The 144179-nt window shown below is 35.8% G+C and overlaps 4 protein-coding genes and 1 long non-coding RNA gene across 24 annotated transcripts; 4 read left to right on the top strand and 1 right to left on the bottom strand.

Annotated features, from left to right (window-relative positions):
* Positions 1-31325: 31325 nt before the first annotated feature.
* On the top strand, positions 31326-51390 carry LOC127841289 (betaine--homocysteine S-methyltransferase 1-like). Of its 19 annotated transcripts, none has more exons than XM_052369989.1 (7): positions 31326-31483; positions 32846-33036; positions 33293-33487; positions 48699-48810; positions 49353-49531; positions 49634-49715; positions 50391-51390. In XM_052369989.1, exons 1-7 carry the CDS (start codon positions 31468-31470, stop codon positions 50672-50674), a joined length of 1059 nt encoding a protein of 352 aa, XP_052225949.1. In that variant the 5' UTR covers positions 31326-31467; the 3' UTR covers positions 50675-51390. The 19 variants fall into 19 exon arrangements, with proteins under 19 accessions (XP_052225949.1, XP_052225953.1, XP_052225958.1 ...); XM_052369993.1 differs by lacking the exon at positions 48699-48810 and adding an exon at positions 43798-43909; XM_052369998.1 differs by lacking the exons at positions 48699-48810; positions 49353-49531 and adding exons at positions 43798-43909; positions 44452-44630.
* Positions 51391-55407: 4017 nt separating this feature from the next.
* Positions 55408-75218, bottom strand: LOC127842442 (vezatin-like). Its single transcript, XM_052371949.1, has 13 exons — positions 75086-75218; positions 74813-74950; positions 73220-73279; positions 72639-72799; positions 71659-71952; positions 68015-68173; positions 67283-67424; positions 64246-64330; positions 63500-63704; positions 62542-62723; positions 61564-61667; positions 60172-60249; positions 55408-58902 (listed from the first exon to the last, which is right to left on the bottom strand). The coding sequence occupies exons 1-13, from the start codon at positions 75119-75121 to the stop codon at positions 57619-57621; spliced, it is 2928 nt and encodes a 975-aa protein (XP_052227909.1). The 5' UTR covers positions 75122-75218; the 3' UTR covers positions 55408-57618.
* A 213-nt stretch (positions 75219-75431) lies between these two features.
* Positions 75432-102145, top strand: LOC127841541 (ER degradation-enhancing alpha-mannosidase-like protein 1). Its single transcript, XM_052370431.1, has 12 exons — positions 75432-75770; positions 76477-76549; positions 77099-77199; positions 77916-78087; positions 79952-80135; positions 86422-86513; positions 87936-88018; positions 89681-89801; positions 95129-95373; positions 96941-97037; positions 97383-97577; positions 99542-102145. The coding sequence occupies exons 1-12, from the start codon at positions 75670-75672 to the stop codon at positions 99638-99640; spliced, it is 1563 nt and encodes a 520-aa protein (XP_052226391.1). The 5' UTR covers positions 75432-75669; the 3' UTR covers positions 99641-102145.
* Positions 102146-102323: 178 nt separating this feature from the next.
* On the top strand, positions 102324-104892 carry LOC127841542 (uncharacterized). The gene is made up of 2 exons (XR_008031058.1): positions 102324-103287; positions 103432-104892. It is a non-coding gene; the product is annotated as an uncharacterized LOC127841542 (long non-coding RNA).
* Positions 104893-113938: 9046 nt separating this feature from the next.
* Positions 113939-119505, top strand: LOC127841842 (uncharacterized). Of its 2 annotated transcripts, none has more exons than XM_052370969.1 (3): positions 113939-114462; positions 115400-116352; positions 117314-119505. In XM_052370969.1, the coding sequence occupies exons 2-3, from the start codon at positions 115863-115865 to the stop codon at positions 117652-117654; spliced, it is 831 nt and encodes a 276-aa protein (XP_052226929.1). In that variant the 5' UTR covers positions 113939-114462; positions 115400-115862; the 3' UTR covers positions 117655-119505. The 2 variants fall into 2 exon arrangements, with proteins under 2 accessions (XP_052226929.1, XP_052226928.1); XM_052370968.1 differs by having other exon boundaries at positions 115347-116352.
* Positions 119506-144179: the final 24674 nt, after the last annotated feature.

Here is a 144179-nt window from a genome sequence, read left to right as displayed (position 1 = left end):
CCAGGTAGGTAAGATGCTTGCACAAAATAAATGTATTATTTAGTAATTTGTAGTCACGTTCCTCTATATCGCAGTTCTAATAGGCTAAGCAGACACGATACTTTTCGCTGTAATGGATTTTTCTTTTAAGGAAGTCCCTTCTAAACCAAAATCCAGTAAGTAACGTGTCTGCTTAGCCTATTAGAACTGCGATAAAGAGGAACGTGACTATACAATACTAAATACTAAATGTATTATTTGCCAGCATCTCATCTACCTGGTTCAGCGGTTTGGATAAAAAATGCATTAAGTATCGTCCTACACGGGCTAATCTGTAAGGATTTTTTGCGCATATGCATAGCCCGTTTTTGCTATAACTATCAGAATGTTTGTTAACAATAGAATGATATTATGACTCGTTATTGCTCACACCCCGAAAAAGAAACATTTCCGCAAAACACACACAATTTTTGTGATATCCGACGGAAAAGCTTGTCCGTTTGGCCTGCCCGTATGTACGTCTAGCAGGAAAAAAAAACGGAGACGTTTGCGCGTGCGTTCTAGAAGTATGGCTTTGTTCTTTGAACATATGGCGTCTCATTTTCGAAATGTGGCCGATGAATAAGGCTTATAATTTAAGGGCTGTGTAATGTTGTGGTCTAAATTCCCGCAACATAAATAGCTGAGAATTTCATCAAATGGATATAGATTTCGTTCTAATTTCTGTAAACGTTTTGAAAACCATTGGTTTTGGAAAACAAACTTTTTTAATTTGAATAATAAATCGGCAAAACATGAGTTAAAAATGAAATTAAAGGAGAGAAAAAAAAATTGAAACGTAAAGGTCTGTTGCACTTGCAAGTTTGAACGATAGAACTTGCCAGTTCTGATATTATAGAATTATAGAATTTACAGATAGACAATGTTTGATCGGGAAAAAACATAAACATAATATGGCATTAAACAATGCAGATAACACAGTTAAGGTTCATGGGGGGGGGGGGATAAAATTCATTTAAACTTCGCTTTGGATTTTCTTCATTGAATGTGGTACAATACAATACAAACTATATATCATTTTAAAGCTAAAGACGGATAGAATAACATAAACACATTTTTGACAGTCCATATTTGTGTGCTTTATTCATATTTTGGTTTAAAACCAATACATTTTTACACTAATTTACAAAATCTCAATCTAACGTTAGGAAGGAAATGCACTACTTTAAGTGGAATAAATACAAAGCTATATACATATACAAGGTCAAGTTAGCAACATTTCACAGAAAATTATTGTCATAAAACAACAAATGAGTTTTTATTCAACTGCCTTTTTTGGATAAATATCCTAAACAAAGTTCTAAAAATAACTTAAACGTAACTACTTTCTAAAAATCCAGTTATGGTGGATAATAAGAGTCACAATTCTATTTCAAAGGCTTAACAATTGTGTTATTTACCTCTCAACCAAATTGCAAATTTTAAACCATCTCAAATTGAAATAGATTGCAGACGACATATAAAATTGTAAAGGAATATAAAGAAATTGGCAAAACGATTGATTTTAAATTTCGATTCCTTCTTCCCATTTTGAAAGCGTGGCCATCGCTGTGATCCGTAGAAAAACGTGCAAAACAAATCGGTCGAAACCACGTGCAGTGGTGAGAAAACCGGGTATGTGTATACACGTACCTGAGAAAACACATACTTAGTTTGACAGTTGGGTGGCAACTAGTAAAACAACTATTAACATTAATCAGCAAGAGATCGCACTAAATAATAGAAATGACCACGTAGAGATATCATCACTTACCTTATTACAAATATTTTCCAGCTGAAAATTGTCCCCCACACGTCTTTTTTAGTTTATTTGTATTGTTTTTCTTGAGCCGAAGTGCATCTCACAGAATATCCATCCAACTTCCGTTGTTTTCACTTTCGTTATTAAAAACTCCGTTTAAAAGAATTATTTCTACTTTTAGATTGTTAAAGCGATGCATTATTATATATTATCGATAGAATAGTATACCGTGATGAATTGAATAGAGTTACGTAACGATCTTTCTATCAGTCTGTAAGCGTTCTATTTTATGCGCAATAATATATGTCGTGTGATTCGACAACGATTGTAAACATTGGTGAAATGCTTCTTACATAGTTATTCTTTTGAGTGTTTATGAGGTCTGATCGTGCAGTTTGCAAACATCAACGGAAAGATTACAATCCAATGCATTTGTCATCGTCAACCGTTTGGAATGTCAATTAGGCGATGAGTAAGTTTTAAGCATGTTTCTTTCTATTTTATTAATTTAAAAATGGCTGTCCCCATGGTGATGAAATAACATGTGTTCGAGTTTTGATATTTCTAGATATGTAAACTTTTTTTACTATTTAAGCGTAACTTGCCCTCGTCAATGTCGATATTATTCACTAGTTATATAATTTTCCGCCGAAATACGTGGAATAAACATGATTCAGATTTTTGAAAATAATGTATATTTTGGTGTTAAAATCGCTTTGTATTTTGATTGATTTTGTGGATGTTATGATACGTTGATGTACAAAATTGGTAGCACTTTGAAGGAAAAACATCCTTTAAAGCATATATGTATACATTTTCAATGTGGCAATCTTCCTTTAGTCAAATTTGAGTTCAATGCTAGGGGTCCCACATTTTTCAAAATGAAGCCTCTACATGAACCTTAAATGAAACGGAAAAAGATAATATTAAGAAGTGAAACTCCGACTTCTCCAGCAGTATTGCATTCTTAGTACACACAATTTCGTTGTCCTTTATTTATGACAAGTGACCAATTGCCAAAACAGTGCGGCATAATTAGAAACAACAGTACAGCACAATACGACAAAACTAGGGACGGGACCGAATATCAGAATATTCGAATATTCGAATCCAAAATTCATATTCAAATATTCTATTTTATGCAAAGACACTTAAAAAGAAGTACATGTACAAAGTCGCAGTTTTGGTTTCCATTATAAGTCATTGCTTTGATGACAGCCGCCATCAATGAAAAGGTGATTATAAGCAGAGAGACCAATCGTCACTCTTCTCTGAATTCAAATGTACAAATTATTTTCTGAAAATCAGTCAAATATGAAAGTCAATTTATGTGAAACATTAACGTTTATTGATAAACATTTAAAAATCTGTGTTTTTACAGGTTTTTTAACCTCAGCGGTCAATTGTATAAACAGTGGTTAATATTAGCTGTAGTTACTTGATTTTTAACCTACCACCTTTCTTTACTTACGTTCATTTTCCTTTGGGTATATTGTTCCTTATAGTTAATATATTAAAAGCGTCCATTGATTTTCGGTAAGCATTGTTGACGTTTAATTCATTGTTGAAAATTTGCCTAGAAATGTATCGTTGTGTTTTTTTTTATCCATTTGTTTAATAAATGTTTATTGCGTTGATAAAGACCAGAACCTCATTATTATGCTTTATAATTAAGTCAAACCACTATTACATAGATCTCAACTGTATCACTATGGAAATGTCCGAGTAACGCCGCATGAAAAGACAGTATAAAAGCGCGCGTTTTCTCTCTGAACAGTCAGTCTCGGTCAGCAGCTGGAGCGTGCGCGTCGCGACCGAGGCTAGAGTCGCCCGCAGAAGATTTTCCCACCTGTAAATATTTCCTTATAGGGGGGAACTTCTGCGGATGGCTCTGCTAATCCAGCTGAGTCCGTCACCCTCGAGCCAGACGTCTTCCACCCTGCTGGGATTGCTGTCTTCTCCAAGATGCAGCGGACTTGTCACCCGCTGTTTATCGTCGAGAGTTTGCTGGCCCGGACCTGCCAGTGGTCCCGTCTGTAGGGGGACGGGACAGTGGGACAGCGAGACCACCAGTGTGGGGGACACACGGGACGGACCTGGGACTGCTTACCTGGGGGGGGGGTCAAGCGGTTCCATGAACATCGAGGGGCTGGTCTTATAGAGGGACCCCGGGACGGCGGTACTAAGTACGCCGAACGTGCTGGGGAAATCGTCTCGGGGATGAAGACGACGGCCGGTGACTTCGAGCGTGGCCATAAAGGCAGAGCGGCGAGCTGCGGACCCTTGGGAGTTGCGTCCAGACAGAATTTTGTCTTTGAGATTGTCTTTCTACCAGTGCACATTAAGGTCTCATTGGCCACCGTGCACTGGTCTATTTGGATCTAAATTATATGTTTGGCGAATACCCGCGAAGCCGGGGTAAATTTGATCTACTTTGGCTCTAAATTAATCTTTTTCCCCTGAAAGGTCACATGGGCAGGTCCATCCTTAATGACTTCGTGAAGGGGCGCGTATGGACCTGTAAATAAACTCTGAACAACAACAACATTTAAACAGTCAGTTCTGCTCCCGATTTCGTCGAGTTAACATCGCGAAAATAGGTAATTAAATTATATTATTAACATACATTCGGGACTTAGGGGCACATAGAGACTGGCTATCCTCTTCAAACGTTCTGAGAGCCTTGAAGTTGGATTCCTACCCCTCAGCAGCCCGGGTCGCTAATAGTTGATATATAAGTCACATAACTTCACACAACACTACAAGGCTCCATACCTAGGGTATCGAGTCTGTGTCATTACGAAGTGTTCCGAGACATAGGTCTCCATACATAGTCCCGAGACATAGGTCTCCATACATAGTCCCGAGGACATAGGTCTACATACATAGCTCCGAGACATAGGTCTCCATACATAGCTTCGAGACATAGGCCTCCATGCATAGCTCCGAGACATAGGTCTCCATACATTGCCCCGAGGACATAGGTCTCCATACATAGTCTCGAGGCATAGGTCTCCATACATAGTCCCGATGACATAGGTCTCCATACATAATCTCGAGGCATAGGTCTCCATACATAGCTCCGAGACATAGGTCTCCATACATAGCTCCGAGACATAGGTCTCCATACATAGTCTCGAGGCATAGGTCTCCAAACAAAGTTCCGAGGCATAGGGTTCCATACATAGTCCTGAGACATAGGTCTCCATACATAGACCCGAGGTCATAAGCGTAAATAGTGAGGTTGGAGGTCATTAAATTATAGCATTTGATTACATTTGATTTACTGTTCCAAACCAGTTATTGTATTAATAACCAATCATAAAGCAAGGTTGCTTGAGAAAAATTATATACTATTGTATTGTGCTTTGAGTTATTGTCTGAGCCATACTAGAAAGACCAACGCTCGGTCGAAGGCACGTTACACTTGATTAGCCCAGTTATTTACAGGGATACGTTACCGCCATATATTTGTATAAACGATGGTTACTCCGTTATAACCTAACCATTTAACTTTGTTAACTTACCACTGTAAAATTACCAACAACGCAATCCTGACAATGACATCGTTTTCGCACAATTTGTCAGACGAACATAGTCAAATATAGCCGTTGACTCTGTCACAAAAGAAATAAGCGAACAACGGGCTTAACCCTTTAGTGACCGAGAGGTGGACGTGTTTAAGAACTTAATAAAAAAAATCTTCAAAATATCAAAGCAAATTAAAGCGGTCACTCGTTACCTAATAAGTAATGGACACCATGCTCGTTGTAGTCAGAAACTTGGTACAAGACATTATTTAAAGCCCCATTAACACTCAAAATCAACGAATATTTCGTAAACTATTTCATAACATAAAGTTAACCCATAAAAAATCAGTGTTCCTTAAAACAATAGCCAAAATGCAAACACTAGATGTGGTCTGGTAACATAGATTTAACAAAATACAATGTTACTAGACCACATCTATCGTTGAAGTTTTGGCTATTATAAGTTACACTGATTTTCGTATGGGTACACTTTATTTTACGAAATAATTTACGAAATATTCGTAGATTTTGAGTGTTAATGGGGCTTTAAAAGGATCTTTCTGGTTATGATGTTTACGCATTAAAACGCAAAACTCATTAATTTATCGTGATGATATAACTATTTTGGTAAATTTACATTAGCGAAACTGATTCAAATTACATGGACCGAAGTATGGTGCAACGTAGCAATAAGACGAAACGAACACATAATGTTTAATATGTTAATATGTTGTCACAAGATTTGTTATCGAACCCCGGGTAAATACAGTTTCATGCAATTGCAGTGCACACTTTGCAGCAATAAAACGAAACTTAAACATGCTTTTTACACAATTTCACGTAATTTATTATCGAATCCCGTCTGTTTAAAGTTTTAAGCAATCAAAGTGTGCGTTTTGCAAAACTGCGTTTTGCAAGACAGATTCTATGTTTTAAATATGAAATTGGTAAAATACACATAAAATAATTATTTAGAACGAAAGCACTTGCATTGAACATCAAATTAACTGCAGTTTGTATTTTAGAAGCTAATATGTATTTAATTTTCATGCCATTGAGCATTAAATATTGGGGACTTAAAATGATAACTTACATTCGTTTCAAGTTACCGAATTAATATACGTACCATCACTAAAATTATGTTTCAGTTAAGTTTTATTTAATTTAATTCTCGCATAGTTGATCAGCCTACTTATTGTTTTATTCATTTAGCTTACCGTACCTTATTTAGCTTGAATAGCGATTTTTTGTGAACTTATTGGCGTCGCACTGGAGTGCGGCGACTAGTATGTAATACGTTTTTTTTCGCTTATGGGAGAAGTTATTTTACGGATCAATTTATATCTTTTTGTTGTCAGAATATCTTGCATAGTGGTGTTTTTATGTGTGTAAATTAGTGTAAATAAGTACTGCATTTTTGCCTAATACATTTACTACAACATGTATTGCCAATAATGCAAAGCTAATTGTTTTAATTAATAACTGATCACAGGGGAAAGATCACAGGGACTGGGCAAATACGCGAACCGGAACTTTCTGGTTTTGTATAAAAATGAAATTATTCTCGGTTTGATAAATACGGTATAGTATGGTGTTATACATGTTATTTAGAAGAGAGATTATGGTAATGGTTTAGCGCGAAAATTGCATGGGTTTTGTGTTTCAGATTTAGCGCGAAAGCGCACGAGTTTTTCGTGTTTGGGTATATATGATTTGCAATTCTATTGAGTCGCCATTCGAGGGTGTATTTGACAGGCAAAAGTAATGGAAAATGAAAACGAAAGGGTGATAACCCCGCCCGCCCTTAATGGACATGTGTATATCTAAATAATTGGTTACATTATTTTTACTCTTATAATTTTGCAATAATAAAGTCGATATTAAGTTTATTTTCAGTTCGTTTTTTAGTCCATGTGAGATGGGATCTAAACACGAACTGATTTTTTCAGCAAGAAAGTCGATGAGTGTATTTAATTATTAAGTTTGAAGCAGCTAAGATTTCTTGATTATTTTGTTTCATATTTTGCTTCATATTGTGTTTTTAATGTGAATTTTCAAGTTATGTGTTTCATATGTGAGAATCTCGTTTCCTGGAGATAGTACTTCCTGCATATTTATTGAAATCTTGGTATGTTTAAATGTAAGTGTTATCATTTTTTGTTTTCTAACGTAATGAACGTTTAATTTATTTATTTATTTATTTTTTACACTTTTATTTACAAGGTTTACAATAAACAAGAACAAATTCATACACATTACATACACAAACATAACTTTCTTTGCAAGATCAATTTCAGTTAGTTTACATTATGCTTATTAAAATTAGTACATTAACAGAGAAGAGTGATTATGTATTTAAGGTTAAAGATCACGTTGACATAGCAAAGCAATATAAATAATCGTATTAAAGTGGCTTCACATTATAACGCATATTGTCTTGGAATAATGCAACAAAAAACACAAACAAGCAACAGAAAGTATGTGAAAAGTACAAGTAAAAAAGAACACTATGGTAAAGCAATAATGATGCATATAGAAGTAAGAAATATGTCAAAATGTAAAGTTACATCAAACCATTACATCATTGCGTAATCCCTATGTGATAGCATAGGGAACAGCGATGTATACAATGTTACAATTTAAAAGATTTAGACAAAACATCCTATAACCGCAAAAGCGAAAAAGAATAGTGTCTTTCGGTTAGGGCGGAGTTCCTGTTTTGGGATTTAAAAAAAAAAAAAATATATATATATATATAAGCACTATAGGTTAATGAGGCATTATGCGTTAATTATTCATCAGTTCTTTTAGAAGGGCTATGAACTTAGATAATAACTGGTGCTTGGTATCACTTTTTCCAATATTAGTAGACCGTCCAGGAGGATACTGGACATATTAACTTGACGTGTTCGTCTTTCACTTTTCATATACGCTTTGTAGATTGTGAAACGTATTTCACTTAAAATTATATTTATATCATTATATGCTGCGTATTGTGTTTTGTAACCTATAGTTATGTTGTGCATAGTATTCATAGGTTTGTTTAGTCCTATACCCTTAAATATGTGATTAATATACGTCCAGAATTGGGTGGTAAACGGGCCTTCAATGAAAGTGTTCGAATGTTTCTACTTCCTGGCAAAATAAGCAGCATGGAGAGTTATATATGTGCCATTTAAACAGATTTTCATTCGTGGGGATTATTCGGTTTAAAATTTTGTATTTCAGTTGTCGAACTTTCGTATTCACAATTAATTCGTGTATAGTAAAATATAGTGAGTGCCAGTTTATTTTTTGGTTTAACCTTGTTTCCCAAAACTTGTGCAGGTAAGGTGAGGTGAAGTGTTTTGTTATAAGTACAGACCTTATGTCTTTGTTGCCAAGAGTCTTCAAGTCAAGGTTTTTGCCGTAAGGGTATGCAGTTTTAATGTTTACGTTTGAGTTAATCGATTCATCTGATTTGAGTATTTCCTTCCATGGTGTAGGTATAGCTAATTTAATGATGTTCGTTTCTGCTAACCAGTTTCGTTTTGGTTTTAGTTTTTGTAAGATAACAGTTTCTGAAATATTTCCATTGATTGTTATAATGTCGTTTATGTATAATATCCCGGATTCGATCCAGTTAACGAATAGTAAACATTTTCCTTTGTATTTAATGAATCTGTTACCCCACAGCATTTCAGATCTTATATCATGAAAGGTTTTGGGTTTCGATTTGGGTTTAATATTGTTTTGTTCAATGTAGTTCTTAATAAGATCTATGTAAAAAGGTGGAATTGTTTTATGGACACTCGGTAATGATTTAAACGAATCTAAATTCATTTTAAAGATTAAAAGGTCATTTCCGAATTGGTTTAAAAATAATTTTGGAATAACTTTCCAATTGGCCTCATCGTTATGACATAAAAGTTTAATCCACTTAATTTTTAAACATCGGAGTAAGTTTCAAAATCAGGCATTTCTATACCGCCTTCTTGCTTGTTGCCAATCAATATTGATCGCTTTATTTTTTTCAGGTTTGTTATTCCATAAAAACCTAAACAGCATTGAGTTGATTTCGTTTAGCCTTTTTTTTTAGAGATGCATATGTTTTGTACTAAATATGCTAACTTTGGTAACAATAAAGATTTGATAACAGTTACTTTTCCGAAGATAGTTAAGTTTCGTTTGTTAAATTCATTTATTAAGGTTTGACAACCAGATATTTTATTTTCCCAGTTGAGGAATTCGCATTCGTCACGGTTTGTTCCAAAAACAGTTCCGAGAGCCTTAACAGTCGGTTTGAATGTTACATCATGTATGTTAGTGATTGAGTTGCATTTAGATTTACCGATTAATATGCCCTCTGTTTTATTTTTATTAAGTTTTAAGCCTGACATATTTCCAAATGTGTCGACTATATTAAGTACTTTTGGAATTTCATGAACATTTTTAAGGAATATAGTTGTGTCGTCGGCTAGTTGTGTTAATTTTATTTGTTTATGTTCCTGTGTAATGTGTATGCCTTGGACATCGTCACTTGATCTTATGTTATGTGCAAGAACCTCAGCTACAATGATGAATAATAGGGATGAAAGTGGACAACCTTGTCTGATTCCCCTAGATACTTTAAAGAAATCTGAAATACAGCCGTTGTTTGTAATTAACATGACGCCTTATCTATGATCGCTCCGCCCACTAGAATTGATCCACCAATCAGCGATCGATAAATCGGGCGCACTCGTTAGCAACGACCTGTCCGCCATTTTCTAGACAAGCTACATGTTTAGGTTCACTTTTATTCCAACCAGTTTCTTTTGTTTTCCTCTTAAAAAAAACGATTAAAAATGGTTAAACGTCGTCAATGGGGATAATGTAACTCGGACAATCGATATCCTGAAAGATTAGTTGGTGACATTGAATTTATATCGTTTCCAAAGCCGAAAAGATATCTTGAGAAGTGTAAGAGATGTATAAATGCATGCGGTTGTCACCACGAACAACTGAACGTCAACACTGTCAAAGACAATTATAATATATTTTTATCGGATATACTAGCAGGTTTAAATAGTTTATGTTATCGATCTGATTATTACATAATATTTCACGTTTAAAAAAAATAGTTTTATCAGTTACTAGGTCATTTATATACATAAGTTCATCTGCATTACTTAAAGAAAAATAATAACCCAGCATGAAGCCTAATTCGTGCTGTGTTTTATTACTCTGATAGTAATGCACTTAATTGACATCATACATGTTATTTGAAGGTGACATGTGATATATTTTCTTATTAACGGTATCTACACATTTGCAGTCATGTGGTGTCACCAATAAACGCTTTTAATCCACACTAGGAGCTCGAATGCCTAGATCTCATTTTTAAACGAGTTTCGTTTATTTTGTTCGGATTAAAAAACGGAAATGAAATATGGCAAAAACGGTGTAAAAAGGATTAATGCAACTCTGACTTTAGGTATCCAGAAAGATAAGTTAGATGGATTAAATTTATACCATTTCCAACGCGGCAATGCGGTCTTGACAAGAGCGAGTGGAAGCTTCAAGAATTACCGAGATCCCCTTTATTGAACATTAATTTATTTCACAAACTTGAAATGTCATATTAGCAATAACTAAGCATTATTAAGTATGTATTATGTCACGTGTGCATGTAAAATAATTGAGAATTTTGGTACCCAATTCGTGTAACTTTACGAAATCCCCGTTAAAAATCGCTTTTCTGTGTGTGTCAGAAACAAGTGAAAACCATTATATTATTATTTTAATAAAGACGTATCGATAAATCCTATTGTAAGAGTTATTATAACTGATATTAGTTAACCAATAAATGCGGTAACTTCGGGGAAGTCGGTACCTGCGCGAGCGTCTGATATTGGTAGCCTTATTAATTTATAATAGCCTGACCGTATTCCATTTCGTACAACGCTAATTTATATCAGACAATGTCCAAACTTACTGTGTTGTTGTTGAGCTTTAAATTATAGTGATTAATAAATGTCCCATAAGCAATGTTTAATATGATTAATATCACTTTTATACGCAATAACATGTGCGATTGAGGTACCCATCCGGCGTCAGAAAGCGCGAAAAACTTCACCGAATTCCCATTTATATAAAGCGCTATTTCGTGTCAAATACACGGGTAGGGGGGAATGTTTCGGTAATAATTTTGAAAATAACACGGGTAAATACCGGTGAAGTGTTAATTAATTGCAAATACCACCATTACACGTAATAACGGGTTCGATTTCGGTAAGCGCTCAAGCGTTTATGAGCGTGTTTAATGTACCGATTTACCCGTTGTAAATAGCTGATGTTCTCTTTAATCGTATATTTTTTGCATTTGCAGAATAACTAAATGGCATCAACCTCTTTACAAGTGTAATATGGTGTTAAACAAGTCCATAAAATCGTCCGGAATATCGCGTAAATCTATATGCAGTCTAAAGGCAAAGAAGCCATTTTGGTGTTAGCTTGTCTAGGTTTTCTTCCCGCTGAGCCACGTGATTAAGTGGGCGGAGCGATCACTGATAAGGCGTCATGTCAATTGAGGAGGAAATATTAGTGTATAAGATTTTGACCCAATGAATGAAATCGTGTTTGAAACCAAATTTTCTTAATGTCTCTACCATAAGATTCCATTCTACGGTGTCAAAGGCTTTTTTGAAGTCTAAAAATAGGATTGCGCCATCTATGTCAAAAGTATAAGCATAGTCGATTATATCTTGGATCTGACGTATGTTGCATCCGATAAATCTATTTTTAATAAAACCTTGTTGATCCAAACTGATAATTTTGGTAATACTTTTTGTAGACGTTGTGCTAATACTTTTGCTATTAGTTTATAATCGGTGTTCAGTAACGATATAGGGCGCAAGTTTTCCAGGTTTTCTGGGTCACCTTTTTTGTAAAGTAGTGAGAAAATGCATTGTTTTTGTGATCTTGATAATTTGCCGCGCGCAGTGCTTTCAAATATGCAGTTAAAAGAAGTGGTGATATTTTTTCCCAAAATGTTTTGTTAAATTCAACAGATAGTCCGTCTAAGCCTGGACTTTTATTTAGCTTCATTGAGTTTAGTGCATCGGTCAGTTCATTTAAAGATATATTTCCTTCGCATAGGTTAGCGTCATTGTCCGATAATGCGTTTGCGAAGGACGAGTTGTTTAAATACGATTTTATTTCCTGACTATTGGCAGCGCATGATTTATAAAGTGTTTCATAGAATTCAACTTCGTATTTTAAAATGTCATTCAAGTTATATATTGTTTTGCTTTCAGTTCGCAGGGATGTAATAAGTTTTTTGTTTTGACGCGATTTTTCTATACCTAGAAAATATGTTGTATTACGCTCGCCTTCTTCTATAAATTGCAGTCTAGATCGTATACGTGCTCCAGTCGCATTAAGGTCGTATATTTGTTTAATTTCGTTTTCAAGTTCAACTATTGTCGAATTATCATGTTGGGCATTCGAGTTTTGAATTAGAAGGATTTTGAGTTGTTCCTCAAGGAACACTAATTTTTCATGGCGTTCGCGCGCTTTTGATTTAGAATAATGAATTGAAGCTAGTTTTACTTCATGTTTGCAAATTTCCCAACTAATGGAACTATTAAATATGTTTAAATTCGCGCAATCGTCAATTATTTTGTTTATCAAAACAATGTAGCCAGTATCTGATAGTAATGGATTGTTTAGTTTCCAATATCCAGGCCCTCTTCTTCCCGGCAATTTAAGTTTAATAGAAATAGCCATGTGATCCGTTGTCTGGATTATTGCTGGTCTAATATCGGTGGAGTATACTAAAGGGACAATATTCGAATCTATAAGCCAAAAATCAATGCGACTCATTTCGGTTTTGTTTTTTCTTCTCCATGTAAAATGCAGCTTTGAAGGATTTATTACTCGCCATATGTCTGTTAATTTATTATTTTTAATTAGATTTTTTAAATGCGTGTTAAATGTTATTTTACTTTTTGATATAGTTTTCCTGTCTATTTGGTCATTTATTTCGTTAAAGTCTCCACCTATCACCTTTACTCCTTGTACTTTTTGTATTAATAATTCAGATAATGTATCAAAAAAGACATTACGCGCTTTCTTTTCGTTAGGTGCGTATATGCTTAATAATGTATATATATTAGTTTTAATATCGATGCTCATTAAAACATATCTGCCATTCGTATCACTATTTATGTCAAGGATTTCGAATTGTAATTGTTTTTTAATTAAAATTGAGACCCCTTTACTGTTTCGTTCACCGTATGAGTGATACATGTCCCAGTCTGAAAAATCTTCAATTAAAGAACAGTGTAGATCAGATGAAAAATGTGTCTCTTGTAAAATTGCAATGTCCGTGTTTTGACATAGTAGGTATTGGTTAACTCTAGCACGTTTTGAGCGGTCTCTTAAGCCTTGGGCATTAAGAAAAACAATAAGTAATACCGGTGGTTCACTCATTATAAGAAAAAGAAGTGTTTTTCTAGCTGCCGTTTCACCCATAATGAAACAAAATTGCATTGAGGATTACTGAGTAAAAGTTGGTATAAATAGAGGTAAACATAGTAAAACAATATGCATTGTATTTCTAAAACAAACGTTATGGGCTGTGCATACCTGACAAAGCAGATCTGAAATTGTAAAGGTATGGATATTATCTGCATAGTGTTATACAAAATAGTGTTATTTGTAAGGATTAACAAGTTATATCTTTTGTGATACATAATAAACAATCGACAATCGGTTATTAATTGACAAAAAGTGTTCATAGCATTTTGAGATTCATGAAAAGCACGTGAAAGTCGATAAAATGTGAACTGCTTTAAGGAATATCCCGTTAATAAACCATGTGTGCCTTTGTAAATAATCCGTTTACTGGCGGATCAAGGTTTGAGTAAGCATTATTTACCCGCTTTAACAAAATGTGGAACTCTGGTATAAACCGGATGCACTGATCGTAAATTATTTTGATAAGTATATGTCGTACTTTCAAAAAGTGCTCAAATTGTTCTAAGATATGAATCGTTAACACTAAAATCGTCGAGCAACAGATAAAAAATGTGGTATTAACCTTTGGGACGTTTCTAACTGTTAATGAGTAGGCAATCATATTGAACATGTTAAAATATGTGTCTGCGTTAAACATTAACATTACAGTCGAATGCGATACTACGATTCGCATGCACACGATGTAAATTATAAACAAAGTAATCATGTCATCTAATATGACTTTAGATTTGGTCAAGGTATTTATAATCGTTTTATTAGCTCTAAGTCCATATAAATGTTCAGTTCGGTTATTGGTGAAAGAAAACATGGTAAATGGATTATTACGATTTGTTTTTCACCTTCTTGGTTGCAATTGACTTGTCGTGCAGTTCCTCGGCTGGGATCGGCGGTGAGCGCTCGGCCACTTTAGCAGATTTCAATTTGCTCGGGGGAACGTATTTGATTGGGGTCACAAAGTTCAGTATCGACTTCTGGTTTTCGTGTTTCTCGTTTTGCACGGGCTGTTTACCTCTTCTTGTACTTTGTTTTGGTTTTGTGCCAAGGTCGGGGCTTTTGTTGGCATTGGTTATTTCAGGGTCAATGGGTTGGTCATTCGGTGACTCGTCGTCGGATGAATCCGGTTCAGCCGTACTTTGTTCGGTGTCAAAGGGATCGCACCTCTTGCATGAGGATTTTTTATGACCCGTTTCACCACATTCAATGCACACCCATTCGTTTGGACATTTTGAAAAATAATGTCCATCTTGCAAACACTTTGTGCATTTCATTGGCCTATTGTCAGTGTATTGCTGTCCTGCATGAATAACTCGTCCTTCAAATATCCCGAAGGACATTGTTTTGGGGAGGGGTGTTTTGATGGAAATTGCCGATACGATTGCCACCCTATCACCGGTTTCACAGTTGGTCAGCTTATTGTTCACGCGTAACTTTTCACGGTAAAGCGAAATTACATCCGCGCCTTTTAAAGTCAGAGCTCTAGTGATGATACCATCATCGACGGACAAGGGAATATTTTTTATTCGTACTCTCGTGGTGCTCTCACTGTCTAGCCGGTCTGGGTTTGTGTAAAGCACTGGGATCGTCTTACCCCTTAAACATACCCCTTCAGCCATCAGTGTAACTTTGTCCTCGATGTTGTCCAGATAAATTCGCCACATTCCACGTACACGTTGTAAACCTGTTATATGGGTTGCAGTTATTCTTTGTCCGATTGCTTGGTAGAGCTCAACGTGTTGTAACCACTCATTTTGCTCTGGTTTTCGCCCATTGAACAGTTCGCTTTCTTTCATGAAGACGAGCGGTATACTGTATTGCTGACTAATAGCGTTTGTGTTTGAATTTGAATTCGCCGCCATCTTGGTTTTTCTCGATAGACGTTTAAATTCGTTTAGATTATGACAAAGTCTTGATTAATAGGTTTAAATAATACCTTGTTGTGAAAATATCCGTAAATATCCGTTCACATTTCACACGCTCAAGTAACAATTTAAACTTGTATGTGTAACAGGCTTACCTGTTAACCCAGGTTAAAGTACACTAGTAGTGTAATAAAACATAAAACAAATGCCATTATACGCAGTTTATTTGGAAGTACAATACTAAACACTAGAATACACACCAACAGACTAAATGTTTTAACTGACTGATTGGATAATAGAACCGAATAGATATTAAAATACACTAATATACCAGGATGGTTTCAACAGACTCTTTATAATAATAAACTAAATAAATATTAAGAATTTAAGCCACTAAAAATAAAATAGTTCCTACTGACTTTTCTCGTTAACGTAGGCAGGAGCTGCCTTCAGTGTTGGTGAGAAAAAGCAAAATAACATAGCAATCACAGGCTTATATACCATTGCCCATTAGAAGCCCTGTCTCAACTTGACACATAAAGTTACAATAAATAAATGTTTTACACACTAGATTAAACATAAACAGAAGTAATTGTATGGGCCTCCCATTTATATAACTAAAAACACCATGAAATCCATGAGAAATAAATGGTCACGAAATTAAGTAGACTAGCAAAGACTGGTTACAAGATGACATTTACAAAAGAATAAGTAAAATTAGACTGGAGACTTAATTACAAAAATAGACTTCGTTATGTAAAATAGTCATTCCTGCTACATTCCCCTCCCCTTAAAACCTAAATTATAAATGTTAATTTAATTTAGTTTAAAAAAGAAACAGCAGGAATGATACACATGACATTTTAAAGACCTGAAATAAAACGAGTGAAATCGAAATCGTTTCAATATAGAAACATGCATAACGCTGCAATTAAATATAGAAAACAACATGTTCAACAGTGGTATTAGAATGCCCATAGTAGCAAAAAAAAACAAAAAAAAACTGCAGCACAAAACAAAATCAGCTTTTAAATTTTTTAAAGACCACACGATTGTCTTTTGATAACTCAAAGGTCTCATCCCTACAGTCAGCACGTTCTGTAGTCAAGGACACGCTGGCCTCTTCTACGTCTCTGGCACGTTGCAGACGGAGTCGTTGTCTGTGGTCCACCATGTATGGAGGGGTCCCCTTTGGATCGATGTACGCCTTGTTTGGTACTTCCCTCTGGATTGGCGTGGCCAGCAAGTGGTGAATTTTTCGTTTGTGTGCCACCAAATCTGTTTTTCGCCCAAACTTCTTATTGCAAGAGGGGCAGAACAAAAGTGTAAAGGTGTTCTCATGTTTGGCACACCAATGCCGTTTGTAGCTTTGGAAGCTGCTGTACTGATGACCCCCACACACGTTGCACGCTGTTGGCTGGTTAGGCCAACAAGGCCTTTCGAGGGTCTCAAATGCAGCAAGCTCTTGGCTTATGCCATCAAGAATCTCCAGAGATGCCATTATAAACTGAAAATATATGCAGGATAAACATAAAATATTATCAATAATAAATACAAATGTTTTTATTTATTTTAGGCACAACAAAATGTGATCTTCTGGTAGATTAAATTAATTATCGTATTGAATGTTATCTAAACTAACAATAGTATTCTGGTCCGAGAAAATGTAGATATCCAGAATTATCTCCATAGTAGGTAATTAAATTATATAATTCCTAGGCAATCAAGTCAAATATATATACTAGATTGAACTTGTGATCAACCAAGGACAAACAATAAATATTTATGATGACATCTCCTCGCACTAATGTTTACCCAGAAAACATTCAATACTATAATAGTTTATTTAATCAATCAAATTCATTTAGTTAAAAATTAACGGTTTAGGAATATATGTATTCCTTTTTATTGCAGTTAACGTATCTTAAATCATGTTTTATTGAATTAATTGAAAATAAAATAAGTTTCCCGGTCTGGATGCGCATAAGTTTCCAGGATAACTCCCATCGTAGGTAATTACAACATATTTCAATTCCTAGGCATTTTATATATGGAATCCTATCTGTACGTAACAAATCATACTGAACTGATTTTCTACCGCAAAAACAGACTCCATAGAAATATGATGGCATCCGCACTTATCCATGAACACTAAAATTTAGCAAAACCTGATCTTATTTTTATAAAATTAAATTAGTATCTGATGTTATGTTTAAATCCAGCAATATATAACTAATGAGGCTTTATAGGGTCACTTTAAGACACAATCTTTTGACATTTCCTGCTTAATGATGTTCTATTATTATTTAACTTTAAACATACATATAATGGCGTTATGTAATTTGTTTAATAAACAAAAATTTGCATTTAAGAGGAGTTCTACCCCTATGCATGAAACATGCAGCTAAAGTATTTCTATATCCCCCGGGGGCCAATTAAACATACAATTTTTTTAATAAACAATAATTATTAGACAATTATCCCTTATAATGATAATATTAATTTAAATATCATCATAATTAAATGAACATCAAACATGAATAACAATAAAGTATTTCAATTATGTTTACAATAGCAGACCACTCAAATGAGGTGTTCATTATAAAAACATTAAATCATACACCTACTACTTGACACCATTTATACGTGGTGGAAATTTGAAACATCATCAATACATTATTTACACTAACCGAACTACCCTATGTGATCATAAATTTATAAATCACTAGGATCGAATAAAATTGAAACATCATCAATATAATATTTGCACTATTCGAACTATCCCATGTGATCATAAAATTACAAATCACTAGGATCGAATACAATTGAAACATCATCAATATAATATTTACACTAACCGAACTACCCTATGTGATCATAATTTTTACAAATCACTAGGATGGAATACAATTGAAACGTGATCAATATAATATTTACACTAACCGAACTACACTATGCGATCAAAAAATTACAAATCACTTGGATCGAAAATATGCTTTGGTTTGACCGTGCGTCCACTTCGTGTACGGTATTGTTGACCGTTTGATACGGGATCTGGCAATGTTTCACATGCAGCACAATCTAGAAAATTTGCAGTTTCTGTATCTGTTTCACCTACGAATTCAATATTTTGTGAAACTGACGTATCACCTACACATAACATTTGAGAATGACATTGTTTTAAATGGTCTACGTGTACAACTAAAATTTTGTTAGAGCTTTGATGCACAATTTTATAGGTTACAGTTGTAACCTTTTTCAGCACCTTATATGGTCCTATCCAGGCCAGACCCAACTTTTGATTTGCTGTAGGAGGATACCATCGCCAAACCAACTCACCCTCACTAAATGTTCTAGGTTTTAAGCCTTTAGAATACGCTTTCTTTTGCCTGGACGCAGCTTTTTTTAATTGAGCGCTAACCTGCTTAAAAGAAATTGCCATAGACATTTTTAACCATTCAACATACTCTGCAGGACATAAATACTCTATTTGTCCAGGGGTTTTTCCTAACATAACGTCTACAGGGAGTCTTATTTCCCTTCCAAACATAAGTAAATTAGGACTACATTTTGTACTTTCATGACACGATGCTCTGTAAGCCATCTTATAAATGGTAAATGGTCATCCCAATCATCTCTGTTATCGTTCACATACATGGCCAGCATTGCTTGTATTGTGCGATTATGCCTCTCCACTAAACCATCTGAACGGGGATTGTAAGGAACAGTTCTAGTTTTTTGTATTCCTAAAAGGAGGCACATGTGCTGAAAAAGACGGGATTCAAATTCGGGACCTTGATCTGAATGTATAATTGTGGGAACGCCATATCTGCAAATGAACTGAGTAACAAGTGTGTCTGCAACAGTAAGTGCTGTATGATCTTTGAGAGCGAACGCTTCTGTAAATTTTGTGTAATAATCTGAGATCACTAGCACATACTGATTATCATTACTTGTTATTGGTAATGGTCCTAAAATGTCCAATGCTATGCGATCAAGAGGTTGATACGAGATATCTTACTTTAGTTCTGATTTGCCACGACCTGGACCAGGTTTCCTGCGTGAACACATTTCACATGAACTAACCCATCGTCTTATATCACTACAGTAGTTTGGCCAATAGAATCGTTTCTTAATAGAAGCTATTGTTTTGTCTCTACCTAAGTGTCCAGCCAATCTGCTTTCATGCAACTGTTGAAAAATTTCAGACCTTAAGGTTGATGGAAGTACAAGTCTTAAGCCGTTTTCACCTGTTCTCCATAACAAATTGTCCTTTACAGTCAGGGTTTCCCATAAACTCCACAAGATTCTTACATTTTGACTATGTTCATTGACAACAGACTTTGATGGTTTATCACAAGAAACGGACTTGAACTGTAATAGAGTTTTAATGTCAGAATCACTACTTTGCATCTCCTCTAACTGTTCTTGTGACCACTTGTCAATCCAGTTGGAACACAACACAGTACTTATGTCTACTTCATTCTGCTTGGAATTGTGCATACTATTATCAGAAGACTGAATCGAAGAACATTGAACATCATCCGTACGTGCCTTTCCACTGAGTGCTTCAGGCATCAGTATGCCTTTTTGACTACTGGAATGACAAGGATTTAAAGCATGAAGTTCTAGACCCTCATCAATACACTCATCTGGGCAAAATGGAATACTAACGCTAGATTTTGGAGCTAATGTTCCAGGCAAAGTGTTGCCTTTTGAACTTAAATCATGACAATCAGTACAATTTTCACATTTACAGCGACGGTTTCTCAAAGGATGTCTAGACATTGTATCAGCATTGCCATACAAACAACCTTTCCTATATTCAACTGTAAAGTCGTAGGTGTCTAACACGGTTAACCATCGAGCGAGCATGCCCTCTGGTTCTTTAGAGTTTTGTAACCATGTAAGTGAAGCATGATCCGTGCGAACAAGAAACTTCCTTCCCCACAAGTAATGCCTAAATTGTTTAACAAAGGTTACAACAGCTAGAAGCTTAATCATGGTAGTGCAATACTTCTGTTGGGACTTATTAAGTGACCTACTGGCATATGCTATCACTCTTTCATCACCATCCTGGACTTGAGAAAAAACTGCACCAATTCCTGTTTGTGACCCATCTGTGTCAAGTATGAACATCCCAGTGTTTTGTGGAAAGCCTAAAATTGGAGGGGATATCAGCTTTTCCTTAAGCTGTTCAAAGCTGGATTGGCATTCTTGAGACCAAAAGAACCGTTTTCTTTTCTGAGTTGATTCGGTCAATGGAAAAGCCTTCTGTGCACAATCGGGAATAAATTTTCTGTAGTAATTCAAAAGACCTAGGAAGCTTTTAATTCCAGTCTTATTTTGGGGCACAGGCCATGATTGAACTGCCTCGATTTTTGATGGGTTACACGAAATTCCTTCTTCTGAAACAATGTGACCTAGATATTCAACTTGTTTTTTGAACAAATGACATTTCTTTGGTTTGAGAGATAACTTTGCAGCACGGAATCTAGAGAAAACCTCAGATAAATTGGCAAACGTTGTTTCAAATGTACTTCCAAACACAATGATATCATCCAGATAGCAAAGACACTGTTTCCATTGCATGCCACGCAGAACTAATTCTACCAACCGCTCAAATGTTGCGGGTCCGTTGCATAGGCCAAATGGCATGACCTTGAACTGATATAACCAACAATGTGAGGTTAATGCGGTCATATGCTTATGTTTATCGGCCATCTTAACCTGCCAATATCCCCTAGTCAGATCTAATGTACAGAAGTATTTCGCACCTGCAAGAGTATCAAGGGCATCATTTATTTTAGGTAAAGGATATGCATCTTTCCTCGTTAATGCGTTTAGTTTGCGATAGTCAATGCAAAATCGGACAGTATTATCTGTTTTCTTTACTAAAACAATTGGTGCTGCCCAAGCACTGGAACTCGGTTCAATGATTTCATTATCAAGCATCTTTTGAATTTCAGTTTCAACAATACCTTTCTGAGCCAGAGGAACGCGTCTTGGGGGAATTTTGACTGGTTTTGCGTTTCCAACCTCAATTGTATGCTCTACTAGGTCTGTCTGTGAGACCTTTCCAGAGTTGTCGTCAAATATGTCACTATACTCATTCAGGAGACTTTTAAGCTTATTTTGTTTTTCAGTATCAAGAGCTTGGCAAGCATCATCAAATAATGGCTGAATATGAGTAGGCAGGGTCATTGAGTCTTTAATTGTATGATCGTGTTCATTTATCTCATTCACTGACACAATTGGCTGTAAGCTGGCAACTGTCAAATTTCGGTCCATTTTTATACTTCTATTAGTCAAGTTTATAAAAGTAACTGGAATTTCGGCCCGGTTAGCATCAATAACCGTTTTTGCCATAATTAAGCCCCGTTTTTGTACTAGTTTGTATGGTTCAACTATACCTTGTTGCTCAAGAAATAACCCATCTATATTTGCATTGATTGTCATTTCTGAGTCAGCGGGGATTGAACATGTATTTACTAGCCGAATTCGTGCTATTTTTGAGCTTTCATGTCTAATTAGTTTGATTTTGTGCTTACCAATTTCCATTAAAGCTTTGCCAAACTTTAACTGAACGTCAAACTCTTCCAAGAAATCATTACCTAAGATAGCTGTTACCTCATCAATATCGGCTACTATGAAATCATATGTTATGGTCTCATTATCCAATTCAAAACTAATTGTTATCTCACCATGAACTACAATAGTACTACCATTGGCAGCGGATAAGGTTTGGCTATTTTTTTTCAAACTATTGAGATCAATGTCACATTTTCTAACACATTCAGTAGACAGAATGCTAACTGCAGAACCGGAATCTATTAACGCTTGGCATGTGTAACCCAATATAATCAATTTTGCAAGTAAGCATGACCTTTTGATTGAGTTAATCACAATGTTTTGTTGCCCTGGATGTGAACAGACTGATTGATCGGGCGCAACATCAGTCTTAGCTAGTTTTCCTTATCTCTATTTGGACAATTTGGGGCAATATGTCCCTTTTCATGACATTTGAAGCATTCCCTATCAGACATGTTAGTGCGTTTACGACTATCTCTATTTGGACAATTAGGGGCAATATGTCCCTTTTCATGACATTTGAAGCATTCCCTATCTGACATGTTAGTGCGTTCACGACTATTTGACCTACTTCTAACTTTCAAGGTGTGAGTGAGATTTTTCAATAAATCTGCGATGTCATTCAGTGTCACTTCTTGTTGGTTCTGCTTTATTTGATTACAAGTCTCATTTTCATAATCAAACCGTGGTTTTCGCATTATTCCTTGTGAACCCTCAAACGCTTCAAATTCTGTTGCTAGGGCAATAGCAGCATCTATTGTACTAGGATGTCTGTATTGTACATGACTTCGCAGTTCTGGTCTAGTGAGACCATGCACAAATTGACCGATTACATACATCTCCCTAGCATTGGATTGAACATTCGGATAAGCCTTCGTACTCAATTTTTGAAGAATTTAACCAAATTCTGCTGCTGATTCAGACCTATTTTGTCTCCTATTTCGAAATTCACACCTAAATGCCGTTTCCCTTTCAACTGGATTGAACCTTCTATTCAAAACTTGAACAATATAATCATAGTTGTCCAAATATATGGGATTTAACTCACTGAGTAACCGTTGTGCATTACCCCTTAAACTCATTACTAGTTGCTGGGCTTTTTCAATGTTTGACCAATTGTTCCAACGGGCTACATTCTCAAAATGAACAAAAAAGTCTTTCCAATCTGTGGATTGTCCATCAAATTTTTCGGGTTCTTTAGCTTTTCGCATGCTATGTGGTGTTTGCTTTGACATGCGGTCTTGATCTTGCGTGCTGTGGTTTTGGCGTAAAGACATATTTTGAGGATGTGCGATAGGTGTTGATTCATATGCATGATTGTTCAGCATAGCTGTATAAGTTGGACCACAGTCACTCATAGTAGGATTTATAATACTGTATTGAGTTTGTGGCCTATGGTCAATGGCTGTGTCCATGCGTAAGCTATGTGCATTCCTGGGCTGTAAAGTTTAAAATGTCATATTATCAGGCACTGTGTTGCTTTGCATGAGAGGTGTTTGCCCACTGTGGTGTGTGTGATACATTGGGTGAAGTTGTGTTTCCGCGTGTGGCATATGGTCAATGTCTGTGTCCATGCGTAAGCTATGTGCGTTCCTGGGCTGTAAAGTTCCAAATGTCATATTATCAGGGACTGTGTTGCTTTGCATGAGAGTTGTTTGCCCACTTTTATGTGTGTGATACATTGGGTGAAGTTGTGTTTCCGCATGTGGGCTGTATGTGTTGGTGTACATTGCATGCGATTGTCTACTGCGTTGTGTGTGAGACATTGGATGCATATGTGTACTAATCTGAGGGTTGTTTGTATTGTTATGCATCATGTTTATTATGTGTGCATCAGAGCTTTGCTCATATGTGTGTGTAATCGGTGTGCTTTGATATGTGGTGGACACAGGTGTTTGTTGGTAAGTGATTGACACAGGTGTTTGTTGGTAATTGTCCGACACAGATATTTGTTGGTATTTGTTTGACGCTAGTGTTTGCCTAGTCATTCTTGGCATTGTCGACGTAGCAGCCATTGTGTGTGTGAGTTTCTTGAATGAACACTGTGATATGTTATCATCATTCGTTGACGCTTTTGGCTGTGAATGCCCAGAGAATTTAACTTCCCTTGTTTCTCCCAAAGGGATCCACCATGACATAGAGTCACTCATTGTCATTCACTTTGTGTAATAGGAAGGTAAGACTTCCTTTTATTGCAATTAACCAAAAGTAAAATTCACTTAGAGTGAATGAATTTAATAATTATAGACTTGTATAGCTATGTCTATTTACTAGTTTGAAACGGTGCTCCCAATAATGTATACACTCACTGTTACTAATCAATTAACCAGTGTTGTTTTTGTATTAACAAAAGCTTCTACAACTTATGATACGCTTCAATAATCAATGAACCAGTGTTGTTTTTGTATTCACAAAAGATCTGCAACTGATGATACACTTCAATTGTGTGTCTATTACACAGAACACGACTGTCAGTGCATATATGAATGCACTAACCTGTCTGTGGCGTGTACATATATGTAAACCTACATGTACCTCCAATTAAACACAAAGTTTTATGACAATATAGTTTATTTGTTTTAGAACGGACGAGCCCCCAAAATGTAACAGGCTTACCTGTTAACCCAGGTTAAAGTACACTAGTAGTGTAATAAAACATAAAACAAATGCCATTATACGCAGTTTATTTGGAAGTACAATACTAAACACTAGAATACACACCAACAGACTAAATGTTTTAACTGACTGATTGGATAATAGAACCGAATAGATATTAAAATACACTAATATACCAGGATGGTTTCAACAGACTCTTTATAATAATAAACTAAATAAATATTTAGAATTTAAGCCACTAAAAATAAAATAGTTCATACTGACTTTTCTCGTTAACGTAGGCAGGAGCTGCCTTCAGTGTTGGCGAGAAAAAGCAAAATAACATAGCAATCACAGGCTTATATACCATTGCCCATTAGAGGCCCTGTCTCAACTTGACACATAAAGTTACAATAAATAAATGTTTTACACACTAGATTAAACATAAACAGAAGTAATTGTATGGGCCTCCCATTTATATAACTAAAAACACCATGAAATCCATGAGAAATAAATGGTCACGAAATTAAGTAGACTAGCAAAGACTGGTTACATGATGACATTTACAAAAGAATAAGTAAAATTAGACTGGAGACTTAAGTACAAAAATAGACTTCGTTATGTAAAATAGTCATTCCTGCTACATATGTACTCGTTATGTTTATTTTTTATTTTTTTGGTTGACCGAAGAAAAAGCACTGCCGTAGCTGGTGTCGCTTAGGTCATTCTTAATTTTACGATTACTTAATTTTTTAACGTGGCTTTATCGCCATATATATATTACAACGAAATACTTATGATTTATCAACATTATTTTTAAATGTTTATGGATTTTATGGCTTGAGTGATTTGTTTGTTTTCTGTTAATATCCGGGGTGTGTACGGGATGCTTTTGATGTTTGTTTGTTATGTTAATTTGCGCAATGAAACTAATAACGTTTATTTACATGTTTTACTAAAGAATACTTAATTTTTATAGTAAATAATAGCTGCTTATTTGTAGATTTCTCTTAAATTAGAGGTTTCGGGAGGTGATGAAGGCACCTAGACACCGGTCTTGAGCCATTGGTCCTCATACGCCCCCCTGCCATTAAAAGAAAAAAGAAAGAAAAGAAAAATGGCAGTAGGGTTGCGTATCCCGCTCGCGGTTTACCTGAATCGTTTATTACTACTGATTATTGTATGGGGTGTACGTGAAGTCATGTACACTTCTCTTGATTGGTGGTGGTGGATGAATCTTGCAGATATTAGCAGCTTCTTTAAACAAAGTAATGTTCCACATTTGTAATTTATAATATTTTAGCAACTTAATGTGATCGATGGGCATTGGGGGCGTCCTGTGTGCACTTTGGGCATCGACGGGGATCAGTTTAGTTAAACAGTAACTCTTGATTTTAGGTATATACTTGCCTTCGAATTGTTATCAATAAATTTGCACTTTTTTACATGCCACACATGTGCACGTTAAGTATTTATAATTACATGCCCTACGTCATTTAAATAGTATCGTTTCAGTTCTTTAGACATCTGAACAAAGATATTACACCGTTTACCGTCGTCTCGAGACTCCTCAACTGAGCGGTGGCACATGGAACACATACGAGCGTTAGAAGAATTGTTTTTTGGATATATATGTCGAAAGTCCTGTCAAATACAAGCACTCACTCCTATTTGTCTTTGGGTTATCATTTGTATGATAATGATGTTGAAAGGATGATGATGATATTGATGATAATGATGATGAGTATTTAATAGTATTTTGCGAATAGAGAATAATAAATTTACTCATAACTATGAGTAAACAAAACTTCTTTGTTCCTCTATCCTAGCAACCACCTAGTTACTAATAAAGGCGCTATAGAGCGCGAAGCGCGACACGTATTATTAATTGTAATAATGAGTCTTGATAAAGGAGGCAGCCGCTTATCAATGAGGAGCACCATCACAGCACCCCAGTGTCATTACTACCAAGTCCTCCTACAGGTTTTTTTAAGAACCACATATAGAAGGCCGCAGGCCTGACCCGTACCTTGCCAGTGGTATAGACCCTTTGGTATGGACCTTTAACCCCGCTCACTATCCAGCGTATAAACTTCCGGGTTTACATTTTAACCGACTATTAATAGCTTATTAATATCTTAGTTAGAATGTGATTTTTTAAGCGGTTCCGTAGTGTAGTGGTTACACGCTCGCTTCACATGTGAGAGGCCCAAGGATGGAGCCCCAGTAGAATCAAATCATTTAATTTGTGTTCTATGTTAACTTTTTGTTTTGATGTAGACATTTTAGTTTAAATAACTATGCTGTTTTATTGTAACCATTTTTTGTTTTTATTATGCCCATGAAATATATGTGTGAGAGGGTGGGGGGGGGGGGGGGTTCGTTAACACATTAAAACTTTTACAGTGTTTTCATATCAATGAGTACTCAACCCCTATCGTAAATGAACAACGTAAGAATAAGTTCAGAACCATCTCCCCTTGAAGTTGAGAAAAATATGAAATTACGCTTACAAGATGAAGCAGATTTTTTAAAACCTACACAGTTCTGTTCCATTAATGAAAACTGCACAAGGATGCCAGTAAAAAAGGAAACCAATGTAAATAAAATGAACTATGAAATATCTGGGGGTTCCAACACAAAATCATAGATAATGGTTATTTGGGGGATATAACACAACATCATAGATAATGGTAATTTGGGGGTTATAACACAAAATCATAGATAATGGTTATACCAGTATCTTTTTTCTATTTTGTTTAAAATAATCGGCCAATATATTAATATTTACATTGGAAAAAAATCGTTCCATGTAACTTCATTGAGTGCCTTTTACACTGAAATTCCTGTAGCCCTTTAATGCTTTGCATCAATACTTATCTTGTATAAGGTTTAAACGAATATCGGCACAAATTATATTATATCGGGACGCCGGGACAATCACCCAAATCGCGGTCCCGTCGAGATCTGGCATATATGTTTTAATTCCGCTATCCATATATCAAATCAATGATCATCTAATCAAAATGTATTTTCTCAAATTTATACCAATTAAATCGTCGTGGTTCTTAATTACAGAAAAAATAGCGAAACCAAAATCATACATATGATCGATGGAAAGTAATCCAAATCAATTAGAAGAATCGTAATAAATTAGAAATACGGTAATGTGTTTTCCTGAAATATCTTACATCCTATGAAACTAAACAGTATCTATTTAAAAAGAAGAGCATAATAATCAATGATCTTAAACAAAAATATATATTACTCTATCCAACTTTTCAAAGCTGCACATAAGATACGATTTATAGTGGCATTTGTGGCGATCAGGAATAGTAATTTGCTCCGGACGGTCAAAGGTTCGGACATTTTAATATAAGGTTTAAAAATCGAATATTCGAATATATTCGAATAATGACAAACGAATATTCGAATATCATTTCCAGTATTCGTTCCCGTCCCTAGAAAAAACATACACACATAGTAGAATAAAGATGGGGTCACCGCCTGGAACGGTCGATGCAAAGCACTGGGGGTTTAAACCGGTTTTAGAGCGTATCCATGAACGGAACACACAATACAATATACAATATAAACATATATGATCTCTAATTTCATTAGTGATCCTTAATTTTGGTGTCAGTTACCATGGAACACTACCACACGCAATAACAAAAATGAGGTTATATGTGAACCATTTCTTGTGAAAAGGCGACTTATTCCATTTGCGGTCACCGTAGCTCTTGACCATCCTTCGCCTTCGCACAAGCTTCCATTTCCTCTATTAAGACAACGAAACCTGGCTTGGCAGTCAGACGAACACGGTAGCTTCATGGCTATTCAGCACAGGCACGTTAGTATCTACGCCGGCAACATGCAAAATAAGACCCATTTTCGTATGACTAAATTGAACACGTGGTTATTAGAATACATTATCAATAGTTGAAATTTTTGTGACATTAAACATACAAAACATGTAGCTCGCAGTCTGTTCATGTTTCATGCTGTTTGCTGCTCATCAGTATCTAAGGGTTAGACATGAAGTCTTTAAAACTTGAATCTAGTAAGAAAGGTCTTTCAATAAATTAAATTTCTAAGGGACTACAAATGTGTCAAAATACGTATCTAAGGGGCAAGGGGTTAAATAAATCTGACAATTCCATATTGCGGTAACTGGATTTATTTTTTAGTTACTGGGTAAGTCTACGAATAACAAATGGAGTATTATTATCAAAGAGGGACATGTATATGGGAAATGACAAAACGTTGTGTGATGTACATAGTTTAAGAACTTAGTTATTTCTGAACAAGACCTTTAACATGGTTATTGTTTTACCAATAACTGAGTTTGCTATGGACATGTCTGACCATTTCTATGGACATGTCTGACCAAAATGATCCTCTTTCACAGCTCGATATTTTATAAAACGCGAAGGTGATGAGTTAATCGTCTTCTCTGTTATCTCCCACAGGTACTCTTATGATATATCAGTATATATTTGGAGACAGTATTAAGTTCAGCGGGACTTCGCGTGCGATTATGTGATACTTATTTCATAATGGACGCCTTAACTGAAAACATATACAAATAATAGATTTTAAACTAGATTTAAAGAAAATTTAACATATCCGTTGTGTCTAATGAAAATAACTACGGTGAATGTCTATCGGTTCTTGAAAATAAATCACTCTGGTAAAATAAAGTTAAATTAGCCACCTTTATAAGCTTTAAATGTCGCCTGTTGTAGTTTACGACCTATGTATAGCACTTTTTTCTGAATCTGATGACATACCATATCCTTCATTTTTTTAAAGTAGAACATGCGAAAATATTAGGTAATAAGTGATGATTTTCGCATTTCTAATTGGAGACATAGTCGTTTGTCAACAGCCTATAACGGATAAATGCGAGTCACTTCCGGATTAGTTGTTGTTGTTCCATATCATGCTTAAGACGAACTCTATTGCTTTTCGTAGATAATTCAAGATAAAAATATTGACCCACTGGCTCGACCTCTCTCGATAAAGGATGGCCTAATTTTTAAATCTACTTTATGTAACTATTTATGTGAGTCCAAAGATAACGCGGCCACTATCACAGCGCCTAAACAAAACGGATAATGCTTGGGGAAACTTGGTGCGTCACCGGCTTAATAAGCTTTAAATGTCGCCTAGTGTAGTTTACGACCTATTAATAGCACTTTTTTCTGAATCTGATGACATACAATATACCTCGGTCTTTTTTAAGTAGAACAGTCATGCGAAAATATTAGGTAATAAATGATGATTTTGATTTTTTTTCTAATTTACGACATCGACGTTTGTCAAAAGCCGAAAACTGATAAATGCGAGTCACTTCCGTATTAGTTGTTGTTGCCCCATATCATGCTTAAGACGAACTGCATTGCTCTTCGTAGATAATTCAAGATAAAAAATATTGACCCACAAACTCGACCGCTCGATAAAGGATGGCCTAATTTTGAAATGTTATTTATGTAACTATTTATGTGAGTCCAAGAGATAAAGCGGCCACTGTCACAGCGCCTGAACAAAACGGATAATGCTTAAAAGACATTGGTGCGTCACCGGCTAACGCGAAACAGAACCGGATCATATCAAAACATAAGCATTGCAAAATGCTTGAGGTGACAGCAACGCACAGCATATCATCACAAACGCACAGCATTGCATCACACGCATACAGCACACCAAAAACAAACCCACAGCATACTATGGCAACAACACAGCATACAATTATACGCAAATCTCATGATTATAACCCATTTCATGTCACTGAAACAGCTGACATATCAATTGCATACAGGAGACACAAGAGGCGTTCCATACAACATGCTGTCTTAAAATGCTACCATCGTAATAAAAGCTTATTGTACGAACTGCGCAACAGATAATCAATCATCCATAAATCTCATTTTACAACTAACAGTCCAATGGTTAAATTCAAATTCACCGCTAGATCTTGTTACATTTTACTTTGAATCTTATACGATGTCTCCATCGTTGTATTATGTTTGGATGCATTTTTTTTCCAGAAAATTGGAATGTGATTCACCTTCTAAGCATGGTAAGCTACAAAAAAAGTCAAAACGGTCTGGGGTCAGTAAACTTCATGAAGTCGCATGGGGCTGTTTGTAAATACGATACAACCACAAATGATATTAATCAAAGATTCGTCCAACCACTCGTCTTGGCATAATATTTCATTAAACCCTTATTGAAATTTTAATATTTAAAAAATCATAAGGTTGTTATAACTATTATAAATGAATAAGTCGTTCTACAATATAATTTTTGTAAAAGAACCAAAGAATCGCGTAAACTTGAACGCCTAGTTTTAATTAAAGTTTTCACGGATGCACATGTAATAACTGGACCATTAATTTAACAAATACTATGAATGCATTTGATGAACGTGGTTAAATGGACACGAAAACACAGATGTTTTTGGTAGTATCCGTTTTGGTTCGACGCCGTGAATGTCAACTGTTGAACCGTGTGCAAACAATCATATTGGACTAGTGTCATTTATGAGCATTTACTCATATAACGATTAACGATTCATGATAATTGTCTTAAATTATTAAAAATAATGGCGGAGGAGAACGGTGAGTTATTTTATCTAATAAAAGAGAAATGTCTCTATGCATTCAATAAAAATAGCTCGTATAAAACAGCAAATAATAATTACTTGTAATTGTTTTTGTTTGCTTATGGTACAACATCTTACTAATATATAACTGTTAGGTACATAAGAAGTATGTGTGCTTCATTACTAAATGTTTGACATCAAGTAAAATGAAGCCACTTTATATATTATTCAATTTTTTTCAACAATGTTATACTGTTACTTTATTACAGATGTCCTTCATACAGTTAAAAATAAAGGCGTATTTGCTTTGTCATCAGTATTCTATATTTGCTTTAAAGCAAAATGTCTTTCAAGATTAAGCAGCTTATTGTTGATTTAGAAGTATATACGAGTTAACAAATGGTTCAACTAAAGCTTCCATGAGCTGCATTACTGGAAATAAAATTTGACATATGATGGAAACAACTAGCAAATATTGGCCAATATACTTGTAGTTTCTGATAAGTCGGTGTACTGTTTTTGCAAAGGTAAAGCATGCATCTGATAGTCTGACCTAAACGAATATATGACAAATCACAGAATGAATCCCCAACTGTCAGGTATAGTGACCACCAACCAAGTTCATATGCACTGAGAATGGCAATTGTACCGTGTAGCCACGATGAGATACGCTAACCAGACAGCCAAACAAGTCACCCTTTTGGAGATTTCATATTATGATTAAATACCCACATTTATACTGAACAATTCCTCCTCAAACCGGTTTAAACATTTTATGAAACATATTTGCAGCAAAGACTGCTGAAGCTGTTTGAATATTGATATGAGTCGCGTTCTGATAAAACTGGGCATATTGCACGTGCGTAAAGTGTCGTCCCAGATAAGCCTGTGATTGCCCAGTTTTATCAGAACGCAATACGATATGATTACCTACGAGGTTACGTATACAATACAAAGTACACACGTAATTGATACACTCAACCACGACATGAACGGACAATATTCCCCTGAGCATTTGAGAAGTCATGTTTGATTTATCTGTGCTGATCTTCCAATTAACAACACAGATTTGTGATGCGTATGCAATACAAAACGAGACCGATTGAGTAACGACTAATCATAAATACGGCACAAGTTGAACTCATTAATCATGCGTGTCAGCTTCAATACGTCCATAACAGTAGCATAAACATGATCCACGTTAACAAACGAAGCTTTAACCCATTATTCACAAATCAGAAACATATACTAGTATTCCAATTGCTACCGTTTAGTAGAACTAACGTCAATACACGTGAAGTGTTGTCGCAGATTAGCCTGTTCAGTCTGATTAAAATTTCAGTCTGGTTAAAATAGGATTGCAATGCTTCGTCCACAGCGTTTTTGAAGAGGCTGAAAAATGGCGGGAATCTGGTGGTAGCAGAAGGCTACATCTTTGAGTTCGAACGCAAGGGCTATCTGCAAGCGGGAACATTTGTACCGGAAGTGATCATAGAACACCCAGAGCTTGTGCGCCACATGTATGAAGAGTTCGTTCACGCCGGGAGTGAAGTTGTACTTGCATTTACAGTAAGCAAATTAATTGCTCTCCCTTCCAAGAAGTAGTGTTCTATAACTGTGCACGGATGAATGGTCGGTCGAACGGTTCGGAAACCCTCCATTTCTAAAAATCGCTTGCACTAACATGTATCAAGCATAATACTTAATGTGCATATGATTAAAGATGAAATAAATGACTCAAGTTATAAATACGTCATTCAAGTTTCTACATATTGACACTGTCACTGTACACAATCCACTTCATTACATGCTGACGTTATTTCAGTACTACGCGCACAGGGAAAAACTTCGACTGATTGGACGAGAGAATGACCTAGATGCTATGAATAGGAGCGCCCTGCAGATGGCGCGCGAGGTGGCTGATAAACATGGCTGTCTTATGGCGGGAAATATCTCCAATACGACCGCATATGTGACTGATGACCCTGAATCGCACAAGAAGGTGGAGGAAATATTTAAGGTATAAGTAAGTGGTAGACGTTTTATTATCATCGAATCTCACGTTAGTGAAAGAACGGTTCGATACATTTGCACAAACAAACAATGACTAACACAATTCAACGCAATTCACAAGTGTTATGCATCTGTTTTATAAAACAGGAATACGAACCTGCGCCTAAAAGTTAAGATCAATCCTTGCCGTTAAATCGTATGGCACTAATAATTAAACTAGTTTTATTTTAGACGAACCAGTTATCAATGCTTATCAACTAAATACATGTATATTCACCAAGCTCAACGCTATGACCATCATTTTAACTTGAATAACAGACAAACGTACGAAACAAGTGCGAATTCTTGGAGGAAATCGAAGAAAACGCAAATTACATAGCTCTTATATGGCCTTAGAGCACCGACACACGCAGTGAAACAATGATAGCCGTCGCTTTCTTTAAACCGTTAAAACCCAGCGGTAAAATCGCACTGGCGATTGGTTGCAATGTCTGACATGCGCAATTGCAACTTCAGGAGCAGATCGAGATTGCAGTGGAATACAACGCAGATTACATCGTCGGAGAGACGTTCGGACATTTTGGCGAGGCAATGCTTGCGCTGGAATCTATCAAGAAATATGGGAAAGGTACATGTTCGTTAGTCCTATGTACAATTTCGTTGGTGTTCTTTTTAAAACATTTTTTAACGAAGCCACGCCTAACAACGAGGCAGGTAATGCAATAAAATAAGATTACCGGTAAGTTCAATCACCGAACAAAACAGGGTCACCCTTTGCAATAGTAGACTAATGGTTTTTAAAAATTCACAATAACAATAGTAGTTCTTGTTAGCATGTTTTTATCATAAAACACAACGCACTATACCACTTGATAAAAAGCCACCCACACACAAGTACGGTGTAAAGGTAAAAATTTCTTTCTAGTAAAAACTGTTGCATTCTCTTCCTCTTGATAATTATTGCGTTTTTTTTTATTTCGTTTTCTCGCAAACAGTCGTTATATGCTTAAAACGCTTTTTTGCAAATGAATTGAGAAGACATACTGGAGCATTTGCTGCTGCACTATGTTAATTATCTCGGTACGATTGGATATACGGTTATTTTATGCAAGGATAACGGCGGTGATGAGTGTGCTAGCAGCGCTTTGATTGCTCATAGATTTTCTGCAGGGTTGCCAGCGGTGGTGACCATCTCTGCTCCAGCGACAGAGACGCTTATTGACGGTGTGACTTTGGTGGACGCATGCAAGCGTCTGGAGGATGCCGGCGCCGCCGTCGTCGGTCTTAACTGCGGTAGAGGACCGGAAACCATGATTCCCGCGATACGAGAAATCAAGAAAGTGTGCAAGGTGAGATGTTAAAAATGACACTTGAATTAATATGATTTTATTACCATTTCTGAGCTATAATATTACTAATAACGTGTTTATTTTAATGTTATTTTTTTCCAGGGCCCAGTCGCTGCACTTCCGGTTACGTACAGAACGACACCGGAAGAGCCGACATTTTTCTCGCTTACCGTCCCGGGCACTAGTCAGTATAGAATGTGCAGTTTGCATGAATTAATGGTTTTGAAAAATAAATTATTTATAAATGTTGTAATTTATAACAATAATGCTTGAATTGCGATTAAAACTCTGGGCTCTTTTTCATTTAGCTTGCAGAGGTATACTTCAGTTGGATCGGGGTTTCAAATGATAGAATATCAATTACAAGACTCATATGCAACACGACTGAATATCCGTATACGTATATCAATAGCAAAAAAAGTGCCGTGAAAACACTATTTATTACGGTACACGTTACTTGATAGTGCCTTCGTAATGCATTATTGTATTCCGTTATTGATACCTTTTAAAGTACATTTTAATAGGTTTGTAGATCTACCATCATTTAATATATTGGCGTATTTAAAAAAATGAGCCTCGATATGCGAAAATGGGGTTTGATGCATGTGCTAAGTGTCGTCCCATATTAGGCTGTTCAGTACGCAAAGATTTATTATTGACGACGCTTTCCGCTTTTATGGTATTTTTTGTTTCAAGAAGTCTCCTGCTAGGAAATAATCCAGTTACAGTGAAAATGTCGTTCCTGATTAGCCTGTGCATACTTCACAGGCTAATCTGGGGCGACACTTTAAGCACATGCATTAGACCAGCTTTTCACAGAGCGGGGCTAAATTCATCGTTAATAACCTTCATACCACAGAGAATCGCGCGTTCCCGCTGGAGCTGTGCACGTGTCTGTGCAGCCGGAAGCAGATAGCAGACTTCGCCGCCCAGTGCCGAGACCTCGGCGTCGAGTATGTCGGTCTCTGCTGTGGGAACTCCGCCAATATGACGCGCATCGTTGCAGAGACGTACGGACGGTCGCCGCCCGCCAGCAGATACGCGCCCGCTATGGAGAAGCATTTCATCTTTGGCGAGAAGGCCAAGTTCAAGGACGCCTACACAAAGGATATGCGCGCGCACATCGGCGGGGATTTTGACTGAACGTGCTTTATGTTAACATAAATGAGAATTTAAATTGGTGATTAACCAGCGCAAAATACAGACACATAAATATATTAGAAAACAACGTAGATTATATAATTGTTGCTTTTTGAATTTGCTCAAACGCATTCCCGGAAAATGGATGTTATTTTTCGTTTTAAGTAATGCATTATAATTGAAAATAATATATTTTATTATATATATAATATATACAACCCTTGAACAATGATTCATCAATCAGTTGAGGGACTCGTTGCCATGAAACAGTCATCTGATATTGCAGAGAGAAGCGTGCCCGATAGAGGATAAAAACGACACCAAACAGTTAAATGCATCATTCACACTTTTGAAGGGTCAATTGTTAGAATTACCTACCATGACAAAGATTACGTTTGGAGGACTTTTTAAAAATATTACAATTATGAGTGATACTCAAAACAGCAAACCGATGGCTTATTCGTATTCGTATAATGTAGATTCTATAATTGTTGCTTTTTGTATTTGCTCAACCGCATTCCCGGAAAACGGATGTTATTTTTCGTTTTAAGTAATGCATTATAATTGAAAATAATATATTATACTTGTATCAGCCACTTGCATGTGTTTGAGTGGAGGGGACTATAGGTTTATTCTATATCCGTTCGTCTGTCAGGGTGTTCATTTATAAAACAGGATCTTGTGATACATTAAAAAGAACTAAAACATTTTAATGAAATTGTGTGTACTTATTAAATGAAACCTGTGGATTATACACGACTTTTTTAAGTCCACACAGGCTAATCAGGGACGACACTTTCCGCTTGTTTGGTATTTTTCGTCTCTTCTTACCAAAAATCCAGCAAAGCGGAAAGTGTCTTCCCTGGTTAGCCTGTGCGGACTACACAGGCTAATATGAGAAGACACTTTTTGCGAATGCATTAAACCCCCTTTTTACAGAGCACATCTCAAATATTTTTGTTTATGACGAGGCGTCAATGACAATTCATGCGTTATAAAACGTCAGAGAGGAATATTCAGGAACAAACAGTAATGTGTGATGTGCTGAAACTTACTGATTGGTTATAACTTGGGAAAGCTTAAAAGTAAGCTGGTCAAAAAGCTGTTGCCATTGTTACAATACTGCACATGGTTTCGGCTTAGCTCGTTATGTGAGTTTAATTGGAACGCAATTTGTAATGATTGGTAAACTAAACAGGCAAAACTGGGTGGGGCAATACTATCACCTTCATGACAAGAACCGTTGTAATACACAATATGTAAATAATGAAATTCCAGCCACATTAACAGCATAGGAATCGTTACCGTCAAGTACAAGTCATTCGCAGTCTGTTGTAAACATACATGCTTTTCCCTCTTTCTTAAGGTGACATTGACCTTAATCCAACTGCAATCCGTACACAGATCTGCATGTAATATACCAGCATACAACACTTCTAAATAATATTACCATAAAAATAAGCCTTTTGAGAGGAAACTTTTTTTATATTATTCCTAAAAAATCAGCACAATTTCTAAGAAACACACTAAAGTTATTAAAAAGAAAACTTTTTTTTCTTTTAATACACATAGTAAAGGTAACTTTGATCCGACCGGGTTTTAATGAACTCCCCAAGTTAGATAAGTTCTTCATATAAGCAACGTCCTCACAAAATATTAGTGCAACTACTGCACCCATACCAAGGTCATTTCCGGAAACCGTTTTCTTGTAAGTGAGACATGGCCTTTCAAACGACAAGCCACAAATCTAAGCTAGGTATGTGTATAATCTATCCACACACACGAGTGCAGTACAATATCTGCATCCCAGTTCGAGATATTGAGAGTAGGTCATTTTTCTTTTTATCTATTTTTAGTAACAGTGACCTTGACCTTTTTTGGACAGGCTTCAAAAACAGTAGAAAAATTGACACTCGGATATTGTAAAAAAACAAGCAAATTCGTTGAATTGATATCCCCAGCCACAATACTTCTGGCCATCTTGTAACTGGACGCCATCTTTAATTTTTGACTTAGTAAAGGATTTTATCAAAAGCGTGTATCAACTTATTGTTTATACCAAATGTCATGCTAAATTGAAGATTTTCACAATTTTTACGCACAGTTGCTTAAGATATACCCAACATGGCTGTATAGATTGAATCGGAAATGGCGGCCAGCTTGAAAATGGCCGCCATTTTGAATTTTTGAGTGGCTAACGATTTCTATCAATAGTGCATATCAAACTGAGAGTTCATGCAAAATTTCATGCTTGCTTACAGATTTGCAAGATTTTTATGCTAATTCTCCAAGCTACAAGTACTCTCGTGATTTATCAGTATATATTTGGAGACAGTATGAAGTTCATCGGGACTTTGCGTGCGATCATGTAATACTTGTTTCAGAATGGACGCCTTAACTGAAAAACACATACACATAATATATTTTAAGATAGATGTAAATAACATTTAACAAATGGATCGTGTTTAAAAAAAAATAATTGCGGGGAATGTCTCAAATATGCTACCGATTAATCGGTTCTTGAAAATTAATCACTATGGTAAAAGTTTTATAAAACAGGAATACGAACCTGCGCCTAAAAGTTAAGATCAATCCTTGCCGTTAAATCGTATGGCACTAATAATTAAACTAGTTTTATTTTAGACGAACCAGTTATCAATGCTTATCAACTAAATACATGTATATTCACCAAGCTCAACGCTATGACCATCATTTTAACTTGAATAACAGACAAACGTACGAAACAAGTGCGAATTCTTGGAGGAAATCGAAGAAAACGCAAATTACATAGCTCTTATATGGCCTTAGAGCACCGACACACGCAGTGAAACAATGATAGCCGTCGCTTTCTTTAAACCGTTAAAACCCAGCGGTAAAATCGCACTGGCGATTGGTTGCAATGTCTGACATGCGCAATTGCAACTTCAGGAGCAGATCGAGATTGCAGTGGAATACAACGCAGATTACATCGTCGGAGAGACGTTCGGACATTTTGGCGAGGCAATGCTTGCGCTGGAATCTATCAAGAAATATGGGAAAGGTACATGTTCGTTAGTCCTATGTACAATTTCGTTGGTGTTCTTTTTAAAACATTTTTTAACGAAGCCACGCCTAACAACGAGGCATGTAATGCAATAAAATAAGATTACCGGTAAGTTCAATCACCGAACAAAACAGGGTCACCCTTTGCAATAGTAGACTAATGGTTTTTAAAAATTCACAATAACAATAGTAGTTCTTGTTAGCATGTTTTTATCATAAAACACAACGCACTATACCACTTGATAAAAAGCCACCCACACACAAGTACGGTGTAAAGGTAAAAATTTCTTTCTAGTAAAAACTGTTGCATTCTCTTCCTCTTGATAATTATTGGTTTTTTTTTATTTCGTTTTCTCGCAAACAGTCGTTATATGCTTAAAACGCTTTTTTGTAAATGAATTGAGAAGACATACTGGAGCATTTGCTGCTGCACTATGTTAATTATCTCGGTACGATTTGATATACGGTTATTTTATGCAAGGATAACGGCGGTGATGAGTGTGCTAGCAGCGCTTTGATTGCTCATAGATTTTCTGCAGGGTTGCCAGCGGTGGTGACCATCTCTGCTCCAGCGACAGAGACGCTTATTGACGGTGTGACTTTGGTGGACGCATGCAAGCGTCTGGAGGATGCCGGCGCCGCCGTCGTCGGTCTTAACTGCGGTAGAGGACCGGAAACCATGATTCCCGCGATACGAGAAATCAAGAAAGTGTGCAAGGTGAGATGTTAAAAATGACACTTGAATTAATATGATTTTATTACCATTTCTGAGCTATAATATTACTAATAACGTGTTTATTTTAATGTTATTTTTGTCCAGGACCCAGTCGCTGCACTTCCGGTTACGTACAGAACGACACCGGAAGAGCCGACATTTTTCTCGCTTACCGTCCCGGGTACAAGTCAGTATAGAATGTGCAGTTTGCATGAATTAATGGTTTTGAAAAATAAATTATTTATAAATGTTGTAATTTATAACAATAATGCTTGAATTGCGAGTGTAACTCTGGGCTCTTTTTCATTTAGCTTGCAGAGGTATACTTCAGTTGGATCGGGGTTTCAAATGATAGAATATCAATTACAAGACTCATATGCAACACGACTGAATATCCGTATACGTATATCAATAGCAAAAAAAGTGCCGTGAAAACATTATTTATTACGGTACACGTTACTTGATAGTGCCTTCGTAATGCATTATTGTATTCCGTTATTGATACCTTTTAAAGTACATTTTAATAGGTTTGTAGATCTACCATCATTTAATATATTGGCGTATTTAAAAAAATTAGCCTCGATATGCGAAAATGGGGTTTGATGCATGTGCTAAGTGTCGTCCCATATTAGGCTGTTCAGTACGCAAAGATTTATTATTGACGACGCTTTCCGCTTTTGTGGTATTTTTTGTTTCAAGAAGTCTCCTGCTAGGAAATAATCCAGTTACAGTGAAAATGTCGTTTCTGATTAGCCTGTGCATACTTCACAGGCTAATCTGGGGCGACACTTTAAGCACATGCATTAGACCAGCTTTTCACAGAGCGGGGCTAAATTCATCGTTAATAACCTTCATACCACAGAGAATCGCGCGTTCCCGCTGGAGCTGTGCACGTGTCTGTGCAGTCGGAAGCAGATGGCAGACTTCGCCGCCCAGTGCCGAGACCTCGGCGTCGAGTATGTCGGTCTCTGCTGTGGGAACTCCGCCAATATGACGCGCATCGTTGCAGAGACGTACGGACGGTCGCCGCCCGCCAGCAGATACGCGCCCGCTATGGAGAAGCATTTCATCTTTGGCGAGAAGGCCAAGTTCAAGGACGCCTACACAAAGGATATGCGCGCGCACATCGGCGGGGATTTTGACTGAACGTGCTTTATGTTAACATAAATGAGAATTTAAATTGGTTATTAACCAGCGCAAAATACAGACACATAAATATATTAGAAAACAACGTAGATTATATAATTGTTGCTTTTTGAATTTGCTCAAACGCATTCCCGGAAAATGGATGTTATTTTTCGTTTTAAGTAATGCATTATAATTGAAAATAATATATTTTATTATATATATAATATATACAACCCTTGAACAATGATTCATCAATCAGTTGAGGGACTCGTTGCCATGAAACAGTCATCTGATATTGCAGAGAGAAGCGTGCCCGATAGAGGATAAAAACGACACCAAACAGTTAAATGCATCATTCACACTTTTGAAGGGTCAATTGTTAGAATTACCTACCATGAGAAAGATTACGTTTGGAGGACTTTTTAAAAATATTAAAATTATGAGTGATACTCAAAACAGCAAACCGATGGCTTATTCGTATTCGTATAATGTAGATTCTATAATTGTTGCTTTTTGTATTTGCTCAACCGCATTCCCGGAAAACGGATGTTATTTTTCGTTTTAAGTAATGCATTATAATTGAAAATAATATATTATACTTGTATCAGCCACTTGCATGTGTTTGAGTGGAGGGGACTATAGGTTTATTCTATATCCGTTCGTCTGTCAGGGTGTTCATTTATAAAACAGGATCTTGTGATACATTAAAAAGAACTAAAACATTTTAATGAAATTGTGTGTACTTATTAAATGAAACCTGTGGATTATACACGACTTTTTTAAGTCCACACAGGCTAATCAGGGACGACACTTTCCGCTTGTTTGGTATTTTTCGTCTCTTCTTACCAAAAATCCAGCAAAGCGGAAAGTGTCTTCCCTGGTTAGCCTGTGCGGACTACACAGGCTAATATGAGAAGACACTTTTTGCGAATGCATTAAACCCCCTTTTTACAGAGCACATCTCAAATATTTTTGTTTATGACGAGGCGTCAATGACAATTCATGCGTTATAAAACGTCAGAGAGGAATATTCAGGAACAAACAGTAATGTGTGATGTGCTGAAACTTACTGATTGGTTATAACTTGGGAAAGCTTAAAAGTAAGCTGGTCAAAAAGCTGTTGCCATTGTTACAATACTGCACATGGTTTCGGCTTAGCTCGTTATGTGAGTTTAATTGGAACGCAATTTGTAATGATTGGTAAACTAAACAGGCAAAACTGGGTGGGGCAATACTATCACCTTCATGACAAGAACCGTTGTAATACACAATATGTAAATAATGAAATTCCAGCCACATTAACAGCATAGGAATCGTTACCGTCAAGTACAAGTCATTCGCAGTCTGTTGTAAACATACATGCTTTTCCCTCTTTCTTAAGGTGACATTGACCTTAATCCAACTGCAATCCGTACACAGATCTGCATGTAATATACCAGCATACAACACTTCTAAATAATATTACCATAAAAATAAGCCTTTTGAGAGGAAACTTTTTTTATATTATTCCTAAAAAATCAGCACAATTTCTAAGAAACACACTAAAGTTATTAAAAAGAAAACTTTTTTTTCTTTTAATACACATAGTAAAGGTAACTTTGATCCGACCGGGTTTTAATGAACTCCCCAAGTTAGATAAGTTCTTCATATAAGCAACGTCCTCACAAAATATTAGTGCAACTACTGCACCCATACCAAGGTCATTTCCGGAAACCGTTTTCTTGTAAGTGAGACATGGCCTTTCAAACGACAAGCCACAAATCTAAGCTAGGTATGTGTATAATCTATCCACACACACGAGTGCAGTACAATATCTGCATCCCAGTTCGAGATATTGAGAGTAGGTCATTTTTCTTTTTATCTATTTTTAGTAACAGTGACCTTGACCTTTTTTGGACAGGCTTCAAAAACAGTAGAAAAATTGACACTCGGATATTGTAAAAAAACAAGCAAATTCGTTGAATTGATATCCCCAGCCACAATACTTCTGGCCATCTTGTAACTGGACGCCATCTTGAATTTTTGACTTAGTAAAGGATTTTATCAAAAGCGTGTATCAACTTATTGTTTATACCAAATGTCATGCTAAATTGAAGATTTTCACAATTTTTACGCACAGTTGCTTAAGATATACCCAACATGGCTGTATAGATTGAATCGGAAATGGCGGCCAGCTTGAAAATGGCCGCCATTTTGAATTTTTGAGTGGCTAACGATTTCTATCAATAGTGCATATCAAACTGAGAGTTCATGCAAAATTTCATGCTTGCTTACAGATTTGCAAGATTTTTATGCTAATTCTCCAAGCTACAAGTACTCTCGTGATTTATCAGTATATATTTGGAGACAGTATGAAGTTCATCGGGACTTTGCGTGCGATCATGTAATACTTGTTTCAGAATGGACGCCTTAACTGAAAAACACATACACATAATATATTTTAAGATAGATGTAAATAACATTTAACAAATGGATCGTGTTTAAAAAAAAATAATTGCGGGGAATGTCTCAAATATGCTACCGATTAATCGGTTCTTGAAAATTAATCACTATGGTAAAAGTTTTATAAAACAGGAATACGAACCTGCGCCTAAAAGTTAAGATCAATCCTTGCCGTTAAATCGTATGGCACTAATAATTAAACTAGTTTTATTTTAGACGAACCAGTTATCAATGCTTATCAACTAAATACATGTATATTCACCAAGCTCAACGCTATGACCATCATTTTAACTTGAATAACAGACAAACGTACGAAACAAGTGCGAATTCTTGGAGGAAATCGAAGAAAACGCAAATTACATAGCTCTTATATGGCCTTAGAGCACCGACACACGCAGTGAAACAATGATAGCCGTCGCTTTCTTTAAACCGTTAAAACCCAGCGGTAAAATCGCACTGGCGATTGGTTGCAATGTCTGACATGCGCAATTGCAACTTCAGGAGCAGATCGAGATTGCAGTGGAATACAACGCAGATTACATCGTCGGAGAGACGTTCGGACATTTTGGCGAGGCAATGCTTGCGCTGGAATCTATCAAGAAATATGGGAAAGGTACATGTTCGTTAGTCCTATGTACAATTTCGTTGGTGTTCTTTTTAAAACATTTTTTAACGAAGCCACGCCTAACAACGAGGCATGTAATGCAATAAAATAAGATTACCGGTAAGTTCAATCACCGAACAAAACAGGGTCACCCTTTGCAATAGTAGACTAATGGTTTTTAAAAATTCACAATAACAATAGTAGTTCTTGTTAGCATGTTTTTATCATAAAACACAACGCACTATACCACTTGATAAAAAGCCACCCACACACAAGTACGGTGTAAAGGTAAAAATTTCTTTCTAGTAAAAACTGTTGCATTCTCTTCCTCTTGATAATTATTGGGTTTTTTTTTATTTCGTTTTCTCGCAAACAGTCGTTATATGCTTAAAACGCTTTTTTGTAAATGAATTGAGAAGACATACTGGAGCATTTGCTGCTGCACTATGTTAATTATCTCGGTACGATTTGATATACGGTTATTTTATGCAAGGATAACGGCGGTGATGAGTGTGCTAGCAGCGCTTTGATTGCTCATAGATTTTCTGCAGGGTTGCCAGCGGTGGTGACCATCTCTGCTCCAGCGACAGAGACGCTTATTGACGGTGTGACTTTGGTGGACGCATGCAAGCGTCTGGAGGATGCCGGCGCCGCCGTCGTCGGTCTTAACTGCGGTAGAGGACCGGAAACCATGATTCCCGCGATACGAGAAATCAAGAAAGTGTGCAAGGTGAGATGTTAAAAATGACACTTGAATTAATATGATTTTATTACCATTTCTGAGCTATAATATTACTAATAACGTGTTTATTTTAATGTTATTTTTGTCCAGGACCCAGTCGCTGCACTTCCGGTTACGTACAGAACGACACCGGAAGAGCCGACATTTTTCTCGCTTACCGTCCCGGGCACAAGTCAGTATAGAATGTGCAGTTTGCATGAATTAATGGTTTTGAAAAATAAATTATTTATAAATGTTGTAATTTATAACAATAATGCTTGAATTGCGAGTGTAACTCTGGGCTCTTTTTCATTTAGCTTGCAGAGGTATACTTCAGTTGGATCGGGGTTTCAAATGATAGAATATCAATTACAAGACTCATATGCAACACGACTGAATATCCGTATACGTATATCAATAGCAAAAAAAGTGCCGTGAAAACATTATTTATTACGGTACACGTTACTTGATAGTGCCTTCGTAATGCATTATTGTATTCCGTTATTGATACCTTTTAAAGTACATTTTAATAGGTTTGTAGATCTACCATCATTTAATATATTGGCGTATTTAAAAAAATTAGCCTCGATATGCGAAAATGGGGTTTGATGCATGTGCTAAGTGTCGTCCCATATTAGGCTGTTCAGTACGCAAAGATTTATTATTGACGACGCTTTCCGCTTTTGTGGTATTTTTTGTTTCAAGAAGTCTCCTGCTAGGAAATAATCCAGTTACAGTGAAAATGTCGTTTCTGATTAGCCTGTGCATACTTCACAGGCTAATCTGGGGCGACACTTTAAGCACATGCATTAGACCAGCTTTTCACAGAGCGGGGCTAAATTCATCGTTAATAACCTTCATACCACAGAGAATCGCGCGTTCCCGCTGGAGCTGTGCACGTGTCTGTGCAGCCGGAAGCAGATGGCAGACTTCGCCGCCCAGTGCCGAGACCTCGGCGTCGAGTATGTCGGTCTCTGCTGTGGGAACTCCGCCAATATGACGCGCATCGTTGCAGAGACGTACGGACGGTCGCCGCCCGCCAGCAGATACGCGCCCGCTATGGAGAAGCATTTCATCTTTGGCGAGAAGGCCAAGTTCAAGGACGCCTACACAAAGGATATGCGCGCGCACATCGGCGGGGATTTTGACTGAACGTGCTTTATGTTAACATAAATGAGAATTTAAATTGGTTATTAACCAGCGCAAAATACAGACACATAAATATATTAGAAAACAACGTAGATTATATAATTGTTGCTTTTTGAATTTGCTCAAACGCATTCCCGGAAAATGGATGTTATTTTTCGTTTTAAGTAATGCATTATAATTGAAAATAATATATTTTATTATATATATAATATATACAACCCTTGAACAATGATTCATCAATCAGTTGAGGGACTCGTTGCCATGAAACAGTCATCTGATATTGCAGAGAGAAGCGTGCCCGATAGAGGATAAAAACGACACCAAACAGTTAAATGCATCATTCACACTTTTGAAGGGTCAATTGTTAGAATTACCTACCATGAGAAAGATTACGTTTGGAGGACTTTTTAAAAATATTAAAATTATGAGTGATACTCAAAACAGCAAACCGATGGCTTATTCGTATTCGTATAATGTAGATTCTATAATTGTTGCTTTTTGTATTTGCTCAACCGCATTCCCGGAAAATGGATGTTATTTTTCGTTTTAAGTAATGCATTATAATTGAAAATAATATATTATACTTGTATCAGCCACTTGCATGTGTTTGAGTGGAGGGGACTATAGGTTTATTCTATATCCGTTCGTCTGTCAGGGTGTTCATTTATAAAACAGGATCTTGTGATACATTAAAAAGAACTAAAACATTTTAATGAAATTGTGTGTACTTATTAAATGAAACCTGTGGATTATACACGACTTTTTTAAGTCCACACAGGCTAATCAGGGACGACACTTTCCGCTTGTTTGGTATTTTTCGTCTCTTCTTACCAAAAATCCAGCAAAGCGGAAAGTGTCTTCCCTGGTTAGCCTGTGCGGACTACACAGGCTAATATGAGAAGACACTTTTTGCGAATGCATTAAACCCCCTTTTTACAGAGCACATCTCAAATATTTTTGTTTATGACGAGGCGTCAATGACAATTCATGCGTTATAAAACGTCAGAGAGGAATATTCAGGAACAAACAGTAATGTGTGATGTGCTGAAACTTACTGATTGGTTATAACTTGGGAAAGCTTAAAAGTAAGCTGGTCAAAAAGCTGTTGCCATTGTTACAATACTGCACATGGTTTCGGCTTAGCTCGTTATGTGAGTTTAATTGGAACGCAATTTGTAATGATTGGTAAACTAAACAGGCAAAACTGGGTGGGGCAATACTATCACCTTCATGACAAGAACCGTTGTAATACACAATATGTAAATAATGAAATTCCAGCCACATTAACAGCATAGGAATCGTTACCGTCAAGTACAAGTCATTCGCAGTCTGTTGTAAACATACATGCTTTTCCCTCTTTCTTAAGGTGACATTGACCTTAATCCAACTGCAATCCGTACACAGATCTGCATGTAATATACCAGCATACAACACTTCTAAATAATATTACCATAAAAATAAGCCTTTTGAGAGGAAACTTTTTTTATATTATTCCTAAAAAATCAGCACAATTTCTAAGAAACACACTAAAGTTATTAAAAAGAAAACTTTTTTTTCTTTTAATACACATAGTAAAGGTAACTTTGATCCGACCGGGTTTTAATGAACTCCCCAAGTTAGATAAGTTCTTCATATAAGCAACGTCCTCACAAAATATTAGTGCAACTACTGCACCCATACCAAGGTCATTTCCGGAAACCGTTTTCTTGTAAGTGAGACATGGCCTTTCAAACGACAAGCCACAAATCTAAGCTAGGTATGTGTATAATCTATCCACACACACGAGTGCAGTACAATATCTGCATCCCAGTTCGAGATATTGAGAGTAGGTCATTTTTCTTTTTATCTATTTTTAGTAACAGTGACCTTGACCTTTTTTGGACAGGCTTCAAAAACAGTAGAAAAATTGACACTCGGATATTGTAAAAAAACAAGCAAATTCGTTGAATTGATATCCCCAGCCACAATACTTCTGGCCATCTTGTAACTGGACGCCATCTTGAATTTTTGACTTAGTAAAGGATTTTATCAAAAGCGTGTATCAACTTATTGTTTATACCAAATGTCATGCTAAATTGAAGATTTTCACAATTTTTACGCACAGTTGCTTAAGATATACCCAACATGGCTGTATAGATTGAATCGGAAATGGCGGCCAGCTTGAAAATGGCCGCCATTTTGAATTTTTGAGTGGCTAACGATTTCTATCAATAGTGCATATCAAACTGAGAGTTCATGCAAAATTTCATGCTTGCTTACAGATTTGCAAGATTTTTATGCTAATTCTCCAAGCTACAAGTACTCTCGTGATTTATCAGTATATATTTGGAGACAGTATGAAGTTCATCGGGACTTTGCGTGCGATCATGTAATACTTGTTTCAGAATGGACGCCTTAACTGAAAAACACATACACATAATATATTTTAAGATAGATGTAAATAACATTTAACAAATGGATCGTGTTTAAAAAAAAATAATTGCGGGGAATGTCTCAAATATGCTACCGATTAATCGGTTCTTGAAAATTAATCACTATGGTAAAAGTTTTATAAAACAGGAATACGAACCTGCGCCTAAAAGTTAAGATCAATCCTTGCCGTTAAATCGTATGGCACTAATAATTAAACTAGTTTTATTTTAGACGAACCAGTTATCAATGCTTATCAACTAAATACATGTATATTCACCAAGCTCAACGCTATGACCATCATTTTAACTTGAATAACAGACAAACGTACGAAACAAGTGCGAATTCTTGGAGGAAATCGAAGAAAACGCAAATTACATAGCTGTTATATGGCCTTAGAGCACCGACACACGCAGTGAAACAATGATAGCCGTCGCTTTCTTTAAACCGTTAAAACCCAGCGGTAAAATCGCACTGGCGATTGGTTGCAATGTCTGACATGCGCAATTGCAACTTCAGGAGCAGATCGAGATTGCAGTGGAATACAACGCAGATTACATCGTCGGAGAGACGTTCGGACATTTTGGCGAGGCAATGCTTGCGCTGGAATCTATCAAGAAATATGGGAAAGGTACATGTTCGTTAGTCCTATGTACAATTTCGTTGGTGTTCTTTTTAAAACATTTTTTAACGAAGCCACGCCTAACAACGAGGCAGGTAATGCAATAAAATAAGATTACCGGTAAGTTCAATCACCGAACAAAACAGGGTCACCCTTTGCAATAGTAGACTAATGGTTTTTAAAAATTCACAATAACAATAGTAGTTCTTGTTAGCATGTTTTTATCATAAAACACAACGCACTATACCACTTGATAAAAAGCCACCCACACACAAGTACGGTGTAAAGGTAAAAATTTCTTTCTAGTAAAAACTGTTGCATTCTCTTCCTCTTGATAATTATTGGGTTTTTTTTTATTTCGTTTTCTCGCAAACAGTCGTTATATGCTTAAAACGCTTTTTTGTAAATGAATTGAGAAGACATACTGGAGCATTTGCTGCTGCACTATGTTAATTATCTCGGTACGATTGGATATACGGTTATTTTATGCAAGGATAACGGCGGTGATGAGTGTGCTAGCAGCGCTTTGATTGCTCATAGATTTTCTGCAGGGTTGCCAGCGGTGGTGACCATCTCTGCTCCAGCGACAGAGACGCTTATTGACGGTGTGACTTTGGTGGACGCATGCAAGCGTCTGGAGGATGCCGGCGCCGCCGTCGTCGGTCTTAACTGCGGTAGAGGACCGGAAACCATGATTCCCGCGATACGAGAAATCAAGAAAGTGTGCAAGGTGAGATGTTAAAAATGACACTTGAATTAATATGATTTTATTACCATTTCTGAGCTATAATATTACTAATAACGTGTTTATTTTAATGTTATTTTTTTCCAGGGCCCAGTCGCTGCACTTCCGGTTACGTACAGAACGACACCGGAAGAGCCGACATTTTTCTCGCTTACCGTCCCGGGCACAAGTCAGTATAGAATGTGCAGTTTGCATGAATTAATGGTTTTGAAAAATAAATTATTTATAAATGTTGTAATTTATAACAATAATGCTTGAATTGCGATTAAAACTCTGGGCTCTTTTTCATTTAGCTTGCAGAGGTATACTTCAGTTGGATCGGGGTTTCAAATGATAGAATATCAATTACAAGACTCATATGCAACACGACTCAATATCCGTATACGTATATCAATAGCAAAAAAAGTGCCGTGAAAACATTATTTATTACGGTACACGTTACTTGATAGTGCCTTCGTAATGCATTATTGTATTCCGTTATTGATACCTTTTAAAGTACATTTTAATAGGTTTGTAGATCTACCATCATTTAATATATTGGCGTATTTAAAAAAATGAGCCTCGATATGCGAAAATGGGGTTTGATGCATGTGCTAAGTGTCGTCCCATATTAGGCTGTTCAGTACGCAAAGATTTATTATTGACGACGCTTTCCGCTTTTATGGTATTTTTTGTTTCAAGAAGTCTCCTGCTAGGAAATAATCCAGTTACAGTGAAAATGTCGTTCCTGATTAGCCTGTGCATACTTCACAGGCTAATCTGGGGCGACACTTTAAGCACATGCATTAGACCAGCTTTTCACAGAGCGGGGCTAAATTCATCGTTAATAACCTTCATACCACAGAGAATCGCGCGTTCCCGCTGGAGCTGTGCACGTGTCTGTGCAGCCGGAAGCAGATAGCAGACTTCGCCGCCCAGTGCCGAGACCTCGGCGTCGAGTATGTCGGTCTCTGCTGTGGGAACTCCGCCAATATGACGCGCATCGTTGCAGAGACGTACGGACGGTCGCCGCCCGCCAGCAGATACGCGCCCGCTATGGAGAAGCACTTCATCTTTGGCGAGAAGGCCAAGTTCAAGGACGCCTACACAAAGGATATGCGCGCGCACATCGGCGGGGATTTTGACTGAACGTGCTTTATGTTAACATAAATGAGAATTTAAATTGGTTATTAACCAGCGCAAAGTACAGACACATAAATATATTAGAAAACAACGTAGATTATATAATTGTTGCTTTTTGAATTTGCTCAAACGCATTCCCGGAAAATGGATGTTATTTTTCGTTTTAAGTAATGCATTATAATTGAAAATAATATATTTTATTATATATATAATATATACAACCCTTGAACAATGATTCATCAATCAGTTGAGGGACTCGTTGCCATGAAACAGTCATCTGATATTGCAGAGAGAAGCGTGCCCGATAGAGGATAAAAACGACACCAAACAGTTAAATGCATCATTCACACTTTTGAAGGGTCAATTGTTAGAATTACCTACCATGAGAAAGATTACGTTTGGAGGACTTTTTAAAAATATTAAAATTATGAGTGATACTCAAAACGAGCAAACCGATGGCTTATTCGTATTCGTATAATGTAGATTCTATAATTGTTGCTTTTTGTATTTGCTCAACCGCATTCCCGGAAAATGGATGTTATTTTTCGTTTTAAGTAATGCATTATAATTGAAAATAATATATTATACTTGTATCAGCCACTTGCATGTGTTTGAGTGGAGGGGACTATAGGTTTATTCTATATCCGTTCGTCTGTCAGGGTGTTCATTTATAAAACAGGATCTTGTGATACATTAAAAAGAACTAAAACATTTTAATGAAATTGTGTGTACTTATTAAATGAAACCTGTGGATTATACACGACTTTTTTAAGTCCACACAGGCTAATCAGGGACGACACTTTCCGCTTGTTTGGTATTTTTCGTCTCTTCTTACCAAAAATCCAGCAAAGCGGAAAGTGTCTTCCCTGGTTAGCCTGTGCGGACTACACAGGCTAATATGAGAAGACACTTTTTGCGAATGCATTAAACCCCCTTTTTACAGAGCACATCTCAAATATTTTTGTTTATGACGAGGCGTCAATGACAATTCATGCGTTATAAAACGTCAGAGAGGAATATTCAGGAACAAACAGTAATGTGTGATGTGCTGAAACTTACTGATTGGTTATAACTTGGGAAAGCTTAAAAGTAAGCAAAAAGCTGTTGCCATTGTTACAATACTGCACATGGTTTCGGCTTAGCTCGTTATGTGAGTTTAATTGGAACGCAATTTGTAATGATTGGTAAACTAAACAGGCAAAACTGGGTGGGGCAATACTATCACCTTCATGACAAGAACCGTTGTAATACACAATATGTAAATAATGAAATTCCAGCCACATTAACAGCATAGGAATCGTTACCGTCAAGTACAAGTCATTCGCAGTCTGTTGTAAACATACATGCTTTTCCCTCTTTCTTAAGGTGACATTGACCTTAATCCAACTGCAATCCGTACACAGATCTGCATGTAATATACCAGCATACAACACTTCTAAATAATATTACCATAAAAATAAGCCTTTTGAGAGGAAACTTTTTTTATATTATTCCTAAAAAATCAGCACAATTTCTAAGAAACACACTAAAGTTATTAAAAAGAAAACTTTTTTTTCTTTTAATACACATAGTAAAGGTAACTTTGATCCGACCGGGTTTTAATGAACTCCCCAAGTTAGATAAGTTCTTCATATAAGCAACGTCCTCACAAAATATTAGTGCAACTACTGCACCCATACCAAGGTCATTTCCGGAAACCGTTTTCTTGTAAGTGAGACATGGCCTTTCAAACGACAAGCCACAAATCTAAGCTAGGTATGTGTATAATCTATCCACACACACGAGTGCAGTACAATATCTGCATCCCAGTTCGAGATATTGAGAGTAGGTCATTTTTCTTTTTATCTATTTTTAGTAACAGTGACCTTGACCTTTTTTGGACAGGCTTCAAAAACAGTAGAAAAATTGACACTCGGATATTGTAAAAAAACAAGCAAATTCGTTGAATTGATATCCCCAGCCACAATACTTCTGGCCATCTTGTAACTGGACGCCATCTTGAATTTTTGACTTAGTAAAGGATTTTATCAAAAGCGTGTATCAACTTATTGTTTATACCAAATGTCATGCTAAATTGAAGATTTTCACAATTTTTACGCACAGTTGCTTAAGATATACCCAACATGGCTGTATAGATTGAATCGGAAATGGCGGCCAGCTTGAAAATGGCCGCCATTTTGAATTTTTGAGTGGCTAACGATTTCTATCAATAGTGCATATCAAACTGAGAGTTCATGCAAAATTTCATGCTTGCTTACAGATTTGCAAAGATTTTTATGCTAATTCTCCAAGCTACAAGTACTCTCGTGATTTATCAGTATATATTTGGAGACAGTATGAAGTTCATCGGGACTTTGCGTGCGATCATGTAATACTTGTTTCAGAATGGACGCCTTAACTGAAAAACACATACACATAATATATTTTAAGATAGATGTAAATAACATTTAACAAATGGATCGTGTTTAAAAAAAAATAATTGCGGGGAATGTCTCAAATATGCTACCGATTAATCGGTTCTTGAAAAGTAATCACTATGGTAAAATAAAGTTAAATAAGCCTCCATAATAAGCTTTAAATGTCGCCTGTTGTAGTTTACGACCTATGTTCAGCACTTTTTTTCTGAATCTGATGACATACCATATCCTTCATTTTTTTGAGTAGAACATGCGAAAGTATTAGGTAATAAGTGATGATTTTTGCATTTCTAATTGGAGACATAGTCGTTTGTCAATAGCCTATAACGGATAAATGCGAGTCACTTCCGGATTAGTTGTTGTTGTTCCATATCATGCTTAAGACGAACTCTATTGCTTTTCGTAGATAATTCAAGATAAAAATATTGACCCACTGGCTCGACCTCTCTCGATAAAGGATGGCCTAATTTTTAAATCTACTTTATGTAACTATTTATGTGAGTCCAAAGATAAAGCGGCCACTATTATTGCGCCTAAACAAAACGGATAATGCTTGGAGAAACTTGGTGCGTCACCGGCTTATACGCGAAATAGAACTGAATCATATTTGAATATAAACATTGAATATTCAGGATGCGCCGATAATTTTTAGGGAACATGTTAACAAAACTAATACTTTTGTTCATGGAACATTACGGTATTTCGGTAAATGTTATACGTCTAAATTCTATATGAAAATAACACTTTTTATCAGATCGAACAAAAAAATAAATGAACCACTGAGTCTAATTGTCTAAACGGTTTTTAAAAACATGCATTTAATGCGACTCGGGAGATTTAACCGTTGAAATTAACAGGAAACTTCAAACAGATGAGTATTTGCGATTTTCAAAGGGCGTATATTGATTCAATAGGCACTATATTTCATACGAAACCCTACAATATTGGATTAGGAAAAAGTCCGAAAACAGGGGCCTGGAAAATACACGCAAGCCTGATGATACATGTGAAGATTATAACTTTTTTCAGTATCTTTTATCAATTAAATGTTGCTAAATCTAATTAAATCTGAAATCTAATTTATCTAACTATTTATGTGTGTGAGTCCAACAGATAAAGCGGCCACTATCACAGCGCCTAAACAAAACGGATAATGCTTAAAAGACATTGGTGCGTCACCTGCTAATATGCGAAACAGAACCAGATCATATCAAAACATAAACATTGCAAAATGCTTGAGGTGACAGCATAGTGCGTAAAGTGCCATCCCAGATTAGCCTGTGCAGTTCGCACAGGCTAATCAGTGACGACACTTTCCACCCAAACTTGATTTTCGGTAAGGATGGACTTCCTTGAAACTAAAAATACCATAAAAGCGGAAAGTGTCGTCCCTGATTAGCCTGTGCGGACTGCACAGATTTATTTAGTACATTTACTAACTTCATATTTTTTTTGACATTCAATTTATTTGTTATAGTTAAATAGTTACTATGGTAGTGTTAAGGGTCTACAAATTAAACAAAACTGACACAACATTATAAGGTAGGCTGATTATTAGCATATATGCAACAAGCAATATTTTTATTCTTCCAATATCATTAACAAAGTTCTAAAGAATACCAGTCAGAATGCAAATATTTAGCTTTTAATGCGAGTTGCTTAATGGTGTTTTCACAAAACAATATGAAGCACTAGATCATTTACTGAACTAAAATGAATACACCAGCAATAAAAACATGAAACTGGTAAAAGTTTAAAAAAAATTCAAATGTTTACATACATGATAACTTAAAAGGGATTAGGGACTATACGGCCCATGGACCATACGGCCCAGACCATACGGCCCAGATTCTCGGACCATACGGCCCAGATTCTCGGACTATACGGCCCAGATTTGCGGACCATACGGCCCAGATTTACAAAGCATACGGACCATGTCTTAACTAATATTTCTTTTGTGTTCCTTCAATATTGTATGAATAAATTTAAGAAAATATTAAAATTGTAGTATTTCATGTTCATTCAACCATGTTTTATATTATTTCATCGTGTAAGGATTATCGGACTATACGGCCCCGATTAGCGGACTATACGGTCCAGATTTGCGGACCTTACGGCCCAGATTTGCGGACCTTATGGCCCAGATTTGCGGACCATACGGCCCAGATTTGCAAAGCGTACGGACCATATCTTAATGAATATTTCTTCAGTGTTCCTTTAAGTATTGTATGAATAAATTTAAGAACATATTAAAATTATAGTATTTCATTTTCATTCAAGCATATTTTATATTATTTCATCGTGTAAGGACGCAACTATGGATACCCTAGTAAATTCCTTTATTGTTTGTTAATATAATATCGACATCAAAATACACAACAAAAACTAATATATGTACAACAAATAAAAAAACAATTTCAGGCATATATATATATATATAACACTTATAAACAAATACATATATATGTACAACAAAAAACAACCTTTATAGCAATTTTGTGAAATGTGAGCAAACAAATGTACAAGAACAAAGTTGTATTACATACATACAATCAAACAAATATATTTTATATACAATCAAACAAACAGATCTATACATTTTCACTCAATCGTTTCAAACAAACAAACACACGTACACATTTACACAGGTCCATACAGTCTACAGCACTCTTTCAGAGAAGCTCACTCGTACAAATTTCTTTTTCCCCGTACCGGTCCCAAGCCGCGCACAAAGCCCTTGTGTGGCACGTGTTTGCCGACTCTGATGCCGCTGCAATTTCTTTTCCTTGATGAGTTTGCACTGCATAGGTACTTCATTCGCATTCACGTTCACTCTATTAGCATTAGTGTAATTATCAACATCAATCAATATTTATGTTATAAATAGCTCACCAGATGTGCAAACATAAGCCGTTGTTGTATACAATTATAACGATCATCACACTTTACCACTTACTACTTACAGACGTGTTAATCCATTAGGGTCTATTATCAATTACTGTAATAGATAAGATCAATCAGTAGATGTCATAAATAGGGCGTATCCAATATACAAACGTACGAGTCACTTATTCGAGTGTCATACCCCTATTGCAATTATAATATATTTCATCACGCGGCATGTATTAAATTTAATAATTATGTTATAAATTTTTATTACCGTTTTCACCACGCGGCATGTATTAAATTTAATAATTATGTTATAAATTTTTATTACCGTTTTCACTACGCGGCATGTATTAAATTCAATAATTATGTTATAAATTTTTATTGCCGTTTTCACCACGCGGCATGTATTACATTTAATAATTATGTTATAAATGTTTATTACCGTTTTCACCACGCGGCATGTATTGAATTTGATAATTATGTTACAATTTTTTATTTGCCGTTTTCACCACGCGGCATGTATTACATTTAATAATTATGTTATAAATTTTTATTACTGTTTTCACCACGCGGCATGTTTTAAATTTTATAAGTATTAATTTACAACTTTATTAAAATATATTCTGTCGATTTAAGTGAATGTTTGCGTGATGTGTACTGCTTACATAAATAGTTGATGACAACATTAAAATGAATTTAAAATCTGAGAGAAATAATAACTATTTCATTTCCCGTGTTATTTATTAACAAAAGCGAAACACATACTAGCATGTATTTATTTTTAACACATTCATGGTACAATGGTAGCACAGTATTGTAGTGTATTCGTGTTTTAGAATAATGTACATGACGTAAAGAAACATGTGGGCCGTATGGTCCGCAAATCTGGGCCGTAAGGTCCGCAAATCTGGGCCGTATGGTCCGCTAATCTGGGCCGTATAGTCTGGGCCGTATAGTCCATGGTCCGTATGGTCCGTATACCCTTAAAAGGACATAGAGAGCCTACTAAAACAATTTAAAATGATTCTCAGTTATTTGTCTGTGTTATTATTTCTTTCTTTAATAACATGATCTCAATAAAGTTGCAAGATGTGTGGCACAAAAGCCGGTCAGAATGAATTTTAGTCTGCGCAGTTTGATATCCCTACCCTCCTTTGTTAAGAAATTAAGCTAAAGAAACAAACAACTAAATCCAACTAAATAAAACTAAGAATGATTAGTTGAGAAACTGCAATAATGCATGTATTCCTGCCGAAATACTGAAAAATACAAAATACCTTAAATCAATTTTTGATGACAGCACATTTTACCAAATGGTGTTCTCAAACTTATGTCATGTGTACAATACTACATGCAATTGAGCCTTACTTTAGGAAAACCGGACTTTATGCTTGTGTTTTAAGTGTCTAACCAGATTAGCCTGTGCAGGTTGCACAGGCTAATCAGGGACAAAAGTTTCCAATTGTATTGAATTTTTCGTTTGAAGTTATTATCTCAAAAATCTAGTCTAAACAGACATTGATGTCCCTGATTAACCTGTGCAGAATGCACAGCCTAATCTACAACACTTTGCGCACATGCATTGAACCCGGTTTTCATACAGGAGGCTCATTAAATACAAAAGCACAAATCCAATGGCAGACTTCAGGGTTCAGTGTCTTCAGTCTCTTCCTCCTCTTCTGACATTTCCCCAAACACCTCTCCCCCGAATGTCTCCTCCACCATAGCACCAAGTGTCCTGGATCTCATGGCCATCTCCGATGCCACATCTGGATTGAAACCAAAGTTACCCCCAGCCAACGCATTCAACCGATCCTCGAATGATAGTACTGGTAGTCTTAGATTTGTATGAAAATCCTCTTCATCCTCTTTGTATTCAATATCATCATTATTATCTTTACCACATTCTACATTATGCGAACTACAATCCATATAATTGCCGGGACTATCTAAATTATCTGCAAAACACACTAAATTTTCTTTATCCAATACTGATTTATCTTCACCAAACTCTAAGTCATTTCCATCATTCTCTTTATGATTTTCACTTGAAACTAATTTGTCGTCATCGCTATCGGTTGGGTATTCAGTCCTCTCAGAGCCTTTATTCAACAAATCCTTGAGGGGCAGTCCAATTCTTCCCTGATACAAGACATCACTTTCTTCCGCCTCATCACTTTCATTAAAGTAGTAGTCTGTACTTCTGGCATACTCTGTATCAGATTCTGAGTCACACATTTCCAACATGTTACTTTTTCTAATTCTTCTTATGCCTACTGCAGTCACATAGGATTTGACATTTCTATGTTTATCATTAACACTTTCACTCCCATCACTAGTCTCCAACTCTTTTTCTCTATCACTTTTTGGCAAGTTTCCAGCAGTATCTGATTTAATTTCATTACTATCATCAGTCACCACTGAATTTTGTGCTGAATTCAGTAAAGGATAAAGCTCTAATTCATCTTTTACTTCTATGTCATTAACAGAAACATTTGCATTACTTTTTAAATTAAACTCACTAAAAACATCCTTTACATGCATTTCTGAATCAGCTTCAACTTTCAATACTACCTCAGCTTTTGGGACATAATGTGCACTTTTTCTTGAAGAATGTTCTAAATCCTCTACACAATCAAGATTTTCAACAATATTCTTAGGATTTTCTACAGAATCATCACTTTGTTTCACAAAAGCGCTATGATTTTCTAAACTGCTTCCACGATTTTGCATGTTTTTACCCTTAATTCGAGGAACTTCAATATCAAGAAATCCACTCTGACAAACTTGAGGTTTATGAACATCAGGGTACATTTTCTGCAGAGCGGCTTGTTCCCGCCTGTTAATCTCTACAGCTCGCACAGAGATGACAGACTTCAGCTCTGTAAGCACTCTCATGGTTTCATCCCTCTCCAACTTCTTCTTGGCCTGAATTTAAAAAAAATCTTATAAAAAGAACTCTTATTGGCATGCAAAAGGGCTGACCCAGCAAGCGTACACATTATTTACCTCAATTTTATTTTTGTATGCACAAACATGAATTGTGATTATCTGATATCTTTAAAGCTGTGCTCATGGAAAATGGGACTTACTGCAGGTGCGTTAATATCTTCCAAAATTAGTTACATAGGATAATCAGGGAAGTTACTTTCTGACCAGACTGGATTTCTATTTAAAAGAGACGTCCTTAAAAGCTAAATTCTATAAAAATGGAAAGTGTCGTCCCTGATTTGCCTGTGGGACAGCACTTTATGCACATGCATTAAAAACGTTTTCCCATAGACAGAATATTAAAGTAAATCTTACTTTAAAATCTAAGTGAGCAGACTTAAAAACAGCAAAGTAATAGCTTGTCATAACATCCTTTCAGACAGGATTTCAAAATCTAACCATTTCATTGGATCATAAGTTCACAAAAACATGTGAAAATTGCCTTTGTGCTATTGGTTTTTTTTTCTTACATATTGATTATGGTTATTTTAACCTCATAAACAATTATACAGAGTTTTGAACAACAGGAATCAAACCAAGATGTGTAAGTAGTTAGGTAGTTTAAAAGCCAATAATTTTGATTACAAGGATCTGGACCAATTTTTGTATTGTTTATACACATGTATTTTTTATCATTGATAATTCTGTGTGTTTTGTACGCAAGCTTAATGTTAAATGTTTGGATAAAATGAGCAACGCTAAGGGAAAACCAGGCTTCATGCATGAGTGTAAAGTAATGACCAATATTAGTCTGAAAACGATATTCAGGATCAACACTTTAAACGTTTATTGAATTTTTCTCCTTTAAAATCATTTTTGGGGGGAAAGTTTCCTCATAGATTTCTAAAAATACTTACAAGTTCAGCAGATTTTCACATTTTCTAAACAACATGCATTAAGACACAGACCTTTACTTCATTTAGAGACTTTAGTGCTAACCTAGTAGAGAAATAAACCCTTTCCCACTTATAAGCAAAGTGAAAATGGCTATGTGCAAACAGCATAAAACCAGAACAGCCTGCGAGTGACTCGCAGTCTGTTCAGATTGTATGCTGTTTGCTGCTCATCAGTATTTAAGGATAGGATATGAAGCCCTATAAACTTGAATCTAGTAAGAAAAGTTTTAATTTAATCTAAGCTTCTAAGGGACTACAGATGCGTCAACATAAGTATCTAAGTGGTAAAGGGTTAAGTAAATGCTTGTACCTTTTCCTCTGCAGAGAGAGGCCTGTCCCAGTGGGTGTCTGTGATGACTTCGTTGGGGTCGGTGTACGCCTCAAACATCTGTGGACAGACAAGAAAAGTGCCTCTTGTTACATTGAAGTTGATCATTTTAGTGGAATTGATTTTAGCAGCGCTCTTGGAGGCTTAATGCATATGTGTGAATTGCCATCACAGATTAGCCTGTGTAGTCTGCACAGGTTTATCAGGTAAAATACTTTCCACTTTAGTGGAATTTTTCATTTTAAGGTAGATTTTAAGGTAGTCTCTTTAAAGGGGCCTTGTCACGCTTTGGCAAATTGACAAAATTGAAAAATATTGTTTCAGATTCGCAAATTTTCCATGAAGTAATGATATTTGTGAAGAAACAGTAATACTGAACATTTACCATGCTCTAAAATATCCATTATGTGCATCTTTTGACGATTTAAAAACCTGAAAATTATAAAGCGTTGCAACGCGAAACGATTGAATAATTTGGAGAATTCTGTTGTTGTCGTTGTATTTTTTTATACTACAAGGATTGCATATATAAAGTAAAAACTACGTTTGACATGGTAAGAGAGCGGATGGTCTAGTGGATAGAGCGGTAGACTTTTGCTCCATGGCTCCAGGGGTCAGTGCTTCGAGCCCCGTTGAGGGTTACTTTTTTTTAAAATTCTTTAATTGTATTCGTGTTTTTTGTACTGGATATTTTTAGACCCAATGTTAACATTTATCAATATAAAGCATTTAATGACAAACTTCAATACATGCCAAAATCTGTGAAAAGGCCCTTTTAAAATGAAAATCCAGTTTAGGCATAAAGTGTCTCCCTGATTAGCTTGTTAGGACTCCAAGGCTTTGCTCAAGACATGCAGTCATTTTACTGGATCATTATGTAGGGGAAATTCTTATTTGATGTTATTTAAATACTGTGCTGTATAAAGTCTACAAACAGCATTTAAACATCTCTGTACAGATACTTAGTTGACTTATTATAGCCTGAAATGATCAGTTGATGATATTAATGCTCTGTAAAACCAGGCAGTTAAGTTTTGAGTTACATGGATAAACTCAAAATGAGATATACTGGTTAGGTAGTACATTTATTTGTCAGACAAAATATAGGTTTTTTGTTTAATAACTTTCTTAATAATACGCATGGATGTCACATTTGATTGTGACGAAATTTGTAAACAATCCCTTTAAACACTATAATACTGGCCTTTGAACAAATTGATGCTATCAGCTTCAAGAAAACAAACGTTTGTTAGTATGTGACAAAGAAAATTGTGTTTAAGCGCTACAATACACGAAATAATTCGAATGTTAGGTAAAGACTGCTTTCCGACAAATACTCGCTAACCAGTATATTTTGCAAGACATTCTACCAACCTGATCCTCTATAATGTAATCTTCAATCTCTTTTGCTGGACCTTCTGTCTGTGTAACTGGGTTATTGGATTCAACCTTGTCGGACTGTGCTTTCACTGTGGGTGCTAAATAAATGGATATGGGCCATGCTCTATGAAAATGGGTTTAAATGCATGTGCGTAAAGTGACGTCCCAGATTAGCCTGTGCATTCCGCACAGGCTAATCAAGGACCACACTTTCCGCCTAAACTTGATTTCTGCTAAGAAGAGACTTTCTTCAAACGAAAAATATCATGAAAGCAGTAAGTGTCATCTCTGATAAGCCTGTGCAGACTGCAAATGCTAATCTGGGTGACACTTTACGCACATGCATTAAACCTAATTCACAGAGCAGGGCTCACATACAGAATATTAATTAGCTGCTTAACTATTTTCATACTGAAATATGTGTCTACAATATAAGAAATGTAGCAAATAAAAAGGTAACCTATATCAAAGGCCTACTTGGTCTAGTCTCCATATGTTAGATTTCACTTCTAATTGTTTGTGGTTTTTATCTCCTGGCTTTTAACCCTATTTTTACACTATTTAAAAACTCCAATAATACTAAGAATACAACATGCATACAATAAATAACACAACAAAAAAATCTGTGTACAAGTTCCTGTAATCCTATTGGTTTGGAAGAAAAGAAAAAATAAAGCAAACAAAGTGCTTTATCATCCCTTTGCATGAACTAAAACATTTTCAAATGGTAATCAATAAACCATTGCAAAATGACTTCTAGAAAATATTGATTATTAACAAATGATCAGATCACAACCAAAATCATTTATTAATTGGCAATTTCCTAACTGCCAATAACATTTCATAAAATCACATTATTATTTGGATGTATATCAATGCACAGAGATGGCAGATAGTATCGTTAATCTTCCATAATATTAACATAATTTATTACAAAACCAATATTAAAACTACTTATTACTAAACCAATACCATCTGAAGATTTTCCAAGACATTTTGCAATCCTGAGCTGTGCTTCCTCCCAGCATCCTTTGCAAGAGTCAAGCTCTGATTTGATTGGCTGCAAAAGGCTGGGGAGATCACATGAGGCAGGGAATGAATCTGATTGGCTGTCAGAACTAGACCCTTCAAGCCGCTTGCTGAGTTCACGTACCCTGCAAAAACAAAATAGATGCTTGACTAGACAAAGCTTTAATAAAAGTTGTTTATTCAATTTCATTTTGAAGATGGTGAAAATAAAATCTAGTTGTAACTTATTTGCAAGTCTGAAGCTATGCTGGACGCATATGGATTAAGAACCGTTTCATGTCGATTTTTGTATAAAGTCCCATTACTGCCTTCTTGGAAACCGTAGCCTCAAATGTTGGAAGCATTTTTATTGGTCAAACAAGAGCACCGCGTAACGGGTGCCACGCTCGGCTGCGAAAGCTTGTCAGAAATATTTTTTTTTTTTAGAGGTCACAGTGACCTTGACCTTTGACCTAGTGACCAAAATGGGTGTGGCGTGTAGAACTCATCAAGGTGCATCTACATATAAGTTTCAAAGTTGTAGGTGGAAGCACTTTGATTTTAGAGGCAATGTTAAGGTTTTAGCACGACGCCGGCGGACGTCGCACGGCAGACGACGAGCAGGCTATGACAATACCTCGGGTTTTCTCCAAAAACAGCCTCGCTAAAAATGATCAGTTGAGACTTAAGCTTTGAAATTGAGCACTAGAAATACACGTCTGGACCTACACACTTTATACAATCCAAAGCTTAGTATCAATATAATTTATCAATAGAATTTAAATGGAATTATCATGGCTGAAATCTTTCTTGGGCAGCAACCTAACATTTTCACCATCAATCACCGCTAAACCAGCCGAAAACCTACTCCAAAACAATACCTCAATTTTTCACAGTAAAAACAAACTTAGTTGAAGCCAACCTTGCCAATGCTGCCTGCAGATGTAGATCCAGACTATGCACAGCAACAAAGGCATCCTCCTGACCACTGTAGGGTGTGTGCTTCCTGGAGACTGGTTCCAGGCTCTGCCAGGTGCTGTTGTAAAATGTGTAGCATTTCTCCAGGGAACCAGTCCAATCTTCTGCATCCTGTCTAATGCTTCCTAGCATTTCTGAACAGCAGCTGACTGGTTGCAAAACACAATATAAATGAGACAGTCTTTGGGAAAACGGAGCTTAACACATGCGCATAAAGTGTCATTCCGGATTAAACTGTGCAGTTCACAAAGGCTAATCAGGGACGCCACTATCCACTTTTATGTTTTTTTTCTTTAAAGGTAGTCTATTCATAGCTAAAATCCAGTTCAGCCTGAAAGTATCGTCTCAGATTAGCCTGTGCGAACTGCACAAGCTTATCTGGGACCACACTTAACGCAAATGCATTATGCCATTTTCCCAGAATGAGGCTCAAATTTAATTTTGCTTGCATATGCATCGAGTCATAATACAAAACTCAAATCTGATTTTTTTCTTCTGAATGTGTGTTGTAATTTTGTCAATTATATGTGGAGTTCAAAATCCATAGGCATTTTATGAAATACTTATTTTCAAGAGCACATTCAACAAGATCCAGGAAACCATTTGTTGTGAAATGATTATAGGTCATGATTATTCATTCAAAGTAACCATATCATATGGTATGGTGATAATAAATCAAGAAAAACTTACTGTCATGACATGTATACTTTGCACACACCAACAACAGCACCTTGATCAGCTCTGACTGGTGCAAGGAACACAATTGATAGATGCCCTACAAACAACAGTTACGTCCTCCATTAACACAGATTTGTATACCAGTGAACAGAAACACAACTGATTGATGGACTGCAAGCAAAGATTGTACTTTACCTGTATACCTATTTGTATGTTAACAAACAAGAAACCCAAATTATTGATGCTGTGCAAAACAGGGCTGTATTTTCCATAAATATCCACATATACACAAGTTATTGCAATAGGGGGTAAAGAAAGTATATAGCTTAATTTTTAAAATTGCTAAACTTTTAAAATCAATTGAACTCAGCTAAGTCTTACAACCAAGAATGGGCATGTATTGAACTCAGCTAAGTCTTACAACCAAGAATGGGCATGTATTGAACTCAGCTAAGTCTTACAACCAAGAATGGGCATGTATTGAACTCAGCTAAGTGTTACAACCAAGAATGGGCATGTATTGAACTCAGCTAAGTCTTACAACCAACAATGGGCATGTATTGAACTCAGCTAAGTCTTACAACCAAGAATGGGCATGTATTGAACTCAGCTAAGTGTTACAACCAAGAATGGGCATGTATTTGAACTCAGCTAAGTCTTACAACCAACAATGGGCATGTATTGAACTCAGCTAAGTCTTACAACCAACAATGGGCATGTATTGAACTCAGCTAAGTCTTACAACCAACAATGGGCATGTATTGAACTCAGCTAAGTCTTACAACCAACAATGGGCATGTATTGAACTCAGCTAAGTCTTACAACCAACAATGGGCATGTATTGAACTCAGCTAAGTCTTACAACCAACAATGGGCATGTATTGAACTCAGCTAAGTCTTACAACCAACAATGGGCATGTATTGAACTCAGCTAAGTCTTACAACCAACAATGGGCATGTATTGAACTCAGCTAAGTCTTACAACCAACAATGGGCATGTATTGAACTCAGCTAAGTCTTACAACCAACAATGGGCATGTATTGAACTCAGCTAAGTCTTACAACCAACAATGGGCATGTATTGAACTCAGCTAAGTCTTACAACCAACAATGGGCATGTATTGAACTCAGCTAAGTCTTTACAACCAAAATGGGCATGTATTGAACTCAGCTAAGTCTTACAACCAACAATGGGCATGTATTGAACTCAGCTAAGTCTTACAACCAAGAATGGGCATGTATTGAACTCAGCTAAGTCTTACAACCAAGAATGGGCATGTATTGAACTCAGCTAAGTCTTACAACCAAGAATGGGCATGTATTACAACCAAGAATGGCATGTATTGAACTCAGCTAAGTCTTACAACCAAGAATGGGCATGTATTGAACTCAGCTAAGTCTTACAACCAACAATGGGCGTGTATTGAACTCAGCTAAGTCTTACAACCAACAATGGGCATGTATTGAACTCAGCTAAGTCTTACAACCAACAATGGGCATGTATTGAACTCAGCTAAGTCTTACAACCAACAATGGGCATGTATTGAACTCAGCTAAGTCTTACAACCAACAATGGGCATGTATTGAACTCAGCTAAGTCTTACAACCAACAATGGGCATGTATTGAACTCAGCTAAGTCTTACAACCAACAATGGGCATGTATTGAACTCAGCTAAGTCTTACAACCAACAATGGGCATGTATTGAACTCAGCTAAGTCTTACAACCAACAATGGGCATGTATTGAACTCAGCTAAGTCTTACAACCAACAATGGGCATGTATTGAACTCAGCTAAGTCTTACAACCAACAATGGGCATGTATTGAACTCAGCTAAGTCTTACAACAACAATGGGCATGTATTGAACTCAGCTAAGTCTTACAACCAACAATGGGCATGTATTGAACTCAGCTAAGTCTTACAACCAACAATGGGCATGTATTGAACTCAGCTAAGTCTTACAACCAACAATGGGCATGTATTGAACTCAGCTAAGTCTTACAACCAACAATGGGCATGTATTGAACTCAGCTAAGTGTTACAACCAACAATGGGCATGTATTGAACTCAGCTAAGTCTTACAACCAACAATGGGCATGTATTGAACTCAGCTAAGTCTTACAACCAACAATGGGCATGTATTGAACTCAGCTAAGTCTTACAACCAACAATGGGCATGTATTGACATTGTTCAGCACTAATCCAACTCTTGAGCACCAATTGTTTAAGACTGGACGAACAAGAAAGTATATGACTCTCATTAACTGCAGATGCTGGAGACATAAAGCACTATATGACTCTCGGTAACTACAGATGCTGGGAACATCAAACACTATATGACTTTCAGTGACTGCAAATGCTAGGGACATACATTTTTGTTATAAAAAAGTGAAAAGATAAATTGGGATGTTTTAACATGTTATCAAACAGAAAATTACAAAAACATCTGAAAAGGCTTCAATTTATGACAGATAAATCAACAGGGCAATTTAATTTGCGCTGGATTGGTCATTGTCGGCTCGGTTCTTACATGTACCCCGGGTACTCTTAGGTATACTTACATGTACCCCGAGTAAGGTCAATATAGTGAATATACTTAAACGTACCCGGTCGATATTAGACTGTACCTGAGTTGAATTCCCGCCATAAATCCGATGTCGTAAAAGCACTATCCATTACCGTTAAACAATATTGTTTATGTTAAACAAACTTCTCTTTAAAAAAACTGCATCAACATGCTTTTTGAGTATAAATTTCGATATTATAGAGGCCATATAACAGAAAATTTGACATAAATGTGAACATAATATTTGTTTTTAAATAGTTGCCAACGACCGATTTAGCGTTAAAATTCCTGGGTATGTTTTAGTATATTTACCGCACCCGGGGTACATGTATGTATACTTAAGAGTACCCGGGGTACATGTAAGTAGTACCCGAGCCGTCTATGACCAATCGAGCTTAACTTGCCCTAACAAAACAGTTTTGTAGCAATTAAACCATATATGTATAGCATACTAAGAGTATTTGAATTTCTTAGACACAAACCTTTAATGCTGACACAGAGAAACCATCTGTTAAATTAAACAAGTCTTCATCCTCTACAGTTTGCAAGCAAGGCCCATAACTTTGTAAGGGCTCAAATGCTAGAAATGTCCCATGCACATCCAGTTCTTTGTCAAGTGGATATCTGTTGAAAGAAAATTAAAAAAGCAACAATAAAAAGACCTTAACATCTCAATGTTTTTTTCCTACTGTTTTCACTTGAATTATTCCTCTGTAAAATAATGAGTTGTATAGTATCAAGTGACTAACTGGGCACAACACTACACATGTTGAATCCAGCACTTGCTCCAAGTGGTTTATAGCCATATATTATGTCCAAGATTTGCTTCTACATTCAGAAAAGACTTCCAAACAATTAAGTCAAAACTGAAACAAGTAAACCGTTGCATCCTTTGTAAATTAAAATCTTCTTCTAACAAAATTCTTCAAAATAAAGGGGAGTGAACAGGCTTATATCGGATGACACTTGCACTTGCAAATGCATTTAACCCTGTTTTCCCACAGCAAGGCTCAAATATAATTATTAAGGAGGGGGTTATTATCATTTTAAACAAGCTATTTTCATATAACAATATCATTCAATATGGCAAGGGATCTAGCAGGATCTTGTGTTATATAACCAATCATTGCAAGAAAACTCAAACAATTTTTAACAATTTGAATGTATAACTTTTATCAGCAATCATGATTACAATAACTCCACTGATCAATTACCTTTCAAGCAAGTGTTTAATGTTCTGTCTGGTATTTAACACGGCGTCTCTTGAATATGTAAACAGCAGTTTCCGGAGCCGTGGACACTGTCTGGTTACTATAGCAACATCACTTCCAAAACCCTGCTCTATATGGGACAGTGGGTTCTTTTGAGATACCCTAAATGAAAACAAATACAAACATATTTCACTGTTAAAGTCTAAAAGTAAAGACACATCCCCAAGAGGCAGTTAGATTTTGTGATTTGTTTCTTTTTCAATTTCACTCTTACATAGTGCCCAGATGCCAATGATCAACATGTAAAACCCAAAGTCATATACTTGTAATTATTAAACACCATGCACATGTTTGACCTTTATTCTTTAGAGTGACTTTATGCATTATGCATTATTTGCATTATGAACGATGATATTGCAGTCTGTACATGCTGTTTTATGGCCAAATTTAAAATTTGATCTTTAACCTTTTTCCACTCAGAGGCAAAGTGAAAATGGCCATGTGCGAACAGCATAAAACCAGAGCAGCCGGCTACACCTCGCAGTCTGTTCAGGTTTAATGCTGTTTACTATCTAAGGGTTGGAAATGAAGCCTTTAAAACTTGAATCTTGTAATTAGGGTCTTAAATTAAATGTAACTTTCAAAATACGTATCTAAGTGGTTAAGGGTTAAGTATGCCCCTGACCTTTGAGGTAGGGAGTTGGGTGTACACACAACACATGGTTGTATGGGAACATTAATGGTACCGTAAGTTGTTTTAAATTTGCACAATACATGCCAAAGTAACAAGTAGCTAAGACATACATTATGGCCAAAATTGATTTAAGTGTGACCACGACCTTTGATATGGGTGTTACCCGCAAAATTTATCCTTATGATGGTTTACATTTGTGGTAAGTTACTACATATTTGCACGATGAACTAAAAACTTACAGTCCGAACAAGCTTGAACGCATTTATGCACATACATGAGACCATTTTGGCTGCTTTATAGTTTTCCACAAGCAACAAAAATGAACAGAAAACTAATTATATTTCTACAAATCTTAGAGCCAAACGATAAAAATGAGAGTCAAATGAAAGCCCAATAAAACAAGGGCTGTTTGTAAAACATGCATGCCCCCCATATGGGCTGTCAGTGGTAGTGGCAGCCATTGTGTGAAAACGTTTTTTGTCACTATGACCTTGACCTTTGACCTAGTGACCTGAAAATCAATAGGGGTCATTTGCCAGTCATGATCAATGTACCTATGACGTTTCATGATCCTAGGCCTTATTATTCTTGAGTTATCATCAGGAAACAATTTTACTTTTTTGAGTCACTGTGACCTTGACCTTTGACATAGAAGTCCTGAAAATCATACAGGTCATCTACCAGTCATGATCAATGTACCTATGAAGTTTCATGATCCTAGGCGTAAGCATTCTTGAGTTATCATCAGGAAACCATTTTAGATATTGCAAAACTTAAACCAAGGTTACAGTTTTGGACAAACACAATTCATGAATAACTGTGACCTTGACCTTTGACCTAGTGACCTGAAAATCAATAGGTGTCATCTGCCAGTCATGATCAATGTACCTTTGAAGTTTCATGATCCTAGGCATAACCGTTCTAGAGTTATCATCCGGAAACCATTTTACTGTTTCGAGTCACTGTGACCTTGACCTTTGACCTAGTGACCTGAAAATCAATGGGGTCATTTGCCAGTCATGATCAATGTACCTATGAAGTTTCATGATCCTAGGCGTAAGCGTTCTTAGTTATCATCCGGAAACCATTTTACTATTTCGAGTCACTGTGACCTTGACCTTTGACCTAGTGACCTGAAAATCTAAAGGGGTCATCTGCCAGTCATGATCAATGTACCTATGAAGTTTCATGATCCTAGGCCAAAGCAATCTTGATTTATCATCCGGAAACCATTTTAGATATTGCAAAACTTTAACCAAGGTTACAGTTTGGACAAACACAATTAATGAATTACTGTGGCCTTGACCTTTGATCTAGTGACCTGAAAATCAATAGGGGTCATCCGCCAGTCATGATCAATGTACCTATGAAGTTTCATGATACTAGGCATAAGCATTCTAGAGTTATCTTCCGGAAACCATTTTACTGTTTCGAGTCACTGTGATCTTGACCTTTGACCTAGTGACCTGAAAATCAATAGGGGTCATTTGCCAGTCATGATCAATGTACCTATGAAGTTTCATGATCGTAGGCGTAAGCATTCTTGAGTTATCATCCGGAAACCATTTAACTATTTCGAGTCACTGTGACCTTGACCTTTGACCTAGTGACCTAGAAAAATCAATAGGGGTCATCTGCCAGTCATGATCAATGTACCTATGAAGTTTCATTATCCTAGGCCTAAGCATTCTTGAGGTATCATCTGGAAACCATTTTACTATTTTGAGACACTGTGACCTTGACCTTTGACCTAGTGACCTAAAAATCAATAAGGGTCATCTGCCAGTCATGGTCAATGTACCTATGAAGTTTCATGATCCTTGACCTAAGTGTTCTTGAGTTATCATCCGGAAACCATCTAGTGGACGGACCGACCTACCGACGGACCGACATGAGCAAAACAATATACTCCCTCTTCTTTGAAGGGGGGCATAATAATTAACAAGAGTTGTTTTTGTGAAACACAATGCTCCTTACTGCACTTTGAAGTCAGACAACAGCTATAAGAGTAAAAAAATTGTTATGTCCGAGGCTCTTACAAAACTTGAACTTGATCTTCTAGCTATGTAGGTAGACTCACACACCAAAATTCAGGTCAATAGCTACAAGCCTTTAGAAAAAAAGCCAGAAAACTGTTATTTTAGAGAAAACTTCAAAGTTCAAGGCCCATAGCTTTGCTAAAAGTTTATATACCTGAATGAAACTGTGGAATTGATTTAAAAACATGCAGGTAGACTCACACACTTAAACTCATGTAACTATCAGGGCTCGGTAAGGAAAAAACCTCCAGAAAAGGAATGGCAGTCAGAAAGACTGACTGACAGACAGACAGTCTGACCACTATATGACACCCTACATAAAAACTCATAAAAACATTGAAACCTAATTATACAACAACATGACCAGTGTTTCAAACAAGTGTAGTACATTTAATGATAATATATAAAAAGTATTTTTATATCATTTCGGCATAAATTATGTTCATAAAATATGCTAGATAATAAAGACTTCCGGCACAAATTTTTACACTGATACAATAGGTAACATAATTTAGCTCCAACATTCACAGTAGACAGAAACAAATAATTATGTGGTAAATAGGAAATGAATTAACGATTTTAAACATAAAAATGAAAATGTATAATCTTATTCAGAAATTGATTTATATTTGAACCTTCTCAAGGTACTTAACCCTTTGCATGCTGGGAAATTTGTCGTCTGCTAAAATGTCGTCTGCTGAATTTCTTAAATTAGCATTTTCTTCGATTTTTTTTTTAAAGAATACTATCAGAATAGCAAACAGTTTGGATCCTGATGAGACGCCACGTTTTGTGGCGTCTCATCTGGATCCAAACTGTTTGCAAAGGCCTTTAAAATTCAGCTCCAGCGCTTTAAGGGTTAACAACTACATTCATCACAAACTAATGGGTTTTGTTTTTACTTAGGAACTTACAATGTGAAACCTCTCGCCACCAGCTCTGTTTCCTGTACTAGCCGTAAACACTTCTTGTACACATTCCTAAACTTCTGGCTTGCTTTCAAGAACTCATTGACAGAACGCGTTACGTCACTGAAAACTTGATTCTGTCGCACTCTGGCGTAAATACTAATACCTCGCAAACCAAGACAGGCAGAATATCCCAAAACCAATGGAGTGGACACAAGAGGCTTATGTTCAAGCCAAGCGGAACAATATTTGAGACCAACTGGCACTGCGCATAAGATCGGTAGCAATATCCAGTCACTTCTGTAAAAAAATAAAACAAAGTATTCCAATGAGCCTTGTTGTGGGGAAATGCAGCCTGCAAAGGCTTATCAGGGACGACACTTTCCCCTAGATTGGATTTTTATTTGGAAGAGCATTAATTTAAAGCAAAAGAATTTTAAAAAGTGGAAAGTTTTTTCCCTGATAAGCCTTCAGGCTTTATGGGCTAATCTGGTACAACACTTTTAACACATGCATGAAGCCCAGTTTTACAACAGCATATGGCCTTATTAGAATGTCGTTTTACAAACCTAGAAATAGAGCCAATCTCACGCCTTCCCAACAGCAAAACAAACACTACATTTAACATTTTCACAAACAATTTTTTATGTTGAGAGTTTTGGTCTACACATTTATTTACTTTACAATATCATTATTAAGCAACACAAACTTGTTTTAAGTAATTATCAAACACAAGATATTAGCTTAATAATAATCAGGGCACATTCTGAAAGCTTTAAATAAAGGCAAATTAACAATAACTTATTTATTTTTTTGTTCAATATACATGATAATATTTCAGTGTCTTCCTTGGAGTTATTAATCTTAATTAAAACATTACCAGTAATTACTGTACATTAATAACAACAAATAAAACAGTGCAGACGCTTAAAGACATTTTGTGAGTCATAAAATTATGGATCAGGCGATGCTTATACATTACTTACAATGCCAAAATTCTGTGTAGCCTTTGCCTTTTATCAAATGCTTGAACATTTTCTTCAGCTTGAGTTGACCCCAGAAAACTACTGAGAAAATTTGCATCATCTTGCAGGAGAAGAGGACTTGATTGAAGCATCTGACTGAGGGTCTTCATGGACACCTTGTCCTGGAAAAATATCCAGAGTAGCCATGTACAACTAATAAGTTTATAAGAAATAACATAACAGTTATTATTCCAAAAATACACAAACACAGTCTTCAAAATTTGCTTTATTAATCCAAAAATACACAAACAGTCTTCTAAATTTGCACTGGCCGATGGGTGTAAAAATAAAATTTGGCAAATTAAAAAATTCTGTGAGGATCGTACGCTTGTAGAGTAAAATTATATATATAATGTATACCGGTATTCAAAAACATCAACATGGCAGTGGTCTTTGTGAAGCCATTGTGTGTGTGTGCATTTTAAATAACTTTGCACCTTAAGTATGAAATCAAGGTTCTTTCTCATACTAAAATGTGCTAGTAAAAAGTGATTTTGGGCTACTAAAAATTTTAAGGTAACAAGCCTGACAGGCTAGTCTACCAAATTTGATGTATCAGGTACAAATCTTCCTGCCAGCCATTGAAATGCTCCAACTCGATTCTGGAAACAAAAAAGTACTATCCGCAGTTAATAGAGACATACGTTCATGTATGAATTATAAACAATGTGACACTTAAATTCCCCTCTTTTCTCAATCTGAATTCTAACACTTATGTAGTTCTTATATCTCACTTACAACTTAAAACAACAAATTGAATTTTCCTATGTTGTTGTTTAATTCTACACAGTTGCATTGAAGTCAATCATCGATTATGGCACTCTGACACTTTTGGCGTGGTTTCATATTTTCCTCTCAGGATATCCATACAATTGTTTTTAAGTTGATTACAAAAGTGGTCTATTGTTAAGAATGTCATACATTTGAACTTTTGAATTAGAACACTTATACTACACGTCCAACAACAATTATTACAAGAGTAACATCACAGGTAGAGAACATTTGCTTGGTCATAATAAAATCAGTTAATCCAAATATTATTTAATCTTGCGCATGCAAGCAAAGACACAACCTGCTACCCTGTGCAACCTCTTTTAAATTGAAAGGCCCCAATTCATAACGGATTCAATCGGCATTCGCAATATATAAAGGGTTCTACATGAGGTAAATGTGTAAACCTGTCATAAGAGCAATGAGTTTTGAGCAACCAGGAAAAGATGGGTATTCAGTGCAAGTTTCTTTGTGATTAACTCTTAAATTAAGTTTGTAGCAAGTTCATACTATTATATATTGTCATTTTGTTTCTTTTTGATTAACACATTTATGTTGCTGTTTTGATGATACATGTAATTCATGGAATGGTGAATCAATATGAACTTACACTCCAGTTGTTTTAAAAACTGATTTATTTGTTAATATTCCAAATTTTTACTTAATCTGTTGAAAACAGCATAGCAATACTGAAAATACTTGTTGCGCTAGAAGGGCAATCAAGTCCACAAAGATTCTAGCATAGTGCATGTTTTTTTCTTATTATCATCAAAGTATAACACAAGTATCATGTGTTTTATTATTTTATTTTATAAATATATTATTGATCAATTATCATGCATTAAAGTGTGTATGCACGATTTCTATATGTGTTAAATTGTAATATATTGATAAAGATATGTTACAATAACACAGAAAAGGCAAGATAAATTATACATTGAAGACGAATTTCATAAAATTAGCGCCCTGCCCCCATTGTGACGAAGATATTTCCTACATATTTTACTAAAATAACTGAAGCATTCGTCTTTTTATTAAGATCGAAGTGTGTTGTATGAATAGATATTGTTGCAGGAAATTAAATGATCCGTAAAAGATTTAGATTCACATCATACATACATGATATATATACATGCTGGCGAATTCGACTGTACAGACATTTTAGATATCAGAATTAAATATCTGGCTTTTTTGGCATTTTTCGACACAAGTTCTTCTTAACTTGTATTTTAATTGATATTGAAATATATGTATAATAAGTTTTTACACATTTTATATAAATTCATAAATATTTGACAAAATCGTGCATACCCACTTTAAATAAGCTGAAACAATAACATCTTAATGAAACAAACACAGCAGACCTCAGTTGTCTTATAAATAGACACAAGTTTTCTATCGCCATTTGCAGATGATGGTGTTGTCCGGCCGCGTTTTTCAATATCTGACATTTCATCTGCAAGTGTTTGACCATGTGTCAAACTTTCATAGAGGGGTGTTCCCTGAAAGTCATACAAAATGTATCGATATAAAAAATTAGTATAGTTGAGTAACATTAAAAAGGTTACTTATGCGAAACCTTAATACAGTTATTCTATTTCACCATTTGATTATTGTAGTCCAAGGAAAACCGTTACCTCAAAAATAACATCAAAATCCTCATTTTCTTCCATTGCATCTGTCAGAATCTCCCGCCAAATTCGGACTGCTTCTGCGGTTATTGCAGATTTTCGGGAAATCCTATCAACACGTTCAAATATTCCATTGGTCAATTTGGGGAACACCCTAAAGTAGTTTTCAAAATAGTGTAAGAATATAAGAATAAACTAAAAGATATATCACGATATATGTACGAATTCTATAGCATTAATATTTGCACAGAAATATTATCTTAATTATGCGTACAATAATGAAGCATATAATCTGAATACATGTTGTATGTACAGAACTATTTGTTAAATCTCCGAAATGATTTGGGTGTTGTTCGGCTCTTCCGGTTTGAGAGTTGACATGTAAACTTTCTTAAGTTGTACGTAGGAACTATGACGTAGGAACTATGGCAATACTATGTTTAAATTGCTTTTTGTGTTCTCGATAGTGTGCGTCTGGCACACAACCTAGCAATACAGATTTCTTAAAAAATTTATGGAGCCCATATGATGAAAAATTTGGCTATTTTTCCGAAAAGGAACGAATTGAAACTCTCAATGGAATCAGGGACATGTTTTATTTTGGTTATGACAATTACATGAAACATGCTTATCCTATGGATGAACTTGACCCAATTCACTGCACTGGTAGAGGACCTGACTATGATAATCCGTAAGTGTAGGGATTTTGTCTTGTTCTTCTTGAATGCTTCAGAGTTCTTTTCGATAAAACCATATTCTGACGAAGCCGTTTATGAATCATTTATTACTACTGGGGCAAATAAATTACACTAAGACACTCACTGACACTTAGACAATCTGGCAAAAAATATAATCTATGGCAATATATAATTCTAAACTCATAAATAATATCACACAAAATACATTTAATTAATAAAACACATTCATATTAAACCTAGTTCTGGCTACCATAACTTTAAATGTTACTATTTATGATATTACACTGGCGCGACTATAAATGTTACATTATATTTATAAGGATTACTTTTTTCTTGGAAACCTTCAATTGGTAAATTTTTTTTGTCGGCAATGAGGAAATGTTTAGTTTTTTCCCTATTGGTAAAGTGCCGTTTTCCAGTACTTTATAAAGAAAGAAAAAAATGCTGAATGAAAAATTAATGTTTACAATGATTTTAAAGAGGTTAATACATACTGGCATAATTAAAATTTCCTGAATTCATCTAAATTATAACTGTCTTTTTGTTACATTGGTTCAGCTGTTTTCAACATGCATATAGTAAATAACATATTCATGGTCTAATTGGCCTTAATTGACATACTTGTGTTAAATAAAACAATACCATGTTATTGTTAACATCTCTGTCAAATAATATGTTTATGTTTGTGTCTTATTTCAGATCAAATATCAACATCAATGATGTCCTAGGAGAATACAGTCTTACATTGATAGACACACTTGACACCCTTGCGGTAAGTTGGTATTATGTTTGAATCATTTTTGTTCAAGAAAAATTAATGGTGCAAGATTTTTTAAGTTTTATTACTTGAAGTCATGAAAACGTAACACGACTGCCTTTGTTAAGCAGAAAATGTGAGTGCAGGGCAGGCATTGATGTCAATTGGCTTACTGGATTTAACCACTGTTATGTAAAGTTAAATGTAAATGCTTAGGGCTTAGTCTTTACACTTAACTCTAACCTGATGGCCCAGCCCTAGTGCAATTTAAATAAGGCCTATATTTATATAAATTCATGTATATTTACTCAGGCTAGTCGAAAGAAATTCTTTTATATATGAATAATGAATCCGGCTACTGGATTATAACAATAATTGTGAAGACTGATGGTGGGGGAGATTTTCTTTAATGTCATCAGGTAAATGCATATTTTAAAATGATACTGAACGTATGAACCTTTTAATCACACATTATTCTGTGAGGTATATTAGTCTCATACTTGTAATCTGTATGGTATGAAAGGTTATTGAAACAGTTAAGTTCAATATTGTTGTTTGTTATAGGTTCTTGGGAATGAGACAGAGTTCATCAAGGGTGTCCAGCTTGTGATAGATAACCTGACATTCCATAACACCACCGTGCAAGTGTTCGAGGCAACTATCAGGTATAATTCCGTTTGTTAGATAGCTTGGGGCCATTGATCTTGAAAATTGTATAGGCTTGAAGTTTGAACTTTATTTTGGATACTTCTGGTGTTGGGCTTATTTCGCAGACAGTACCTAAGAAACGAAATCAAAAGCATTTAATATGACTGCGTTTTTAAAAATCTAATTTAGCAAAATTAAGTAGGTTGAACATATTTTTAATTAATGTTCTTTGCTTTTATTCCCACTGCATAAACTCCATCCGCATGTTTGTTTGTCGTTTTAAGGTTAACACAAAATCATACTTTTGTATTTCTTAAATAATACTTGCTGCAGAACTTTGGTACTTTTATGGTGTGTTTGAACAATATCAACACACCCTCATCGAGTATTTAACAAACTTTACTCGCCCGACCGTCAACTTCACTCGCATATGCGAGCGATCGAGTGGATTCTTCGAGGCCTGCTACATATTATAAAGCTCTGATACTTTTGTCAACCCATATTCTCATCACCTGACCTCAGTTTTGCCTTGGCATTGACCTAATTTAATTTTATGACTTATTCAAACTTGGCAATGAATCAATGACAGGGCTTCAAACTGGATCTTGTTAGGCAATGAATCAATGAAAGGGCTTCAAACTGGGTCTTGTTATTATCAGGCATATTAAACAATTTGACATTTGTTAGTAAGTGATATTAAAAAAATGTCTCACTGGTATCAACGTTATTACAGAGTGTTAGGTGGCTTGTTGTCTGCCCACCTGTTGATTGTGGACCCGTCCAAGCCGTTCGGGGACATAACTCTGCCTGATTATGATGGAGAACTGCTTAGCCTTGCCAATGATCTTGCTTCCAGACTTCTTCCAGCCTTTGAGAACACTGCTACTGGAATACCATTCCCAAGGGTACATGTTTTTTATGCCCCAGGTAGGGTGGCATATAGCAGATTGAACTGTCCGTCAGTATGTCAGTATGTGTGTATGTCAGTCTGTCCGTCCATCCGAAAAAAACACTTTAACGTTGGCCATAACTTTTGCATTATTGAAGATAGAAACTTGATATTTGGCATGCATGTGTATCTCATGAAGCTGCACATTTTGAGCGGTGGAAGTTCAAGGTCAAGGTCATCCTTCAAGGTCAAAGGTAAAAAAAATAAATTCAAAGCGGTGTTCTCATGAAGCTGCTCATTTTGAGTGGTGGAAGTTTAAGGTCAAGGTCATCCTTCAAGGTCAAAGGTCAAAAAAGAAATTTTTTATTTCAAAGCAGCGCAATAGGGGGCATTGTGTTTCTGACGAACACATCTCTTGTTATATAATTATTTTAAGCTCAAATGAGCACAAAGTTCTAAAGGTGAGTTATTGTGATGATCCCTTATTTGAAGTCTATTGTCCCGCACTGTGTGATGTGTGTCTTAATATTTTGCCTGTGATCCACCTTAAAGGCCACGTGTTGTCATCCAATCTTGATGAAACTTTGTCAGAATTTGTATTTGACTAAGGCAAGTTAAACCTGGTTCATGTGTGTTCACTAAGGCAAGTTAAACCTGGTTCATGTGTGTTCACTAAGGCAAGTTAAACCTGGTTCATGTGTGTTCACTAAGGCAAGTTAAACCTGGTTCATGTGTGTTCAAAAAATGATTCTAATCTTAGAAAAACCTTGATACCCATTATTAGGCCACATTTATGTCATAATGAAACCGCGTTAGATACGTCCAAAAACTTGTTCACCAGTTCAAATTTAAGACAACTGTTACCACTGTAAAGGCCACAATTATGACTCAATCTTTATGAAACTTCAGAATGTTTACCTTGTCAATATTTAGTCTAAGTTCTAATCATTGTCAGGAGCATTAAAAAACTAAGTCATCAGGCCAAATCTGACAAAATCACTCTTGTTATAAATAAAGCCTTTAAGGATATTTAACACGTGAGACAACTCTTATTAATATTGAGTATATGATTGAGCAGTTATGCCCCTTTGACTGTAATTCATGATAGTTCTGTTTACTTGTGTGTATACACAGTATTATTTGTGTGTAATTGTTAGTAAGGTTCGCTTTTTGAAATGATTCCTTTCAAAAAAGGTGGCTGAAAGCAATGGCACTTTCAATCTGTAAGTCTGGCCGTCTCAATGGCTTTCTTGGCCATATCAATCTATATAAATGGACTTCAAAATTTGTTGAATGTCCATCATCATAGAACTACATATCTGCAGCACCCTTCTTCCTGTCACAGATACCAAGGTCACACTGAGTGGTTGAAAGTTAAACTTTACCATAAAACAACTTGAAAATGCATGCCTCAGTCAAAACTTTGACATATATTAAGGGATTTTGAAATAATTTGGCACAAAAATAAACAATCATAAGACGATGTGTCAGGGTTATCATCAGTCGCGCAACGGTTACACATAGAGGTCATAGGTAAAGATTTTGTTTATCTTTGATAATCTAAATCATTATGATGTTGTTGTTTTTTAAAGTATGACACAATCATGGCTATCCATTTTATGTCAACATAGCCAACAGTTACGTCACAAGGGTTTGTACAATAACATGGGTAACATTAAAACTGTTTTTTCAGTAAGCAAGTATTTGTTTGCAGGATATCAAGAGAATGCCTTGACTTATGATAACCCAAGTTAGTATGCTGGTTTCTCGTTAGGAATGGAAGAAGGTTCATACTTGCTCCAATGTGTTGAGCGTTTGTACAAGTACAAACATTAAAAAGTGTATTATTCCTGTATCATTGAAGACAGTTTTGTTTGTAGGTGAACTTACAAAATGGTGTACCAGCTGATTGTATCAACGAGACCTGCACTGCTGGGGCCGGAACCCTTGTGCTGGAATTTGGAATCCTGTCTCGCCTATTGGGGGATCCCATTTATGAGTCTGTGGCACGAAAAGCGGTCCAAAGAATCTGGGACTTTCGTTCTAATGTGACTGGCCTTATAGGTAAATGAGACAGACCAGTAGATACAGTAGATGATTTTATATAATATTTCTCTTTTGCTTGTATCCCTGTATATTCATATGTGTACCAGGGACTACCCAAGGCCTTAAAAATAGGGAGAAGTGACTTCTCCTTTTTTCTAAATCTGGGAGAAATTTGGAAAATCAGGGAGAAGTTTGTGCGAACAATATCAAAAACAATACATGTTCATTTCACAACTTTTATTATTTCTATCATTATACAGTCAATCTTGTGGATGCGACCACTTGTATTAAGCGACCTTTGTATTACGCGACCATTTTGAAATCCCACGGAGCTTTTTCGCTATATAATGATATTGTATTAAGTGACTTTTGTCTTACGCGACCAGCGACCGCTGATTTTTTTGTATTTTGATGTCCGAATCTTGAATTAAGCGACCACTAGGAGGTAAAAGTGGTTAATCTAATGATCTTCCAGGGACAAATCCGTGTTAATTGTTTATCTAAGCCGATAAGATGTACTGTAACACCTCTGCTTTGTTTTCACACCAAACATTATGATGATGCTTTGTCTCGTTGACCGGTTCTGACCGGTATTTTTGTAGACTGCGTATCAATTTATTGAGTTGAATAATAAAGGAACGTATAACGCACAGTATACAGCTTAAATAGTTTACGATGTGGAACGTTAAGAGACAACGTCGATTTTTTCTTGAGTATAGATAACAGGTGCAGAAACAATGCACTGTACGCGACAAACATTTCCTGAGAAGTGCGGAAAATAAACTATTAATCGGCAACATCTGTCGAAATCCGTACATTACCAATTTGTAATTATGCTAATTAGTAGATATTTGTAAGCCAATCACATTGTTATTTATTTCCAATCAGGTCTGTTTGTTTGTTTTCAAATGACGTGTTTTCCCCAGCTCATTATGTATCATAATCGAGTCAGATTTCCTTAAGCGTACATGCAGAAATTAAAATGTCAAAACGAAAAGTGTTAACGTTGAACGAGAAAATTCAGGTTTTAGAATTGTCAAAGAGTAAAAGTGCATGTAAAATCGCAGATGAGTTTGGAGTCGATAAAACTCAAATTCAGAACATTCTTAAGCGTAAAGCCGATGTGCTTGAAGACGTGGAAAATAATGTGTCTGGTGAAAAAAAAGCGCGCGAGCTGCACGAGGAACGAGGACATTAATGATCTTGTGTTAACTAGGTTTAAGGATGCAACAACGAGGAGAATGCCTGTGTCAGGCCCTCTCATTTGTGCTCAGGCCCTTAGATTTGTGTCCGACTTAGGAATTGAGACGTTTCAAGGCTTCCACTCGGCACTGGCTGGTTAGCTTGGTTTCTCAGCACATTTAAAGCCAAATTGTTTGTTATCAGGAAAAATATTTCCTTGTCTATGTTGTTTTTGCAAATAAATATGTACACACAATTCATTTATACTAAATGATAATTTATAATAAGTGAAAAAATAAAACACATAAAGTAAAATATTGTTTATGTATTGTGTTTATATTCATTTTATTATAAAAGTTAAAATAATTGTGGACAAAAGAGATTATCCTTCATATAGATTAAAATTGAGGGTAAGCATTCTTCCAGAATGGCCTATTTTATTTAAAGACCATTTTATTAAGAGACCACTTTTGATTACTCCCTTGAGTGGTCTCTTAATACAAGATTGACTGTACTATGTTTATTTGAAAAAAAAATAAATTCTCATTAAAATCTACTTAGTCATAACACATTTAAGTCATTTAACACATTTAAGTTATTTAAGATATGAACTGGTAGCACATTTTCATCACATATTTATCGTCATTATATTATCATCATCCCTATGACTGCTTTTGTAACAAAACACAATCTTAATGCATGGAACATCTAGTGAATATATTACTGTTTATCCGAATACTATACATGTCCGAAATATGTACACTCAAGAATGCCTTACCTGTTTAACTTAAATAATCCAATTTTTGTTGTTGTTATCAAATGTTTGTTAAATCCAGTTAATGCTTTCTCAATTATTGATTCCCCATAACTTGTAATTTGAATCGCCAGCTTTGAATTGAACGCGGGTTGAATGTTACAATACTTCTGCATTTGCAATGTCGAAGGTCATGAGGTAGCATTTTAACTCTACTCGGATAATTTATATCTAATCAAGAAATGTGTTTCTTCATTGTTTATGTGTAGTATTATGACTTGTTAGTATAAAAAATGAACTGTTATTCCAGTTTATATAAGATGGGTGTTACTCGTAATTATCGCTGAATTAACAAACTGACAGAAATCGCCGGACTTAATATTGGATCTACGTAATTAATAGACCTTTGATCAGTTTTGTTTTTCTTTAATTATTTTTGCCGACTTTATTTAACTGTGCCGTCTGCCAAAAAACCTGCAATTGTCTGATGGTCAATCTATTATCATGTTATCATTAGACAACTTACGGCACGCACGAGGAGGCACGAGTGTGTTGTTATAATAACCAACATTAAGGGTCTGCTTTGTCACGGCCAATTAACGATCCGTGTAGGGGGTAAATTGTGTTACCGTTAGATAAACAACAAACAATAAACTTGCTAATCATCTGTGGGCGGTAGCACACAGTAGCAAAAAATGATTGGGCGGCTTGATTTCTGCTTTTCCGGTCTTGTTAACTAAAAAAAATCGGACAACTTGATCTTCGCTTTTCTATGCTTATAGGGCGAAATCATGGGCGTTAGAGCAAAATTATTGCTCTTGTCGCCCGTAGGGTAGTCCCTGGTGTACACAGTCAACCCATATTATGCTCAGATTTGCCATAATTACTCATTTTTTTTCTGACACTTAAAAATAAATTATTATATTTTGTGTGTCAGAAAATTTAGATAAAAAATTATTAAGAAAATCTAGGTGTAGAAAATTTAGAGACCAAAATACAGCGTAAAATTTTTCATAGATGATAGGATTCAGGTAATCAATATGTATAGCGGCAATTGTTTAAACTAATAATAGCTGGTGCTTGTGAAATACTTCGCTGTATAGCATAAATTACTTTTAAATATGTCTCACTAAAGCTGTTGGGTGAAACCATTGCCTATTACCAGCAGACATAGGTACATTGTATTTACCCAATAATGCAAATGTAATGGTCAATTGCCTTAAGGCATTCGTCTGCCAGGTTTTATTAACTTAATCCAGTTGTGAAATAACATGATAGAAGTGTCACAAGATAGAAGTGTCACATGATAGAAGTGTCACAAGATAGAAGTGTCACATGATAGAAGTGTCAGATGATAGAAGTGTCACATGATAGAAGTGTCACATGATAGAAGTGTCACAAGATAGAAGTGTCACAAGATAGAAGTGTCACATGATAGAAGTGTCAGATGATAGAAGTGTCAGATGATAGAAGTGTCACATGATAGAAGTGTCACAAGATAGAAGTGTCACAAGATAGAAGTGTCACATGATAGAAGTGTCAGATGATAGAAGTGTCAGATGATAGAAGTGTCACATGATAGAAGTGTCACAAGATAGAAGTGTCACATGATAGAAGTGTCAGATGATAGAAGTGTCAGATGATAGAAGTGTCAGATGATAGAAGTGTCACAAGATAGAAGTGTCACAAGATAGAAGTGTCACATGATAGAAGTGTCACATGATAGAAGTGTCACATGATAGAAGTGTCACAAGTTAGAAGTGTCACATGATAGAAGTGTCACATGATAGAAGTGTCACATGATAGAAGTGTCACAAGATAGAAGTGTCACATGATAGAAGTGTCACAAGATAGAAGTGTCACAAGATAGAAGTGTCACATGATAGAAGTGTCAGATGATAAAAGTGTCAGATGATAGAAGTGTCACATGATAGAAGTGTCACAAGATAGAAGTGTCACATGATAGAAGTGTCACATGATAGAAGTGTCACATGATAGAAGTGTCACATGATAGAAGTGTCACAAGATAGAAGTGTCACAAGATAGAAGTGTCACATGATAGAAGTGTCACATGATAGAAGTGTCACAAGATAGAAGTGTCACATGATAGAAGTGTCACATGATAGAAGTGTCACATGATAGAAGTGTCACATGATAGAAGTGTCACAAGATAAGTCCAAAAGAGCACACTTCTGCAAATAAAGCATTTTAAAATAAACTCTCATTAATAATATACAGAAACAAATATGTGCAAAAAATGAAGAGTCAAGAAAACTAAATATTTTGGCTAAACATTGGGTTGTCCGAACATTTGGAGTGTCAGAAAACTCACTGTATGATACACCTCTCATCCTGATGTAAAAAAAAATAAATATAACATTTGCTTTATGATTGTTTTTTCAAGTAATTATATAATGCAAACTGGACCAGTAATCACAACATTTGACTATTTTTTTTTTCAATAAATGGATTTTACTTTAGTTTTCCATAAGGGGCTTTGGTAAAGATTGTCTGTGTCATGCCCCTGTCTCTATACTTGATTCTTGATAAGTAGGGATGCAAGAGGTTACAAAAATCATTAAAGGGTTAACCGTTTTCCGTAACCAGTTATTAACCGGTTAACCGAAACGCCTTAAGTAGTTAAAATCATTAAGAGTACGTAAAAAATGTAAAATGCTTGAACCGCTCTGTAGAAGTAAAAGTAATTTGAAATCGCTTGCGTTGATAACATGCATTCATAATAAAATGTATTATAATATTTATTTTAATAATTTTGTAAATGTATGCTATATATTTTATTTATTTTTCCTGCGTTAATGCATAGGAGTAAAAAGTTAAAGAACTACACAATGTTCAATTTCACGTGTTATTAACTTATTTTTGGTTGGGCCGCTTATATTACATTTGCGTCGTATCACTCATAAAAATGGTGTGTTCCTTTGTTCATTCTGTTTAAATTTTTAAAACTCAAATTGGCTTAATATAGAAAAGTTTTTTTCCCTTTCGATTCAATGTAAAGTTGGTCATGTGTGTTCAATGAACGTGTGTTCTTCTTATTCGATAATTGCATATTTTGTTGTTTGCATTTTAGCGTCTGTAGCCGAAGTATTATCGTTTCATGGTCATTAAACAATTACAAAATGTGGGTAAAATCAGGGACCTATATTGTTTGTATAGGTCCCAGATAAAATAAAGGACATGGATGCAAATTAAATTAATTTTGAACGAAATGTAAGTTGAATATTTTTTATAATCAGTACATTTATTTAATAGCCAAGTAGCTAAGTATTACGATCTCAAATACTGATAGTTACGTATGTTTGTTAACGTACTATAGCGCGAAAATTTTAAGCAATTACACAAATACTAAATTCAACGGTTTTATTTTTTAAATATTTTTAATTAATGTTTTATTATTAAATTAGTTCATAATTTGCTTTCTTAAATAAAACTTGCATCGGACGTTAATGGTGGAATCGTTGGACGTAAATTGTAATAATGATTCAATTTCTGAGAAACAAAAACAACATAAACTCAGCAAGATTTTAACTATGAATGCAATTCTTGATAAAACTGTTACTTATTAACACGGCATTTTCGCGAGCAATAAGTGTTAACAAAACATCAAAAAAAGCCGTCCAATGTCTCAACTTTTTTAATCGCGAGTTCAGTAAACGTGCCAATTACGTCTTCGCTAATAGCTCCCACTCTCGCAGTTCACTAGTTAAATTTTCGCGAGTCAAACAAAACAATAGTGTCAATTATCAAAACGTACCCCCTATTTGTTATCAGAAAGGTATTGACTTATTGCTTTATTACTTAAATTGTTGACACTGTCGATGGTGCGGCATGTTGTTCTAACTAGTCACCAGCAAAAGTTGGCAGTATGTCAAACACAAAAAGTCAAATCGTACGAATTATTCAATGAAAAAGCATAATCAAATATTTTTTCCGGTTTAACCTTTTCTCGAAAATGTAACCGGTTAACTGGTTGTTTCGGTAGGTTAACCGGTTAACCTCTGGCATCCCTATTAATAAGTGAACCCAATTATGCAGTGTTTTTTTCATTTTTGGAATTGAGTAAGGATGTTTTGACTAAAATTGGTTAATTAAGTGTTTTTTTGCTTTTTTTTAAATACTTTTATTTGAGAATGAAAATGCCTAAGCTTACTTTTGCTGAAATTCAACTAATTAATCTGGATAGGAAAATTAACAAATTATGTCAACTTCAACTTGGAATTTTAGGGGGTCATTTGGGAAAATAGATACTTTTTAAGATTGGGTATCAATCCGAACTTGGGCCCCAAATATGACCCTAAAAAAAACACACAAATACTGTATTTCCACCTTGTGTTGGTGTTGTTGCAGGCAATGTCATCAATATACAGAGTGGAGACTGGGTGGGCAAGATGAGTGGCCTGGGGGCAGGATTGGACTCATTCTTTGAATACATGCTCAAGGTTGGTATATCAGCTGGTTAGTTGTGCATATCAAAAGCATACAGGAATATTATATGCCCCCATGGAACGGGAGGCATTTAGTATTGCATTTGTCCCTCTGTCTGTCATGACGTCTGTATGTCCTGATTATGAAGCTTTTGTTGAAAACTTTTTAACTCAAGAAATGTTTAGTTTGGACAATCAGTTGAATGGTTTTAATGTGTAGTAAATTGTAAGGAGAGGAATTTTCGCTGCAACAAGTTTTGCAAGAATTATGGTCTGTTTTTCTGCTACAGAATATATAGTCCTAAAATTTTGTGTTTTCAACTTCTCAATGTCTTATGGGAGGATCTAGCTGAAAATTTGACAGTTGAATGAACTTAATGTGTTGATAATCTTAAGAAAAGATTTGGGTTGCGACGAGTTTTGGCAACTAATGGCCCTGTGTACTTTTTTATGTTTTTGCCCTGTCTGTTGGTTTGTTTGTTTGCCCCAACTTAAACATTTGCCATAACTTTTGCAATATTGAAGATCGCAACTTGATATTTGGCATGCATGTGTATCTCATGGAGCTGCACATTTTGAGTGGTGAAAGGTCAAGGTCATCCTTCAAGGTCAAAGGTCAAATATATGGGTCAAAATTGCTCATTTAATGTCACTTTTGCAATATTGAAGCTAGCAACTTGATATTTGACATGCATGTGTATCTCATGGAGCTGCACATTTTGAGTGGTGAAAGGTCAAGGTCATCCTTCAAGGTCAAAGTTCAAATATATGGGTCAAAATCGCTCATTTAATGTCACTTTTGCAATATTGAAGCTAGCAACTTGATATTTGACATGCATGTGTATCTCATGGAGCTCCACATTTTGAGTGGTGAAAGGTCAAGGTCATCCTTCAAGGTCAAAGGTCATATATATGGCGACATAGTGTTTCACAAACACATCGCTTGTTTACTATAGTATATGTAGTGCTAATTTTTGAAAATGGCTACGTGCAAACAGCATAAAACCAGAACACTCTGCGAGTAACTCGCAGTCTGTTCAGGTTTTATGCTGTTTGCTGCTCATTAGTATGTAAGGGTTGGAAATGAAGCCTTTAGAACTTGAATCTAGTAAGAAAGTTAATTAAATTTAACTTCCTATTAGACTACAAATACATCAAAATACATATACAAAAGTGGAAATGGTTAAAGGTTGTAATTTCTTTTGAAGTAATGGTGATTTGCCAAATATAAGATTGGTTTCAGCTATCGTAGGTTTTCAAGCTATGTATTCTCTAGATAAAGAAGTTATACTGCACATAATGTCCATTTAACAATTGCAAGATCTCTGTTGCAGGTTGAAATGTTTAATTTGTTTAGTTAGAGGCAATTTACAAAAATGTGTTCCTGTTTTATTACCTGAATTGCTTAATGTGATATTTGCCTTTATTATTTTTCAGAGTTTTATTTTATTTGGGGAACCAGATGACCTCAAGTTATTCAATGATTCATATGAATCCATAAAATTCCATATGAGACGTGGGTATGTGGCATTAAATTGTTTGTTTATTTTCTTTTGAACGTACAGGGGTGGTGAAATCAAATGTCCGAGTTGCCGGAGTCGTACATTTGCTTGTCTGGGCAACTGATTTTTTTCAATTAAGTGGACAACCAGTTTTTTAAAAGTCGGGTAGCGGAATACAAAAAAATACATTGTATTAAAACCGAATGTTGACACGCGATTACATTGTCAGTGCTATTTGCCTATCAATCAAGCTAAAATACGGGCACTCTCCTGCGCAGTGATCTCCCTTATTCTGTAACAGACCGGGAGCATACCGCATTTTCTACATTCGGCCTGACTCTTAGACAGTGTACAGACTGGTTTCTTTATTTTTACAATCAGATGGAAATAAAAGTATCTAACTAAGATAACCAAAACACTGTCTACCTTCTTATTTCAGACGACTTTAACGGTAAAGATGAAACGTTGTTTTTTTTAATCTTCATCAACGGAGCAAACCCGAAAAGTTTAGCAGTCCACCCCCCAAAAAAACTAAGAAAGGTTATGATAAAAAATATCATCTAAATAAACGCACCAGAACTGTTCAAGAAACTTGGCTAAAAGATTTTCCATGGTTATGAGTTGATGATAATCAAATTGCTACATGAAAAATATGTAAGCAGTTCCCCTTGTTGGTCCATACTAAGTCTGGACTTTACACTGGAATGACTGTTAATCGTAAGGACACATTGTCTGCTCAAAAGTACCTAGCACACTTATTGTCAACTAAAATGTGATGGAGAAAAGTTTTAGAAAGTCTTTATATTGTTTATAATATACTGCTATAATGAATGTACCATGGAAAAACAACTATAACTAAAACACAAGCATATTAATGTTTACTGATTTTGGTATATTCCACATTATTTTACATTAATCAATAAATGCGTTTATAATTTATATAAAAATTAACAGACAACTGTACTTCAACAACGGACAAGTTAAATATCCTAAATGGTTGTTCATGGACAAGTTTAGTTTTTTTAGATTTCGCCACCCCTGACATAGCTGTGCACATACATGTATTAATGGTAAACTTCTCCTGCATTAAATTTTGTTTTTAAATGTTAGTAATCTTTTTATTATGTTATCTTTTTATGTTGCATTCAGAAATAAATGTTTTGACAAAATTTACCAAAGGCGTTCATTCTTTAAATATTTCACAGCGTAGATGCATATTGGTCGCCTTTCTGTCAAGATGCTGCCTATTTGTTCATTCTTTACTGCCTCTCTGTCATAAACAAGAAAAATGAATGCTCGGAATTCACAAAAATGTTAAAAAGTCACCAAAATGGCATGTATGCACGATTGTTCCATCACCCTCATCATCATTCTATCTTCGATAGAGTTTGTGATAAGTGTTTGGACCTGCGGAATTCTGTGAACCTGTAGCTGGATATATACTTCAACTCATTGACCACCTCTTTTTATGCACAAATGTGTTTACAGGTTTTAATTTTAGATTTTCCTACCTGTTTTGTGAATTCCGAGCATCCATTTTTCTTGTTTATGACAGAGGCAGCAAAGAATGAACAGATATGCAGGATTTTGACAGAAAGGCAACCAAAATGCTTCAACACAGTGTATTTGCAGATGCTAATCTTGACCTTTTTTTCAATAAAGAGAATTGATTTATTTCAGACGTTTAAAATGCAACAAAGGCATAGGTAATATGCCAATCTATGTGAACGTTCACATGTCCTCAGGGGAGATTGCCAACTACTGGATAGACGCCTTACAAGCTGCCTGGCCGGGGGTGCAGGTATTTTATTTGAGCCGCATTTTGCCAAAATGGGTCTTTTACCATTTGTAACCAGCATAGCCCCTGACCAGACTGTGCCCCTGACCAGACTGTGCCTCTCACCAGACTGTGCCTCTGACCAGACTGTGCCCCATACCAGACTGTGCCACTGACCAGACTGTTCCCCTAATCAGACTGTGCCCCTTACAAGACTGTGCCTCTGACCAGACTGTGCCCCATACCAGACTGTGCCTCTGACCAGACTGTGCCCCATACCAGACTGTGCCCCTGACCAGACTGTGCCCCTGACCAGACTGTGCCCCTGACCAGACTGTGCCCCTGACAAGACTCTGCCCCTGACCAGACAGTGCCTCTGACCAGACTGTGCCTCTGACCAGACTGTCCCCCTGACCAGACTGTGCCCCTGACCAGACTGTGCCCCTGATCAGACTGTGCCCCTGACCAGACTGTGCCTCACACCAGACTGTGCCTCTCACCAGACTGTGCCCCTTACTAGACTGTGCCTCTCACCAGACTGTGCCTCTCACCAGACTGTGCCTCTGACCAGACTGTGCCCCTCACCAGACTGTGCCTCTGACCAGACTGTGCCCCTGACCAGACTGTGCCCCTGACCAGACTGTGCCTCTGACCAGATTGTGCCCCTGACAAGACTGTGCCCCTGACCAGACTGTGCCCCTGACCAGACTGTGCCTCTGACCAGACTTTGCCCCTGACCCGACTGTGCCCCTGGCCAGACTGTGCCCCTGACCAGACTGTGCCTCTGACCAGACTGTGCCCCTGACCAGACTGTGCCCCTGACTAGACTGTGCCTCATACCAGACTAATCCCCTGACAAGACTGAGCCCCATACTCGACTGTGCCCCTGACTAGACTGTGCCCCATACCAGACTGTGCCCCTGACCAGACTGTGCACCTGACCAGATCGTCCCCCTGACCAGACTGTGCCCCTGACCAGACTGTGCCCCATACCAGACTGTGCCCCTGTCAAGACTGTGTCCCTGACCAGACAGTGCCCCTGACCAGACTGTGCCCCTGACTAGACTACCCCTGACCAGACTGTGCCCCTGACCAGACTGTGCCCCTGACCAGACTGTGCCCCTGACCAGACTGTGCCCCTGACCAGACTGTGCCCCTGACAAGACTGTGCCCCTGACCAGACTGTGCCCCTGATCAGAATGTGCCTCTGACCAGACTGTCCCCCTGACCAGACTGTGCCCCTGACCAGACTGTGCCCCTGACCAGACTGTCCCCCTGACCCGACTGTGCCCCTGACCAGACTGTGTCCCTGACCAGACTGTCCCCCTGACCAGACTGTGCTCCTGACCAGACTGTGCCCCTGACCAGACTGTCCCCCTGACCCGACTGTGCCCCTGACCAGACTGTGCCCCTGACCCAACTGCCCCCCCTGACCAGACTGTGCCCCTGACCAGACTGTGCCTTTGACCAGACTGTGCCTCTGACCAGACTGTCCCCCTGACCAGACTGTGCCCCTGATCAGACTGTCACCCTGACCAGACTATCCCCATGACAAGACTGTGCCTCTGACCAGACTGTGCCTCTGACCAGACTGTCCCCCTGACCAGACTGTGCTCCTGACCAGACTGTGCCACTGACCAGACTGTGCTCCTGACCAGACTGTCCCCCTCACCAGACTTTGCCACTGACCAGACTGTGCCCCTGACCAGACTGTGCCACTGGCCAGACTGTGCCCCTGACCAGACTGTCCCCCTGACCAGACTGTGCCCCTGACCAGACTGTGCCACTGACCAGACTGTGCCCCTGACCAGACTGTGCCCCTGACCAGACTCTGCCCCATACCAGACTGTGCCCCTGACAAGACTGTGTCCCTGACCAGACTGTGCCCCTGACCAGACTGTGCCCCTGACTAGACTACCCCTGACCAGACGGTGCCCCTGACCAGAATGTGTCCCTGACCAGACTGTGCCCCATACCAGACTGTGCCCCTGACAAGACTGTGCCCCTGACCAGACTGTGCCCCTGACCAGACTGTGACCCTGACCAGACTGTGCCCCTGACCAGACTGTGCCTCTGACCAGACTGTCCCCCTGAGCAGACTGTGCCCCTGACCAGACTGTGCCCCTGACCAGACTGTCCTCCTGACCAGACTGTGCCCCATACCAGACTGTGCCCCTGACCAGACTGTGCCCCATACCAGACTGTGCCCCTGACCAGACTGTGCCCCTGACCAGACTGTGCTCCTGACCAGACTGTTCCCCTGACCAAACTGTCCCCCTGACCCGACTGTGCCCCTGACCAGACACTGCCCCTGACCCAACTGTCCCCCTGACCAGACTGTGCCCCTGACCCAACTGTCCCCCTGACCAGACTGTCCCTCTGACCAGACTGAGCCCCTGACCAGACTGTGCCCCTGACCAGACTGTTTCCCTGACCAGACGGTGCCCCTGACCAGACTGTCCCCCTGACCGGACTGTGCCCCTGACCAGACTGTGCCCCTGACCAGACTGTCCCCCTGACCAGACTGTGCCCCTGACCAGACTGTGCCCCTGATCAGAATGTGCCCCTGACACGACTGTGCCCCTGACCAGACTGTGCCCCTGACCCAACTGTCCCCCTGACCAGACTGTCCCCCTGACCAGACTGAGCCCCTGACCAGACTGTGCCCCGGACCAGACTGTTTCCCTGACCAGACTGTGCCCCTGACCAGACTGTCTCCCTTACCACACTGTGCCCCTGACCAGACTGTGCCTCTGACCAGACTGTGCCCCTGACCCGACTGTTCCTCTGACCAGACTGTCCCCCTGACCAGACTGTGCCTCTGACCAGACTGTCCCCCTGACCAGACTGTGCCCCTTACCAGACTGTGCCCCTGACCCGACTGTTTCCCTGACCAGACTGTGCCCCTGACCAGACTGGTTCTCTGACCAAACTGTCCCCCTGACCAGACTGTGCCTCTGACTAGACTGTGTCCCAGACCAGACTGTGCCCCTGACCCGATGTGCCCCTGACCCGATGTCCCCCTGACCCGATGTCCCCCTGACCAGACTATCCCCCTGACAAGACTGTGCTCCTGACCAGACTGTGCCTCTGACCAGACTGTGCCCCTGACCAGACTTCCCCCTGACCAGACTGTTCCACTGACCAGACTGTGCCCCTGACAAGACTGTGGCCCTGACCAGACTGTGCCCCTGACCCAATTGTCCCCCTGACCAGACTGTCCCCCTGACCAGACTGAGCCCCTGACCAGACTGTGCCCCTGACCAGACTGTGTCCCTGACCAGACTGTGCCCCTGACCAGACTGTCCCTGTACCGACTGTGCCCCTGACCAGACTGTGCCCCTGACCAGACTGTGCCCCTGACCAGACTGTCCCCCTGACAGACTGTGCCCCTGACCAGACTGTGCCCCTGACCAGACTGTCCTCCTGACCAGACTGTGCCCCATGACCAGACTGTGCCCCTGACCAGACTGTGCCCCATACCAGACTGTGCCCCTGACCAGACTGTTCCCCTGACCAGACTGTGCTCCTGACCAGACTGTGCCCCTGACCAAACTGTCCCCCTGACCCGACTGTGCCCCTGACCAGACTGTGCCCCTGACCCAACTGTCCCCCTGACCAGACTGTGCCCCTGACCAGACTGTCCCCCTGACCAGACTGTCCCTCTGACCAGACTGAGCCCCTGACCAGACTGTGCCCCTGACCAGACTGTTTGACCTGACCAGACTGTGCCCCTGACCAGACTGTGCCCTGACCGGACTGTGCCCCTGACCAGACTGTGCCCCTGACCAGACTGTCCCCTGACCAGACTGTGCCCCTGACCAGACTGTGCCCCTGACCAGACTGTGCCCCTGACCAGAACTGTGCCCCTGACCCAACTGTCCCCCTGACCAGACTGTGGCCCTGACCAAACTGTCCCCCTGTGACCAGACGGTTCCTCTGAACCAGACTGAGCCCTGAACCAGAACTGTTGCCCCTGACGCAGAGACTGTTTCCCTGACCAGACTGTGCCCCTGACCAGACTGTCATCCTGGAACCGACTTGTGCCCCTGACCAGACTGTGCCCCTGACCAGACTGTCCCCCTGACCAGACTGTGCCCCTGACCAGACTGTGCCCCTGAATCAGAAATGTGCCACCTGACCCCGACTGTGCCCCTGACCAGAACTGTTTTCCCTGACCAGACTGTGCCCCTGACCAAGACTGTACTCCTTACAGACTGGTGCCCCTGAACCAGACTGTGCCTCTGACCAGACTGTGCCCCTGAACCCGACTGTTGCCTCTGACCAGACTGTCCCCCCTGACCAGACTGTGCCTCTGACCAGAACTGTCCCCCTGAAACCAGAACGGTGCCCCTTACCAGACTGTGCCCCTGACCCGACTGTCTCCCTGACCAGACTGTGCCCCCTGACCAGTACTGGTTCTCTGACCAACTGTCCCCCTGACCAGACTGTGCCTCTGACTAGACTGTGTCCCAGACCAGACTGTGCCCCTGACCCGATGTGCCCCTGACCCGATGTCCCCCTGACCCGATGTCCCCCTGACCAGACTATCCCCCTGACAAGACTGTGCTCCTGTCCAGACTGTGCCTCTGACCAGACTGTGCCCCTGACCAGACTTCCCCCTGACCAGACTGTTCCACTGACCAGACTGTGCCCCTGACAAGACTGTGGCCCTGACCAGACTGTGCCCCTGACCAGACTGTGCCCCTGACCAGACTGTCCCCCCTGAGAAGACTGTGCCTCTGACCAGACTGTGCCCCTGACCAGACTGTGTCCCTGACCAGACTGTGTCCCTGACTAGACTGTGCCCCTGACCAGACTGTGCCCCTGACCAGACTGTGCCCCTGACCAGACTGTGCACTTGCTCAGGCTGGTCTAAAGCTATGTTGGCCACATTTGAGGTAAGACCCATTTTTGCATGACAAGTCTTATCTAATAGAGATAAACATTCTTTTATTTCGTAGATGTAACAAATATTTTGTTCTTAGTAGTGCAATGAAAAAGATTTCAAGATTAATTTTCATAATCATTTTTGTTGTAAGCCACTTTTTGTGTCACCTGACTGACAACATATAGGGGTTACTTGTGTCTGTGACATCATTTTTGGTGTTTGGCATGTTCCTTTACGCTTGTCCAGGGAATAATTCTGAGACTTATTATCATCATAGGTAAATAAATAAATTGAGAAAGGCAGAGTGCGAAAACCGTTAATTCTTATCTCATTTTGTTTATTTTTATATTTAATTTATGTTTGGAAAATTTTATGTGAATGTAATGGCAATTACAATTAAATGTCACAGTGAATTTTGTGTAAACTAATAAATTTATTATATACCTATTCACGTTTTCAGGTTTTACATGGTGATATAGAGGAGGCAATATGCAGTCACGCCGTGTTCTACTCAATATGGCGGAAGTACGGCGCACTGCCAGAGCGTTTCAACTGGTACCTCAAAGCACCGGATGTTTTGTTCTATCCCCTAAGGCCAGAGTTGGTGGAATCAACATATTTCCTGTATCAGGCCACAAAGAATCCATTTTACCTACACGTCGGCAGGGACATTTATAACAGCATTAACTTACATGCAAAAGCAGAGTGAGTGATTAGCTTCACATGATTATGAGTCGTGCGAAAATGGGTCTTGTGCCAAAGGTGGTCATTGTAGCTCAAGCCCAGTGTATGTATCCATGCAGTCTGGTCAGGAACCACCCTGTCTAATATAAACTCATTGAAAGGTTTTGTGGTATAATAAGTGCAATGTGAAGATCCTGTCTAGACTGTACAAATGACATAAGATCCATTTTCGCATGATGTGGCTCCTACTGTGTTGTAAGACAAGGATAATGCACTTACATTTTTTGCAAGTGAAAACTTACATTTTAACAGGTCAACAGCACAGACCTTCAACTTATTTGAGAAAAAAGTTCAGTTAACAGATCACTTATAAAACTTCATAAGTAACCATATTGAACGCCCTTTTGAAATCTTTCTACATGGGCATTACAATTTATGAGTGAAGTAAATTGAAATAAAGTTCCATAGGAGATGTCAGCCAATCTTGTCCAGACTTTACAAATATGATGAAAATTATAACAATGTTTATTGCAGCCTTGTTCAATAACTAAAGGCACTAGCAACAGTTTAGATATGGCTGTCAAATGTTCCCTTTTTTAACTCTTTTCACTCTTTAGTTGAAATATTATTGTCTGATTTCAAAAACTTGTTTAATATGCTTGACTACAAGATATCCCTGTTAAGTAATAAAGTTGCATTAACCCATTTATGCCTAGCGTCCTGAAAAAAGGACATTGCAAACAGCGTAGACCCAGATGAGACGCCCCATAATGCGGCGTCTCATCTGGGTCTGCGCTGTTTGCTTAAAGGAATTTCTGTAAGAAAAATTCTAAAAATAGAAATAAAAATACTAGACATCCCTACTTTTGGAAATAAATTGATCCAATTTAGAAGGATGGGAGAGTCCACTAGGCATAAATGGGTTAACTGTAGAGGGTGCACATGAGTCTTCCTCTGTGAAATGGTGTTTAGTGCATGTGCGTAAAATCCTGTCCCCAATTAGCCTGTGCAGTCCGCGAGGCTAATCAGTGATGACACTTTCCGTTTTATTGTTTTTTTTATGTCCCCCACCACTATAGTGGGGGACATATTGTTTTTGCCCTGTCTGTTGGTTGGTTTGTTGGTTGGTTGTTTGGTTTGTGTGTTTGTTTGTGCAAACTTTAACATTTGCAATAACTTTTGCAATATCTCATAGAGCTGCACATTTTGAGTGGTGAAAGGTCAAGGTCATCTTTCAAGGTCAAAGGTCAAATATATGGGTCAAAATCGCTTATTTAATGTACACTTTTGCAATATTGAAGATAGCAACTTGATATTTGGTATGCATGTGTATCTCATGGAGCTGCACATTGTGAGTGGTAAAAGGTCAAGGTCATCCTTTAAGGTCAAAGGTCAAATATATGGGGACATAGTGTTTCACAAACACATCGCTTGTTTGTATTTAGAAGTCTCTTCTAAAAGAAAATGGAGTCTACATGGAAAGTTTGGGGCCTGATTAGCTTGTGCAGACTGCACTTAACGCTCATTCTTTAAGCCCTGTTTTCCAAGAGGGCGGTTCTATTTTACAAGAAGGTCTTGTTAATTGTAGATGCGGCTATGGCACAATACATGATGTGAATACCAAAGAGCTAGAGGATAGGATGGAGAGCTTCTTTCTCAGTGAAACATGCAAATATTTATACCTGGTGAGAACAGTGAACTTTTAGTTGCGAAATGTAGTAGTAACTTGATACTGAAGATATTGATTAATGCAGATTGCTAAATCACCAATTAGTACCTCAGACTCAGTTTTGTAAATTATATATTTGTTTTTATCAAGAGATATTTCACTGTTTACTGGTACTTCCATCTTTAAATATTCATTTTATCTGAATCCTTATTTTGTATTATCTCGTTATGCTGGTCATCTGGGTAAAGACTATATTTCAAAAGGGGAATCTGGACATTTCTTCTGAAACTGCAAAGCTGAAAGGTTGAATGTTAAATAAAGAACATACATTGTAATATTATTAAAATAATAATTTTTTCAGTTATTTGATAAAGACAATCACATCAACAAACATGCTGCAAAGTATCTCTTCAACACGGAAGGTCATTTGTTCCCGATTTCTCGTGACTTTCGGCAAAAAGTTTGGGAAGCAGATATGCCAACCGCTGATCCCAAGAAAGACAACATACTAGCACCCACTGTGGTAGATGCAAGGACCAATGTTTCCATCACTAACGTAAGATTTGTGGTAAACTATCTGATGACCATATACCTAATTAAACACCATGAGTTGCACAGTGCTCCACATTGATAGTAGTCATTTTGTCTGCAGCAACCAAAATATTAGTTCAGGCAAGAAAAAAAATTCTGCTTGCCCATCCATACAATTGGAAAAGTTAAGGTATGGCTTTTTTCAAATAGGCAAGCAAGAAAAAAAGGTTAAAATCCAGAAATATGGCTGGAATTTCTCTCTTTTGAGTTTAGATAGATACACCAAGAGGTATTCGAATACTTAGTTTAAACCTATTTATTTTAGCATTGCATCGAAAGCCTAAGGCTTATTTGAAATGCTCTCGAAACCGTTTTCTGGGACTAGAACCAGTACTTGTTGTGTATAGGGAAGACTGAAAGAACGCTCCCATGATGGGGATCCAACCCATGGCGGACACCATATCCACGACGCCATGGCAACTTTCGGATACTTAAACACTATACATCCTATATTAAAGCGTTCTGTGAACAAGGGAGATAAATCAAATACTTAAGTTTACAGTTAAGTTTCACCTTTATATGTATTGTTTACTACTTTTATTGTCATTTGCAGTTTATGAAGTTGGATTTTTTATTTATTCATTTGGAACAGTTAATAATATCGACAATGTATAGTTTGACTACTGGTTGACATGATGATTTGAATGTTTATGTGGAACCCTTGTTGTACAATAAAAGAAATGCTTCCGTCACTAATGCAACCTTTTGCATGTATTTAATAGATATTATAATATAATAATGTGCATGAGTCTAGAACAAATGACTCCTCGGTCTTTGCTGTTGCAAAGTGGGGCTTAATGCATTTGCATAGTGTTGTCAAGGACTAGCCAGTACAGTGTACTCTGGGAAAATGCTTCATGGCCAAACTGGATTTCCACTAAGAAGTGACTACCTTTAAACAAAAATACCTTAAAGTGGAATGAAACTCTGTCACAGTTGTCTGTCCCAATTATATCATTTACTGGTAAGAAACTGGGTCATGTAGGGTTAAAAGTGGGTCCCAAGGTCAAATGAAAAAGGCTTGTGAGCACTATAAAAGACATATATATTTTGTGCAATATTTATGACATTTGTTATAATAAGATTCTGGTGTCTTGAAAAAGAAGTCTTCCATGAGACAAGGCATCTTACTTGAGAGTACTATAGTTAAATCATTTAAACTCTTTAGAAGTCTTTATTTACCGACACCCTCGGAACAAAACAAATTGTATATCTTGGCTTAGTTTGAAAATGATTGTGTTTGTAAAAAAAACCATAGCTGTCAGGTTTTGAGGAAGTTTTTGTTACATAAGTCTATTTTGAAGCCCTGTGTAGACTACCTATCCAGAACAGTTTAACTCATTGGGGTTCCTTGTACACTCATTATGGCCTTCAGGCCTTTTGATACTAGTTAAGGACCATTTTGGAATATATATTTTTTTAGTTTGGTTTTCTCTGGAAGTTTGTTTGTTTTTTGACCCTCTATATTTACAATGTAACAAATACACCTTGCTATGGGATAATTTGGCTTATTGTATGTGTGTAAAAGTGCTAATCAGAGATGACACTTGGCGCTTTAATGGAGTTTAATGTTTAAAAGAAGTCTTTAAACAAAAATACAGTTGAGGCAGATGGTGTCGTCCCTTAACCCTTTCAGTGCTGGAACCTGATTTTGAAGGCCTTTGCAAACAGTTTGGATCCAGATGAGACGCCACAGAACGTGGCATCTCATCAGGATCCAAACTGTTTGCTATTCTGATAGTATTCTTTGAAAAAAATCGAAGAAAATGCTAATTTTAGAAATTCAGCAGGCAACATTTTAGCAGACGACAAATTTCCCAGCATGCAAAGGGTTAATGCACATGCATGAAGCCCAGTTTTCCCAGAGCAAAGCTCAATGTTCCCTCCATACTGATGATCTAATTCATGTGAGGATGCATGTATTTTCAGTGTGACAGCATACCTATCATCCGTCGCTACTCACTTCCACTTGACAGCCAGTATCTGGAGCAGCTCGACCAGGCCATTGGAGTGGACCTGAACCTGTGAACTGTAGGATACTCAGATGCCCCTGGCCATTTGGGTGGACCTGAACCTGTGAACTGTACAATACCCAGCTGGATCTGGCCATTGGGGTGGACCTGAACTTGTGAACTGTCGCATACCCAACATTTGTGGAGCCTTTTTCCGGGAAAACTGGTCATATTGCATGTGCGTAAAGTGTCATCCCGATTTGCTTGTGCAGTCTGCACAGGCTTATCAATGACAACACTTTCCGCCTCAAACTGGATTTTTGTTTAGAAGAGAATTTCTATAAATGTTAAATACAATAAAAGCAGAAAGTTTCATCACTGATTAGCCTCTGCAAACTGCAAATGTTAATATTGGACGACAATTAATACACATACATTTTACCCAGTTTTTCCTGAACAAAGCTCAACCCAGTATTCTTTTAATGAAATTAAAAATTTATCTTGCTGTTGACAAGTTAAGTGCATTGAAAGGGAAACAGAATTAAAGTTGAAACAGCTCCATATTTATGAAATTGTTTGAAAATCTGGTCCATATTAATAAACCAATTCTTAAGATTAATTTAAAAAATATATTCTTAAAGCTTCATTATTTTAGAATGACTTCAAAAGTAAAGTCTAGCATGGCACTTAACACCTATTATTTCAACATTCTTTATTTAGAACAGTATATTCATAAGCACCAATAGCAAATTCTTAAGTAATTTTCCTTAGATCTAAGTTTATTTTTCATTCCTAAATCTAAGAATATTGGTTTGATGAATACGACCCTGATTTGTTATGAGTCTTTACAAAGAAACATGGCGCACAAATAGGATAGTGTAAATAAAACGTCTAATGACACACAACATGTTGATATTTAAGCATTTTTATTTGATTGAGAGCCTAATGATGTTTCAAAATTTTACTGTGATACAAATGGATGTCATTAATTAAGTGACATTTGCCTTACATTAAAGATCACAATCTGATGTTGCTAGTTGTTCATTTTAATAGTTTCAACATAGTAAATTTATGATGTGACAATTGAACACTATTGCCATTAAAGAGTCTTTGCAAAACAACATTGTGCATTAAGAACATAGTGTAAATAAAGCGTCTTATGACACAAACCATTTTGATATTAAATCATGTATATGTCATTGTTTCAAGTATGCAATGATTTTCAAACGTTTACTGTGATACAAATGCATGTCATAAAGCAACATTGCCTTAAGTTCAAGATCAACATCTGATGTTGCTATTTGTTCATTTTAATATTTGTTACTAATTAAATGTATGATTTGTCACTATAGAAAATCATTTGCCATTTCTTACAACATTGATGGCTCTTGCCTGATAAATGCAATATTTCATGCAAAACGGAATTGTATTGTTGGTTGCGAACCTGTAAGTCAATTTCTATAAATGAGGTTATATTTATGTGCCTTACATTAACATATGAGGTTACATGGTTGTGTTGCAAGTTTTATGACTGTAGTAGCATCGGTCTTAGAAAACTGGGCTAAATGCATGAGCATTAAGTGGCGTCCAAACTGAGTCTGTGCAGTCCACACAGGCTAATCAGGAAGGACACTTTATGCTTTGACTGGATTTTTTGTTTAAAAGAGACTTCCTTTTAATGATAAATGCCATTGTGGACACTTTACACACATACATTAAACCTTTTTTTCCGCAAAACGTTTCTCATTAAAAACATGAATACTCTTGCCTTATCAGTGGAAGGCTGTTTTTTGTCCCCTACCGGTTTCAACTGAGGGGACTTATGGTTTGCGCTCTGTGAGTCTGTCTGTCTGTCTGTCTGTCTGTCTGTCTGTCTGTCTGTCTGTCTGTCTGTCTGTCTGTCTGTCTGTCTGTCTGTCTGTCTGTCATACTTTTCTGGATCCTGCGATAACTATAAAAGTTCTTAATATTTTTTCATGAAACATGCAACATGGATAGATGGCAATATGGACATTATGCACGTCATTTCATTTTGTTCCAACATCAAAAATTGTGGTTGCTATGGCAACCAAAAAAAATATATTCTGAAAATGGTGGAATTTCTGACAATGGTGGAGCCGGTAGGGGACCATATTGCTCGACAATAGCCGTTTTTTAAAGAGGTATTTGGGGTCATACTCAGTAATCTGTTATCTTTTTAATGCACTTGTTATTAAGTGTCCGCTCTCTAATTCAAGTTTTTTCCATCCGATCTCCACCAAACTTGGTCTGATGTCGTAACTAGATAATGTCTAGGTGAAGTTGGAATATGGGTCATGCCGGGTCAAAAACTAGGTTATGGGGTCACTTAGTGCGATTTAAACATTGAGCATGGTGTCTGCTCTCTAATTCAAGTATTTTTCATCAGAGCTTCACCAAACTTGGTCAGAAGTTGTACCTAGTTGATGTCTAGGCCAAGTTTGAATATCGGTCATGCCGGGTCAAAAACTAGTTCATGGGGTCACTTAGTGTTTTTTAAACATTGAGCATGGTGTCCACTGTTTTTTGTGAAGACAACATGCAAAATATTCTGTTTCAATGCGGCATGTGTTGTTTTTTTTGTCATTTCTGTGACAAAGCTCTTGTTAACCTTGAGTTTAACAATGTTTGAGAAAATATTTTAGCCTATCTCTGGGTTTAGCAGGCTAAATGAATATGCTTGAAATTTTGTCCCAGAGTACCTGTTGAGTCGGCATAGAGTAATCGGAGATGACGAGTTTCTTTAAGGAGAGGCCCCTTTTCAGCAACATATTCCATAATTGCGGAAATTTGTCTTCCTTATAAGCCTGTGCGGACTTACCTGGCTTACGTGGGAGGATTTGGTTAACTGGGGCGATACTTTACGCGCATGCATTATTCCAGGTCTCTCAGAGCTAGGCTGATTTATAATCTATCTGCTTTTATTGGATCAGTTTTCTGCAACACTTGTAATAAAAATGGAATCATTTTTCATATATCTGTAGTGTGTTATCTTCATCCAGCACAAAATGTGAATCACTGTTTTAAATGTTGTGATATGAAAACATTAATTGACAAACTAAGATAAAATTATACAGATTATTACCAGTATTTTACAATCTGTCATTGACTCTTAATGGACATGTTTTTATTTATAGATGGATAATTGATAACTAAGTTGTTAGTTATTGAAATGGTTAGTTTTTAGCTCACCTGTCACGAAGTGACATGGTGAGCTTATGTGCCTGTGTGATGTCGGTTGTGCGTGAATGTGTGTGTGTGCGTGCGTGTGTCCCTAAACAATTTGTTTGTGTAGACAGTAGAGGTCACAGTTTTCATCCAATCTTTATGAAATTTGGTCAGAATGTTTATCTTGATGAAATCTGGGTTGGCATTGTATTTGGGTCATCTGGGGTCATAAACTAGGTCACTCTAGGTCAAATAATAGAAAAACCTTGTGTAGACAATAGCGGTCACATTTTTCATCCAATCTTTATGAAATTTGGTCAGAATGTTTATCTTGATAAAATCTGGGTTGGGATTGTATTTGGGTTATCTGGGGCCAAAAACTAGGTCACCAGGTCATATAATAGAAAAACCTTGTGTAGACAATAGAGGTCACAGTTTTCATCCAATCTTTATGAAATTTGGTCAGAATGTTTATCTTGATGAAATCTGGGTTGGGATTGTATTTGGGTCATCTGGGGTCAAAAACTAGGTCCCTATGTCAAATAATAGAAAAACATTGTGTGACAATAAAGGTCACAGTTTTCATCCAATCTTTATGAAATTTGGTCAGAATGTTTATCTTGATAAAATCTGGGTTGGGATTGTATTTGGGTCATCTGGGGTCAAAAACTAGGTTACTAGGTCAAATAATAGAAGAACCTTGTGTAGACAATTGAGGTTATAGTTTGAATCTGATCTGCCTGTCATTCATTTCGTGTCTCAAACCTTTAACCTTGGTTAAAGTTTTGCAATAACTTTTGCATTATTGAAGATAGCAACTTGATATTTGGCATACATGTGTAACTGAACTCATTGAGCTGCACATTTTGAGTGGTGAAAGGTCAAGGTCAAATATATGGCTTCAAAGCGGCGCAATAGGGGGCATTGTGTGTTTGACAAACACATCTCTTGTTAATCTTGAAAAACAAACCTAGAGGTCACAGTTTTCATCACGTCTTAATGAAATTTGGCCAGAATGTATTAATTTATGAAATCTGGGCCAGTGGCTTGGGATTGTATACTGGTCTGATAGAATTTAAGTTGATGTGGCAAGGTTAGTCAGGTGAGCGAATCAGGGCCATCTTGGCCCTCTTGTTTATTTTCATGGGTGAAACATTTGTTATGCCTGACATGTGGAATATGGGTGCAGCTGTGATTCATAGATGTTTTTCTTTATAAATTGCTATATTTGATGTCATATGTATTGTTCTGCTCAATGATTGCTTGTTTTATGCCGTAACCAATAGGTGAAATCCATGTGGATCAGAACACCTTTGATGTTACCCACTATTGTCAAGTATATAACAGGGGCTTTCTATGCATGTCTTTTTATGCATTCTTGGCATTTACTTTATGCAACCTGATTAACCCTAAATTAAAATATTTATTTTCATTTTGCATCGATTTTTACTTCTAATGCTATGTTATTAAACGTCAATGCTTTTGGCTGGAGTTATATATTTGTCATGCACCTGATGACAACTTGTTGTATGTTAACCAATAAATACAATTTTATTTTAAATTAAGTTTGTTCTAACATGTTTTAATGAGTATTTGGGTAATTCAAATGATGATTCATTTACTACATGGTTCTTACGTTCTAGACTGTTTTCTGCACTGTTTACAAGTAGTTTTAAAGCATTTATCGTGTGTGTTTTTTATATGAACATCAGCCAATACCATGTTAAAAAGGATCGATTGCTATTGCATTTTTAACTACACTTCCTTAGATCAATCTCATACAAACACATTTTAAGTACACACATGTTCTAACATGCCATCTTAGAAACAAATTAGCCTTGTTCTATGAAAACTGTGCTTAATGCACGTGTGTAAGGTGTCATCCAATTTAAGCATAGGCAGACTGCACAGGCTGCTCTGGAACAACATTATGCACATGCATTAAGTCCAGTTTATTCAGAGCATGTCCCTAATGAAGTCCAGCCGTTCTGAATGGTTATTAACACAATGGCAAACCAAGCCTGTTGATGGGGCTATTCTTGTTCATCTATGCAATGTTTTGTATTTATATCGGTAAATGTTTGCACCATATTTACATGTCTTTCTTAATATATTGGAATATAAACACTGTTTCTATTCCGAGTATATTGTTGTTTTATTTTATTTTACCTTGTAAAGACAATAATAGCTTTTCAAATTATTATTGATGTAATCTTTGAATTATTATGTTTATTTCACTATGTGAAATAAATGAGCTCATTATAAATAAATGCTCCTCGTTTTCCTTTAAACTCAAAATTATATACTTGGAGAACACAATTAAATTATTAAAGGGGCCGTCAACCAGATTTACGAAAAAACAAAAAGTTCTAAAATACCGTGTTGTTTTGATAATTTCTGAAATATTATGATTATTAAATTTAACTTGTAAATTCCTATCACCTTATTTATATTATATGTAACTAAATTTCTATCATATTGTTATAATATATAACATTATATTTATGTTATATGGGTAAACAATATCTATAGATGTAACTTAATTTGTAACATTTTATTTAACATTATATAACATTATATTTATGTTATATGGTTAAATATATTTCTATTATTTTCTTACATCATTACGGGGCTGTTACGTTACACACTGCATTGTTGAACGTTTCTGTTTTATTATCCACTTCCGGTTTCAACGGAGGGGACTTATGGTTTGCGCTCTGTGCGTCTGTCTGTGAGTCTGTCTGTCTGTCACACTTTTCTGGATCCTGCGACAACTTTAAAAGTTCTTCATATTTTTTCATGAAACTTTAAACATGGATAGATGGCAATATGAAGATTATGCACGTCATTTAATTTTGTTTCTACGTCAAGAATTCTGGTTGCTATGGCAACATATAGACTAGAAATACTGCTGAAAATGGTGGTTTTCTGGAGCCTGCGATAACTTTAAAAGTTCTTAATTTTTTATCATGAAACTTGAAACATGGATAGATGGCAATATGTACATGCACGCCATTTCATTTTGTTCCTGCGTCAAATATTCTGGTTGCTATGGCAACAGATAAAAAAAAATCTGACTGGTGGAATTTGAGACAATGGTGGAGCCGGTAGGGGACATATATTGCTTGGCAATAGTCTTGTTTCTCCGTTTGCTTCACATACTTGAATGCTTTAAAAGAATGTCTGTCCCCACGGCAATTTTTTAAACACAGACACATACGTTAATAAGAACCAAATATTTACTTCATATTTTAATAAATCAATATTTTTTACACAGTTACACATACAACCAAACAAATATCATAGGAGGTTTTGGGGATTCCGATAATGACGTCACGTTTGCGCATGCTTAAATTTTGGCCGTCAACACTGCGGCCATTTTGCTATTTTTTTGCATTTGATGAACCGCATCGTGATGAAGTTACCATAATAATCTCTACTTGACATATTCGCGACCCTTTTTAAGATCAACAAAATACTCAGAAATTGAAGTTCTATCATAATAAATTGATTTCAATGAACGAACACAAAATTGATAAGGGCTAAGGACGAAAACAAACAACAGACAGATTGATTTTATTTAATCAACACGAACTGATTTGAACCTATATGTCAGTAAACACTTACCTTGTTACAGAATAATTAAATCCTCTTAAGGTAATGTAAATGTAATTGTTTTTATGTAATTGTCCACAGCAATTTTGACACTCTTTGTTTTGAGCATTTTTATCCCAGTGTTTAATTGCTCCTTTGTACATCACCAACCGATTATCTCGATATGATCGAATACTGTCAAAGCAATTACTAAGAAAACAGGGTGTCATAAACCTGGGGACCTATACCCTGCATTAACCACATGCGTCTGGTCATTTACCGCAATTTATGATACCTCCATGTCATCTCTTGGCCTATTGAGCAGTCATTTAAGCCAAATACTTAATAGTTGCTTTAATAAAATATTTGAACATATTTAACAAATAGACATTTCCGACATGGATCAACAGGAACTTAAAAATGTATAATGTATATTAGCCAGTTTTAACAAAACAATGAAGTGTTTAATAACTATACATTAAAAATATTTGACAAACTTACTGCTACACAATTAACGTATTAAACGGGTACATGCAAATGTAAACTCCGCTATAACGCGTATAGATCGTGCGTTACTGCAGTGTTCGAAACATCATCATAAAAACATGCAAACACGTTTGATCACAGTAGGGATATAAAATTACACTTTCGCATTCACACCACTTATAATTATAATCAAATTAATATATGTTAATTATTTTTGAAATATCATTTATTAAAGTCTTACTTTAAGAAAGAATATGTGTATATTTATAGTTTGTTTGTGTGAAATTGTCAGTATTTAGTCTTCCGACGACCTTTACTCTTATACCAAAGACCTATCAATATATGTATATTGATAGGTCTTTGCTTATACGATGTAAATGATCGAGTGTTGACGGCCAATCTATTTTTAGTAACGGAAAACCCCTATTGTGACGTAACACAAAAACCTATATAATAAATGAAATCAGCACGTTTTACGTATTACATTTACGGAAACATTTAAAAACATCACTAACAAACAAAACATGCATAAGCATTACATACATAAACAAGTGTCATTGGCGTCGCCCTGGGAGCTCTGGAGGGTGGCGACTAGTATGTAATGCATTTTTTTTTCGCTTATAGGAGGAGTAGTTATTTTACGGATCAATGCATATATTTTTGTTTTAAGAATATCTTGCATAGTGGTTATTTTTTGTGTAAATAAGTGTAAATAAGTACTGCATTTGTGCCTATTACGTTTATTACAATATTTATTGCCAATAATGCAAAGCTAATTGTTTTAATTAGTAACTGATCCACAACTGATCACAGGGGAAAGATCACAGGGACTGAACAAATACGCGAAACTTTCTGGTTTTGTATAAAAAGAAATGATGTTTTGTATAAAAACAAAACATAATCAAAATATATTTATTTTGTGGTTTTTCTAATTTGCTTATTTAGTGGAGAATCAATGTAGTACGATATTTGACGACCTATCGCGCAAGCAAGTTTATTGGAAGGCGTAGTGGTACGAAAACGTACAATGTAATAGTTTATTAATAGACATATAATAACGATCGCTTTACACAACTTCACAAAATAGCAGTACATAAGTGAATGTCAGTCGGAATAGCTCAGTTGGGAGAGCGTTCGACTGAAGTTGTTTACGCAACAGTCATCTAAAGGCCCCCAGTTCAATCCCGGGTTCCGGCACGAACGGAACAGTTCGGCGGCTGACAATTTTTTTTCAGTCAGGTTAATTAATATTATAAAGCTTTATTTTATGTAGACATTTTAAAATCCATTTTACTACAATTGGACATTTTTATTAAAATTAATGGATGAAACGTGGTGACAACGTTAATTAAAATTTCTTACATCACTTAAATATCTTATAAAAAATACACGTGTTTTTATATTAACAAATAAATGCAACCAACACATCTATTATCCATGTATTTTTATGGTTTTCTATCATAGGCCTATCCCTACCACATAGAGCGCGAAGCGCGACACGTATTATTGATTGTAACAATGAGTTGCGATAAAGGAAGCATCCGCTTAACAAGGAGGAGCTGTGTCCCAGCAACCCGTTTTCCTAGAGTCAAACACTCCTCGGAGTGTTTTTTTTAAGAACCACATATAGAGCGCGAAGCGCGACACGTATTACTATCCAGTTGGTATATGTCCTTTAGCATTATCCGACCATTACGTCCATAGTTATCTTCCTAAGTATTTGAGAAATTTTGAAATCCTTGTTCGAAGCTCAAAAATTTTGTCCGATTGTTCCCAAACTTTCACAGTTTTTTTATCAATGAGGACCCAACCCAAACTCTATGTGAGCAATATCGGACCATAAGTCCAGAAGTATGTCTCATTGAATTTAAAAATAAAAGTGAAAAACTGCTTGGTTAGTTGATTATGTCAACATTTTTCATCAGACCCTTTCCAAACTTACAGTGTCTTCATATCAATGAGCATTTTTATCTCATTTAAAATGAGAAACATCGGGACAATAAGTCCAGAATTTTTTTCTATTAAATATGACAAAATAAACAATTTCCACTTGTTTAAAAGATTTCACAACTTTCGTCTGAATCTTTCCAAACTTGTTAAGTGTTTTTATATCAGTATTACTCGAACCCTATTGAAAATGAATATCGGAGCAATAAATCTATTATGATCTTTTACCGAATTTCAAAGTATTGTGAAATGCAGCCTCTTTGTACGATTGACAGTTTTCATTCAATTTTTTTCAAACTTTAACATTGTTTTCATATCAATGAGTACTCAACCTCTATCGTAAATGAGCAACGTTAGAATAAATTCAGAATCATCTCCCCTTGAAGTTGAGAAAAATATGAAATTACGCTTACAAGATGAATCAGATTTTTTAAAACATACACAGTTCTGTTCCATCAATGAAAACTTCACACGGATACCAGTAAAAAAGGAAACCAATGTAAATAAAATGAACTATGAAATATTTGGGAGTTACTACACAATATCATAGATAATGGTTATTTTGGGGTTATAGCACAACATCATAAATAATGGTTATTTGGGGGTTATAACACAAAATCATAGATAATGGTTATACCAGTATATTTTTCTATTTTGTTTAAAATAATCGGCCAATATATAAATATTTACGGTAGAAAAATAATCGTTCCATGTAAGTTCATTGAGTGCCTTTTACACTGAAATTCCCGACGCCCCTTGATGCTTTGCATCAATACTTATCTTGTCTTTTACTCAAATCAATTAAGGATTTAGTCGATGATACATTGCTACCAGTGTGCCATCAGTTAGGGCGTGCCTTTAATCGGGCAAAACGAACAAAAATCGTGTGAAAATTGTGACGGGACTGTGAAAACAGTTTGAGACATCCGAAAATTCGAGCCTCGCGATTTCATCTATTAAACAGAAATTTATATGAATATATAGCAATAAAAAATCGGTGCTTCAAGAAGAGTTCGATCCAACCGGAAATTGAAGCCAATTGAGTTGGAGCCATCGGGTTTCAACTGTATATAATTATTTTGGTTATATCGATGTTTGGACAGAAAACAGCATTCGTGATCTATGCATTATCTTCTTATAAAATACATATAAAAAGCTTCTCGGACTTTATTAGGGCATACAATAGTCTGTTTATAGTTGTCCAAAGCATGTTTAAGTACAATATAACTTTCTTCTATAGAGCTTTTTTGCATTGTTTGACATGATGAAATCATACATGTGAATGAGCAACTGATTTAGCATTTCAGCTTGGCATTGCTCTGATTGAAATATACATGTTTGCAAATGTAGAATTATTATTATTTTTATCTTCTTCACAGTAATTGTTTAGAAACCTAGCAATCTTCTATAAATATTTTCCTAATAAGGTCAGATTATAACACGTACATTTGTATCTCCTACTTCGCTGCGTCATATAATTGTATGTGATATTATTCATAAGTTTACAATCATCTATATATTAAGGTCATTCTTGGTAATTCAAAGAAAGTTTGAGCATGATATACCCAGTGTTTAAAGAGGCCAACACGCAAGCTTCTGGATGTATGTACATTCATATGGACAGACACGGGCAATGCTTATAGCCTCCCCCACCTGTGTCGTAGACGTAAACAGGGGATTCTGTTGTACTTCAAACGTGTATGCATACCTGTAAAACTGTATGTGTGTTATATCATTCAACACCACTTAAAGAAAAGAATTTGGGCTTCACAATATTATTTTTGCTGGCAGAATTATGGCCCTTTGTTTGGTCTCCACTTTATATACAAGGTCACCTGAAGATGGTGTTTTCAACTCTTTAAATGATTCTCGGATCTCCCACAAAGTTTTACAAAAAAATAACCTGTATGTTAAGTTAATCATAAAGACGCTGCCATTTATTATTGGCTTACTTATGGGCTGTTTTGTCTGTTTATTCAATGTAGCATATACAGTTCCGAAATGTTTTGTTTTCAACTCCTCTTTAAATGCTGGATGGATCCATCTTAAACCTCTACAGTAAAAATACCTTGATGTGTAGATGATCGTAAAAAAGGAATGTTGGTTACAACAAGTTTTAGCAGAAGTGACTAGTTGAATCTTTTATAGTTGTATGACTTTACAGTGCTGATGATTGTTAAAAAAGAAATAGTTACGGCCATCAGTTTAAACTAAATTATGGCTATTTGTTGCTTGTCTTCTTTTAAATATGTAATAGATTTGAGTCCAAACATGTTGTGTGGGTGCATTAGTGACTGTGACACATTTCTCGCGATTCAGTTATCTATTATAGCAAGTAATAACTTTCATTTTTAGCTCACCTGAGCGATAGCTCGAGTAGAGCTATTGTGATCACTTAGCGTCCGGCGTCCGTCCGTCCGTCCGTCCGTCTGTCTGTCTGTAAACAATTTGTAAACATCTTCTTCTACTAAACCATTGAGCCAATTTCAACTAAATTTCATGTGGAGCATCCCTAGGTCATGGGACAAAAGAATTGTTAAAAAAATTTGATCACATAACCAAGATGGCCGCCATGACCATATATGGTAAAAACCTTAAAAAATCTTCTTGTCAGAAACCGCTCATCAGATTTTCAAAAAATTTCACAGGGATGACCTTTGAAGGCTCCCCTGAAAAAGTTGTTCAAAGAAATTTGATTCGTCAAAAAACATGGCCGCAGGAGCTCGTTGAACTTTGCATGTTTATTCGTTTTTGCCTATTTTGTGAAAACTTTCAAAAATCTTCCACATTTTTTGTCCGATCCTTTCCAAATTTGCACAGTGTCTTTATATCAATGAGGACACGAACCCTACAAAAAATGAGCATTATTGGTCCATGAAGTACAGAATTACCTCCCCTTGAATTGAGAAAATGGTGTTTATGCAATGAAGTCCAAATTTTTCATCCAATTCTTTCCAAACTTGTAAGGATTAAGCATGGTTCAAACAAGGGAAACAACTATGGTTTATGCATGTTCTTTTTATTACAGATTTGCCTCCCTTTAATTCATTCAAATCTCATTTTACAGCAGAGATTCCAAATCTGACCTGTAAATGAGCCCCATATTTACTGCCAGTGCTAGGTTACCTTTTCCCATTTGATCATTCTTAAGTATAATATTGGTCTTGTAATGCTGCTACTGCTTCTGCTACTGCTACTGCTACTACTACTACTACTACTACTACTACTACTACTACTACTACTACTACTACTACTCCTACTACTACTACTACTACTACTACTACTACTACTACTACTACTACTACTACTACTTCTACTACTACTACTACTACTTCTACTACTACTACCACTAGTACTACTACTACTACTACTACTACTACTACTACTACTACTACTACTACTACTACTACTACTACTACTACTACTACTACTACTACTACTACTACTACTACTACTTCTACTACTACTACTAGTACTACCACCACCACCACCACCACCACCAACACCACCACCACCACCACCACCACCACGTCTACTATTACTACTTCTACTACTACTGCCACTACTACTACTACTTTTACCACAACTACTACTACTACTACTACTACTACTACTACCACTACTACTACTACTACTACTACTACTACTACTACTACTACTTCTACTACTACCACTACTACTACTACTACTACTTCTACTACTACTACTACTTCTTCTACTACTACTACTACTACTACTACTACTACTACTACAACTACTATTACTACTACTACTACTACTACTACTACTACTACCACTACTACTATTACTACTACTACTGCTACTACACCACCACCACCACCACCACCACCACCACCACCATTCACAGTGACAAAAAACGTATTCACACAATGGCTGCTACTACAACTTATAGCCCATATAGGGGGGCATGCATGTTTTACAAACAGCCCTTGTTTCTATGGGATTTTAACCACAACTGTTCATGTTTATCTCCGACACATATTTTTAGGTCACCTGTCATGAAGTGACACGGTGAGCTTATGTGATCGTGTGATGTCCGGCGTCTGTTGTGCGTGCCTGCGTTTGTCCGTCCGTCCGTCAACAATTTGTTTGTGTAGACAGTAGAGGTCACAGTTTGCATCCAATCTTGATGAAATTCGGTCAAAATGTTTATCTTGATGAAATCCGGTTTGGAATTGTATTTGGGTCATCTGGGGTCAAAAACAAGGTCACTAGGTCAAATAATAGAACAACCTTCTGTAGACAATAGAGGTCACAGTTTTCATTCAATCTTTATGAAATTTCGTCAGAATGTTTATCTTGATGAAATCTGGGTTGGGATTTTATTTGGGTCATCTGGGGTCAAAAACTAGGTCACTAGGTCAAATAATAGAAAAACCTTGTGTAGACATTAGAGATAACAGTTTTCATCCAGCCTTTATGAAATTTGGTCAGAATTCTTGATGAAATCTGGGTGGGATTGTATTTGGGTCATCTGGGGTAAAAATCTAGGTCAAATAAATAGAAAAACCTTGTGTTGACAATAAGGGTCACAGTTTTCATCCAATATTTATGAACTGTGGTCAGAATGTTTATCTTGATGAAATCTGGATTGGGATTGTATTTGGGTCATCTAGAGTCAGGAACTAGGTCACTAGGTCAAATCATAGAAAAACATTGTGTAGACAATAGAGGTCATAGTTTTCATCTGATCTTAATGAGTCAGGTGAGCGATTCAGGGCCATCATGGCCCTCTTGTTCATTCTTTACAGCTGTGCATTGAACTTTATATATTTAAACATATCAACATATTAAACCGTTTACAGTAACCTAGATTTTACTGTTATAATCTTCCCGATTAAAGAAAGGGTTGACTGTGGAGTGGGCAAGTGTATATTTGAATCAATGCAGTCCTGGTTCTATTAATTGTTTGTAAGTAAGTCCTCTATACAGAAAAGTAACATTACAGATGTAAATATAACAATGAGAGCTTTGCATAAGATGGGTAAAAATATTGGTAAATTAGATGCATTTGTTAATGACAGACAACAGCAGTATATGGTTGTGAACTGATAAAAACATGAACCCCCACTTTTCAGATAATGGTTTACCTCTTATCAGCCAAATTTAATCAACTAAGTCCTCTGTCATATGACTTCATAACATATATATGAAAACTGTTGTGTGCAAACAAAAGTAGCATATTCAGTGGCATTACAGATGTTGACTGAATATTAAGTAAAAACTTTAGATAAATGTTGTATTGAAGCATATTATTGACTTCACACCACTATTGCTATCATATTCTGGAGTTTAAGCGATTACCTGATTGTTTCATTTAGTCAGTTCATAGTACATATCACAAAATGGCAACAGGATCAGTTCATAAAAGTTCAGACTTGGTGAAGAACTATGATTGTGGTGCATGCGAAGAGAAACATTTTGAAGAAAGTTCTTTTGTAACACATGCTTAAAGCTGTTTTGTAGCAAATGAATTAACTTGCATAACCAGTTGTATGAAAAACATTCCCCATTTGGAAGAGGAGATATGAAGAATTGGCCTCTCAGTAAGAAAACAGAGGATTTTCTACAGATTTGTCAGGTCCACAAAGATGAGAAACAAAACATGTTTTGTCAGAACCACAGTCAGCTGTGCTGCACTAATAGTGTACTACTTAGTCACAGGTATTTTATCGATCTGATCATGTTCCTAGAAATACAATTTCATGAATCATGCACTTAACAAATTAATGTAACATATATTGAGCTTACTTTTTTCAATTGGCTTCATTATCTATATATTTACTACTGAATACATTTACTAGTATGTCAGAGTTTGAATCTGTTGTATTTGTCCCTGGAATGTTTACTGATGGCATCATGTCTGTCAAACCACACAACTTAATCATAGAAGTCTTCAAAGATAGTGAAGCTTATTCTAGGAAACTTAGTAAACTTAAAATGGGCAGTCATGAATATGTACGATCTTTTGTTCTTTTTACTATGGATAAGAATGTAAGATCACTTTAACTTAAAATTTAACAAAACTATGTATTTTGCTTGACTAATAAAGAAAGTTTTATCATGAAATTTAGTATTGATTTTGGACAATAGGTTTGCATTTGGTCTGTCTGTCTCTACCTGCCCCTGATCATCCGCCCATTTGTCTGTTCATAAGCAAGCTGAAAAAAATACTTTTCATGAGATTAAATGTAAGCTGACCGTTATTTCAAATAGTATACCACTAAATACTGCAATATATTACAAAGTGCACAATATATGCTCATGAAACTTGATATGTACATGAAGGGAAATGTGAGACTTATGTTCATCACTTTTCTGGGCGATCAATGTTAAACATATCTTAACACTGCTGTGACAAATGAACATTTGTATTGATGAAGAAACAATAGGCATGTACAGATTAATGGAAATATGGACAATCTCTATTTGATATGTGTTTTCAACTGTAGGGGACACCTGTATTGCTTGTTTAATTTTAACGTTAGTTTAGTCTGGTTGTTTTAAAGTGTTTCAAATGATGATAATTATTGATGTTGTGGTTTCAGACAGTGTAAGGCGGTGACACTTTTATAAGAGACAAGTAAACGTTTCTCAACAGATTTGCAGCAGTTTGCAGATGAGATTGAAACTGCTTTTGAAGAACTGAAACAACTTCAAAGTACTAGAGAGAGCAATATTATCTTTGTGGATTATGCATTAATTGAACAACTTCAAAACATCAGAAATTCAACGCTTCTTTAGATGAATTAGAAACTATTACTACAAAAGAACTTGAAGACGCAAGGATTGCACTGAAAGCCACCATCAAGAAAGACGTAGACAACTGCAACAAACTAAAAAATGAACTGAAACAATTAAGTGAAGCTGTTCAGGATCTTGATGATAAGACGAATACAGAGGGGCTCTCGTTTATAGCTGGCAGGAAATGTCTGGACAAAATTCAGGAGTCAGAAAAATATCTTAAGGGGAACTGTGTTAACATTGAACGTTCAATAATTGTTCTGGCAAACACTGACATTGAAAAGTTCTTAGGGAAACAGTGGGGTCTGTGGAAGATTGTAATGGGAAGGCAGTCAATGGCATTTCAATTGAATCCAGACAAGGTGATCACTTTGAAAGAGAATTCAGAGCATGATACGCGCATATCAAGTGACTTTAGTCAGACTTGCAAGATCACAGGCATCTGTAGTCTCCCTAGTGGCCAGATTGTTATTGCAGATCAATTGACTAAGAGAGTGAAGCTGTTAGACCAACAGTACAATGTAGTCAGCCACTGCACTGTGTCTGGTTCTCTATGGGACATATGTCATATTACATGCAATGAAGTGGCAGTCACTGTGAGAGACGATCAGACAAGCAGTGTCCAGTTTATTTCTGTAAGCAATTGGAAGCTTGTGAACAAAAGGAAGTTTCCATTACAGCATGATGTTCTTGGTATTTCACATCACCAAGGAGTATTGTATGTCAGCTCACGGACTGCTCTGTACCACTACAGACTGAATGGGACACTTGTGAAAAAGATCTACGAGGACGTATCAGGTGCTGACACAGGTAAAAGCATTATTTAAACACTGAAGACAAGTACTAAAATTGATGTTGATACCTCATACTTAGCGAAGTTGCAAAGGGGATTAGACTGGCATCATCTTTTCTGCCTGACCATCCAGCTGTCAGTTTTGTTTGTCTGGGGCATGTCTCAACAACTATAAACATGAAACTTCTTAGGTTTAAAGAGGTCATTTAGAGTAAAAGCATTTCATCAAAGCCATATCACTTAAAATCAATTGCTAGAACTATTGCCTTGGTTAATTGTCATCTGTATATGCTCTAATTGAAAAGCAGCCCTTTTGGGGGAATGTCCTAAAAGGGTATGCGATTGACAGGCAGGCATTGAATAGTGAAACATCCTATACTACATAGATGCGGTGATGTTGCTAATGTTCCGGGGGATTATGCTCAAATCAGCCAATGGAATGAATGAAATTTATAAATTCGGGTCTGCTGGTGTTATAAAAAAAGTCAAACAGGTATGCCGAAAAATCAAATAAAACATTTACAACATGTTTGAAAATGTGTTTATTTAAAGACACGAACGAATGTACTACGGTAATAAAGGAAACAATTCATGACAAACTCACACTGTTTATTAAGTTAAACCTACATAAAAAGGACAAGTACGGATCATACTAGGATTGTAGAAAATCCTTGTATTGTTGATTGTTGTTGATTGTTGAAAGTTTAGAATGTAATGTTTGTACCCTGAAGTCGGTCATTACGATGCAAGCATACCCCAAAAGCTATGTACTATTTCACAAATCTTTATCTATAAATTGTGGTTTAAAAAAACACAATTTGGAGTTATATTGCATAATAATTTAGCCACAAAGTTCGTGTACTGAGTGAATTAAGTCATGTATAAGACCACTGGGAAGTTGTTGGTTTTTTCATTAATAACACATTGAGAAAATTATTCTGTTTAATATTGCATTACTGTATTTGTTCTTGTTTTCAGTGTGGAAGTGTGTTCTGAGTTCAATTGCTGACAGGATCTATATCATAAACAGCGACCATCACAGGCTGCTCACACTGTCCCCAAATAGGACCCTGTTATTCACCTTCATTGATCCTCAACTACAATATCCATGGTGTGACCATGTTACAACTGCAGGAGGAGTGTTGGTCTGTGGGCTCACTTCCCAAACCATCATACAAGTGGACAGAGAAGGAAGAAGAAAACTAGATACACTTGCCACTGAGACTGATGTTGAGAGCTATCCAATATCAGTCTGCTACAATATTAACAAGAATATAACCATCGTTGGAATGTTTAATATAAGCGAAATACTTGTGTGAAAAGTGAAATATTAAATTTTTAGAACATTTATAGTAATGGCATTTTAGATGCAATGTACATTGTAATGGTCTGTTGATAATGCAGTCAAACTTGATGATATCATGAAGATAACCTTAACTAATGTGCAACATATACGTAATGTGTAAAACTTGTCCTATGTTAAGTATATTCTACAAAATAATTCCTGATATGTTGATTATTTAATACTAAATGATAGTTTTAAAATTCTTCCTACAGCATTGATAAAATAACTAAAATGATAATCACAATATGTTTTAAAAGTTTTTTAATAAATTTATCACGTTTTTTTTATTCAAAAATAAGCTAATTAAATAGATTTTGTTTTCATTTATAACTTGTGAATACATAAATACTGGGTGTTCCCCCTCTTAAATGTACCTGTCAATTAAGTTTGAATGGTTTATGTTCTAAATATACATAATTGTTAACATCAAAAATATATGGAATCATGACCTTTCATTCAAATTAATGCATTACCTGGTCATATGCGATTGCTCTTAACAATTATTATAAAGTCTTACTCAAATAAGAATCATACAAATAATTTTACAAATAAATTGCCCTAAACGTCACAATACTCATAACACGATTGTTAAAGTTATAGTAGACCAAGTTTATCATCATTCTAGTAGACTTTGTAAAATGTGAAAAGTACGTCACTTGAAGTTTCATTATTTTATATTCAATTATTGTCTATTTTAAAATAAGAACGCTACCGAACTTTTTAAACGTTCAAATTACCAGAGATATCCCTCATTTGACATTTACTAATTCTTACAATGTTTACATTAATTGAATGTTGATCAAATTATTTTAAAATAGCATGAAGGGTGAAGAGAAACAAGAAAACTTCGAGCCATCTGAGCTTTGAGAAAAACAAGTTCAAATATAATGTGTTTACATGTACTTACATTAGTAAGCAACAGATTTGCATCTCCAGTGGAAGAGTCTTAATACTGCCTTAACTCGTAACTACTTTCTACATATGAATATTTAGAACCAAATATTTAATAAATACGTTGGGTCAAAAAAGGAGAGGCGTGTGAACAATTTACAGGTGGCATTCATTGCAATCTACGTGTAACTGTGTCGCATGGTATTAAGAACGTTGTCAATTAAAATGAAATACAAATGCAAACAAATTAAAAGTAAGAAACAGGGCAGCTTACTTTAAATGGTTGTGAACTCTCTGTAGTAAAGTTGTGTGCATAATCATCATAAAACTTGTGCAGAACCTTTCTTTTTTGATGATAACTGGACAAAGTTTGAAAATGGTGTCGGTCCATTGAAAATAATAACCGCCAAGGACGGTGTAGTTATCCTTCTATGGCTATAGAAGTGAAACTTTGTGAACACTTGTAGTCACAATTTTAGCCATATCTGAATTGAATTTGTTCACAATAGTCAAGTTTAAAAATCTTTACAGTGGATTCAAAAATGGCCTACAAGGGGAGGGTTGGGCATTTTTTACTTATACAACTTCGATAAAACACAGTGAACACTTTAAAAATCACGTTTTTGTCAGATCTTTATAGAGCTTGTTCAGAACATGTGTTCAAAATGTTCCTATTCTAGTATTTCTAGTATTTCGAAAACAATATGGCTGCAACGGGATTCGTTTTAAACTTAGCAAATGTGCAAGCTTTGTACACATGTTGATGCAGCTTTGTTATCACGCGAGTACAACTTATTAAGTAATAACTAAATTGTGTGTTGTTGAAGCTGTTGTGTTTTATGATAATTATGATTATAATAATGATGAGGATGATGATGAGGAGGATAATGATGATGATTATGGAGTCAGAAAAATAAATAACAACCCAAGTTTCGATTCATATTACTCCAATTTAATTTTCCCATTACTTCATCTTGTCCCCAGAAAATCACATAATACAAGCCCAGTTATAACAGAAATCCTTTCATGTAAAATTTATATGACCTTTCAATCAAAATAATTGTTATGTAAGGAGCTGTTTGCAATCTTTCCAATCCTTTTTACCGTATAACTAAAAAAGTGACGTTTTGAAAATTTGGCTGTATTTCTTAAGAGAGAATCGCATTGGTAAACCAATTGGTTGTGCCTAAGAGTAGCTCTCCGTTATGTGACCAAGGTTTAATAATATACATAAACATTGTTCTTTGATGGAAAGATTCTTCTGAAATATTTCCCATTATCCAGTAAGTCTGAATTATGTGACTTGATTCCGTTAAAGCCCTGTCTGCTGGCAGGTGATGCAGTTTTCATTAAGTATAAACAACCCATCAGAAGCAATATTATTTGCCTAATTTTCAAACTTGGTCTGAACATATCTTCCAATAATGTTTCTGCCAAAATGAAAACGTTGTCATGAGGGTTAGAAATGGACAGCAGATCAGGTCAGTTAAGTTCACATGGTTCTTATGTGAGCGCCCCTTAGCATTTGGCCCTCTTTTCCACTGTTCTAGCAAATACGACTTTTTTAATTCATACCATTAATTTCTTTTAGAGAGTTCTTTAAAGACTCTTACCAATAAATTATTCGTTCGTTATTTATTAAAACATGTTTCACTTTATAGCTTAATTCGCCTACCTGAGAATTTTAATGTAATAGGAATCGTATTGTTTATCATTTTTGAAAAAAAAACAACACAAGACCATATGCATATTATTTATTTTATTCGTAAAAACACAACGGACTCTAGCCATCACGTATACTTATAAAGATACTCATCGATTCAAATGCCATGAATGTAAACACATTGAAAAACACATTTCCATTTTTTTACATTAAACTCGTTCGCTCGAATGTAAATGTTAACTATTTCTAGAACGATACATATCAATCAAAAGCATAAATTTTAATTCATTGAAAAATGAATTTCCATATCCGAATAATTTATCAAATAAAACTCCATTTCAGTTTCGATGTTGGTGTTTATGAGTGTCAACTTTACTATTTCAAGAATCGATGCAAAAACATTGCAAAGGTCTGTGCTATAATAAAAAACCTGCTCCAAGGGAATTAACGCTCGTGACATGTAATTATACATGGTTAATTCTATATACAATACGCATATTACAGTCCGTGAGTATTCGTGAAACACATTGAGACAAACATAATTACATATAAATAAGTAAATGCATATATATGATGGATGTATGGACTGTGCACTTAACTCGACTACCCTGACAAATGTAATCAGAATGCCTTCACAAATGTAATGGCCCATTTCAATATAGATTCACGTATTCACCAACGACATGTCCGAACACGTTGTTACTGGAAGCGGTGCGACTAACATGTTTTCTTATTATGGGCTTCTTTTTGCTAAAGAATGCTCTTAACCCTTTCCCACTCAGAGGCTAAGTGAAAATGGCCATGTGCAAACAGCATAAAACCAGAACAGGCTGCGAGTAACTCGCAGTCTGTTCAGGTTTTATGCTGTTTGCTGCTCATCAGTATCAAAGGGTTGGGAATAAAGCCTTAAATACTTGAATCTAGTAAGAAAGGTTTTTAATTAAATTTAACTTTCTAATGGACTACAAACACGTTAAAATACGTATCTAAGTGGTAAAGGTTTAATAGACTCTAACTTACCGGTATACAAAGATTTTCGAATATTTTTAATGAGCTCAGTGGGTATTGGAGATATGTACACATGTTATAAATTAACAAAATTACTGTGAACACATAAGGTACACATGCAAATGTGCACATGCAAACAACAATATTACCATAATTAACAAATTTGTAAAGTGTGTATATGAAACACCATTATGAACCAAGTGACAATTAAAATCATACACGTTTTTAGTCACTCGCAGTTAGATGTTTGATGGGATTAAAATATGAATAAATTGTTGTTTCTTGACCATGAGGTCAATGTCAACTTTGGACAGATGTGTAGATAAATTTGCTCTCCAAAAAGCATTAAAATACATGCAAATAAGGAAGTAAAAATAGTAATTTATAGTGCATCATGTGCATGAAGGTCTAATAGATGCTATTAAAAAGTGAAAACATGGAATATATATGTGATAAAATAGTAATTTGAAGAAGTGGATATCAAAAGATTTAAAATATTATTGTGACACCTAACTGTTTACCTGCAGGTCCATATACCGCCCCATTAAAATACCACGCACTGTCAATATTTGGATGCAGAAGAAGCCTGTTGATTAAGCCCTGGTTTGGTTTTATGACATCGTCAACCAGCTTGTAACCGTTGCTCTTCTTTGGAGTCCGTTTCCGTATGATGGCAAATTACGCAGAGTTGTTGCGTAGATTAATAAGTACGGAAAATCTGCCCCCTCTTGGTAGGGATACGGTGCAATGCCACTATATATATTGGCTGAAGGTCAATGTCCGTGTGGGTCTTCAGAATTTGTTCTACAGTGATATTTCGTTGTCTTCTTTAGCTTCTGGTATATTAAGGATTTTTATGTTGTTGTTTTTTCTCGAATATTGCTCGTTGTAGTTCGCCTTTTTATGTGCAGTTTTACTTATGTCGTAGGTTTTTTCACTTTGCTCGTGTATGGATTTGTTATTGATCTCATTGGTCTTTTCAAGATGTTCAATTTTTCCTCTTAGGCGTTTATTTTCGAAGTAGAAGCTGTCAATTAACGAGTACATGTCATTTACTTTTTCGTTGATCATTTGTTCATTATTTTGTGGTGTGTTCAAGATTTTTTATAAGATTTGTGACTGTGTTCATTATCAGCTGTTCTACTTCATCTTTAAATAGCATTCCTTTGACATCATCCCTTAAGTTTGTAAATCCTCCATTCATGACTTGAAGCTTGAATTGTATTAAATTCAGTTCCTCCATGTTTGAGTTACTGTTATCACTATTGCATGGCCTGTATTTATTGACAGCAGGCTTTGTTTGTGGCTTTGTCCCTTGACATATTGCTTTAGTATTTTGCATTCTTCTTTACCAACATGACCCCAACCTATAAACAAGAGAAGACAACTGTATCAAGCATTTTGTAAGAATTATGGCCCCTTTTTCACTTAGAATATGCATATTATTAATGTTAAAGTTTGCGTACCACCCCAAATATTTTCTATGTCCCTTGACATATTGCTTTAATATTTTGCATACTTCTTAACCATCATGACCCCAACCTATAAACAAGAGCAGACAACTGTATCAAGCATTTTGTAAGAATTATGGCCCTTTTTCACTTAGAATATGCGTATTTTTGATAAATCTATGTTAAAGTTTGCGTTCCACCTCAAATATTGTCAATGTCCCTTGACATATTGCTTTCATATTTTGCAAACTTCTTTACCACCATGACCCCAATCTATAAACAAGAGCAGACAATTGTATCATGCATTTTGTAAGACTTATGGCCCTTTTTCCATTAAGAATATGCATATTATTGATAAATCTATGTTAAAGTTTGCGTACCACCTCAAATATTGTCAATGTCCCTTGATATATTGCTTTAATATTTTGCATACTTCTTTACCAACATGACCCCAACCTATTAACAAGAAAAGACAACTGTATCAAGCATTTTGTAAGAATTATGGCCCTTTTTCACTTAGAATATGCATATTATTGATAAATCTATGTTAAAGTTTGTGTACCACCCCAAATATTTTCAATGTCCCTTGAAATATTGCTTTCATATTTTGCATACTTCTTTACTACCATGACGCCAATCTATAAACAAGAGCAGACAACTGTATCAAGCATTTTGTAAGACTTATGGCCCTTTTTCCATTTAGAATATGCATATTATTGATAAATCTATGTTTAAGTTTGCGTACCACCTCAAATATTGTCAATGTCCCTTGACATATTGCTTTCATATTTTGCAAACTTCTTTACCAACTATACCCCAATCTATAAACAAGAGCAGACAACTGTATCAAGTATTTTATAAGAATTATAGTCCTTTTTGTCGTAGTAACTGAATATTTTGTTAAACTTTGTGTTTAGATCCACTTGACTTCTAAAGTATCAAAGCTATTGCTTTCAAACTTCAAATATTTTCTTACTATCATTAGGGTACTGTTCCTGCCAAGTTCAATTTGACCTTGACCTTTGAATGACCTTGACTCTCAAGGTCAAGAATTAAATTTTAGTTTCATTGCCATAACTTCTTTATTTATGATCAGATTTTATTAATACTTTGACAAAACAAACACTTACCTGAATACCACAACGGATTCCACCCAAACAATACCCCACGCCCCAACCCAGAATCCCTGCCCCCCCCCCTCCCCCCCATTTTTTTTTCCTTTTTTTAACTTTTCGAAGATCATCTAATAAGTGACCACACCCCACATTATACCCCCTCTCACCCCCCCACCCCCTCCCCCCCAATTTTTTTTTCCCCTTTTTTTGTTTTTGAGAGATCGTCTAATAAATGAGCACACCCCACATTAAACCCCCCTCTCATCCCCCCACCCAACCCAAAAAGAATTTTTTTTTCTTTGAAACATGGTTAAAAAAAACAACAACAAATTTGTATTTACTTTATTTTTGAAGGACCGTCCAAACTTTCCACCCAAGCTATTGCTATCAAACTTGAAATAAAATCTTATTAGTTTGTTTTATGTCTTTATAAATGCTCAATAGATTGTGGAAAACATACCTGAACTATTACCTTGACCTTATTGAATAATTTGAACAATTACCCCATGATGGCTTACGTTATACTGTCAAGCACTCGAATAGTCGAGCGCGCTGTCCTCTGACAGCTCTTGTTTTGTGTATTATATCACATATGTTTAGATAGATAGGAATGTAATTGTTCTTTATAACATATGAAGTTTATCATAATGGTTATTTTTTTAACCGGAATTGTTGTTTTCTTTATTAATGTTTGAAATAAAAGTCTGTAAAGGACAAAGATTTAAGAAAATAAATAAGTTCTGATAAATTTTTGAAATATTGTCACGTCTATAAATGAATGTAATTGATATCTGCAATACGTTAACGTTGATGAAAAATCTTATTATCTGGGATATTTTTCCTTTCTTAAATTATATCTTTAACACACATGTATGTGTAATAAGTATGTGTTAATGTAGATTTTGTGAAATAAGTATGTCTAGATAAAGTAAGCTTTCCATATCCAAAATTATTGCGAAATGTATTAAAAATATGAACGTTGATGAAAATTATTATTTTCTCAGGGATGTGTTTTTCCTTTCTCAAATATATGTTATCAATGAATATAATTGATATCGGCAAAACATAATTGTTCATGAAAATCCTTATTATATCTGGTGATGTTATTTCCTTTCCTTAATATATGTTTAGCTCACATGTATTTGTAATTAGTATGTGTAAATGTAGATTTTGTAAAAAAAATGCCTATGAAGACTATGTTTGTTTGTCACATGTTATGTTTCCCCATACGTAATACATCGCCAATATCATTATGTGTAACGAATTTCCATATGTTGTAAAATCATGTATTTTGATTTAAATAAGTCTCAATGTTTGATTGTAACCACAATCATTCATTATACCTTTAGCCTCCTTTTGTACATTTTGTTATTTTGTTCATATATTGTGTGTTTGTGTTTAAGTAGCTGAATTGTTTGTGTCCAAACATGCAGAAGCTAAAAGTTATGAATATTGTATTTTATATATTGTATCAAGATACCTGTTTTGAGATTCATTTTTTACAGCTCATTTTTCATCCTTATATAAATTGATAATCTTAAATTAATTTCGTACAACTGTAGGGGCCCAAATAACACTTAAAACCCGATGTCTTTGATCTTTTAAAAACAAAACAAGCACATATTTATTGTCTCCAAGACTGTCATTTTACTCCTGAAATTAAAAATAAAATATATTCAGAATGGAATGGGGAATGTCATTTTAGTTTTGGACAATCAAATTCAAAAGGTGTTTGCATTTTGTTAAAAAAAAACATACCAATCACAGTAAATAAAATTGAAAAAGATTCTATTGGTAACTGCTTAATATTGGATTTCAAATCATTATATGAATAGCAATTTTTTCTTACGTACATTATACGGGCAAAATAAAGATACGCCCACCTTTTTTACAGACCTCTTTAAAAAATAATAAATTTTCACACTGATACATATAAAATATGTGGAGACTTTAATTGTGTAATAAATGTCAACTTAGATTATACAAATAATACATCCATTAACAATAATAAAGATGAAAGAAAAACACTGCAATCTATTATCAAAGATAACAATATAATTGATACTTTCAGATATCTTAATGGCACTATCCAACAATATACATGGAGACGGTTAACACCATTAAAATAGGTTGATTTTTTTCTTACTTCAAATAATCTGTCATCAAAAATTAGAAAATCCACTATTGTTTCATGTTATAAGTCAGATAGTACCATAATTGACTTAGAAATATGAAAAACGACTATGGAAATTCAATAATTCAATCTTAAAGGATATTGACTATTTAAATTGCATTAATACTTTGATAGAAAATGTTAAACAACAATACTGTATCCCTATCTACAACTTAGAAAACATAGAAAATATTAACAATAGCGACATGCAATTTGTTATCAACGACCAATTATTCCTAGAAACATTACTTATGGAAATTAGAGGAACAACTCATATTCTACGGAAAAAATAAACTTTTGCACACAAAACAAAAACACAAAAAAATGTTGTTTCTTGATTATGGAAACGTGTTGCAAAAAATATCTTCAACCAACAGTTCAATTCCTTTCTGCAGTTTACTAAACCTCTTATGTTCTATCATTGTGTGTCTATGCTGTAAATCTGTAGATATTCCAATTTATCTCTAGATGTCGTTGTTTTAGGTTCTTGACTCGTAATTTGCTGCGATAATTATGCATTTTCTTATCAATATTTTCCATAAGATTATATTTCAACCGTGTTTCCTTTGATATTCTCCTTCTTGTATCCAGTTTGCGTCTTTAATGTCTGAAGAAAAGAAAAAATATCTTATTATTTAATTGCATGTCTAGTTATCAGATTTTAAACCCCATTTAAACGTTTTTATACCCACCTCATATGAGGAAATCATATGCAATTTCATTGAAATAAACAGTGTCAATGCACCGATAATACCACACAGCTAATTAAATATAAAATCTTCATTAATATTGGGACATTGTAAACATAATGCTATAATTAACATTTATGATTTACATTCAAACACCGGCTAAGCTAAGGAACCATGTATTATTCAAACATTTAAAAACATTCTTATTGGATTGTCAAGTTAAATATACTAAAACATCAATTCCGAAAGCTGGGACTCTTAAATGGCAAAGAACTAAATCGTTTAATTTGACGGAATAGCAGGTCTGCATTGTACATTTATAAAATATTATAAACACTCATAAAATATAATAATAATCAACAGAAACATTTGTTTATTAAGCAAAAATGCGAGAAAACATAAGCACATGATTACTGATTGAGATTTTTAAAGAAAGATTATGTAGGAAATCGGTATAAAAATTATGATTTATAAATAAAGTTACCCATTGTGGATTATAAAAAGGAAAGTATTACAAACGATGATGTTAATTTTATAATGAGCAATGCTTTGTACTCAATATATACATATTACATAATTAGCGATGGAAGATCCAAAATAACTGATATGAACAATGTGCACATTGACAAACCCCAGACTGTAAATCACTTTTACAGGAAAATAAATATTCGCCACTTTCAACGTTTGGTTTACATGTTACTTTATAACTTTGACATTTCGCTATTGCGCACATAAAAAATAAGACATTCCAGTACTTTTGCTTGTGTAGGCTTGATTGTCGATTTTACCTGGTAAATAATGCATTGGTAGTTTGTATTTATAAAATGTTGTCATGATACTCTGCACACTTCGGTACCTTGTGCACACTTTTGTACTGGTAAGTGTAATTGCCTCAGAAATGACATGTAGACCTTTATGTAGCAATTGTGCTACGTTTCGAAATACTGCAACCAGTATAGAATTTATTGTTACGATGAAAAATACGTTACAGCATGTACATTTTAATATAATTTTAAATGCTATATGTTAAGAATTAAAATTACGTATCGCTTCGAGAGTGAGTAATTATAAAACAAAACATATGTTTAGAATTGTATTGCAAACTCCTTAAATTATGTTTTATATGAACTTAAATGCCAAAGACATTAAATATGACCATTTTTAAATTAATACATATTGTAATGAACGTTATTTGTAGAATTTGCATCTAATACAGGGGAAAATCTTCCAAATTGTATAATATACTTATAAACCTTACTTAATATGTAAAAATATTCTTTATGTATATTATGAAGTAGAAAATAACTTTAAAAGTAGGTACAATAAATAACTTTAGCAGAAACAGTACAAGAAAATACTAGCGATACTTTTTAATGTATTAGAATGTTCATCAAACTGTTGATGTCAATATAACATCATGAATATACATGTTTGTTTTCTTTTTAATATAGCACGATAGCGCAGTTGACAGCTGCTTTAACTTCTAATCATTGACAGCAACATATGTGTCTGCTTGAGCTTCAATTAACAAGGTAACGATATGCCCTCATTTAAAATATTTTTTTTCTTAAAATGATCATATACATTACATATATATAAACTTCATCATTTCAAGTAAAGTGAATTTGTTTGTTACTTTTTCTTTTGGACCTATGAAAATAATCTTACGCATTTAGTTTAAATTGAATACCAAATTAACAAATATATAAGTTATATTTGTTCATTGTTTCAAACAATGAAGATTTCACAAATTATCGTATGACTATGTTATAATTTTAACTGGAATAACTTCTGTAAACATAAGTAGTTAAATTAGTTTTCTTCTTGTATGTTTATGTTATATAAAACAAAATAGATATTTCTTACCATTAGCAAATATAAACAGAGTGAAAATAAGCTGTTCCTTATTTTAGCATATGGACCTCTATGTATAACAAGGAACAAATTGTCAAATTCCGCCTGAACTTGATTTTCGCTAAGAAGAGACTATCTTAAAACGAAAAATATCAAAAAATAGGAAAGTGTCGTCCCTAATTTTCATGTGCGGACTGCACAGGCTAATCTGGGAGGACACTTTACGCACATGCATTCAACCTCTTTTTCACAGAGCACTGCCCTAGTATAAGTATTTGAAATTGTTAAAAATATTTACGTTTTGAAATCATGGAGAATTCATTTAGTGATCTGTCAAAAAATACGAAAATCCTAAAACAAGTCCCTTCAAGGTAGCCCATTAGATACATCGCCTGTGTATTTTTTTCTCCTGAGGTTATCATCTGTTAACCCTTAAAGTGCTGGAGCTGAATTTTAAAGGCCTTTGCAAACAGTTTGGATCCAGATGAGACGCCACAAAACGTGGCGTCTCATCAGGATCCAAACTGTTTGCTTTTCTGATAGTATTCTTTGAAAAAAATCGAAGAAAATGCTAATTTTAGAAATTCTGCAGACGACATTTTAGCAGACGACAAATTTCCCAGCATGCAAAGGGTTAACTGTGGATTAATAACGCTCATATTATTTAAAGCTATAGATGAAAACCGAATTATTGTCATTTGTGTTTTTACTTCTTTTGTATTAATTTGAACTAATTGATTTTCTTATAAAACATCTTAAAACAAACTCGTGTTTGTATAAGTATTTGTTTATCCTCATATTATAATGTTTCCTATAAACTTGATTATATTATACAGTGGTGTAGTGATATTGTCCGAAATATTTATTTTTCATCCCTGAGAAAATATAAAGTCCCTAGTATTTTAAATGAGAAGATGTTTGAGATACAAATTTTAGATACCTATTTCTGCAGAGGATTGTTTTAAAACCTCGTTTGAGTTCCTGCCGAAAGAGCTGGTCACAGAATCCGTAAACGATCGGATTGGCCATGTTGTTCACATAGACGCACCAAAGGAGAGTGTTGTATGTAACCTTCCCTTCAAACGACATGTTGGGTTACCAGTCTGGGTTCATATAGTAAACCACCCGCAGTCCAGCGTGCAAAACGTAACTTAATAAAAAGTTGAATGTAATGATAAACAGCATGAGAGTTGTACGTTTGACCTTGTCAAATTTTCTGGTAGTTGATTTGTCACACTTGTTCTGCCACACTTGATATGCTTTTTCCACACTTTTCGAAACTGTTTTTATTTCTGAATTATTGCTTTCTCCTACGTTGCTGTCTTCGTCTGAAGTTTTCTGTCTGGTTTCAATGTGTGATTTCTTTTGCAGAAAAAACTGACTGCGGTTCCAGATAACTTTTGCAATCATTCCATACAGACATGATAAAACGACGAATAAAGCAAGTGATCCTAAAAGCTGTCCACCGTTCCATAACACCGGATACCACGTGCCTGTAAGGTCTACATTTACATTGCATTCGTATCCGATAATACTTGAGACCCTGGTTGCAACTGGGTTGCTTCCATACATGACGTATCCGGGTACAGCAAACAGTAGCGCTGTTGCCGTAGCAAACACACACATTACCTTAGCAACAGTTGCAGACATCTGTTTTTTATGTGGTAGGCAAATTTTAAAGTAGCGATCTACTTCAATAACGAGTAAAATATCACCTGATGAAATGCTTATAAAATAGTTGAACCATGTTGAAATTTTGCACATTACTGAATTGTAGTAGGTAAAAAGATGCATGAATGAGTATACAACCAGAGGCATAACGATACTGCTTGCTATAAAGTCCAGAACAGCAAGGCTGATGATGAAAAGCCGATGGTTGGATGGCTTGAATTTGAAGAAGTAGATGAAAATAACCAGTCCGTTGCCTGCAAATCCCATGCATGATATGGCGCACACAAGAACGATGCCGCCCATGTATAAACGCCTTTCAACAATATTCAGCTCATCTAAAGTGAGCGTTATATTCGTGTCATTCATTTTATTGCTTCAGCATAAAGAAACCCTTTCCGATTTATATGAAAATAAATGTTTAAAATCTCCGGCTATGTTCTTCTAACCAATGCTGATAAATGATAATATTTTTTCCAAGAAATTTTGATATAACTATAAAATGTCTTTTAATGAGATTGTCCTTATCCGCTTATAAGTGTACTCGTATCACGTTGTTATGAAGTTGTTAATGGATTAATAATTGGATATAAGTGTTAATATAAAGATACTTTCTAATACTCATGTGAAGAGATCACGCTATTATTTGTCTGCGTCAGGTATAAGCGAGAGGGGCATTTATTTTTCAATCCTCAGAAATCAACATTAATAACTATAGCTGTTGACTTCGATTACAGTATGTATAAATATTGAGACTATATAATAATATATTGAATTGAATCATTTTATGAATAATTTGTTTAAGTGTGAATTGACATTTAAAAAATCGGTTTTAAACTGAGAATTTAACACACAATTAGAACCAAATACCTGCAATAGAAGTTAATTAACCCGTGTATGCCTAGCGTCTAGAAAAAATGCCTTGGCAAACAGCGTAGACCCAGATGAGACGCCGCATCATGCGGCGTCTCATCAGGGTCTGCGCTGTTTGCTTAAAAGGAATTTCTGTAAGAAATATTCTAAATATAGAAATAAATATACTAGACATCCCTAATTTTGGAAATAAATTTATCCAATTAAGAAGGATGGGAGAGTCCACTAGGCTTAAATGGGTTAATATCGGTAACATTACAATGATGTGATTGTGCTGTCTGAATTATTTAATACAATAAAAGCTTTCTTCTTAAATCTGTATTAAAAGCTATATAAATCAGTATTTTCAAAGTACGTAAGTATGTTAAACAAAAATGTTTATATATAAAGAACATAATCATCTTTGACAGTAGATCTATTGGGATATTCAAAGCGACATAGAGGGTGTATCGATATTTTATCCGATATATTTTAAAATTGTAAATGGTTTCTTGTTGGTTTAAACATTCTTTAGCTTTGGAACACGACGAGGTGTAAGTCGCATTGCTTTGATTACCGTTAAAATAAAACCCTCCCACCCTCCAAAAAATTAATGTGCTTGCATACTGGCCAGTGTTTGCATATAGTTTCAGTAAAATGCGCACATATCCAGAAAACAGGGTCCCGTCAAGTCTGCTTCCTTATGACCAATGGCTAGAGTACACGGAATCAACCAGTTGTCAGAGAATGTCAACCTCAAAGCTGTAAATACAATGCATTCGCCATGAACTTTCAATCTTCAATTCGGGATCATATTAATAATTTTTGTTTTATGTGACTATTTTTAATCAAAACTTCTGCAGGATGAGACCTAACTTCCGGTGGTTCAAAGGCAATAGCCGCTGAGGCTGCCAAAATGGTACATGTTTCCACACTTTTTTCATGTTTCAGGCACATATAACATGGTTAGTGGTTGTTCCTGGGCGACTTTCCACATTTGCAGAATGTTTTTACCTTCTTATATTACACCTTATTAATATTGCTGCACCGTTTTGAAATAAATCGGCAATATTCCATTAGCACACGTCCTTCCGGTAAAAATTATTTGATCAACTCACAAAGGAAAAGCCAATTCATCAAAAAAAAATCCGTATAATTCAACGTCAATCTCCTTCGAAAAAAAAACAGATCCATGCAACAGCATGATAAGATTTTATCATCTTTAGTCAACTGACACTGTTTGCAGTCCGTCAATTGTCCAACAAAAACGAAATTGTGCATGCTTTCGGTTTAAAACGGCGAACATTTAATAAGAAGAACCCTAGGTGGAGTACATAGGTACTTTGCGATAATTGTTAAATTCATACGTGAGGAGTTTATATGATTTTACGAAATGTTACCTTTGGCGGCCGAGATTTGCCGCCATTCTGTATGCCCAGTGTACTTACAGGGTTTCGTGGTTGTATCACCCCCCCCCCCCCCTCGTCAATTGAAAATTTCGCTATCAAATAAACTCTGCAAAAAATAAATATCTGATGTGAATTTGTTTGGAAAAGTTGATTTTTCGTTTTAATTTGATTATTTTCCATTCAAAATGATGTTTTTGCTAATGAATATCATAATCACCTACATGGCAATTAAATGTATACGTAACTAACGACGTTTAAACCAATTGGTGTATAGTTACAGTTATTGATCAAAATAATGTGTTCTTCATACAAAAATCGAATATTCGAATCGGAATTTCGGATTCGAATAATCGGCTGGTTTGCAAATATTGGCTAATATATTTTACCATCCTTAATACGTTGCTTTTTTCACAAGTCCCGCTGCGTCTTCGCGAATGAATCTGTTGGCTGATCTGTCACCTGTGACTTTTCAGGACAGCTGTGTTTCGCGATTTAACGTAACACGCAGTGGACTATTTTCATGAGGCAAAAATGTACAATTTCCACGCAGAGTTGTCGTTCATTGCTATCACATACAACTCTGCGAAAGGCTCAGCACGCCATGTTGTCTACCAAATAGGTAAAACCGAACAAACGGATTTAAGGGGTCAAGGTCATCTTGGAGAGATGTGTGGATAAATTTGCTCTTCAAAAAAGCATTAAAATACATGCATATAGTGGAGTAAAAGTAGTAATTTATAGTGCAACATGTGCATGAAGTACTAATAGATGCTGTAAAAAAGTGAAAACCTGGAAAAGTTATGTGATAAAATAGTAGTTTGAAGAAGTAGATATCAAAAGATTTAAATATTTTTGTGACACCTAAGTGTTTACCTGTAGGACAAACATCAAATTTCACCTGGACAAAACCCCTAAACATCAGCAGAGTGTAAAAGGATTACAAAAGGATTATAACCATTGACTATAGTGATTATCAATTATCTACTTTAAAAAAAACTGTACTTGTACCAATTAAACCATGAGCAACGAGACAACAAAAAACCAGCCAAAACTTAGTTTCACGGGGACTAAGCCACAGACAAAGCCTGCTGTCAAAAAATACAGGCCAGACAATAGTGATAACAGTAACTCAAGTATGGAGGAACTGAATTCAATACAGGTACAACTTCAAGTCATGAATGAGGGAATTACAAATTTAAGGGATGATGTCAAAGGCATGCTAAAAAAAGATGAAGTTGAACAGCTGATAATGAACACAGTCACAAATCTTATGAAAAACCTTGAACACAGCACACACAAAAAAATTGAACAAATGATCAACGAAAAAGTAAATGATATGCAATCCAAAATGGACAGCCTAGACTTCGAAAATAAAAGCCTAAGAGAAAAAATTGAACATCTCGAAAAGACCAATGAGATCAAAAACAAAACCATAAATGAGCAAATTGAAAAAACCTATGGCATAAGTAAAACTGCACATAAAAAGGCAAACTACAACGAACAATATTCAAGGAAAAACAACATAAAAATCCTCAATATACCAGAAGCTAAAGAAGAAAATGAAATAACACTTGCAAAAACTGTAGGACAAATTCTGAAGACCCACACGGAAGTTGACCTTCAACCAATAGATATAGTGGCATTGCACCGTATCCCTACCAAGAGGGGGCAGATTCGCCCCGTACTTATAAAGCTACGCAACAACTCTGCGAAATCTGCCATCATGCGGAAACGGGCTCCAATGAAGAGCAACGGTTACAAGCTGGTTGACGATGTCACGAAACCGAACCAGGGCTTAATCAACAGGCTTCTTCTGCATCCAAATATTGACAGTGCGTGGTATTTTAATGGTGCGGTATATGGACAAACTGTTGCCGGTGAGCGAATCAAATTCGACATATATGATAATGTGAATGATGTTATCGAAAGCTTCAGGCAATATAGAAGAAATGGCGTGAGCGGACACCCGGAGAAATGAACATTACTTGCATAAGTGGTATGTTTCTAATTTTATGACTGTACATCTATATTACATGTAAAACCAAAACAGCGCATTTTTAGCTTTAATCTGTTCTATGTTGAACCCGTTTGTGTTGTTATCTTCTAAAATTTATGTACGTAGATGTTTAACAAACACCTTAACCTAATCTTTGGAATAATCATATAACTTTAAAAAAAGACATTAATACAATTTTTTTTTCTAAAACAAAAAAACAAAACAGTTTATGTCTAAATTTGTAGAAATTAGCAATTGATTAATCGAAAGCAGAAATCACACAAGTAAATAAAGATACTAACTATATAATCACCGGCTGGATAAAAAAATAGACTATAGATTTATAGTTTCTATTTTTAGCATGACCATATAGCCTTTACCAAAAACTACGATTAACTGCAAGCAGCAATCACATAAGTAAATAAAGATACTAACTATAAAATCACCTGTTGGATTGAAAAATTGACTATAGAATCATACTTTCTATTTTTAGCATGACCATATAGCACGTATGCAATAATACAGTGCAGAACATAGTCCTTATCTAGTTTAAAATACTAATCCCATTAATTTTAAAATCTGTGAAGATGTATGAACTAAGGTTATGTAAATTACACATCAAATGTTATAATTAACAGTAAATATTCCCATGTTATTGACTGGTTGCTGCATTAAGATTTGTGGATAATGTATGCATTAATAAACCTACCCTACATAGTGATGTACAAACATTACAGGGGAACTATTGAACTAAATTACATCCTTTTTGAAAGTCAGAAACTGTTGTATTTAATGTAAATACAGACATTGTACTTGTTTTTATTATGTTCCATACTCTGGCACAGATGATCGTGTTGCACATTTTATGATTGTACTTGTTTTTATTATGTTCCATACTCTGGCACAGATGATTGTGTTGCACATTTTATGATTGTACTTGTTTTTATTATGTTCCATACTCTGGCACAGATGATTGTGTTGCACATTTGATGATTGTACTTGTTTTTATTATGTTCCATACTCTGGCACAGAGGATTGTGTTGCACATTTTATGATTGTTATCCCTATACCTATCCGTATGGGTCTATTACGAACAATGTATTGCTCTTTAAAGAAAAATATATTGTAAATTGCAATTTCTACTGATGCTCTTAAATTATTGAAAATTAAACATCCTTATAATTATATTCCAACGGTTTATCTGATCACAATGATTATTTTCCTTTATACATGTAAGCTTGACAAGATAAAACTACATGTTCTTATATTGGCTCCTTTAAAACTACTATATGCTTATAATTCTACTGTGAGTGGTAAGAACTACAACTACTGTAAACTAGCCTTTTCTTGTATACTATATCTCAGATGTGAAGATAGATATGAATGTAATTGTTCTTTACAACATACGCAGTTTATCACAATGGTTAATTATTCAACCGGACTTGTTCATTTTCTTTATTAATGTTTGAAATAAGAGTCTGTAAAGGACACATATTTTAGAACATAAATAAGTTTTGATACATGTTTTAAATATTGTCAGGTCTATAAATGAATGTAATTGATATCTGCAACAAGTGAACGTTGATGAAAACTCTTATTATCTGAGATATGTATCCTTTCATTAATTATATGATTAACACGTGTACATGTGTAAAAAGTATGTGTAAATGCAGTTTTTGTGAAATAAGTAAATCTGAATGAAGTGAGCTTTCCATATTAAAAATTATTGCGAAATGTTCTTATTATTAGAAATATGAATGTCAAAGAAAATTCTTTCATTTTAGGGATGTGTTTTTTCTTTCTTACTAAATGTTTTCAATGAATATAATTGATATCTGCAATACACGAAGGTTGATGAAAATCCTTAATTTAATATATCTGGTGATGTTTTTTCTTTCCATAAATAAATGTTTAGCTCAAATGTATTTGTAATAAGTATATTTAAGTGTAGATTTTTCCAAATTATCCAACTTTATTGCTTAATTAATAATTATTTAAATTATAAACATATGAAAAGTAGAAATAAAATGAACCATCATACATTGTTGCATTCGGGTTTTATTTGTGTGATTTATGAAGACAGTAGTTTGTTTGTCACATGTTTATGTTTCACCATACATAATACATTACCCATAAAATTACATATAATATATTTTCATATGTTGTAAATCATGTATTTTAATGTAAATAAGCCCCTATGTTTGATTGCAACCACAATCATTCATTATACCTTAAGCCTCCTTTTGTACTTTTTGTTATTTTGTTCTTATACTGTATGTTTGTGTTTAAGTTGCTGAATTGTTTGTGTCTAAACATGCAGAAGCTGAAAGTTATGAATATTGTATTATATATATTGCTCCAAGATACCTGTTTTGGGACTCATATTTTACAGCTCATTTTTCTTCCTTCTGTCATTATTTCTTTTCACTTCTTCACGTCTATAGAATCTTCATATTTTTGGATCTTTAATTTTTGTTTTCTAATTTTGTATGAATGCACGGACATCTTTAAAATAGAAACTTACTGGACAAACCCACATAATAATATTTACACACCCTCCCTCTCTTTAAATGATTAAATTATGCACTCTGAACGTAAAAGGGCTAAACAATAAAGACAAACGCATTAAAATCTTCAAATGGTTAGACGAAAAAAAATATAGTATATGCCTACTACAAGAAAGTCACTTGACACATACTTTAGCACAAACCTTAAAAGATGAATGGGACGGAGACATCTATCTTAGTAGACAACATACTAATAAACAAGGCATTGCCTTTCTGATAAAAAATAATATAGGTATCACAGTCAATAACTTTAACGAAATAATAATTGGCAGACAAGCAAGTATAGATATCAAAATACACGAAACAGAATTAACATTAATTAATGTTTACGGCCCTAACATAGATGATTACACATTCTATGAAACATTACAATCCTTTATAATTAATAACCAAGATAAAAACATTATAATCGGTGGTGATTTTAATACTGTTCTTAACCCATTATTAGACAAAAAGAATGGAAACCTTTATACTCATCCTAAAAATAGAAACATTTTAAATAACATAATTGAAAACTACAATATGATAGACATCTGGCGTACAATATATCCAAACGAAAGCAAATTCACCTGGCACTCAAACACAAAACCAACAATATTTTGTAGATTAGACTATTTTTTAATATCTGAATCTCTTTGCAACATTATTGACACATGCAACATAAAACCAGGATTCATGACTGACCACTCTCTAGTTGAACTTAAACTGCACAATATACAACCTGAAAGAGGCCCAGGATACTTTAAAATTAACAACAGCATCTTATTAGATACACAATATCAAACACAAATAAAACAGGAAATATTAAATACAGTTCAAAATAATAAAGATGCAAACCCAAACACCTTATGGGAAGTAATTAAAGGAAATATACGCAACACAACAATTAGATACACATCATTTAAACAAAAAGAAACACACAAACTTGAAACTGAAACCATCAAAACCATTGAAACACTTGAAAAACAATTGCACCAAACAAACACAAATGATACCACCGACATTGAAAATGAAATAACATTAAAAAAACAAATATTAGATGGAATCTATCATACACATCTCAATGGAATAATACTAAGAGCGCGTGCTCAGCATGTTGAACACAATGAAAAAAACACAAAATATTTCGCAAACATTGAAAAACGTAGAAGTGAACAAAAAACTGTACACAAATTAGTAGTCAATGGCAAAGATATAACAAACAGAACTCAAATACTAGAAGAACAACGTTTATTTTTCGAAACCCTCTATAAACGAAAAAATGTTGAAAATAACACCCTTTTTAAAAATACACATCACGCTTTAAACCAGGAGGAAAAACAACTGTGCGACGGATTGCTTAATGAATATGAATGTGGATTAGCCCTAAAAGAAATGCAAAATAACAAAAGCCCAGGATCTGATGGCATCACAATCGAATTTTATAAAATATTCTGGAATGATATAAAAACACATCTAATTAATTCACTTAACTTAACAAGGTATTATATCACTTATTCCAAAACCTGGAAAAAACTTAGAATCCTTATCAAACTGGCGCCCAATTAGTTTACTAAACAATGATTATAAAATTGCAACTAAAAGTATAGCAAACAGAATAAAAAAAATATTACCATCAATTATTTCAAAATCTCAATCTGGTTTCATAAAAGGACGTTACATTGGTGAAAACGTTCGTCTTATCCAAGAATGCATAAACTATTTCAACAATTCAAATAGTCCTGGTCTAATATTCTTTGCAGACTTTGAAAAGGCATTCGATTCGCTTGATCATTCATTTATGTTCTCCTGCTTAGAAAATATGAACTTTGGTGAAAGTCTCATTCAATGGGTCAAACTTTTCTATACCGATATTAATAGTATAATCATTAACAATGGCTTCTTTTCAAACAGTTTTAACATCGAACGGGGGGTTCGACAAGGATGTCCACTCTCATCATCGCTATTTATTATTTGCATCGAGTATCTATCACATCACATACAATCAAATAAACACATAAAAGGCATATCACTAGAACCTGACGAAGAAATCAAACAATCCCTATTTGCTGACGATGCAACTTACTTTTTAAACGACAATTACGATTCTTTCCATAACCTAATAGAGTCGCTAACCCTTTACGGAATGACATCGGGTCTAAAACTAAACAAAAGTAAATGTACTGTGCTACGAGTAGGTAAATTAAAACAAAGTAATGTTCTATATAAAAAAGAAATGAAATTCAATTGGACTTCCGATGAAGCCACAACGTTAGGAATTACTTTCACAAATAATGAAAAGGATACAGTTCTTAAAAACATACTACCTAAATTACAGAAATTTAAAAACTGCTTAAAATCATGGCATCATCGTAAACTTACACTAATCGGAAAAAACACAGTATTGAAAACGTTTGCACTTCCTAAATTAATATATGTATTAACAGTTCTCCCAAATCCACCAAATGATGTTATTAACGATATAAAATCAGCAATATTTAACTTCATATGGGATGGTAAGCCTGATAAAATAAAAAGAACTCAGTTAATTCAATCTGTAGAAAATGGAGGTATCCAATTAACGAACATTGACTCATTCTTGAATGCAATCAAATGCAACTGGGTTAAAAGATACCTAGATAATACCAATACGAGTAAATGGAAATTATTCTACCAGAATATCCTAAAAAAATATGGTGACTCCTTACTCTTTGAATGTAACATCAGCAATACTATCTTACATGAAATTGCAAACGAAAACATATTTCTGTCTGATGTTCTATCAGCGTGGAGTGATGTCATTCATAACTTAGAAACCCAAACCAGCAGTAAAACAATTTTATGGAACAATAAAGACATAACTTCAAACAATAAGACGTTTTTCTATAAAGATTGGTTTGAACGAAGCATTAAATATGTCGACCAATTATATGACTATAGAATTAAGGATTTCTACTCTTTTGATAATATATGCTACTTATACGGAATACCTTCAAATAATTTTCTAAAGTACTACACACTAATCAAAAGCATACCCATACATATTAAATCTGAAATCAATACAAATAATACACCATGTACTCAAACAACATTTGTAGAAAACATACTTGGAAGAAAAAACAAAACAAATAAAATATTTTACAAACTACAAATTAAAAACCCTACGGAAAACTCCAAAATCCAAAATAAATGGCAAGTCCTTTTTGGAGAAAATGAACTTAATTGGAAACACATATTTACCATGCCATATAAAGCAACTATTGAAAGCACACTGAGAAATTTTCAATATAAATACATCCATAGAATTATAGCTACAAATAAATATCTCTTTAAATGCAAACTATCTAACTCAAATCTGTGTGACTTCTGCAGTGAAAACATTGAAACTATAGAACATCTTTTTTGGGAGTGCAAACACATCCAGCCTATTTGGAATCAATTAACATCTTTTCTTGAACAACAGCAACTAAATGTTAAACTATCTTTCTTAAATGTAAGTTTCGGAATTAACTCATTGAAATCAATAGACGGTAATAATATTGTGAATTTTATGGTTATATTGATGAAATATTTTATCTTAAACATGAAGTACAAAAAACAAGTACCAAATTTTAATTGTTTTGTCCATAGTCTTAAACTAAAAATCCAGATTGAGAAAGAAATAGCTCTTAGTAATGACACATTACAAATCTTTGAACAAAAATGGAATCGGATTAAACTCTCATAATGTTTTGTCCACTTATATACATTTCACTCTAATGTTAGTTTATCTTCCTAAAACAGTTTTTTTTTATCTTTCTAATATAGTTTTTGTTTATATATTTTTTTTTCAATCTAACAAGATCATTGTGAATATACAACTAAACACACAAATACAGTATGCTTTCTTCCGACTTTATACAACTCATCATTTTTCATAACTATTCCTCTGTTGTTCTTTTCTTTTCTCTCTAAAAAAAAAAATATTTATATATATTAGCATATCTTGTATAACATGTGTGAACTTTATTGCTTTATACAATCACTGTGTTGTATGATCATATACATGTTTACATTATATGTATGATATTGAATTAAAAAAAAAAAAAAAAAAAAACCGAACAAACGCATTCAATGTATATTTGGGTGGATATTTAAGATCGCATGCATTAAATTAAGAAATATGACTTTAAAATGTACGATAATTCGTGCAAAAACTTGCGAGTTTTAATGCAACTCTTTGGAACTATTTTATCGCCCATTTACGCAGATGGAATCATTCCATGCACTTCACAAATGAAAACAATTGAACATACTTTTTTATTGAGTGACGTTAGGAATTGCTTTGACGTGTGTATGTATGTTGGATTCTTAACATAAAAAACATAGCAATTTTATATAATACGGTCAAAAGCCCGCGAAGCGGGCGTTGACCGTTAATTTGTATCACTTTTCTGAAATACAAAGAGACATTTCCTTATAGGCTATCAAGTCAAATAATTCCTGCCGTCACCTATTTTCGCGATGGAAAATCATAGAGCGCTGGAGCATATAGACACTTCGACAAACGCTATATGACACGTAGATGCATTCCTCATGAAATAATACGGCATGGCAGTAATTATTAAGTAGCGAATCGTACTCTATGTAATTGTATTATATGTCTTTGACCGCCAAAATGCAATTGTTTGTTTTTCTTCCGGTTTGCCTGTTTACCGGCCCTAAGCCGTAACGGGCAACAAGTCATATTCCACAGACTGGTTACTACAAAACGCGATAACTTTGGGCAACATATTTTCCCGTAATATAACTCGTCTTAAATGTATTGCATAAATCCAGATTTCTTTCGAATCTATTTGCTTCGATATATTTGATTTCTGATTGTTATTATTATCCTCATAAATCAATAAACGCTTGTTTTAAAATAATGTCATTTAAAATATTATAGTCGGCATCGGTAGTCTCGCGGTATTTCAAATGCGCCACCCTACAGTACGTGCTGTTCACATGTCAGAGTTCATGACACAATTTGCATTCGCTCTAAGAAAGGAGTTTTACATGTGATCATTAGCAATAATCTGGTAAGTTGCGGTTGTAATCCTTCAGAAACAAGTTTATTTACAAAATTTATCGATATTGCGATTTAACTGTTTTGTATTTTAGCTAAGTTTCAACTTGTTTACACTTTGCTGCGTCTTACCTTGCCGATGTTACATATCACTATATACATATTAGGCCTAAACCCCCTAAATCTAACACTGTCGGATTTTCGTACCACAATATTCCAGATTGTTCAAAATTAAACAAACAACTTTACAAAACGCCTGCATCATTTATCAAATTTCAAGATTTGTGCTCACTCTTGGTTCTCCATTTTTAGAAGCTGTTCTGCCAAGCACTGGACATCACACAAGCCATTCTATTGAGCAAAACTGACAGTGTTTGTTTCCAGAAATCAACAAAGGAGGGATTCCTGAACTATCAAAGTTTCCATGGAATGAAGTTTTTAGCCACGGTGATCTTGTTAATTGGTTCTGTAGGTTTACTTCAATTTCAAAGGAACATATGTGAACTTTTATAGAACTTTGTAGAGTCTATATATGTCTCTCTGTAAACAAAAATCAGCTGTCACATTATAAAGACGTATGTGCAAACATTGTCGATGGGTTGTTAAATTAACGATTTGAAGGCAATTAACATGTTCAAGAAAAGCGATTGTTCGGATGCAAATTTAGCCTATATGTCGACCAGTGTCTGCAACTAAATGTTAAACTTGCAATAAAACTTACCACAAGTTGGTAAAAGAACTCCATACGTAGACGATGTGATCATTTAGTAAGACAGTGTAATAATAAACAGTAGCAACTAGCATCATAAATTAATAAATTGGCTGTTTATTGTTGTTGTCCCATGATAAATATTTTATACACTAGCAAAAAACCAGCATTGTTTATTTATAAAATTGTATGTATAATATATTGTTTTGAATAAACTGCATACTATTCTGTATTATTCTTGTTTTTCATAATGCATTGAAACGATTATGCTACATAAGGAATTAATTCAACATTTCAAAAGATAACATCACTTTGTAACAACATAATACATAAATATTCTTGTAAGTTGATGACAGTGTTTAAGCATTACTGATTGTGTTACTAGTCTTTTATTTGCAAATAAATGATGTGAAGTGTTCATTATTCATATTGTATCGCAATGCATTACCATATAAGTTTTATATATGGACTGAATATACTAACATAATTAACATGCTTCTTCTAAGCCTAGACAGACTGACATATAAACAAGCAAATTCGTTGAATTGATATCCCCCGCCAAACTAGAGCTTTGTCACAGGCGTGACATATACCCCCACATGCTGCATTTACACAGAATGTATACAAAGGGCCATAACTCCGTTATAAACAGATGGTGTACAATGTCATTTGGTGTGCATCATCCTCTTATCCGTATATATATTTACTCATACCAAGTTTCAATGAAATCCACCAAAGCACCGGAAGGACGGACAATGCCAAAACAATATCCCTTCACCTTTGGAGGGGGACAATAAGCTCATATGATTACTGAAATATATGTGTGTGTTGTTTGTGTCTTTATGAATGAAATCTCCAGTTGTAAAGACACACCTCCGCATGGGACCAATGAAATCACTCGTGTGTTTGTAATGTCAGTTAGTTGAAATGTATGTAAACAAAGGTTTCAAACGGCGCTGGACAGTTAGTCTTGATGCATAATGTAACGATAAGAACGGTCATAATGTTTTTTCATACGTTTTATTGAATTATGGTATCGAGGTACATGAACTTTGTAGGGAAGATGCCCTTTACTCCGTGAAGATTTCAGTCTAAAAGACTGCATGATCATTGTCAACTGGGTCATGTGAGTTGTGTATCGTGTTATTTCTTAAAAGTTGACCCAGCATTTGTAAAAATATTGCAAGACATATACAAACCCAGAAAGGAAATTCATTTCTGCGTTGAATAAGACCGAGATCGTGAAAATCGCTGCACAATTGATGAAGATATGGATGTTAAAAGCGATGCACCCCGTTTTGGGGTGATTTTGAGTTGCATACCTTGTTATATATTTATTTGATAGTGTTTTTTTTTTCAGAAAAGTTAATTTTCTGTTATAATATGATTATTTAATATTCAAAATGATGTTTTCACTAATTAATATCA

The sequence above is a fragment of the Dreissena polymorpha genome, chromosome 8 (assembly GCF_020536995.1).
Source record: "Dreissena polymorpha isolate Duluth1 chromosome 8, UMN_Dpol_1.0, whole genome shotgun sequence".
Lineage (NCBI taxonomy): Eukaryota > Metazoa > Mollusca > Bivalvia > Myida > Dreissenidae > Dreissena > Dreissena polymorpha.
Note: the sequence above shows the minus strand (reverse complement) of the source record. Positions and strands in the feature narration are given on the sequence as shown.

What these genes read in the sequence shown, in the direction of transcription:
- LOC127841842 (XM_052370969.1), top strand. Translation starts at nt 115,863, where the DNA reads ATGGGAAGGCAGTCAATGGCATTTCAATTGAATCCAGACAAGGTGATC. An exon ending in CGTATCAGGTGCTGACACAG is followed by an intron (nt 116,353 to 117,313) that starts GTAAAAGCATTA and finishes TCTTGTTTTCAG; the next exon opens with TGTGGAAGTGTGTTCTGAGT.
- LOC127842442 (XM_052371949.1), bottom strand. Translation starts at nt 75,121, where the DNA reads ATGGAAGAAAATGAGGATTTTGATGTTATTTTTGAG. An exon ending in GTGGCGAGAGGTTTCACATT is followed by an intron (nt 68,174 to 71,658) that starts GTAAGTTCCTAA and finishes GTTTTCATTTAG; the next exon opens with GGTATCTCAAAAGAACCCAC. An exon ending in TCTCTGTGTCAGCATTAAAG is followed by an intron (nt 64,331 to 67,282) that starts GTTTGTGTCTAA and finishes TGTTGTTTGTAG; the next exon opens with GGCATCTATCAATTGTGTTC.
- LOC127841541 (XM_052370431.1), top strand. Translation starts at nt 75,670, where the DNA reads ATGTTTTATTTTGGTTATGACAATTACATGAAACATGCTTATCCTATG. An exon ending in CTGGAATACCATTCCCAAGG is followed by an intron (nt 78,088 to 79,951) that starts GTACATGTTTTT and finishes TTTTGTTTGTAG; the next exon opens with GTGAACTTACAAAATGGTGT. An exon ending in CTGCCTGGCCGGGGGTGCAG is followed by an intron (nt 89,802 to 95,128) that starts GTATTTTATTTG and finishes TCACGTTTTCAG; the next exon opens with GTTTTACATGGTGATATAGA.
- LOC127841289 (XM_052369989.1), top strand. An exon ending in AAGTTGTACTTGCATTTACA is followed by an intron (nt 33,037 to 33,292) that starts GTAAGCAAATTA and finishes ACGTTATTTCAG; the next exon opens with TACTACGCGCACAGGGAAAA. An exon ending in AGGTGGAGGAAATATTTAAG is followed by an intron (nt 33,488 to 48,698) that starts GTATAAGTAAGT and finishes TTGCAACTTCAG; the next exon opens with GAGCAGATCGAGATTGCAGT.